This window comes from Camelus dromedarius, chromosome 25, assembly GCF_036321535.1.
Source record: "Camelus dromedarius isolate mCamDro1 chromosome 25, mCamDro1.pat, whole genome shotgun sequence".
Classification (NCBI taxonomy): Eukaryota; Metazoa; Chordata; class Mammalia; order Artiodactyla; family Camelidae; genus Camelus; species Camelus dromedarius.
This window is the reverse complement of record NC_087460.1, coordinates 12164091-12308269: the sequence shown is the minus strand read 5'-3', so window position 1 is coordinate 12308269 and position 144179 is coordinate 12164091. Positions and strand designations below refer to the sequence as shown.

At 38.3% G+C, this 144179-nt stretch overlaps 1 protein-coding gene and 1 non-coding gene across 5 annotated transcripts; one reads left to right on the top strand and one right to left on the bottom strand.

The window, feature by feature from the left end:
- Positions 1-81928: 81928 nt before the first annotated feature.
- On the bottom strand, positions 81929-135067 carry AEBP2 (AE binding protein 2). 4 transcript variants are annotated; one of them, XM_064479080.1, is made up of 9 exons: positions 134218-135064; positions 115262-115469; positions 107722-107829; positions 97175-97361; positions 94599-94723; positions 89834-89901; positions 87733-87846; positions 85278-85304; positions 81929-83379 (listed from the first exon to the last, which is right to left on the bottom strand). In XM_064479080.1, exons 1-9 carry the CDS (start codon positions 134886-134888, stop codon positions 83316-83318), a joined length of 1572 nt encoding a protein of 523 aa, XP_064335150.1. In that variant the 5' UTR covers positions 134889-135064; the 3' UTR covers positions 81929-83315. The 4 variants fall into 4 exon arrangements, with proteins under 4 accessions (XP_064335150.1, XP_010987141.3, XP_064335153.1 ...); XM_010988839.3 differs by having other exon boundaries at positions 81929-84721; positions 134218-135062; XM_064479083.1 differs by lacking the exon at positions 107722-107829 and having other exon boundaries at positions 134218-135067.
- TRNAS-AGA (transfer RNA serine (anticodon AGA)) lies at positions 121829-121904 on the top strand. The gene has a single exon. It is a non-coding gene; the product is annotated as a tRNA-Ser (tRNA).
- Positions 135068-144179: the final 9112 nt, after the last annotated feature.

Sequence of the window (144179 nt, the reverse complement as noted above, 5' to 3'; positions counted from 1 at the left end):
AATTTATCTTTTAATCATCCCTCATTAACTTACCAAACATCAAAGAAATTGAGAACTTTTCTTACATTTTTCAAGTCTCCAAAAGCCTATTCATACTATCTTTAGTCTCAATAAATGACCTCACTTCACTGAAATCAAGGCTAAATATTAATTCTCTTAATCTCCTTCCTCCCACTCCTAAATTTCTTTGTGTGTTCAACACATTTTTATCTTTTCTTTTCTCAGATAATCAAGTGCCTCTTTCTATACCAAAATTAATCCTAACTACTTAGTTTTATTATCCTATGGCTTTCTGAATTCTCCAAAACAATATTTTATCAAAGTCTTTGATCTCTCCGTAAGTTTCTTTCCTTTTAGTCTATAAATACCATTGCTTATTTTAAGAACAAAAAGAAAACCTAGAGGTCTGTCTTCTCTTATTCTTTACCAGCAAAGAAGGTGGAGAAATGTATCATGTATCTACTCCATTTTGAGTTCATAGTTCAATAAACTACAGTCTGTATTCTATCCACAACTCGCTACCGAAACACCAGGTTTTCAAACTTTTTAATCACAGTTTCTCAGTTTCTCTGCACCCATTATAGGCACCTCCAAAGTTCTGTTCTTGGTTCTTTTCTCTTTCAGTTCTAATATTTTTCTCTTTTAGTCATCTCTTTTTTCCCATCTTGAACTACAAAAAAAAAATGATTCTCAAAAATGAAATCACCAATTTGACATTTTCTTTTGGGCTCTAAACTCAAGTTTGTTTTGTTTTGTTTTTGTTTTTGCCATGAAACAGTGTATTAATTATTGAATTCAAAATAACTATACTTCACTATGTTGTAAGTGTTTCAATTCAATTCAGTGTTTACTAATAAGACCTTATACTAAATGTGTGTTGAATATAATAAATATCTTTTCAGGATTAACTGGTATGATAATATAGAGTTTATCCTCTGACATACTATACATATTAGTTTCCTTGATGGTCAATTCTCTTTGTGTTCTGAAATAAATCCTGCTTTAAAATGTTGTTTTTAAGATTCTAAACTCATAATGCACAAATGAGACTGAATTTTATTTAAACTATCCTCACTCGGTTTTGTATTAAGACTATTCTTTTCCTATGATCATTTTTTTCCTATGATATAAAACATTTTATAGAATATAAGTAGTATCAGTTTCATAATAGTTCCAAGTACTCACCCATTAAATCTTCTGAGTCCAAAAAACTCACTTTTTAAAGGCAGTTCTTTAAAACATGACATTTACCCCACGGTTTCTCATCTATGCAGGTTTTTTTTATTTCTTACATGTCAATTTAGCTAGATATAATGCAAAACTATCTTTTAAAATACTTGACTGAGCTAACAGGGCCCAAAAACAGAAATCCTAAGAGGCCAAAATTCACAGAAAAGTTGGAATCCAGCTGGATGGTTCCTTGGTGGCCTGGAGACTGGGTTTTAATGGGACACATGCGTAAGGGAAAGGACACAAAGCCTGGATCCTTTACAAGTAGAAAAGCAAATGAAAGAATCCCACATAAAGGCATAAGTTAGTGAAGCAGAGGAAAAGCATTATAGGAAGATACCATAGGTATAGTGCTACAACATTTACAAAAGAATAAAGTCAGTTTATTAGGGACAACCATCACTGGAAGGATGTGTAAAGTACTTCATGAGGAATGAAAGTAACTTCTTAGAAAAGGACTAAGATGCAAGATATGCCAACTGTCAACAAAAATGGCAAACATGAGGTGAATCTGAAAAGGCATTGTATAAATCAACAGCAATAACATCTAAAAAAAAAAAAAAAAGAAAAACAGCAATAACATCTAACGTGACAGTTCAAATATTAAGATAGAATTAAAATACTGATAAAAATTTGAGCCATCCAAGTCTAGCAGGAAGGTAACTACAAAAAAATGGGAATAAAGTGTGTGGGGTTTTTTTAGTAGAAGGGGGAAATGAACAACTTAATCCAAAAGTAAACAGAACAGGAAAAAAAGAAATCAGGCTAAACAAAAGGTCCAAAGAGGGTGGAAATGAATTCAAACATATTAATTACAATAAATGTAAATGGAATAAACTACATTCTGTTAAAAGATAAAATTGAAACATATCCACTTAGGAATTTTAACTTTAATTCATCCCCCAAAACCAGAAAAGCTCATTGTGAATAGATTAAAAAGTCTAAATAATAAAGATATTTTGGGGCAGGGGAAGGGAATTTGTCATGGTAGTATAATTTGTAAGACAATAAAAATAACATTTACTGTATGTTTTCTGTACTATAGAGCTAGGCAATGTACCCATTACTTTAAATATATTATTTCATTTTAATTCTCAGAGTAACTCTACAACATAGTCATTATTATCTGCAGTTGTGGTTAACAGCATGGATCCTTGTGGTAGTACAAAAAAAGGTTTACTGGTGAGCCTTCAACTAAACTCAGCTTCTATTTTATAATTCAAAGTGTCCCTGGAGATCACCACCCTCATATTTTAGAGATGAGGAAATTCCAGTACTCAGGGAGAAGAGACATTTGTTGGTGATCACATGTGCATAATGGGAAGGACAGTATCAAAATCAGAATAATCGTTTAATCATTCTTTCCACTAGACCACACTTCAGTCACTGAGCTCAAATCAAAATGACTGAATATCTGTCTTCAAAAATTGCCCTGACAATACACTCCTTCTCGTAGTGTTTCTTTTCCAGAAAGATTATATATATATCACATGCCCATTCACATAATTCTGAATATTGGAGCCCTTTAGAAAAATATCTGAGGCCACACACAGATAGCCCATCTGCTTTTGGGGAACATCTACAGAACAATCACTTGCATCGGCAGCACAGTTTTCAATATATAAATTCTCTACTACAATGTTTATGAAGCAGTTCTCCCTTTTGTTGCTAGTAAATGAAAACACTGTACCTCCTATTAAAAATTCATTAAGGAATGCCACCCATAAAAAAGAGTCAATTAAGTATAGAAAACGTATGCCACTGTGACCCATACTGAGTTGTTCTGTAAAACAATCTAATCTTATTTTTGTTCTGAGCTCATCTCTAGAGCAAAAAGATCGAATTTCATTAAGAACGGCTTCGCTCTCCCAAAGAGAGTCCCAGAGGAATCTGACTGTGTGAACTCTCCAGGGCTTCTGGGGGAAGCCCTCCCCACCCCAAGGTAGGGAGGAAGATCACTCACGCTGTACACACCCACACACACACTATCCCTCCCATAAGCTTGACCAGAGTTAACTTAAAAAAAAAAACAGAAAGGGAACTACCAGCATTCATTCGTTTTTGACTCAGACCCAGCCAAAGGTCATGCTCTAATCCAAAGCTGATCCACCGAAAATCAAAGCTAAATGCTCGGAGGCCTTACTTACACGACCCCAGCTGAAATCATCCTTTCTCTGACGATACAAAGTCCTCATCTGCCTCTTGCATCATAGCCTCTTCCAGACTTTCCAGCTAAATTTACACTTCTGTGCAGAAATCCCTGCTGCAGGAGCAAAAGGCCGTCCTCTGCTTCAGTAGTCTCAAATGATGGAAAGCTCACTATTACTTTCTGCAGCAGTCTGTGTTTTACAGTGGCAGCTCTCCTAGGAATTCTTCCCTGTGTTGGTCACAGAAAGTCTGGTAATGTTTGCTTAAACATCCCATGGGTTATCAGACACGTCCACCTCCAGAGAATAGTAGTCAGTAACCCCCTATGTAAATGGCAGGTTTCTTCTCTCCTTCTTTCCATTCTTCTCGCCTTCATATTCTGTAGAACCTCCGTCTTCAGCCATTAATACCATACAGCAAAAATTAGAGCATAGCCATTTGAGATTGCAATTTTTTGCCATCTATTAAGTATTTTTTTTCTTTGTCAGTCATAGCTCGGTTTCATCATAATTACTAGGGTATTATTTGGTTTGGCTCTGGGTCCCACCCCTAAAGATGATGATTCAGAAAATCTGGAAAATCAAATTTAAAAAAAAAAAACACCCCTCTTCAAGAGATTCTGATACACATCTCAAGTTTAGAAACCAGTGGTCTAGGTAACTTACAGCTTCTTGAGTCTCTTTAGTATTCTAACTTGGATTTGCTACTATGCTTATCAATATTTACACCTACAACGTACACCAATGTACAACCGTGAGAACAAGCCTTCTCAGTTCCCCTCTGACACAGGCTGGGCTCCACAGGAAACGGGTTTTAAGTCAGAAACTAGCATTCAGTAAGTCTCCTGGGGAGTGTAACCGTGGGGTAAGGAAATGAAGCAGGACTGGGCAGAGTCAGAAACGGGGCCGAGATACCAACTCAAAGACTTCAGCTGATTCTCCGTGAGCTCTGAGCTGGAATAACTCTTCAGAGGTGTTCTGAGTTGGGACAAGGGGGTTGGGTCTTTATACCTGGTACTAACCTGCCATTGGATGCTTCCCTACTCCCAGGAAGGGACCATGAACTTGGCAAGGTGGCTTTTGTAAGCCCAGGATAGGAGTAAGTTCCCTAGTCCTGAAGTGGGGACCTGGACGCACATCACAACATCCAGTTCGCCCACCTTCACAAGAAACAAGATGGGAAGAGTCGAGCCAGAGCCTTTCTCAGCAAAGAACCAGCAGTAAATAAGCTGCCAAAGAGAGCACAGCATTATTATCTTTCACTTCCTCCCATTTCAGGCACTGGATATTTATGGAATGAGTCACCACTAAAATGAAGCAGGAATTTCTATGTGAAATTATTTCTGATCCCTCAAATGGCGCGTTCCAGGACTTCTTCATGTTTGTAGTTTGGTTCGTCAGAATGAACTGCTTCCAAATTGGTCCTTTTGTTTGCTTCTTTACAAAATTTACAATTAATACGTGTATTTCTCCCTTAATACTGTTTCTTCAAAAGGAAAAAGGAGAATTCCTGATTCTTATGACAATCACATACTATAACCCTTTCACAGAGCATTGCAAGAACAATGATTACAATTTCTCAGGAGTGAGGAAATGGCCCCTTTCCCTAACTTGCCTGATTCATTAGATATATTAGACACATAATAGATGAGATCATATCTTGGCACCTCCAAATCAGATGGGGGCCATTCAGATGTTTAAGGAGATCATAACCCGCTCTGAGAAGTGGATAGGACTATAGATTGGTAAACGTTGTATTTCGCATCCTTTCAAACATCCTTGGTCTGAGTTCTGCCTCTGCTGCTTTTAGCTTCTGATATCGAACATCTCCCTAAGTCTCGGAGTCCATGTTTCCTTGACTAGTAAAATAGGGGTGACACTGCCTCCATCAAAGGCGTAATAATGATGTTACAGGAAGATTTAACAAAGGATTTTGTACACACTTTTAAAAGGCATCACCCCTGTCCTGGAGTCCTCCATCACTGTATTTCTCTGCACTATCTTCATAACCAGCATAGAAGCAACTAGAGACAGGCATTTTCTTACATCTCGGATTCAGACATCACAAATCTTACCTACTACTTACTCTGTGGCATGTACCACGGCAAGTGCTTTCCATGCATTATCTGATTTAATTCTTCCAACAAATCTATCAAGTGGATCCTTGTATTACATACTCCCATTTACAAGGAGGAAACTGAAGCTAAGAGGGGCCTGAGACATTCTACCATCCTACGGTGAGTAAAAGCAACCCCAGTACAGCCTCTCGCTGCCTCCCTTCCTCTTTGTGAAGCAGTCACAAGGGTACAGACAGGAGAGAGAACATTTCTGAAATTCTGACAGCGTTTGATCCTGAAAGCCATTAACAAAAATATAATTTTTATTAGATGCCAATTGTTATTTTTAATATTTTTAAGTTTTAGTCTGTAAATAGATTTTGGTTTGTTTTAAAAACATAGGTTTGTTTGTTTGTTTGAGAGTAAGGAAAGAAGAAAACGGCTACTCCATTGTCATAGACTGAGCAAGCAAAGCCAGGCTCAAAGACACAAGAGGCACCAGAACCAGCGCTACTGATTTCCACCCTTAGCCCAACGAAAGGGGCACAACCTACTGATAAAGAGGTCTGTAACACCACATTCACAGATGAAAAGTAAACCATTATCACCCCCACAGGGCTGGACTTTCAACTAAGGTACATTTTCTCTAACGCTTTTCATTATTTTCTCTCAAAAAATTACATTTTGAAATGGAAGTTAGAAAAATACATAACACACTTGGACTATGCTAGAAACTTACACAAGTGACTTAATGCTTAAATTTAGTGTGCACGTGAATTAACTGGCATGATGTCTTTAAAATATAATCCCTGAACCCCCTCTCCAGAATTGCTGACTCATAGATCCAGAGTAGAGCTATGAAATCTACATTTTTAAAACCTCAAGGATAGTTGATTTACACTGCTATATTAGTTTCAGGTATATAGTAAAGTGATTCAGTTATACATATTATATATATATATATACACACATACACACACACACACATATATACACTTTCAGATTCTTCTCCATTCTAGGTTATTACAAGATATTGAATATAGTTCCCCAGGCTGTACACAGTAGGTCTTTGTTGTTTATGTATTTTATATACAGTAGTGTGTATCTGTTAATCCCAAACTCTTCTAACCCTCAACAAGCACGAGGACTGTTTCTGATGCAGATAGTTCCCAACCATTTTTTGAGAAAAAAAAAATGGATTAAAAATTTTTAAATCTTAAACCAGCTAGTGGTTTACATACATATATACTAAAATGAAATAAATATTGTATAAGGAAGTTTACACTTCCAAAACCTCAGTGAGGAAGAAAGAGGATGTGAGTGGAAAAGAAATCTCCTAATTAGAACACAAGAGGGTCATGGATATGGTAATGGAGTAGAAATGGAACTCCTAACTTTCCTGCTGAGAGACAAAACTTTAGACTTCATAGTACAGAAAAATTTCTGTCTCAGGCAAAAAGGAAAAGACACAAAAAGGGTCTAATTGCCAAGAGCTGGTCCCTGGTCATCCATGTGTCGTCAAAAGTCTATCAATATGTAACAAGTTATAGCTATTTTTTAAGAGATCTGGGAAATCACACACAAGCCGAGGGATTTTCCACGGTTAAAGATCTTTCAAAAGATAAATTGTTAACTTGTTTCTACCCAAAGCAGAATAAGAACCATCATCAGACCAGGCAAAGGCTGGAAACAGTTGACGATTATAGGGGTTGCTCTAACTGTACAACGGTATAATTGTAATTAGACATTTTAACATGTCATTAATAATTAGTCAATATTTGATGTTATAAGTAAATAATGTTTGGTCTTTATTAAGTTCTATCATTCTAGAAATTGTATGACCAGATAGTTTACAATCTCCCTTCTTTCTCAAACATGCACATTAGTGTAAAAGCCTAGCCAAATGATACAGCCAGGTACCACGTGATGGCAGCTTCCAGAAATCTGGAACTCATGAAGAACAGAAACAGCTCTGAAGACAACTTTTCATGTATTGTCTAGGATCTTAATTTTTGTTCTTTATATGGGGATAGAAATGGCAAGTGCTCACTGCTTATCAAAAAAGATATAAAAATTTCAGATCACTTAAAAATACAAAATTTACATAATAAAGTTAAGATTTTTACATAAAGCCTTCCTTCACTTAAAAGAAAACATTCAATAATAAAATATTGAAACTTTCTCCTTGAGATAGAGGAGACAAGAAAGCTGTTATTACCACTTCTAGTCAATATGGTAGTGGGGGTCCTGAACTTGGTTAGTGCAAAAAAGGCAAAAAACAAAACAACAACAAAAAAAGTAACAGGTATAAAATAAAAGGTCTGATTATTTGAAAGGAAAAAATAAAACAGTAAGTCTTCTATTTCTGGCAGATAACATGACTGTGTATATTAAAAAATCCAAAAGATTACAGATAAACTATGGGAATGCAATCAAATTTCTAGACACAAAGCCAACATACAAAAATCAATCGTAATCATATATACTGGTATTAAACAAAGTGAAATTTTTTCAATAGTAGCTAAGAAGCATCAATGACTTAGGACTAAATTCACTGAGGATATGTAATGCCATGCTACTGAAGAAGTACAAAATACTATTGGGAGAGACATATCGTATTCATGGATTAGAAGATTCAATGTTGTAAAAATATCAAATTCTCCAAAATTGATCTGTAGATTCAATAAATCCCAATCAAAATCCCAGCTGGATTTTTTTTTAAGGAAATTGCCATGCAAATTCAAACATTCAAAGAATCCACTTGATTTATGACAAAGGTAATACACAATGAATTAGGAAGAAGGTGGCTTTTAGTCGGTGTTGCTGGGTCAACTGTAGGTCCGTATACAAAAAATTTGATTTTTAAACCTACACCTTATACACATATGCAAGTATCAGCTCCAGATGTATTGCAGATCTAAATGTGAAAGCTAAACATTAGAGCTCCTGGAAAATATCATGAGAATATTTTTATGACCTTTGGCTAGAAAAAGAATTCTTAAGCAGAATATAAAAAGCACTAATCATTAATGTAACAAAATTGGTAAATTTTACTATATGAAAGTTAAGAATGTCTATTCATCAAAGACATCATTAAGAAAAGTAATGCCTCACTGTGAAAGAACATATTTGCAACACATCTACTGACAAAAGGCTCATATCCAGAACCAAGAGAACCTCCAAAATCAATAATAAAAAGATAATCCAAGAGGAAAACTGTTCAAGAAACTTCAACAGGCACTTTCCAAAAGGATATCTGAAGAGGCAACAAGTACATCTAAAGATGCTTCTTTCATTGAAACAAACTAAAAGCACTACGAGATACCACTACCATCTACCATTATGGCAGAAATAAAAATGTCTGAATGCCATGAGTTGGCAAGGACAGAACTCTCATAAAAGCACTTTAAACTATGCAGTTTGCACTAAAGATGATTACCACATGCCCCAGCGATTCCACTCTTAGGTATGTGCCAAAAGATATGCGCACCTCCATTCTCTATAACAAAGACTTAGAAGAAGAGTCATAGCAGCATTGTTAGTATTAGCCAAGAACTGTCGACTTTTCATACAACAGAATACCGCAGAGCTCTACGAATGAACAAAATATTGTTCCATGCAACAACAGGAAAAAAGTCTCACAAACGTAATACTCAGCTAGCAAAGGCAGAGAAAGCACATGCTGTGTGATTAAATTAACACGCAATCCAGAGGGGGAGGGTATAGCTCAGTGGTAGAGTGCGTGCTTAGCATGTACAAGGTCCTGGGTTCAATCCTCAGTACCTCCATTTAAAAATAAATAAATAAAAGATTTAAATTAAACAAAAAATTTTTTTAAAAACATAGAATTCAGAAGCAGGCAGAACTACTGTATGGCTTAGAGTCAGGGAGATGGTTACATTTGGGACTGCAGTGACAAGGAGGTTACACCGGCAGGGAAGAGGGTGGCTAGGATTTCTGATAATCTATTTCCTGTTCTGGGTACAACTGCCTTCACTTTGTGGAATTTGATTGAGCTACACCTTATGGTCTGTGCTCTTTTCAGTGTATGTTATACTTCAATGAAACATTTTTAATTCTCAAAGCATTCCAAAGAACAGAAACACTCATTTTTCTTTGCCCACAACTAATGAGGAATCTCAAGAACTCCTGGCTCAGGTACGAAGCCAACTACACCACTTGCCCATTCACAAATGACAGATGTCTCAGGCTGCAATTTTCCTAAGGCTGATTTATTCACAAGATTCAGCTGCCCCACTTACGAGTATTCTTCCCATTCTTGCTCGTCTTTCTTTTCTGCCATCCTCTTAAGTCTGTGTTCTGTTTTTACTTTCCTCATGCTGATGCTCATGAGAACAGACCTTGGTGGAGCTAGAAATTTATTTTCCATTTCTTAATTGCAATGGTAGTCATAACACAAATGCAGAAAGGCAACTTGCCATCCACATCCACCAAGAAAACACAAAAACTAATTATTCAGATGCCAACCCATCTGTATTCTTTTAAAAATTTAGCATAGTTTTACTTTGATTCCTGCATCCTCATTTTAAATTCCTGTTGATTTTCACTGTGTAATTTTAGTATTTGGGGGGGAAAAAAGATTTTTATGAATTCCCAATGCAAATTAGAATCATTGTCAGGTATTTATCTCTGTATTCTTCATATTCCATATCCAAGGTCAAAAACAGTATTAATTCAACTTCACATTTTTTTAAATGTTATGTCAATGTTCCAAATCTCCCGTGGCCCCAATTCTAATTCTTGTCCAAATTTTTATCAGTCTGTTTCATCAGAACCATAGCAACTAAAATTGCCTCAGAAGAAAGGAGAAGGAACTAGAATTTAGTTATGGACCTTTCCAAAGGGCATCGTAATGAATATATAAAACAATTAGATGATAAATAATCACTAGTACAAAATGAGCAATGCTAATGACTTCCTATTGCATTTTTTTAACTTTCTCTATGATTAAGCTACAATAAAGAGCAGTGCCAGCAATTATAATTTCTAAAGAATCTGGCTTAAGCAATTTTTTTCAGTTACCTTCATTGAGCCAGCCAGAGTGAATTCTCTATTTTTGACAGTTAATACAATTAACCCATATATGCACACTTAACTTTTCTTTTAAAAACTGAGGCAACTTTGTTTTACCAAGATAAAAGCTTGCATATGGATAACAGAAACTAATAAGCCACAACTTAAAATTTTATTTAGAAAAAAATGGAATATAATTAAAAATAATGGTGAATAATTGGTGTCTCATTACCAAAACTACCTTTACCAATGGAAATGCACATACTTGTAATCTATAATAAAAGCATTTCAAAATTATAGGTAAATAAAACATAGAATGACATGCCAACAACTGTTTTTATGCCCAATAATTGTGTGGGAAAAACCCTTGCAAGTCTGACCATTCCTTCGGAAATGACAATGATCCTAAAGTAACATTTTTCTTCTTCTATGTGTTAGTGATTTCCATGGCAATTCTCCATCTGCTTCTCACTATGTTCATAGGCTTTTTAAATTAGACTTACATATGTCAATGTTCCAAGGTTATCACTGTGTTTGCATAAACCATATGGCTTTTTGACAAAGCTGGTTATGCCAATAACATTAGAGAACTATTTAAATGTCACGTCTGTTTTTTAAGAAGAAAAAATGCGGGTAAGATGGGAATGAAGTTAAGAGTAGGAAGCACTATTTCTACAAATTTACTTGTAGTCAATCATTAAACCAGTAACTACATGCTTCCTTTTAGTTTCTAAATCAGAAAGTGATCTAAACTCAAAGAAACAAGTATTCTATACAGAATATACTTGAGTTTATCCTAATACTTAAAATCCATAGGAAATACACAAGCTTTTCAGTGTAACTTTAACCATCTGTTACATGAATATATCACAAATTTTACTAAAGCTCATGTGAAAGGGTAAGATAGCCCTTAAAAAAAGAAAACTCACTAAAAGGCAGGTGGGAGCCAGAAGTGAAGCAAGTTTGGACTTCTTTTCTCACTATCAACTTCTTACGTTACTGGAGAACTGCTTTGGAGAAATTAGGCCCAAAAGAAGCGTCCTAAGTGTTAAAGTATAACTCCCATCTGAGATTTATTCTCCAGTCGTATATGACAGAAACCTCCAGCCACGAGCTCTTACACACAGGAAAAACTAACAAAACCCTTAGCTCCTGAGATGGTGATCCTAAGAAAGGCAACTATAATAATGGATACACTTCCCACCCTCAGCCCCCAAAAAATTACTTTTAAGTGATCTTCTTGAACATCCAGCAAAATGTATTTTAAATGACATTTTTAAATGGATGTTTCCTTTTTTTTTTTTTTTTTTTTTGGAGTAGGCTGACTTGTGTTACATGTGGAGAATGTGTATGTATACCCTATGACCTAGAAAAGCTGACATGATCTCTTCCATTACTCTAATTTGCCCTTCTGCCACAAATCTAATATTTTGCTTTCTTCAGCTTTGCTCCTTGAAGTTCCATAGAAATACTGACACCTGAGACAGGCAAGTCATTACACTTGGGCTCAGTATATTTTCATTTCCCTAGCCAAGAGTCGTGCTCTGACAAAACAGGACAAGAATGCTTTCGAAGGATAGAACGGCGACCTCCCTGTCGGGGCTGCATCCAGGAAGCACGGACTGAAGTGAGCAAGTACAAAGGGGACACTAAAGGCGAGGCAGGGAGAGGGGCGTCGTGAGCACATCCGTTATCTGGAACAGGCCCCTACACAAGGGCATTTTACATCTGTGACCTTGAAGGAGCTTCTAAATCAGTTTATGACCCAAGCTCCTTGGGTTTACAATGAAAGTAATATTACCTGCCTCAAAAAATCGTGATAAAATTCAGGTCATTAATACGCAGAAAATGTTGAGACCAGTACTCAATACACACATATGTAATAGCTGTTAGCTTTTAAGTACAATAATTCTAGCTAAGTCATAAAAATAATTGATTTTAAAATTAGCATTCTAAACCAGTATAGTTTGTCAACTCTGGATTACTCTTAAGTTTTGATATTCAAGAGTTAAGAAGCCATGGATTTAATTATACGTGAAAAACACTGAAGATTTATGACATCTTAGTAATGTCTAATTTTGCAAAGGAAAGAACTGAGGGCAAGGTGAGTATGATTTTAGTGATTGGTACTGGACAGTGGTCCAAAATCTATAGTTTCACACAGCTCCCTAGTCTGATCTCTGGAGTCATCCTTGTTAAGTAATAAAACTTTCTTTGATACTCTGAAGATGCTCTCCCAATGTCCCCCCGCCACAAAAAAAAAATTGGCTGATGATGTAAGAAAAGGTAAATAAATCTAAGAAAGATGGTTGGCAGACAAAAAAATGTAAGTTTCAAATAAAGGATGAACTATTGAGCTCAGGAAAAGGCAAGATATACGATATAAAGTTCACCATATGCTCTATACAAAAACAAGTAATGCTTTGAACTGTCTCAACGAGCTTTCCAATCAAGTGTAAAAGTTGCTTATATTTGAGAAATCAAGCCACAGTAAAAATATCTAGAGGGTCAATTTGTCAAATGAAGAGATGCATAAAAAATAGATGACCCTTGGGATAAATGTGATTAGAGAGAAAAAACCATAAATCAGTAAAAAAAAAAAAAAATTAAAGAATTAAAAGAGAAAAGAAAAAAAAAAAAGAGTTCCATTGAAGCAATAGAGAGCAAAGGAACCAGACTGATCTTTGCTGTGAATAAAGGTAGATTCAAAGTGTTAACAAAGCATTTTTATCCCAGATACGAAGTAAACATGAGATACAGCAGTAACTGAACATGTTGCAAAGGAAGCACTTTCCCCAGCGCCAAAGACAAACTGGTTTATACACTGCAACAAATACTCACAGTAAATAAACAAATCACAATCATGAAGAGAGGATCAGGATAGTAGTGCCCAGTTCCACATGGAAGGAGCTTGGAAGTCATCGCTAACACTTCTGATGAGTAAAAAGCTGAACAGACTCAGAAATCAACTCTTCTTGGACCCATAAGAGAGGGGAGGTAACAGGGCAAACCTGTGTCCCAAGACGGGGCAGACAGGCACACACAGGGAGTCCCTACCTTGCCGGAGCAGGGACTCACTAGCAGAAACCACCATGGGAAGCAGCGCTGGGTGGGAAAACCTGAACTGTAACGGATGAGCTGCTGGAGGCTCGGTGTGGACAAGTCTGAGTTTAAAAACTTCAGGTGTGCTCAGTCATAGGGTGGTCCTCACAGCATTGTGAGATTTGCCTCCAGGAGCTCAACCAGATTCCGACAATAAATAAATACCAGTAAATGGAGGAAAAAGGGAATTGTTTTTAAATACACAAGAGCACCCTGTTCTTCTTAACAAGGCCTAACCTCAGGCGAAACTAGTTAACCAGAGCCTAACCTACTGCGGTATTATCAGAACTTAACTGACCTGGGGAAAGGAAGTGCTCAGCTCTAGCTGGGTCCAACTTTGACATGGAAGAAGAAAAACACCCAATTCCAGCCCATTCTTGCCCTCCTGTTCCACATAAGGGGGAGGAAAAACTGAGAAACCTTAGTGCACAGTCTAGAAGCACAGGTTCACTCAAGGTCTGAGGCCTCCCTCCCCACAATACCACAGGCCATTTACAGCAGTTCTGTTTACCCAGTGCATCATGTCTGGCTATCAAGAAAAGAATTACAAGACACCACAAAAGACAAAGAAAACACAATTTGAAAAGACAGAGCAAGCATGAGAACTGGGTATGGCAGAGATGCTGGAGTTATCTGGCTGGGAATTTCAAACAACTGATTTATATGCTAAGAGCTCTAGTGGACGGAGTAGCCAGCAGACAAGAACAGATGGGTAGAGGCTGTGGAGTAAAGGGAACCCTCCTGCATTGCTGGTGGGAAGGTAGTTTGGTGCAGCCATTATGGAAAACAGTATGGAAATTCCTCAAAAAACTAAAAATAGACTTACCCTATGATCCAGCAATCCCACGTCTGGGTATATATCCAGAGGGAGCTCTAATGCGAAAAGATACACGCATCCCAATGTTCATAGCAGCACTATTTACAATAGCCACCACATGGAAGCAACCTAAGTGACCATCAACAGATGACTTGATAAAGAAGTTGTGGTATATTTATACAATGGGATACTACTCAGCCATAGAAAAGAATAAAATAATGCCATTTGGAGCAAGATGGATGGTCCTGGAGATTATCATTCTAAGTGTAGTAAGCCAGAAAGAGAAAAAGACCATATTACATTCACTCACATGTGGAATCTAAAAAAAGAAGAAAAAGAAGACACTAATGAACTCATTCACAAAACAGAAACAGACTCGCAGACACAGTAAGCAATCTTATGGTTACTGAGAGAAAGGGAGTGGGAAAGGATAAATTCGGGAGTTTCAGATTTGCAAGTATTAGCCACTATATGTAAAAATTGACTAAAAAAAAAGCAAAACAAGTTTCTTCTGTATAGCACAGGGAATTCACTTATATGTGGAATCTGAAAAAAAAGACAAATGAACTTGCTTATAAAATAGAAACAGGTTCACAGACATAGAAAACAAACTTATGGTTACCAAAGGGGGACAAAGGGTGGGAGAGAATAAATTTAGAATTCGAGATTTGCAGATACTAACTACTGTATATAAAATAGATACACAAATTTCTTCTGTATAGCACAGGGAACTCTATTCAATAACTTGTAGTAATTTATAATGAAAATGAATATATGTATGACTGAACTATTATGCTGTACACCAGAAATTGACACAATATTGTAAACTGACTATACTTCAAGTTTTAAAAAACTCTTTTTCAGTATAAAAGAATTTTGACTTAAGGAAGACGGTTCTCCAGGACATTAGTTTGCCATCTTCTTCGTCTGCTGGCTTTCCAAATAAAATTAAAAAATTCCTTGCCCCAACACCTGGTCTCCCAATTTACTGGCCTGTCGTGCAGCGAGCAGAACGAGTTTCGACTCGGTACCAATAATTTCAAGAAAGAATATTCAAGAATCGCTTCCCTCTGGTCTACATCTTCTGCTTCATAATTGTCTCCACCCACCTCAACATTGCCATTGCTGTTAAAGCTGCTTCCACCAAAGTATTGCACTGAGAAACCTCCAGAAGTTCTATAAGGCTTTGTTTTTACTACTTTAACTTGTAGCTGACTTGATCTCACTGTACAACGTACCAAGGAAGTAAGCAAGCACCATTCCCTTGAGGACTAAAGACTCAGGTAACAACACAGTTAAGGAGTCACAGCAGTGAGGTCATGTAACATGCCCATGCCAAGGACTTCATTTACTGTGGCCAAGTGTATCGTGATGGCTTCATCAATTACCTTAGCCCGCTCTTTATACGAGCATTGGAGATCTAACAAGGTCACTTACATTCTGTTCTCATGTATTGAACCCTGTAAGGGAAATTCTATATAGTATTTACTTCTGAAGTTGAGGTTTACAGAAGGGTTTGGGATATATTCCTTCAAATGCTGGAAAATAATCTCCATATGCCATATGAGTTTTTTTAAGTGACGTTTTTTACCCCCTTCAGGGGACAAGCCAGCACAGGTATCAGGCCAGCCCTCCCAGTCACAGTAAACTGGAGCAATAAAACAATTACTTGAACTCCAAGTAAAAACGTCACTTTAATTTATAATTATCTTCATCCTTCTGTTGATTAAGGTTTTGTTTTTCAAAGTTCCAAGGAACTTTTTGATGAGCTATTTCTGGAAAGAAAGAAAGAAAGAAAAGAAAACCCACCATGATCTAGAAGCTAGTACTGCACGCGCTAAAGGAAATGCCCAGATAAAGCCTGACAGAAGTCTAAGCCAAACGGAAACCAGTATTGCCCCAATTCTGCCTCTTGCTGAAAAACAGCTATTAGCTTCACGCCATCCAAACTATGATTTAACATGTCAAAAGAAGTCTGTGTGTGGTTAGTTCCAGGATAGGAAAAGAGCTGGAACTACTGGATATATAGCAGGCAACAAGATCAAAGCATCTCCAAATTGTTTTCTGCCCCGTGTAATTATTTACTCATTCATTTAACAAATACTCACTGGTGATGTACCAGATGCAAGGAGGATGTGGAATTCATTTGTGTTGGTGGGAAACTTCGGGAGCTCCCCTGGCTAAAGCTGGCTGCCTGTGCACAGTGGACAAAGAAGCAGACCAGTCCAGGTTGGTAGGTGGCCGGTTTAACAGGCGAGGAAACTTACATACCAGGCTTGTCTGGGGTCATCGAAAGATAATCCAACTCCACTCCTGCCCTGCAGAATCTTAAGAGTTTATACAGGACCCTTAACAGGGTTCAGTCATATATACAGTCCAGAGCCTACAACACCTCACTGTCTCAAGGCCAGAACCTTGAAAAGGGCTCCTAGGGTGGGAAAGGTGGGCTGAACGTACATTCCAAACACAGGGGAGGGGCGAGGAGCGTCTGGTTAGCGGGGTCCAGCTCACAGGTCAACCAGCAGTCACGTCCTCTCCGTGACCTCCTTCAACAACTGGGCATGTAATAAGAGTGAAAAAGAGAGTCCACATTCCCAGGGTCACTGAAGGTTCGATGCAGCTCAAATATAAATGAACAAACCGTTTAAACGTCGTGTTATAAATGCTAAAAAGCACAGGGCTTTTCCGAAGTGATATTGGCGGTGGGAGAGAGGGGGTCACTGAGGTTTCCCAGGGGAGCAACTCTACACTGTTATCTGAGGAACAGACTTTTCAACCCACAGATCAATAGGAAAAAACTCAACTTTGACCGGAATAAAGGCAAAAATGTCTGGAGTAGGAACAGGGCTATGCTAATTTCAGCAAGAAAGAAAAACACAAATACTGCACTTCCAAATTTAGTCAGCTGGGGACACTGAGTCAGGCCACTTAAAACAGGCACAAAGTTCAATCATTCCAAGGAGTTGAGTATTATGTCTCTTATCTACTAATCTAAAATTACATTTCCCATTTAGCTTTGACATAAAGACTATTTATAAGCATTAAAAAAAGTAGAAAACTAAAAAGCTTAAATCCAGGGTATAGCTCCCTAAACCGAAAGTGATGAGAAGAAAGCGACATCTAATGGTTGGTTACTTCAAAACAGCACCATTTGCTCCCCCAAACTCAAGGTACTAGCAAAGAGATTCTGTGACGTAAACCATCAGACAAAGATAGGCTCCAAAGTCATCCTAAAGAAGTCAAAAAGGCCATCCAGCCATCTAGGAAGCCAGTTCAATGCATTCAAGCTAATGTCACACTGAGCTGCAGAAAGTTTGACCAAAAGACATTCTAAAGATTAACCACGAACAGCTTAAATGCTTTTAGACTTTTATAAAAGATTTTCCTCTTGTGAGAAAAATAACATAGTACAAACACGTACCAGAGCCTCTTCCAAGTGCCACATATATGTTAACTCACTTAAAGATACTTTTACACAATCTCCAACATTTATGCAAACGAGTGAAACATAAATTTTGTTAGAACTCTGAAGGTCAAAGTAAGAAATTAATGTTGTAAAAAGACAAGAATATTAAATGGATTAATTACTTCTTAGAACAGAACCACAAAGGAATGTGAAACATTTGTATTTTGGTCCTCAGGATTTGTGGAAAAATCTATCCCATGAGAGTAAATGTAGCATGTTTACTTGTTTTTACGTATTTCTTAACACTTTCTATCCTGCTTTTAGGTTTCTTATCTTGCTCATCTGAGAAAAGTATTTTCTTCCGAACTTCTTTATTCCATCACTGAATTTTACCAGTACTTTATAGGCTGATAAGGTATACTCCCAGTTTCTCTCCTGCCAAAATCATTTCTCCCATTCTGGAAACAGTTACCAGCTATCGAGTGGTGCCCAGCTTAAGTTTAGTAGGTCAAATGGCCAGTACTAAGAATAGGAATATGAGTCACAACATTTGTTTCTTTTATAGCAAAATGCCTTCATATGAAAATTAGCTATAAGCAGTGTTCTATATTGCCTACTGAAGGAAGATTTATTTAGACAATTACATAATATTTAACTAGCTAAATATCAACCAATAAAAATAAACTTCTAAATCTAGATGTAGTTTTGCAAAAGTGAGAGAAATCATATTTGTTCTCACCTGCAGTTCTACCAGTTAATGAATTACATGTGGTCTCTTGCCTAATATATAAATTCAGTTTGAGAGACAGCTTTCGAATGTAAGCTCAATATAGGATATTTTTCATAATAACCATTCCTTTGCAACTAACAGAAAAAGACAATCTATCTCTTACAGACTCAGTCTGTCCTATGTTGTCGTACAGGCCATCCTCCCACTCAAAGGCTGAACAGGTACGAAATGGCACTGACTGGTCTCCCGCTTTTGCGATGTATCTTAGCTACAGACACGGAAGCCTCTTCTCTCTTTTGTGGTGGTCAGAACAGAAAAGCATAGGTTACCTAACTTTACCAAAATGCACAGACGCTTTTTTTTTTTTTAATGTTTTTCCAATCAAGAAAAGATTATTTTAAGAACTAAAATTCTACATGACCCAATTGTCTTTTCTTAAGATTTGGATATTTACGCATAATATATTTTGCACAGAATACATTAAGATTATCCATTACCCAACCTGGTGATGGATAATCTTTCCAAATCTCTTCAAGGAGTTGGTCATTTTGCAGAACAAAAGGAACACAGATTTTAGATACATAACCTAGAAGCACTGTGGAGAATTCAATGCATCCACTGCTGAACAAAGTTCTGACCCATATTGTTTATTCACTGGTGACTACCAAGAGCACAAGCAGTAAGAGTTTTATTATTTCTCTTAAAGAGAAATAATTGGAAAATAAGAAGGGTACCTGTAGCTTTTCTTAGTGTACATGTTAAAAGGAAAAAATGTCTCAAATTTCTGTCTCTAGAAAAAGAGATATGCTCCTGGCAAAAAAATTCAAAGACGAAACTCCACCAAACCCCCCTTCCTTAGAATCCTCAAGCTCCTTCACAATTCCACACTGAAACACATCGATTACTTTCCCAAATCAGGTCCTCTTCAGCATTCCTCAGGAGACTCTCCAACCTTTACTCCAAGCCTTGCCCCAGGACCTAAAGGAGTCCTTTGTATACACCAGACCCCCAATAAATGTTTCTTTGAGTTAATTAATTAGACGCATAGTTGCAAGTTTCTTGCCAGCTTCCTTCATCTGTCAATTTCTCTAGCCACAGTCAGCCTATAAATACAGTCATTTCAACTTCACAGCATTGTATTTCTGGAGCTGTGTGGGAAGCCTTACTGTTTAATCAAACCAACAACCGAGCCGAGTCTTGTGTCAGGGAAAAGGAGATTGCCAGGGGCTACGCCAGTTTTGCCGAAGACGTGAAATAGTCAGGTCTGAAAAGAGTTAAATGAGGCAAGAGCTTGTCTGGTCTGCAAATGGTTTGGCTTTCACGTCTGTGAAGCGAAATCCTTGGTCTACACGACTTCCGAGACACTGACACGACTTTTGCCTCAGGGTTTCTGATAAACGCAGGCAAGGCGCTATAGAAGGGAGCTTCGTGGTGTAACCAAGAAGGAAAACTAAATCACCAAGAATTCAGAGCGGGGATGTTTCTCTCATGGGAAAAGCATTCCGAGGGACAAATTTTGCAGGAGTCTCTCTCGGTTCTGCACAGCATGGAGAAAGAAAAGGTAAACAGTGGAGAAGTGAAGCAGCAGGGGAAATTCTGTAGATGAAAAAGAGCCCAGAAAACTTTTTATTAGTTGCCACAGCAGTTAACTCTCAGAACAGAGAAATGCTTTTCAAACTATCTCTGGTAAACAACGAGGTTCTGCTTTGTTGTTTTCATTTCCAATCTGTAGCTAACTCATCTCTGATCTTTGTAAAGGTAGAGGGAGATGCTGGGACACTTCATCCCTGTATTATGAATGGAAAGTAAACAGTATCTTGAAAGCAGTATTTACCTAGTTGCTTAGCCCTGGTTTAGAGGATGTTCATGAAATTTTGCAGAAGTACCTTAACAATGAACATACAATTAATGGCCTACTTGCAAACCAACAAGTTAGCCTGCTGGAGTTTTACAGATGCTGAAAGGAGACATGAGGTTCCTGGATCAGAGACAAAGGACAGGGTATTGCTCACTGCAGTGGCAGTAACCAGAGTCGTCACCATTTGAGACAGTTCTTCCAAGCCCCAAAATCCACAGGGCAATGCAAAGAAAGTCAGATATCTGCTTCCACACTGAGCTGTGCTACAGCAGAGAAAATCTGAATTTAGGGAACCTGAATATTCTATTATGGAAAACAGTAGGCCTGCCTTTGCCCTGGAAAGAGACAGTACCTTTATCATATCGGTATTGTGGGCATGCCTACCCATGGCTCCAGAGGGCAATGTTATCCCTGTCTGCCAAGGAATATTATTAGTTCCCTATTGCTGCTGTAACAAACTTAGTGGCTTCGCCAATACAAATTTATTAGCTTGCAGTTCTGGAAATCAGAAGTTTACACTGGATCTCACTGGACTGAAGTCAAGGGTGTTGACAGGGCTGCTGCATCCCTCCTAAAGGAGAATCCATTTCCTTGACTCTTTCAGCGTCTAGGAGCCTCCAGCATTCCTTGGCTCATAGCCCCTTTCTTCCACTTTCAAAGCTCAAAAGTTGAGTCCTTCTCACATCAAATAACCTCCTTTTTTGCCTCTCCTACTTTAAAGGATTCTTGTGATTGTGATAGGGAAGAACAAACCTGACTCTGTATTACATCTGTTCCTTTAGCTCCAACCCTGTGCTCTGTTTCCTGGGCTTAGTCATACTGGTTCTGCACCTTTTGTAGAAGAAGGTTGCCTGCAGCCTGAAATATACATGACAGCCCATTCTCAAGGCCCTGACTTTTAAGGGTACTAACACTTTTCTCATTCACATAGAGATAAAAGTTGCAGAACAGGGAATAACATTTGTCCCGTTGGAGGTTTATAGGAACATCGTAACATGATCTAGGTGGACAGCTGGATAAATAAAGGATTCTGACACCAAGAAGTCTGTAACAACCAACAGCACTCCCTGCCCTTTTAGTGTAAAAAGGAGCCTGGATTCTGATTTGGGGAAGATGGTTCTCCAGGACGTTATTCCTTGCCCCAACACCTCGACTCCTGATTTATTGGCCTGTCGTGCGGGGAGCAGAATGAATTTGGACTCGTAACGTGAGTACACTGCACCCACCTGGATGATCCAGGATAACCTCCTTATTTGAAGATCCTTCAGCTGATTAGCATTCTTAATTCCATCTGATATGTTAATTCCCATTTTCCCTGTAAAGTAACCTATTCAAAGATTCCTGGAATGAAGACATGGACATCTTTGGAGGGGCCATTATTCTGCCTACCACACAAGACTATCCTTTTTTTCCAGGAGACACAATCTCTGTCTTCCAAGGCTGTTAGCTATAAGGACATCCTTGAAAGGATAGTCCAGCAGAAAGGGCTTTCCTTCACAAGACGTGTGGAAATGTGGGACACTCATGGCCAAGTGTCTCCCAATACTCATTTCCACTTGCTACCTTTATATATTTACCTAAGAAACTGAGTAGTGATTTTTTTATTTGCTTTAAATTACATGTTTTCTCTTATACTATTGTTTTTCTTTTGTTTAATGTGACACCTGACAGAATCTGGACCACAAGGCAATATTAGTTTATATGGGTTTAAATGGGTAGATAATTCATGTACCTGTGGAAAGAGAAATTATAGCTAGTTTTTAGCAGAAGTTTCCTAGTTTAACCAGGGACTAAGTGTATAATCAACTATCATCAACTTGCAGAGATCAGTGAACATTTACAGAAAACAGAGCAGTTTAAACAGCCCACACAAAGTTGGCTTGGTGGCCAGCGTGGGAGAGAGGGTCCTCTGATATTTCATTCTAGTTCTGAAGAATTTTCTATGTCAACCTTAAATCTTCCTATTTGCAGCTTCAATCTGTCTCCTCTTGAACTGTCCTCAGGGGTATCGCTTTCCCATGATCCTCTGTGCCTTCCAGAAGGGACAAAAATAAGACTCTCATGATATTCCTCTTTAATAATTTGTTCTAAAACAAGTGTGCCTGTCGTTCCTACACCAAACCCACAAAGGAGAGTCTTCAGAGTCTGGTTTTCCAATGAAGACGAGTTCTAGACATGTTAAGTTACTCTCACCGAAGTCAGCTGAAAAATACTTGCCACCTTTGGAGAAATATTTGCACTTTATATTTTATTTATAATAGAATATTAACTAAGATAGAAGTTCCAAATAAAGCACCAAGACAAAAATATGAAAAAAAAAAAGTGGTAGGAGACTCATATGCCAGATTTGTAAGAGTAAGCCAAAAACCTGTTTCATGACTCTTGAAATTCCTTATGAGCACTAAGATGATAAAAGACGAGGTTGTTAGATACAGATGAGAATTTGCCAAGAGGATTTCTTTGGAGGTAGCTGTTACTCTTGTCTGAACCCCACTGTGTTTTAGGAGAAGGCTTACCTGTACCGTGTAACAGAGAGCTTCAAGGAGATGACTGACAGTTTAATTTTCCTAACTGATTTGGCAACAAGATGAAATAGAGTTTGTGTGTTGGGATCAGCCTTCATTTCCAAGGTTTTTTAAGCCAAGACTGTTTCCTGAGACCATATGTGGACCTAGAGCCCCATGTATGGTGTGCAGGTTGTGTGCTATCAAGGGTACAACAGTTGATGGGGGGGGCATCATTCACATGGGAGATTATTTATTTTCTGGCACGCAGCTGTAGAGGGGCTTGTTCTGACAAAACCAGCCTACATTACCCCAATTCCCCAGCAGGTGGAAACAAAACGCCTTAAAGAATGTGCACTTCTTTCTGTAATAAAAACAAAAGCACCACGTGGGCAAAAGATGGCACTGGGTGGGCTTTGTGTGAGTGAGAGAGAGAGAGAACCAGCACAGGGATTATCTTGAATCCTACTCAATACAGCTACCTGCAGAGGGCCATGAGCTCTCAGCAAAAGATGACAGAAGCCACAGGTGAGAGGTGGACCGCCAGCCTGGGAGGGTCTGCGGATGGCAGAAGCAAGAGCATTCAGCTGGAATGTGGGAACTACAGATGAGAAAGCTCCAACCGTGAGAGGCAGTGGGGGTCCACAGAACAGAGGAAAGCGTCCCAGGGGAAAGAATGCATTTTAAGGACTGGCAAATCCCTTCGCAAGAGTACATGTCCAACAAGAACCTCCTTGCCCCCTTCCCCGCCTCTCTTCCCTCCTTCTTGTTTCACTGCCCGGGTCAGTGACACTGGTCGGCAAGATGGAAAGAGCCAAAGAGCAGAGACGTGAAGTGCTGGTCACAAAGTCCTACAGGAACATCCCTCACAGCTTCAGACCTCCCGTGCTTAAGTGACTTCTGCACAACCCCAAATCTTCCGAACACACACAGAGAAATTGTGCTAATGTTCCTTCAATGGCTAAAATGTCGTATATTTTGACTTTTTATGGTTTGATCTTCACTAGCATTCAGAAAATCGTCAAATAGGGCAAACTGAAAACTTGCAAGGAAATGTAAGAAGCAATTAACCTGAAAGGGGCAAAGAAGACCAAGAGATAAACAGGAGTAAAGCAGGAGAAATGGAAACAGATTGAGATCAAGCTGTCCAGTTCCAACGCAAGAAGTCAAGCAACTGCTGGACAGGGGACTTCAAAAGCATCAGAAGATAAACCCAAAAATGTCCAGTGAATCCGAAGATCACAGCAAGGCAACAGGTCTCAATTAACAGAAGCCAGAAAACAAGCAGAAACCAGAGGTTTGCCACATTCGGTAAGTCCAAAGCAGGTCGGCAGCCAAGGTATTTGAGAGAAACAAGGTAACTTTGAAACCGTATTTGAGACAAATAAACAGCAATCTTACAAGGAAGACACACTCACCCTGGAGCTGCACTAAGACTTCAGATTGAGTCCAAGGTCTCAGATACTTTTAAAGCAGCGAGTTTTCAGAGCCCGCCCTCCCCCAGGTAAGCTCTCCTCTAACCTGTCTGCCTGATGACGCACTCTAGTCTTCTACAGTCACTTTGCTCCCAGCTTACAAAAGAAAGGCCGACCGCTCACCCATCTCAAGCCTTAAAATGGCTCCAAGACCAGAGAGGCAACTTGGTCATTCCTTCAATTTCCATCAGTAGTTTCACATATATACTTCTCAGTGGCTCTAATTAAGAGATGCATTTCCTGTACGTTGTTACTTTGTAAACACATTATCAAATGCTTCAATGCACCTATACCATTTTGAGCAGCTGCAGACTATTAATAATTAGAGTGCTAATTCAGTGCCAAGGAAATATTTTAAAATAATCAGTGTCACAGGAAAAGATATGTACTTATTTACTTCAATTTACTTTTTTTTGTTGTGGTTATTGCAATTAAATTTACTAGACTGAATGTATCAGTCAGGGTTCAACAGAAATAGGACTAGTTGGAGACAGAGAAAAATTTATCTTGGCTCCTGGGATTGTGGCAGCTGACGAATTTAAAATCTGTAGGTCAGTCTGGGAGGCTGGAAACTCAGGCAGGAGTGCATGTGTCATTCTCGAGGCAGAATTTCTTCAGGAAAGCTCTATTATTGCTCTTAGCGCCTTCAACTGATTGGATACATCACACTCCCGTTACCAAGGGCCATCTCCTTATCTTAAAGTCAACTGATGGTAGATCTTAACCACATCCATAAAATACCTTCACAGCAACATCTAAATTACTCTTTGATTGAATAACTGAGTACTATCCCCCAGCCAAGTTGATACAGAAAATCAACCATCACAGTAAACAATACAAGTACAAAAATAGGTTACATTAGGATTAAATTCCGTAAGAGAAGTGGAATTAAAGTACAATTTCAAGGAGTAAAAGGAGAATAATGTAGTATTTTTTAGTATCATGACCAAATCTTTTAAAAAAAAAGTGTTTTAAAACATGTATCACATCTTTATAAAATTAACTTATGATTAAAAAAACAGTTGTCAACCTAACAGAACTCAGAAGTATGTAAGTACTGATTATCAATAGTCCTTTAGGGGGCATGCAAGCAAAAATGAAGACAAGCTGCAGGAGCAATAGGCTGTCATCGTTAACTTATGAATTCAGACTGTATTGTACACACATACCAGCTGTGTGAACTCAGGACAGTTACTTAAAAGGAGTTCCTTGCTTTGGGGGTTGTTGCTGTTTTAGTGTGTTATATTAGTATACACCTCCCTCCATTTGGTTTGGGAGAAAATTCACTGGGATAATATCTGCAAAGTGCAGCATGGTTCCTGAGACAGACTTGCTTCTCAACAAATGCTCTTATTATTCAGCAGGTATCATTTTCAAAACATCATCCAAGACCTGTGATACAGGAACATAATGCCTAGCTTGTCCTGCCAGACTCGCCTCTTTCTGGTTCGCCCTCCAGGTCAGTCCCCAGTGTTCTACGGGTGGACACTAAAGGACCGGTCTTTAAGCCCAACCTCCGGCTCAGAACGTATAGGTGCCCTAGCCCTGGAATCCTCACATTTTCCTAAGGATACACTGGACATTAGTTCCCTTCTACTAGATACGTATCCCAGCCAGGGTTCTTCCTCATGGTTGCTCCTGTTCCTTAAAAGATCTCCAGTGACCATGAGCTCAAAGTCATGGGCTTTGCAGAGCTACTCAATTAGGAGATAGGTTTTAAGTTTAAAAACAATTTCTTTACAAGTATTAGCCCCTATATATAAAAATAAATTTTAAAAAAAGTTTCTGCTGTATAGCACAGGGAACTATGTTCAGTATCTTATAATAACCTTTCATGAAAAAGAATATGAATACATGTATGTATATGCATGACTGGGACATTGTGCTGTACACCAGAAACTGACACATTGTAACTGACGGTACTTCAGTAAGAACAATTTCTTTCCAGCTCACTTGATTTTGTCTGTCTAGAGGAGCTGTTGACACTTCTAGGTGGTCACAGCCAAGGATCAACCCGTGTTGGCCATGATCCTTGAAGACTCAGCTGTGTACTCTGGGGATTCCTGTCTTGCTTTTTCCTGTCCTTTAACATGTGTGTTGTTCTTTTCCAAACTCTATTTGTCAAAGTGCAGTTCTGTGAACTTCCTGGGCTGCCTCTCCCACAAGTCAGATTATCGCTCTCAAGCCTTCTACCTATAAAAATCAGAAACGACTCATCTATCCAACTGGAATATTACCTCGTGAATCTAATGAATCATGCTAAGTCATACTAAATTATTTCTCCAAATTTAATTCTTTGCATGTTTGTCAAGTTGACTTGAAGAGAGTACACACAAAATGTCATTATTGCTCCTTCAACATAATACATTTTGATTTCATCAAAGACTTCTTTCAATTGGCTCTTTACAAGGCATGGATTTTCTGGATCAACCTTGCTCATCTCCCATTTAAATTCAAAAATTAAATTTTTTTAAAAAATCATTTAAGTAATGATGTGTGTTGAAGAAATGTCAGAGAAATGAAGAAAAAATACCACATTTCTATCACCCAAAGACAACCACTGTTAACATTTTTTGATCAAAAAAAAGTCTACCTCTCCTACTATACATACACATACTTTAAAAATAAAGGAGGGGAAGAAAAAGCAGATCCAAGTGAGACTCTCTGAATTTAAATCTTCTGCAGACATTTGCACTAATGACCCAACAACCTTCATTTCTCGTTCAGAGAGAACAAGGGGTTTTCCGGGCAGGCTGAGTCAATCTTACCTGTCCCCCTGTTAATGAAATTTCCAATTGCGTCTCCGGCTTTTGCGGACAAGACAGGCCCCCTACCACCTCTGGCCTTTAGATGGCAGCATGCTCCCTAGCACTTCACTGCCCTTTCTTCCCAAGTTACAGTTCTCACAATCAAAAGAGTTTTAAGGGTGAGCTATCTAAGGAGTGCTGAGGAGCTGGAGAAGTTGCGACGGGAGGGGAGAGTCGCCGAGGGTGAAGATGTGCAGGACAGAAGCAGAGGCCGTCTGTGTAATCATACATCTCGGCCACCACCTCCGTGCCAAGGACAACTCGCACACGTGGGTCATTGTCACAGAGACGGGGTGGAGGGAAGAGGAGGTCGTCCTCTCCAGATTGCTTCTGTTTTAAAGGCCATATATGAAAAGCTCCCCCCCGCACCCCCCCCCCAAAAAACAGATTCCTGGCCAAAAGTGAGGAAAGGCAGGGAGCGTTAAAGGCTTAATGACAGGAGAAAGGGTAAAATACCCCTCTTTGAAGAACACAGTAAAATTTCGGGAAGTTCCTTGGGGTCTGAAGTCACAAACTGAAAACTCACAGCTCAACAGCAAACAAAACAAACAACCCAAATGAAGAACTGGGCAGAGAAGCTGAACAGACATTTTTGTAGAAAAGACATCCTGGTACCCAACAGGCACGTGAAAACATTAACTAGCAGGGAAATGCAACTCAAAACCACAATGAGAGATCACCTTATGCTCACTAGAATGGCTATTATCCCAAAAGCAAAAAAAGCAAGTGCTGGAAAGGATCTGGAGAAAAGGGAACCCTCATACACTGCTGGTGGGAGTATAAATTGGTGTAGCCACTACAGAAAACAGTATGGAGACTCCTCAAAAAATTAAGAATACAAGTACCATATATGATCCGCTATCCCACTTCTGGGTATTTATCCCAAGAACATAAAAACACAAATTCAAAAAGATATATACACCCCTATGTTCATCAAAGCACTATGTACAAGAGCCAAGATATGAAAACAATGTTGAGGGCTCATCAACCGATGAATGGATAAAGATGTGAGATTATACACACACACAAAATGGACTACTACTCAGAGAACAAGATGAAATCCTGCCATTTGCAACATCGGGGACAGACTTTGAGGGTATTATGTGAACAAAGTAAGGCAGGTGGAGAAAGAAAAATATTGTACGATTTCACTTCTATGTGGAATCTAAAGAACAAAAAAAAAGAAATGAACAGGTCAAAACAAACAAAAATGATCACATAAGATGCAGAGAACAGAGTAGTAGTTCCCAGAGGGGAAGGGAGGTGGGGAGGGTGAAATTCTAAAGAGGATCAACTGCGTGGTGATGCATGGAAACTGAAGTTGTGGTGGTGAGCACTGCGTTGTACAGACGTCCAAACAGCACGCTGTGCATGTGGTCATATAATGTTGTAAACCAACGGAACCCCAATTTTTTTAAAAAGAGGAAAATAGGGGTGTGATATAAGTCCCCGCTCTAAAACTTTAATGTAACCCTAACATCAGTGATCCCAATGCCCTACCCCTGTGCCTTTGCTTATACAGCGGTCTCTGCTAAAACCCCTTTTTCTCTTCTTATCCATGATCGCTAGCTATTGAAGTCATCTCATCCTTAAAAGGTAGTATTTCCCAAACCTGGTATGTTGATTGCCTGGTCCATGATGAAACTGTACCCAAGTCAAGAAGGAAAAAAAAATGACAACGTAGTAAGAGTCCCTAAAACAAATATATTGACTGTCAAGCACTGTTCTTGGAGTGAGATAATGCCTTTCACCTTTAAATGGCCTCTTTTTATAAAATAATGATGCTATACTAATGGCAGAAGAGGTTCCCCTCCTCCAGCCCCCATTATTTGGCAAAATAAAATCTGCCATCTGTATTTTGTTTGTAATGTTGTTTTCCTAAATGTTACCACTTCATAATATTCCCAGTTCTGGCAACCACCACTTTAAAGCCCAACTCAACTGACAGCCGGAAGTCTTCCATTATCCTCCAGACCCAAAGTGACCTCTGATGTCGTTTATTCTGCTCTGAGCCTTTGGCCTTTGAGTCTACTTCTCTCTCCTCCTGGAGAGAAAATTCCTTCAGACAAGTGATCCTTTCTTATTATCCACACCAAGAAGCTCAGAAAAAGAGTTATTCTTATACAAATAAGAAAACTGAGACCTAGAGAAATTAAATTACTTGAAATTATAATTTCTCACATTTACTGCACACTCAGTATGTGCCAGACATTCTTCTAAGCATTTCACATACATACATTCATTTCATCCTCCCACCAAACCTATCTGGTAGGTTACCATCACATACCCATTTTGCAGACAGATTCTGCAACCAGCCCAAGGTCACACAGCTAGGAAGGGGTCACTTCAAGGTGGGAATCCAAGTAGCCTGGCTTCTGAGCCCATGCAGTTAACGCTACAGCAAAGACCACAGCTATGAAATCCCTTTTTCTCCTACCTGTTTTAAGTATCATTTTCATCTCATTTCAAGTAAGTTTATAAGAAGAGTGAACCCCTCTTGTGATGTCCAATCACTATTTCAGTACACTTATTTCACATTTCCCATTCCACATTCTAATTTCCTACATACATCTATTAGCTATAAGGTTTTCCTATTTCTGTGTGAATTACCTTCCCACCTGTCCCCCAGGAAAAAAAAAAAATTAAGTCATCTAACATTGTTCAGGCAACTGTGACAGAAACTCGATAAGGTGGGAAATAAGCCAATAACATCAAGCTTCCTTTCATTAAGATTTTCAATACCCATTTGGTCAGGCTTAAATAACCTGGATTTATCTAAGAGCCGTGGATACCCCACAGGTTGACTCCCTTTGATGATACATGTATGCCATTTCAGACTTTAAAAGTCTGAAAAGAATCTGAATTCAAACACTAGCAAAGCATCAGTGCTACAAAAAATTTTTTAATAGTAACAGGGTGGTTGTCCTGTCAAAGAGGTCCAAGTGATTTTTATTTTAAGGGCATTTCATGTTTTATCTTCCTAAGAAAGCCCTGTTAGAAAGCATAGGAAAACTGAACCATTGTATGGCCCTAGTATGAAATCATTTCCCCTAAATACTGATCACAGTGGCCAGTATGTATCAAAAATGTATTTTATTACAAGAAAAAAACTGGCAAATGTTTATAGAAGACCAAAACTACCTAAACTCATATACCTTCTCAACATCAATGCGGTAAACAGCTCCATCCCCCCATCAGTGACAGCCCCAAGATAAAGGCTCTTTTGACAGCAGAGAGTAGCCCTACTCTCTGCCGTCAGACCTGTGCCAGAAAGCCCGCCTGCCTCCTCCTCCACATTCTTCTAAGGACCCATTTTGCGGCAGCAGTGACACCCTAGGAATAGCAGCAGGTGCCTCTGAACACTCCTGTTCTCCACCCAGGAGAACCACCCTGACAGCCGAGCTTGTAACCTCAGCAACGAAGTAGGTCTCTCTTGGGGAGACCTTTCAGCCCTATTCACGCGTCAGCTGCCTCCAGACGTGAGAGACTCACGTGGAATTTGGGAATTGATGTGTCCTCCCACCGTGCACACCACCTCTCCTGCTCCCAGCTACAGAGGATCTAAAAGCGCTGGTCATCTGCAGAGAAGACGATGGACCTCACCGCACGCCAGGTAGCCTTCCTACCTCAGTGGGGTGGTGTGCACCCCTTGTCTAAGAAGTACGTTCTTATACTCACTAGGGAGCTGGGGCAGCCTGTCACTTTTTTTTTTTAAACAGAAAGAGAAATGTTATATTGCCATAATAAAGTAATATTTTACCAACATACATTTGTGTTGCTGATCTTTTTTTTTGCTTTTTAATTTTTTGGTGGGTAGGTAATTAGGTCTATTTATTTTTAGAGGAGGTACTGGGGATTGAACTCAAGACCTTGCGCATGCTAAGCACGCGCTCTACCACTGAGCTACACACTCACCCCCTTGTTGCTGATTTTTAAAGGGTCTTTTTATTTTTATCAGAGTCACAATCTGCATTGATGCTAACCTAGCATGTAAATAAGACAATAACGTCTGGAAATGCACAGGTAAACCCCTAGAGAGACACAAACACAGTATTATATTCACCAAAAACATAATATACCATTTTTCAAGTAACCAGGAAGTATTTACAAAATTCAACTGTATAGTAATGAAAAAGAAAACATCAAATGCCAAATTCAAAAAATGGCCCAAGCCAGAGTTGTCGACTATAATACAACAGAGGTAGAAATTTGTAACAAAAGAAAAAGACTTGTCAATTTGAAAGCACTTATTCAAATAACTTGAAAGTAGTGATGATGTTTTTAATTATAACTTAGGAAAGTTTTCTGAGGTTAAGCCCACATTCTTGATGCAAACTTTTCAACACCTATGTTACTATTTACAAAGAAATATCACCATGACTAGCCAAAGACCTTCCCATGGTTCCATTATTTCTGCTAAAGTTACTTTGGTTTCCATAGCAATCTCAAATGGCCAACCCTTTAGAACAGCCTGCAGGGGACATATTACTACAGACTTTAGGACATATCCAGGATGAGCCTAAAATATAAAATCAGACCCTGTGACTGATTCTATTACAAATTTATGACCTCTTTAAAGTTTGTGTTTAAAAGGTGATGAATCCCCAAGTTGAGTAACTTTATACTAACTCCAACTATTTCTCCCAACCGGAACGTAAGATCAAGAAAATTGCAGACTTGCCTCTAACTTACTCTGAGATAATTTCCCTAAAGCATGCTCTTCTAAGAGCAAAGAAACTCATTTAGCTTATTAATTAAATCTGTCCCCTAAAGATGAAGCAAAGAACATGAAGTTACAATTCTAAATATACCCTCCACATACCTCCCAACGCCCAAGTATTAACATTTGTAAAATACATGTCTACATAGAATCAACTAGAAATACAGAAGTATTCCTTATTCTTATCCTGAACAGGCCTCCAGAATTAAAAGTAACACCGTTAGAGAAACCAAGACATACCAAAAAAAATAAAAAAAATAAAAATAAAAAAATAAGGGAAGAAAATTATATGATTTAAGGGTCAAATAAAGTTATTCCATGGGCACTTGAAAACTCAGGCATTTTCAACAGGCTAAAAGATTATTTCCTATAAAGGGAAACATATGTTATCCATACCAATCTTTTCATTAAACCCCGAAGTCCCATATATTTTCTAGTTATAAAAATTGTACATATGGAAAGAAGGTTTAAAACCACTAAACTTGAAATTCAATGTATGTGCACACAGACATATGCACATAATTTCCTGGGTGTGTAACTTTAAGCAGCATGTAAAATGCCTCCACTGGTCTTATTCTTTTTTTTTTTTTTTTTTAACTGTTAAATGATACCAAGTTTCAGAGTAACAGTTTCATGCCTGGGTTTACACTTTAACAGGATTTCTTATTTTCTCCGGCCACACACAGGCAGAGTCAGAGGAAATTTCATTTGGCCCCCAGAGTCTATGCGTGAGGCATTCGCGCTTTTATTTACCTCTCAAACTGCACCGCTAAAAACAATCATCGGTACATGCTTCGCTGTCCAGGGACTGGGACCCTTAACAGGTTCTGGGGCGGAGGGCAAAGACCCAGGGGATTTAGTAATCAAGGGGCTTGGCAAGAGGCTCTGAAATGGAAACTCCTAATGATGGGAAATGGCACCTCGTCTCTATTAGATGAGAATATTCCTTCCCTGAGTACCATACAGATTGGCTGTAGGAGAAGCTACGCGAAAATGGACGTTCAGCATTGGAGGCGCACTTGACCTCTGCCAGGCACCTGGAAGCGATGAGGAGCAAGGCGTGGTCCTCGCCCTGCAGATTTGGAACGCGCTTCCCAAGTTGCAAAGCGCAATATACACGAAGGGCATCACCCAGGAACATTTGTTCCAGGACAGGAGTAACGCTCCTCCCCCAACACTAGTCACCTGTGTCTGATTCTCGTATTTTGGATCACTTGCCTTCCTATGTCTCAACGGCTTTTCTCCAGAATTCTCCAGTGCTCACTGCTCATCCCTCCCCAGCTCCCAAATCCGACTTCCCAACCCCAATACCCTCTGCTCCGCTCTTCAGGCCTCCACTCGGACCGCCCCTTCTCAGTGAAGCCACCTCCCAAACACAAATGATTGGTTATTATTTGGGGGAGGGGGGTTAGGTTTTTTTTTTTTAGTGGAGATACTGGGGATTGAACCCAGGATCTAATGCATGCTAAGAACACGCTCTACCACTGAGCTATATACCCTGCCCCCTTGGTTAATTTTTATTTTAATAATTTCATGTAAGTTATTTATATCCGTTTAATAACTTTACTTACTTTGTTAATTGTAACTGTAGATCTAGGGATTTTTGTTCTTGCAAAGGAATCCTTTTGTTTTAATTGGGGTACACATTTATGCTGTCATAATTTTTTTTAACTTTCTATTGTGGAGATTTTCAAACACAGAAAAGGAGAGCAGAGGGGGTTAAGGAACCCCCCCACCCTCATCACTCTATTTCAACACTTAACATAGACCTCCTTGCTTCAGCTGTAACTCCTTCCTGATGTCCCTGGCCCAATTCTGGATTGTTTTAAAGCAAATGTCAGACTTTTTTTTCACCATCACACCTCAGTATACTTCACCATAATATATCTGTATATACAGCTGTCCCTAGGTAGCTGCAAGGGGATTGGTTCCAGGATGCGGAACCCGCAGGTACAGAGGACTGACTCCAAATGATAAAGGCGCTTTTTTTTTTTTTATTAAAGTCCCATCACACTTAAACCTGACACAATTTAAAATTACTAACTCCCCAGCACGTCCTCTCTTTCTCTATTTTATTTTTCTTTATTGCCCTGTTGCTGTCTGACTTACTACATATTTTACTTATTTACTATCCGTCTTCACCCACCAGAAAATAAGCTCCCTGAAGGCAGGTATTTTCGTCTATTTTTGTTCCCTGCTGTATCCTCGATATCCAGAAATGTGGCAAATACATTGAAGGCACCCAATAATTGGTTTCTGAATAAATGCATCACTCCAAGCCAAAAGGAATAGACTGGATTCATATGATGAACTCGGGGCAAGATCCTATCTTAGCCATAAATGTCAACTAAGCTTTCAATCAGAGCAAGATGGCAAACTGTTCACATTCGCTCTTTTCAAGAAAACCTGAAGGCCCGTACACCTTTGTAATAGCTGAAGGGTGTATTCAAATGACAAGAAATGTCAGAACAAACAAAAAAGGAAACGAAAAAGGAACATAAGAATTACTACCACCTTGACAGAAAGCTGTTTCACTTCGTAGAGAAGATCTTAGTCCCTGGGAACACCTAAGGGCAGAACATTATTTCCACAACCTGAATTTGTACATCCTGTTTATTAAAAGTCTACAAGCAGGCACATTCTAACAGTCAAAGTTTCTCATTCTATTCTTAAATACTATATATGTACAATATATATAACGTAATAACAATGGCTAACATTTGTAGAGAACATAGCAGAGCGGTTAAGGGGTCCTCTAATGTCCCCCAGCTGAGAAGTGAGGGCTCGTGACCTAAATCCAGGAGGTCTGAGTCCAGAGTCAACACTCTGAACTCCTGTGCGATCCCCAAAATACTGCCCGTCTGTGAGCCGCCGGTCAGCGTCCCGCACGAGGAACCCAGCAGTGCAGCAGCCAAGAGCAAAACCCTGGCGATCAGTCCAACCCGAATGAGTACCGCAGCTCCACTGTTCATACGACCTCCAGCAAATTCATTAACCTCTCTGAGAGTCACTGTCTTCATCTCTAGAACAGGGATTATAATAAAACATTTCTCAAAGAATTATGAAAAGGGTTAAATGAGAGTAACTACATAAAGCATTTAGCCCAATTTCTGGCACTCTGCAGCCGTCAGTGGAGCACAAAGATGAACAGTCTGTGGAGTGAGACTGTCCAGAGGCTGGAATCCCAACAATGCCTCTGACTCTGCTCTTGGGCAAGTTATTTCAACACCCTGCACCTCCACGTCCTCATCTAAAAAATGGGGGAAATATTAGTACTACCTCATAGAGTTATGACAATTAAGAGCATTACTCCCTGTAATGTGCTTAGAACAGCCCCTAACACTTATAAATTCTCAATAAATGTTATTTTTTTATTGTTAACTACCCATGTCATTTCTCCCTCCTCCCAACATATTTCCAAGCCAGCTTTCCCTACTCCACACACTCATGTGTTACACACTCGCCAAAATATTAAAATTAACATTTCCACAGAGATGCCGAGAAATCACAATAATGAAACTTCAGAGAAAGGTGTCAGGTCATCGTATCCAAAACACACAGACACCAAGTCTGAAAACTGGTTTCCCACGAGGGAGAAAGCTTTAAACATCAGTCAGGCCTGGAGAGAGTGAAGCCAGCCAGTCACAGAAAGCTCTTACCCCAGAGATGGGCGAGGATGGAGGTAACAGACCTGACCTTGCTTCCTCTGTGGGACCGCTGGCTCCCTTCCACCAGCTCCCTCCCTACAAACCAGCGGTGGAGAAAGGAGCCCACTGGAGACCCTGGCTACAGAGTGGATGAGGAAGAGTATTCTCTTTGACTAAGATTGAAATGTTAATTAATACACTGAACTGGGTGCTTGTAATTACAGAACCAGGATGGTGTGCACGCAACCTGAGGTGGGAGAGGCAATTTACTAAGAGCAAACGGAAAAGTCATGGACCTGGTAGGGTTTTCATCTTGAGGCAAGGGGATTTTACCACACTGAGTAAATTACACAGGCTCAGTACGGGACAAGAATTAATGTGTTTAGTTGGCATCTTACCCATTTTGCTTGTTCAACACATAAGCTATCTTCAGGCAGCACTGGCCTCCCGTGCCTCAGCTCCCTTGCTTCAGTTACCATCCTCCCACCTCCCTGCTCTCAACTTCATGTCTCCAACTAACCCCAGCACATCTGAGACTCACCTCATGCCTGCCTCAAAGCTCTGGCCACCCACCTGTCCCCGCTGTCCCAGCACAGGTCGTACACACATGCCCCACTATCTCTGCACACGTCCATCCCTCTGCTCGCAATGTCCTTTCCCTTGGCATGACCAGGCCACTCGAGGTGGCTGTTCTCTTGCTCTCTGTATACCCCCTGCTCTCCCAGTCCCTGCTTCACCCACACTCTGCTCACATGACTGACCCTCCCTCTTATCAGAGGCCCATCAGTCAACGCCTACATATGTGCCCCCCGCCCCAGCTAGTATCCGCCAGGATAGCTCATCAAAGGGAGCGCCTCTGCTGGTTTCCCTGGTAACCAATGAGCCAACCTGACATCTACTCTGCTTGGAACCGTAACCTCCCACTCCTATTGGGAGTGAAGACCACCGCCAAGTCCTGCCCACCACATGCAGCACACCGTGGGGTGTCGCTACAGGACCTTACTTCAGACATGTAATATCTCCCCATCTATTAAACCGTCGGTGTCTGTCGCAGACTCTGCTCCTTCTTCAGTCTCGAGGACGGGCAAGTACAGGGCTTGCAGGCCTCCAGGGTGCAGCCCCTCACCCCTCTCCTGCACCTGCTGAACGCCTGCAGGACATCATCAGTGGCACTGCCCGAGTGGACACGTCCCCAGCCTTCTTCAGACACATGTGCCCCTGCCTCTCCAAGCATGCTGTACGTGCCCTGTTCCACCCTGTTCCCGGGGCGCTGGGCGGAAGGCTCCAAGGGGGTAGGGTCTTTGTCATGTGCAGGCTCACTGTCAGCACTGGAAACACAATCCGTGTTAACTGAATTTTGCTGTATGCGCAACGTTTAAGTGGTTCTTTTCGCAACCTTTCTAGCAATTTTCCACCTCAAATATTTCCTATTTGAAATGAATCAAGTACAATGACGTATCAGTTGATTTCTGGGTGAAACACAAAGTCTCCTCAAGATGAAGGTATTTTAGAAGAGACAGGCAGCCGTGAAGAGCTCCAGCTCACAAGACCATGTCGTCCATCTCTTCTCAAGGCTGACACGACGCTCCCCCGACAAAGGAGCTCCCGGCAGCCAGAGCTGGACGCAATGGTCCTTCCCTTTCCCGGCTCATGCTCCCCTCCCCCTCAGAGCTTTGTCCAGAGACAACAAAGCAGGCTGCCTTCACACACGGAAAGTGCTCTCTGGCTCGTGCTGGGGCTGCCTGCACAGACTTTCCTTTCATCTGCTTGCAGAGCATTTTCTTGTCTGGCCTTTAAAAACCTCTGGAGATACTTTGTAAGACTCAACAGATGGATGCAAGGTCCACACGTTCCAACCTGACTGAAGGAAGGAAACAGATGATGCGCACATTTTTCCAAGGCCACACGTGCCTCCCTCTGCTTTAAGGGGTTACCAACGAGGGAAAGGTGAGCCTTTACTAAAAGCAGAGGGTTTCCATAAAGTCCTGCTAATAGTCAGCTGCTTAACTCCTACTTTAGAAGGAACTCAAGACACTGCTACCTTCAGGATATTGACATTTTGTTACTAGAGGGGAAAAAAAATCATTAAGGACAGTTGTATTGGAGAAACATAATCATTTCAACGGAATAGTCAATAAAACTAAGTAGCTTCTACACTCCGAGCATGACTGATAACATTTTCCATTTTCCATCTGCTTCCATCAATCCCATTTGAGGAAAATTCTCTCTGGTGCTCACAGCTAAGTTCACTCCTTTCCCACATCGACCGTCTCATTATGCAAGTGCTGTCTGACCAGGCACTGAGTGCAGCGTAGACAGAAACTGTGGGGAGGGGGTGGAAAGCCAGAAGGTGGAGGAATAGGACTGGGCAGCGACAGACATCACTGGTTCTTTGCCACATGCTAAGGACTAAATGTCTTCTAAATCTATGTTCTGCCTGCAGATTCAACAGTATGGTAGTGAGTGATCTTTAATTATCACACGACACCAAAGCCCAGGACTTAATATTGTCAGATACATCAAAATACTGCAGAAGTGACTATCAACGTAAGATGGAAGATAACTCAATTACCAGGGCATACGTACTGCCCCAAGGCCCTGTGCCAAGGCTTTGGACGTTGACAGTCCCTGACTATGAGGTCAAGATTACTACAAGTTGCAGCAGAACTGAACACCATGGCCCCTTTTGCTAGCCTTTACTAAAGGCTACACCTTTTATCAAAAAAAAAAAAAAAAAAAAAAGCAACATTACAGCCTCCTGGTTTAAACCAGTATTCAGAGTTATTTATTTCTTGTACTTCCCAAAACTCAACAGGGTTCCAGGAAGAAGGGAGAATGTAGATTTCTGTTCTGACTCCATTACCTGGTTTTCTACTTCAACAAGTGGAGCAGAGAGTTTCCACTAAGTACCTTTTTGCAGGGAAAGAGGGGTAAGCATGAGGGTGTGATCTGGAGGTGCTATCCTCAAGCTGGCAGCAAGGCTTCAGCATTTAAGGTGCACTTAAGACTCCAAGTCCTCAGTTCTCTTTCTAGAGAAGCTCACCGAAAACATCCTAACTGCACCTCCCATCACAGCTCCAGCAGCCAGAAGAACAAACATAAAGTGAACTTCGGTCCTGAATTTCCTTTCTTTAATGGCACCAAGCAGACCACTGGCGTCATTAATTCACTACAATGGGGGTGGACATCAGCTTTGTTTCACCTCTGAAGTAAATCCTTGGCAAGGTGGTGTCTATTACAAATTCCATGGGGAAGCTAACGTTTTAAGGACTTCTTGACAAGACATTAAAAGATGTTTTTGATGCTACATCAGTGTGATGTCAGTGATTTATGTTAAAAGATCACATAGACATCGATCTACATGATGGAGAGCTGTATTTACCATAAGGTTTGGGGAGGACCCAGTACATTTCACGCAGGGATTGTGAACAGAAGTCCAAACCATGAACTATAAACTAATGCCAGTTGGGAAGCCAGGTGAGGGAACAAAGAGGCAGAGACTTTTGAAATAGCTTTTCAACAAGGAGCTCTATTTCCTTTTCCTTCCCCGCCTAGTAATTTGGAGAACAGAAGGAGAGAGAGAGGTAAGGAGGGAGGATGGAAGGGAGGAAGGAAAGAGAAAGAAAGGAAAGAAGGAAGGAGGGAGAGAGTATGGGAGAAAAGGAAGGGAAGAAAGAAAGAAAGGGGAGGGAGGACAGAAACACAAACAGAGAGAGTGGAAAAGGAAAGAATATACTGTTACAGGTGGACAAAGAATTCTGTGGCTGGAGAACACCTCTCAGATGCTGAAGGCTTGGTTAGCAGAAGAGCAGACAGTAAGAATGCGGTGGCAGAAATCATCTCTGGAGCTACCCCCATTTTAGCATGGCTTGCTCAGGAGTGCCAATCTGACCTGCGAAGTGAACGCTAGGGAGATACTTTACTCTGAACCACCTGCCAGTGCCTCTGCTCAGGGTGAGCCTGAGGACACCTAGTTCCCACTGCTGCCCTCTGGGAGTTCCTTTTTGGCAGGTGCTTATTTACTGCTACCATTGATAGTCCTCTCGGCACTATCTCAGCACCCTGATTACTCTTCCACCTCTAGACATTTCCAGCAAAGCCCTTCCCACGTTACCAGCCTGACCACTGTCTATTTAAACTTGTGTCGCACCGTTTTTAATATAATTCTGTAATAATCTCAAGGCTACAAAAAAATTACAAGAAATTCTATCTTTTTTTATCATATTCCACAATTATTATCATTTGCTTCTTTATCTCTCTAGATATATGTTGTGTTGCGTATTTCATGAATCATTTGAGAATAAATTAAGACATCATGCTGGTTTACTCCTAAGTACTTCATGGTATATTTCCTAACAACAAAGATTTTGTCTTCCATAACCTCAATATAGTTAACAAAATCAGGATGTTAACACTGACTCAATTCTAATATACAGTATGTATGCTACATATATTTGAGAAAGAGAGAAGGGGAGGCAGGGAGGCAGCACCTTGTCCTGAGGCCAGAATCACAAATCTCCATTAGCAGTCACACCTCTTCAGCATTCTTTAATATGGAACACATCTATAATCTGTCTTTCATGAGCTTCCTACTTTTAAAGAATATAGGCCAGTTATTATATAGGATATCCCTCAATTTGGTTTTGTCTGGTGTCATGTTAATCACACCATGTTTCTTCATGATTCGATTTGGGGTATGCATTTCTCAGGGGAATACCACAGAAGTAATGGTGATCCTCCTTGGGGCGTCATATCAGAAAGCACAGCACGTTATTTGTCCCAATACTGGTGACGTAACTTTGACCAAAGTGATGCTTAACAGGTTTATCCACTATAAGATTACCACTTTGCCCTTCATAATTAATTAGTAATTTTTAAGAACATACTTTGAGACTCTGTAAATATGCAATGCTTCACCAAACTTTCATCATTAGATTTAACATGCATTGATAATTTTTGCCCGAACCAATTATTACAATGATGGTTGTTATCCTTCTTCTTTATTAATTGACAAACTATTTTAAGGAAAAACTTTTCCTTCTTTCCCATTTATTAGTATAACTTAGAGTTTTGTCTTATTAATGGGTGCTATCTGATATTAGCCTTATTTTGATGCTTGAGATGTCCCAGTTTTGACTAATGGGAGTTACTTAAGATGGATTTTGCGACTTTCTGACATGTTTCCATCATTCTTTGAGCACTTTGTTACTTTCTGACATAAGATATTCCAAGCTCAGACAATTTATAAGAAATGGATACATACAGCCTACCAAGACTGGATTTTCTATTTCTTCAGGATTCAAACAGACCAATTACTAGCAAGGAGATTGAGTCAGTAATCAAAAACTTCAATAATCAAAAACTTCCCAATAAAGGCTCAGATTCAGATGGTTTCACTGATGAATTTTACCAAACATTTAAAGAAAATTTGAGAAGGATTAGTATTAATTTATCTTCAGAACACAGAAGGGTGGGGGACACTTTCAAAATTATTTCACAATGCCAGCATTACCCCCGATACCAAACCCAGATAAGGATATGACAAGAAAAGAAAATTACAGGCCAGGATCCCTTGTGACAGTAATCCACAACAAAAATCCTCAACAAAATTAGCAAACCAAATTCAACAAATTCAACAACGGATTAAAAGACTCATACACCATGATCAAGTGGGATTAATTCCAGGGATGCAAGGATGGTTGAACAACTGTAAGTCAATGTGATACACCACATTAACAAAATAAAGAATAAAAATAGTATGATCATCTCAATAGATGCAGGAAAAAAACTGAAAAAATTCAACATCCATTTATAATAAAAACTCTTGATAAAGTGAGTATAAAGGGGTATTCCTCAAAATAATAAAGACCATATATGACAAGCCTACAGCTAACATCATACTCAATGGTGAAAAGCTGAAATCTTTTCCTCTAAGATCAGGAATAAGACAAGGATACTCCTTCACAGCTTTTTATCACAGTATTGGAAGTCCTAGCCAGAGCAACTAGGCAAGAAAAAGAAGTAAAAGGCAACCAAATCAAAAAGGAAGAAGTAAAACTGTCACTACTTTCAGATGACATCATACATATGGAAAACCCTAAAGGCTCCACCAAAAATAACTTAGACTAGATGAATTCAGTAAAGTTGCAGGATACAAAAATCAATATGAAAAATCTGTTGCATTTCTACATAATAATAAATAGCAGAAAGAGAAATTGAGAAAATGATTTCATTTACATTTTCATCAAAAAGAAAGAACTAGGAATAAATTTAACCAAGGAGGTGAAACACCTGTATACTGAAGATGACACAAATAAATGGAATGCTATTCCATGCTCACAGATTAGAAGATTAAGATGTCCATACTACCCAAAGCAATCTACAGATTGACTATGATCTCTATCAACATTCCAATGGCATTTTCAAAGAAATAGAACAAAGAGTCTTAAAATTTACAGGACCATGAAAGACTCCAAATAGCTGAAACTATCTTGAGAAAGAATAAGGTTGGAAGCATCATGTTTCCAGATTTCAAGCTATATTACCAAGCCACTGTAATCAAAAAGTATGGTACTGGCATAAAAACAGACATACAGATCAATGAAACACAATAAAGAGCCCAGAAATAAACCTACATGTATATGGTCGATTTACAACAAAGGAGCCAAGAATATACAATGGGGAAAAGACAGCCTCTTAATAAACAGTGTTCGGGAAAATGGACAGCTACATGCAAAAGAACAAAACTGCACCACTCTCTTATACCACACACAAAAGTCAACACAAAATGGACTAGACTTTAATGTAAGACCTAAACTATAATACTTCTAGAAGAAAACATAGGCAGTAAGCTCCTGGACATCAGTCTTGGTGATGATTTTTTGGATTTGACACCAAAACAAAAGCAATGAAAACAAAAATAAACAAATTGGGTACATCAAACTAAAAAGCTTCTGCACAGCAAAGGAAACCAACAAAATGAAAGCAATCTACTGAATGGTTAAAAAAAAAAAGTATTTGCAAATCATATCTGATAAGGAGTTAATATCCAAAACACATGAAGAACTCATACAACTTAATAGCAAAATAACAAACAGATTGAAAGATGGGCAGAGAATCTGAATAGACATTTTTTTTTCCAAATAAGATAACCAGATGGCTAACAGGTACATGAAAAGGGAAATGCAAATCAAAACCACAGTGATAGACCTGTCAGAATGGCTATCATCAAAAAGATAAGAAATTACAAATGTTAGCTAGGATGTGGAGAAAAGGGAACACTTGTGCACTGCTGGGAGGAATGTAAAGTGGAGCAGCCACTATGGAAAACAGTACGGAGGTTACCCAAAAAATTAAAAACACAACTACTATATGATCTAGCAATTCCACTTCTGGGTATTTATCTCAATACTAACTTCCCTGGGTACTATCTTGAAAAGATAATATACCTACATGTTCACTGCAGCATTATTTTCAATAGCCAAGATATGGAAGCAACCAAAGTGTCCATCAATAGACAAATAGATAAACAGATGTGAGCATTGCACTTAATCCAGATTTGCAGCAAATCTTCACCAATATTGCCAACCAAATAGGAGAATTTAACTATCTTACAGCATTTAGTAGTTGTCTTCTTTTGGTGTCCATATGTCTAGAATCAAAACCCATGGCCTGCTCTATGGCCCTAGTGAAGTAAGAGGCTTAGAAATCAGATCTTTCTTTCTTTCTTTTAGTGGTAGTACTGGGGATTGAACCCAGGACCCCGTGCATGCTAAGCACACACTCTACCACTGGGCTATACCCTCCCCACCAGAAATCAGATTTTTCCGAGTTTTCCCTCGTCTCCCCTCTAAGTGTTCTTGAAACAGAAACCATCTTGATAGTACACCAAATAAGCAGAGGGAAATCCTATCCAAAAGTATCTACTGCATAGGTAACTTCATTTCAACACACGGTGTACTCACAAACGTTTTACTATTTAGTTTGTAGATAAATTGGGGATAAAGTTTGATGAACTGCCCCCCTATATAGCTTGTTGCTCAACAGAAGATCATCATAAAATAGTTGACAACTAGGCTTTACTGGCCACAAAGACCTTCATCGGTCTTCTCTCTGGAATGCACTAAATCAGAGCCTCAAAGAGAAATCAGTAGAGAAGCTCAATTTAACATTCTCATTACAGAAGACAAATAGTAAAACAGATGGTAGAATATAAAGCAATTCCTGCTTTTCATCACTTGGGTTCTTCTAGAAATAAACATTTAGAACACAGGGACTTGAAAACATATCCGTGAAAAAGTAGGAAAACAGAAGAGGCATGCAAATCTTCCTGGAATGCAAGGCAGTCCCGGAGATGGAGTTCATCTGGACCTCAATAAAGCCAGAGTGTGAAGATTCATCTTTTTTAATACAAAATTAACCCATGACCCAAAGCTTTCTAGTGCTTTCTGGTACCCAAATGGAACCTGTTTTAACAGGGAAGGTTTATTTGTTTTTTGGTTTGTTTGGTTTTTTTTAAGGCTCCCTGAACTCTCAGCTGGATGGGAATCTTTCATTCATGTCACATACTTGACTAATTTTTTAATGCTCATTTTGACAGTAAGAGCCAAGAGCAGCTGTAGCTTAAACAGACTACAAAACCCTCTGATTCGATTTCACTGTGAAATTTCACTGTGAAATGCAGTCAGATCCGTTTGCAGAAATTCATTAACCAGTATGACTTCAGTCTCAGCCTAAAGACTCAAGGATAGTGAAGAGGATGGTGAGGGAGGAGAGAATAAATGCGAGAAGGCAGAGGAGCAAAGAAAAACTTGGATCTCAGGTCCTCTAAGCCATTGCTGCCTACCCTCGTGAACCTGGTAACATATTCCTGGAAAGGATGAAAGTATCCTCTAAACACGAACTGTCCCAGCCTGGTATTCCTACACAATTACTCCTGCAACATCATTCATGGAGTATGAAGTCATTTCTTTCCCTAAGTAAGAGCAACATCAAGTGATTTAGAGTTGAGCTGATTTCAAATAAAATGGAAAACTCTACCACAGGTCCAGCTATAGGAAAATCAAAAAGAACAACAAAGGCAAACTGAAGCCCTACGTCTGAATACTAACAGGTGCAAGGCGGTTCCCCCTGCGGTGGCTTCAATCCGTAAAGAACAACATTCCCCAAAAAGACTAAGCTGGGCAGGAATGTTCAGCCTGCCTGACACTCTGCTGCCCAGTCCCGCTGGTTTGAGGAGAGAGATTCTGAGAAATAAACCTTTAGACAATTGGAATGCTCTCCCCACAGAGTTCCAGGAAAAAATCAGAGATTAGGATATCCGGAAGGAAATAAAGGTTTAGTTTTTATTACACAATTGCGGACAAGTTAAGATGAGTTATGGAACAGGAAAAGCTTATCTCCTGGGCCCTGAGACTTTTGTTTCCTTCCTCTTTTTACAAAACAGAGTGTCTCGGGTATGGAACAAAGTACGGGATTTAGAGACACACTAAACTCTGCCTCTTTCCAACCACGCGTCACTCACCAAGCAACTGCATCTTTTCGCTACATTATTGCTATAATTCAAGAAAGGACATAAAGCTCATTTATTCTGAACCTTTACCCCCTAACCAGTGCCATACTAGACACTGAAGTCCAAGAGCTCATCTCTATTCTTGCATTAGCTGTGAGGTTTGGGATGAGCTCATGTGTGCAGGTCTGAAACAAAAACATGCTTCTCAACAGAGCTGGGGATGTGGCAATATGCAAACAGATGTGAAAAGCAAACAATAGGTTTCACAGTAAAATTTAAAGAAATATAGAAAGTTCAAAGCTAAGAGTTCCAAGCTGGAAAGTGGGTCGCCTTCTATCCCAGAGAACCCTGCCTAACCCTGCTGCCTAGTCAATCTCAATCCTCAGAGTGCTGCTCTCAGCTAGCTGCCAATTCTCCTCCCCTTAGGTATCAGCAAAGTCTTTAAGGTGTTGCTCTCCTGGTGTTCATATATATGAGTCAAAGTCTTGAATTTTAATAGATCCTCCATGAAGCCCAGAAACCTATACATCTCAAAGCAATGAATCTCTAATGGTAAAAACTTAGAAATGATTACAAAGCCTTGAAAGTTTGGGGGATGTGTGGTTCAGAATACTTCTCATGCCATACCCTGTGAGTAATCACATTCTTTTACTAATCATTCTTTTACCAGTCATAAGACCAGCCCTCAAGGGGTGCTTTAGCCCAAAAATCTTCAAAGAAAGCCCCAAAATCTTCAAAGAATCTTCACTTAGGTAACTATTTTTCATTTGCTCATATCCAGTTTGCCCAAAACTATGTTAACTTTGCTTCCAAAAACCCTAATACAGTGCTGTGCACGTACATATATGATTGGCAAAAAATCCATTAACTTGAGTTTTTAGCCATAAGTTTTTAAATTTAAGCACAATCGGTTTACCTTACTGTGCTAGTTTCTGGTGCACAGCACAGTGATTCAGTTATAGATACATATATTTCTTTTTGTATTTTTTTCATTATACACTATTACAAGGGATTGAATATAGTTTCCTGTGCTATACAGTAAGACCTTGTTGTTCATCTATTTTATGTATAGCAGTTAGTATCTACAAATCCCAAACTCCCAATTTATCCCTCCCCGCCCAGTAACCATAAATCTGTTTTATGTGTCTGTTTCTAGGTCTGTGAGTCTGTTTCTCTTTTGTAAATAAGTTGACTAGTGTCTTTTTTTTTAGATTCCACGTGTAAGTGATATTGTATGATATTTTTCTTTCTCACTTCACTCAGTATGAAAAACTGCTGGCCCATCCCATGTTGCTGCAAATGGCATTATTTTATTCTTTTTATGGCTGAGTACTATTCCATTGTGTATATATATACCACTGTATATTTATCCAGCCATCTGTTGATGGACATTTAGGTTGCTTCCATGTCTTGGCTACTGTAAATAGTGATTAGCCATAAGGTTTTCAAACCAACTGAAGAAAACCATTTCTACTTCTAACTAATGAACTGAGAGGTGAGGCATTATGGACGCAATACTAAGCTTCTACAGTTTTCCCAAGTTTTATGAAGGGTCATTTTCCCAAAATGGTAGCACCAGTAGCCCCGCCCCTACCATTACTACTCTCGGAGCACAGCCCCACAGAACAGGAAGCAGCCTCAGTGCACAACGGCAGCAGTTACATCACAGTGGTTTAAAACAAGGCTTTGAACTTGGAGCAGCATTCCAATCTCAACTCTCTCACTTACTGGTCATATGACCTTGAGTCAAGTTATCTAACTTTGCTAAACGTCAGTTCTTCCACCTATAAAACAGATCTAATACTCATTTGTATGTTTACCCTAGGTTTTCCTTGTTTACTGCATACAAACGTTCAGGTATTAGACTCTCTGATGGTCATTATGGACTGTGTCATTGAAGCACATCCTAAGGACTTACAAAATGAAGCCATGATAGACACGTAGAAAATGCACCTAAGGAATCACTGACTCACTTTTTACACACAATGTTCTAGCAACAGTTCCGACAATGGGAGTAAGACAACTGGACGTGGTAGTCAGGATTCACGATTAAGTTTTTTACCAAGGCTCAAGTGACAATGGACAGCAAATAACTTCAAACTTTCCACTAACCAGAAAAGGTGGTGCCATTGCCAAGACTTCATGATGCATCTGGTCAGATAAAACATTTCCTCTCTAAACAGGAGATGGCCACCTGGCCCTCCCAGGTAAACCTAAATAGGTCAAGAAAGCATGTTCAGCCCTAGGTGTGGTGACATGAATCATGGCTTTGAAGCATTTGACAAAGTCTGATGATCTTGGTCTTGGTGCCCACTGCAGCTGCCAAGTATAGACTCTCCAGTCTTAAGTGCCACTGTCAAGTCAGATGATCCAACAAGAGAGAGGGTCAGACCCAAGTCCAACTCAATCTGGTGTTTGAGTTATAGTGTCACCTAGAGATCACAAGATCAGGAATGGCTGTTTTTGTGGCCAACCCTCTGCCCTGGCCAGAAGATAGCTAAAGGGAGTGTGTGGGGGCTGAACGCCAGAACCACTACCACCATCAGTCATGCAATTACAACTGCAGAATGTCTCCTGGATTTCAGTAATACTTCCTTCTTCTCTCTCAAACTTCACCTTCTTTGTATCTACCTTCACCTTACAATCCAATGACTTGCCCAAGCTTCTGACATCTCATCCTAAGAATTTCTGAGCCCAAACAATATTTAATAAAAACCATGCACTAATGAGAAGTCATTTCAGAATTATCTTTGTCTACACAGGATACAGTTTGAGCAGATTTGCTTGCAACCCACTATGAAATATCAGAGTTTCCTGAGCTTAGAGCTCCTCAGCTGGAACACAAACCCAGTGCACACAGTATAAACATATGGGTTGCTCCATATTACCCCCCGAGGGACTTGGGAGGGCAAGAAGAATCATATGCAAGTCAAGCTCACACTGCTTATTGCGCCATGTTTAATAAAGTCCTTTCTCTCTGATCCAGGAATGTCATGTCTTCTGCCAGCATCTATGAAACTGTAGCAGGCTAACTCGTTAGTTGGTAAATCTAGTTAGTAGGGGAAAATCTCAGACCCTCTGCATTTTTTGTGACCTATGTTGCTTTCTCACTTGTCATTGCTCCTGGAAAAATGAAGACGGTTGAACAAAAACTGGGATATTGCCAATTTCAGAAAATACAAACCCCAAGACTACTATTGTTTTGGACAGACTTGGAAAAAGCAAACACAGTTATGAAAAAAGAGTGATGTGTAGTGTATACTGGGGTGCACCAGCCAGATTCCCCACTTCAGCCCCCAGCAATGATTCTCCCAGTTACCAGGATTCCTGGCTGTATCACTTTCTAGGAACTGCCCTCAGCAGAAGGAATCTGCCTCACCCAAAGCTGCCCCTCCCCAGGGGTATCCTACCTTCAGTGATGAGGTACCAAGGCTTGGGCCTTTGCCTCAATCCAAGACATCACCAAATGGCCATCCAAGATCCACAGTTCCCCACCTATCGCTGAGGTCGCTGTTAAAATTCTATCATCGTCAAACTCTTCCCTCTGCCCATTTCTGCCTCCTTCACTTCTATACAGGTATTACTCATGAGGAAATCACCCAGCAAACCTCCTGTATAGAAATCTGTTTGTTCTCAGAAACCTGACCTGTGATGGGGAAAGACTTTGCTTCCATACAGACACAGGATTCTCCCCAATGCTGTGACAAAGACTAGGTAGGCCCAACACAGTCCTCTGTTTACAACTTTCCTCCTCACTTCACTCTTATGCTCCAATTTTAGACTAATCCATTAACAATCAAACAGTCACCATTAGGAAGTTTTAACTGAGGCCACCAAAGGGCATTTAAGTAGTTACTTGAGATCAGTCTCTTGAAAGCTTTCCTGGATGGAGATGGATCACAGGATATTAGACTCAAGGCCGATTAAGTAAAGATTTTGCAGGCATTTACATTTCCTGAACAGTGTACATTTTCTAAAATGATGCTCTGCTTCTAAGAGAACGGACTATAAGCTATTGGGAAACTGGTGTCAGCAAACAAGGGAGGGAGAGAATGAGCATATCTTGCCAACACAACCAGAATAAACAGCCAATATAGTTAGGCCTTCCTTTCATTTTTATTTCCTGTTATTTTAAAGGATTTTTTTTTTATTTAAGTATAGTTGATTTACAATGTTGTGTTAATTTCTGGTGTGCAGCATAGTGATTCCGTTATAAATATATTCTTTTTCATATTTTTCATTACAGGTTATTATAAGATGTTGAATATAGTTCCCTGTGCTATACAGTAGGACCTTGTTGTTTATCTATTCTGTATATAGTCATTTGTATCTGCTAATCCCAAACTCCCAATTTTCCCCTCCCCACTAAAGGATTTTTTTTTTTAAATAGAAGCAGAGTTCCTTTGCCTGAAATATTTGAATACTAGGACCCTGGTCACTTAACCTAAAATCATCAAGTACCTGGGTATTTTTTTTTTTAATTCTAAAACCCCATGAACAGGACCCAATGGGCTTTTTGAAAGGAGTAAGAAAACAGTTCTTTGTCAGCATTCATTTACTGAAGAATTTGGCTTAATAAAATAGGAATTGGGTCTCTACCTTTCTGCTAACAGCTAACAGAGTTGGAAAAAAATCAAAAGGCACTAAAGGTAATTATTTTCCTTAAAAAGCAAAAGTAAAAGCACCAACTCTTGAAACTCAGAGCAAAAAAAACCTGCTTACCATCAAAAACAAAAGTTCACACAAAGGTAAACCAGTCAGTTGCCAGTCTTTTCAGGCAGGAGGAGGAACAAACCCCTAAGTCGCCGGCTTTGTTACAGCCTGATGTTTACAAAACATGCAATGCAGTGTTTTCCTGCCAATTAAGTGAATGTAGGATTTACCTTTCAGTTTTAACATCTCTGCCTGACTCTTATGCTAGTAACATGAGCCAAAGGGATTAAGGAAACCCCTGAATACATGTTTCTACACAACTGTCTTCACTGGAAATTACCTTCAGGGTAAAAGGAAATGATACTCGGGCCCTGAAGTAGGAATAGGCTGGATTTCCTTTAGATGTAATTGGTACAATGTTAAATTTATTTGTATTTCTAATGTCGAGGCCTGATTCTCTGGCCATCCCAGAGATTCTGTGAGCTACCTAACACTCTTTATATAACCCTCTTTTGTATCCCACCTAATAAAGCCCTTTCTGTTAAAACCAGCGAGAGGATTCAAACTAACAGCAAAACCACAGAGTACTGGGGCCAGAGTTTATAGTCAACAGACCCTTAAAGAAATAGGAATCTTGGCTAATTTTCTTTCCGGACTGGGTTTGAAGGCAGTGAAGAGCCCATGACTTCATTTCACATGGGGCCAAGGTGTTACCGACACGGTTACTGTAGGAAGCGGCCAAGACAGCACCTACTGTCAGCAAGACTGCGTGACCCCTGCTTCCTCACATGGAAGCTTAAAAGAGAAAACGCCAAGCTCTACATTTAAAATTCTCAGCTCAAGGCACAATCGTTCAATAGAGGGTTTCTATGACCACCTACCCTAAGAAAGCGTCTCCTGTACCTTGGAGTTGCTCGGCTGAGATCACAGAAGGTCAGACACAGAACGTGACCTCAATTTGCACAATCGCAACACAGGCTGATTTCACAGCCCTTCTCTTAAGTATAAGTTAGGAAACCGAGAAAGAATGAGACTAACAGCTACAGTGGCATCCTTTGGTACCCTACATTTTAAAACCACTCATCTTCCCTTGCCAGATAAAGCGGTTCCCTCATCTATTTAGTCTGCTCCTCACTTACTCCAGGGGGCTTCGTTGTAAATACCTCACTGAAGGAACTTACTTCAAGGGGTGCCAATTCTCCCCCACCCCCATTCTTCATTGCTTCTATACCTAAAACTGGAGATATATTCCAGCATGCCACTGGAGGTAAATTACAAAGTCAAACCATGAGTGTATAACAAGAAAAAAATCACAGGAATCAGTTAATTTCTACTGCCAAAAATCTGGAGAACAAATGTGAAAGCAGATTCTGAGGATGTTAAATTAGAGAAGAACATCATTTTAGAGTCACTGAAGTAATGAATGTGGAAAATGCTATCAAATAAATTTTGGCAATGCATTAAAAAAAAACAATTCATCATAACTGATTTTTAAATTGTTAGCAGGTCATGTCAATGACAACACGTATGAGAACTCCATAATTTTCTCAATGTAACATAAGACCCTTCAGGACTGATCAGTTTCTCTCCCCCCCACACACAGAAGCACTGTGATCATACAAATAAAACATATTAAAGATGTATCTGCATGTAACCCAATGCTCATTGCAGCACTATTAAACAACAGCTAAGATATGGGAACAACCTAAATGTCCATCAGCAGATGACTGGATAAAGTGGTGGTATACTTATACAATGGAGTACTGCTCAGCCATAAAAAAGAATAAAATAATGCCATTTGCAGCAACATGGACGGACCAGGAGATTGTCATTCTAAGTAAAATAAGCCAGAGAAAAATATATGATATGACTTACATGCAGAATTAAAAAAAACACAAACTTATTTACAAAACAAATAGACTCACAGACAGAAAACAAACTTATGGTTACAGGGAGAAGGGGGTGGGAAGGGATAAACTGGGAGTTTAAGATTTGCAGATACTAACTACTATACAAAATATAGATAAGCAAGTTCATACTGTCTAGCACAGGGAACTATATTCAATTATCTTGTAGTAACTTATGGTGAAAAAAGAATATGAAAACACATTTATGTATGTTCCTGTATGACGAAGTATTGTGCTGTACACCAGAAGTTGACACAACATTGTAAACTGACTATACTTCAATAAAAATATTTTAAAAATAAAAACTGTTAAAAAGATGCAATGATATAAAGTACGTCAATATACCTTGTAAACTGTAAAGAATTTACAAAGTTGGGCATACTCACATCCAGAGGAGAGGCCTTGGGCAGGCATGGAGTGAGTATCTCCTATCTACACTGTAGGAGGCACGGACACTCAGTTCCTCCGTTTTAGAGACCAGGTTAACGTGGAGAGCAACAAAACCTGCAATTCACTAGCCACCAGCAGCCAACAGTGAATCTCTATTCAAATTCGGCTCAAGATCAATCCAAGGAAACAACTGAAGAAGGATGCTAGGGTGAAGGGGAGAGTCGTTACCCACCTATAGTTATGGGAAGCAAGTCATTTTATGCCCTGAAAACAGAAGAAAAGAGGAGATGAAAAGTGTTCAGTTTGGGCATTCTTGGAGAAGCAACTGCGGACACAATTCAAAAGGAAAACAAATGTTCCTGTTCCAAAATCATCATCTGGAAAGAAAAATCAGAGCCAGGTTGCTTCTTTCTAGCCAGGCTCAGAAACCATCATTAAGTCTTTTTTGTGGGAGGTTAATGTAACAGAACCACTGAAGGACTATTAAGAGCTAATACTTTCCTTAGAATCACTTAATTCTGTAATATGCCGATAGAATTTTTATTTTAATAGCCACACAGAGTATTTAATAATTTATAAAGTTTTTCCCTACCCAATTTTGCAGCTCCTGGTTTGTCAGAAGAGTGAAAAAAAATTACATGACTGGTAATGCTGACAGGCAAAAAAGGAGCACTTTCTTCATAACTCGTCTCTCACTACATTTTATTGTTCCTGTGGATTGCCTGAAGTGTTTAATGGCCAAGGAATTAATTAGAAATGTCTGTTCTGGTAGAAACATTGCTGCTACTGCTGTGGTTAGTGATTTCTTTAACATTTTTAAAAAGCTAAATTTTAACCACCAGGTAGTGAAATGTTCTCTCTTGGTAGATCTCTCTTCATTATTCTTAGAAGTTAACTGCAATTTCAGAGAGTTTCGTGCCATTTTTCCATCTGGTTGAGTAGGTAAGTGATCCAAAGAAGTTCATATTTCTAAAAAATCCCACCCAGCCATCCCTTCCAAACCTGAGACCACACACTAAGATGGATCTGGTGATTCCTTGGTTTGAAGACTAAAATAAATGATAAATAAGCCAAGCAAAATAAGATGAAGTGACAACTTTTAGGCTAGTTCTTTCCCTAAAATGCTTTCAGGATATAATCACCAGAGAGGTGTTTTTTTGGTTTTTTTTTTAAACACTCCCCAGACAGGGACCTGGCATTTCTTAGAAGAAAACCACTTCAGATTGACAAGTATAGGGAAAAGTATGTAGTCCAAGGGTCGATAAGCATAAAGAGAAAATCAATGACAATGAACACAGTGACACAAGAAACCAACCAACTTAGAACCTTGACAAAATCTTCCCCCAAAAGTCTTATCACTGGATTCTGCATCTTCAGAGTCAGTAATGAATGGCACAGATAAGACATTTGATAATAATCGAATAAACAGGATGGAAAGTTTAGCCAATCTGCAATATTATCCAAGGATTATTTTTCTTTAGAAACTTAATTTTCAATCCTTGGTCTTAAGGGTTAGAGGAAGTTGCTTCTATTTCTAATAGCAAAGTGCAGGCTTCTGACATGACCGCAATTGGCAAGGCCTCCTGAGCAGGACACCAACTTACATCATTTTGATGGCCTGCAGCATAGTAACATACGCATCTACAATTTAAATATATTTCAGTGACATTAAAATATATCATATAAAAGAGCAGGGGAGGGATAAATGAGGAGTTTCGGAATAACAGATACCTATTACTATATATAAAATAGATAAACAATGACCTACTGTATAGCAAAGGGAACTATATTCAATTCAAGCATAATGGAAAAGAACCTGAAAAAAGATATATGTATGTATAACCGAATTACTTTGTTGTATACCTGAAATATAAATCAATTACACTTCAATAAAAAATAAAATTTAAAAAAATCTGCTATAAGAAATGCTATAGAGAAGTACCTCAAAATACTATTTTCATCTCTAGGTACTGAAATAAGAAACCCAGAAAAAATATCAAGTAACAAAATGTAAGCTTTCTGGACCTCATCAGCCAATAAAGTCGAGAACTGGATGGAACCAGATGCCTGAATGCCCATTGTTTTTTGTTATGAATCAATTAAATCACACAGGAATTTGTGTTTCTTCAAAACAAGCGTGCACCCCCTTTTTAAAGTATGTTATTTGGTCCCTTGTGTGCTACTAATAACTTTTTATCATTCTTCCTAGATGACAAACCAGTATCTCCTCACTCTTTGATGTCTATCACTGCAAGAACGCAAAAGCAGATACATTACAAAACAGAAACAGACTCACAGATATAGAGAACAAACTTATGGTTACCAGAAGGTAAAGGGGGTGGGACGGGATAAATCGAGAGTTCGAAATTTGCACCTCTTAGAGAGTGATGGAAGTGTTAGGTATCTTGATTGTGGTGGTGGTTCCATGGGTGTATATATCTATCAAAATCCAGCAAATTGTGCCTCTGAAATATGTGTAGTTTATGGTACAGAGATTATACCACAATAAAATTGTTTCAAAAAAGAAAGATAAAACTCCAAACTAATGCCATCCTAAGAGGAAAGTAAATGGGAGTAATGAAGCAAGAAAAAAATCCTCACTTGAATAGCAGTGGGGAGAGTTCTTATTTATAATGGAGGGTATCCAGTGTAATCTGGAGGGTTTTAAGATCAACCACTGAAATCTGCATGCTAATGACACCTGAATTTTTCTCTCATCTACCCATCTACTTGGATATCCCCAATATCTTCTTGACCTGTCCCAGCCCCACCACACCCCACTCCATTCATGTCTTGAGTAACCAACTGGTCTGATTTCTGACAAGTGTCTGAGGTAGTAATTAATTTAGCCCTAGAAGCTTGAATAAACTTAAGGAGGCCAAAATTAGTAATGAGAGGAAACCCTTATATGGCATGTGTCTGAGATCTTTATATACATTCATTCAATCCTCTCAACTCCATAAAGTAGATAGTCATTCATGTTTTTACAGAATTTTATATATATTTTTTTATTACAGTTCGACTCTATATACACATAATATTGCATACAAATACATATATACAGTATACTGCATCTTTAGTATATATACGTACTAATTATTGTTTCTAAGAACAGATTAGATCTTTAGCTTTTTCATTATCAAAGGAATAAAGCCAACTACAAAATAAGAATCAACAAAATGCAGTAATCCCAGACCCCAGCTGCTCTCTGACCTTCACAAGCTGACACTTCTGGTCTCACATCAGCCAATACGTGGAACCTAGCTTCTTCCCTGATTTTTCTAAGAAAAACAATCATTCCAAATTTGGTGACTTTTTAAAATTCTTTATGGCGGTTTCTGGGACCATGGAAGAGAATCCTATCACATGAGGTCAATTGTTACATTTCTGTTCTGATTATAATTTAAGTAATTTATCAAAGTAATTTGATTTTGAAAACAAAAAAAGCAATAAAAAAACAGGAGGCTTATGGTAAAAAGCAACTGCCCTACTCACACCCACTCACCACCCCCCCACTCCATCCTCCACGGCCAACCTTTTCTCATTCCCTTCAATTAATTCTCTATTCAGTTCCTCTGATAGCTTTCACTTGAAAAATTCTCTATTTGAAATATCTTCCCTCCTTTCAAGCCTCCTCTATCTTCTCAACTTGACCCTCCAGCCCCCCCGCGTAAGACTCCAGGTCCTCTTCTCTAAGAGGGACTTGAGCAGAGAGAAGGGGGAACTGGGCTGGTGCTCTGAGCCCAGAGGCTCAGCCGCAGGTCCTGACCACGCCTGTCTGCCAAGGCTGGGATCTCCCCAGAAGGCAGTTTATTCCTGCTGCTCCTAAGAGAAGTTTCTGCTGTCTCTATGTGAACAAGTAAAATATGGAGTAATACCATGAGTAATGGAAGTATGTTCCAATGCTAAGGGAAAGAAAAAGCCACACACACACCAAGAAGGAATGGTTCACTCTGAGATCAGAAAAACACTTTCCAGAAGGAAAAAGTAATTTGGTAAGCGGGGAAGACTTTTCAGATAGATGGAAAGGCCTGGAAATAGTAAAATCTCAGTGTCTTAAGGGAAATCCGTATTTTTGGAGTAAAAAGCTCAAGAAGAGAAAAATAAATGTGAGAAATGAGGCTTAAAAATTTAATAAGAGCCAGGTGGTCTTTATATGTGAGGCTAAGGAACTGGACTTGAGCCCGCGGCCCAGGAGATGAAAATTTAAATGTCAAGAGGATCATGCAAATGAGCAAAAATGAGATCATGTAAACGAGAAAAGACAGGAAGTATGGGTTCTGTGGGAAACTATGCCCTTCCAAATGGAACCGTTCAATTATTTTTATACAAAACTCTGAGGCTAGTGTTGCCAGGCCTTCCAGTTTAGTAACAGGAGAGTATCCAGATTTTTCTGTCAAGTTCTCCAGTTTTTAAATGTTGGCAACTACTACCTGCTTTTCCAGGCTCACAGTATGTGGTCAAAAATATCTGTATTATATATGCTTGAAAGGTGGTTTCCGCCAACAGACCACACATTTTACCTCTTCTAGAAGCAATAAGGAACCACCATTATAAAATTTAAGACAGGGAGTAGCCACGGTCAGATCTGCAGTTTTACAGACCGCTCTGGTGGAAGGATACACCTTCCTTGGGGAAGGAGAGACTGAAATCAAATGTGGAGAGCGAAGTCTGGGGCTCCTGCAGTCCATCACTGGTAGCAGATGTGCTCAGAGTCACAAGTAACAACAACGCTTATCACTGATTATTACTTTTCAGCGCAAGTCGGTGCAATGGTCCTGAGCGTCTTCAGCAGAATTCAACCCCAAATGATCCAAGAATTTTACTTCTGTACCTCTTGGATGTTACACTTTCACAGACAGAATGGACTTATCTCTTCATTACTTTCCACAACTTCCTCTTTTTCCCCCTCATAAATGCACTTGCCAGTAGTAATAAAAGGAAAGATTGTACATCTGGCTTTAGAAAGGCAGTTGTTGAACCTCTACCCTCTGCTCCTGTACTATATCAGTCATAGAAGCAAACAAAGATATTTTCTGCAAATGATTCCCACATGCCCACATCTCTGAATGTAAAATAAACAGTTCAGGTCATGAAAACAGAGTTTTAAACAGAGCATTCCAGCTGGGAAAATTGTGTAAACATGAATCTCATTTTTACAGTCATTTAAAGAAGTCTTTTATCTATTAAATTAACTTTTGAGAAGGAGAAAATGGGGAGAGTGGGGGAGCAGCACCAGGGGGACAGAGAGAAAGAGATTACCCCTGTTTTCCCATAACTCCTAACACCTCCACTTCTACATGCTTAGATATCGATATAGTTTTCCAACACAAAATGATGCCATCTAGGCAACAGACAGAAAAAAATTTTAGCCACTAGTAAGATTTTTCTGAACCAAATCTATGCAAGATGGATCAAATCCTATCTTAGTCTCATGTTCTAACCAATTAAGTCAGGGAGAAACAATGTTCCCTAGCTCCACAGACGGAACCTGGCAGGTGCTGGCCACGCTTAGTCCCATCCGAGTCCACGAGTTCACAGCGTAGGCCCAGACATCAGGTTCATCCCAGTGGTCCCCGAAACAAAGAGAAAAGGGAACATGACTTCACTATGGAGTTTTTATACCAGGCAGTCTCTGAAGAGAGTCCAGGCTTCAGTAACCGTAACCACTTGCAAACTGGCCAGCACATGAAGTCAAGGGCTCACGTGCAGAAAGAGGGAGCCCTGGCCTGCTTTCTCACCAAGTCCTGGACTCTGGGCTCTGCTCCCCTTTTTTACTTTTCATAAAGGTATGTATGGCTTTGCCCCTGGCACCAGAGACCCCACTCTCATTGCTGTAAAATTCCTTTTCTCCATGGAGATAAAAATCCACATTCCCACCCAAAGTGTGCATTTGGGGTAGGCTCGTTCCTGCGTGTCTGCGGAGGCTCTGCTTACTGAGGGCATAGTTCCAACCTCTGAGCTCAAAGAAAAAGTCAAATTCCTGTGACTTCTTCTGTAGTTGTGCTAAAGGGAGATACGTTCCAGATTTCCCGAGTTGAAAACTGGAATACGTTCTCTCATTGAAACAATTATCAGCTTCCCAGGCAAATACACAAAATCATTTTTAATCCATAACATTCTCAGAATATGCAGAAATGTCTGTGCAACCCATCTGCTCTGGTCCCATTCTTCCCTGGCTTGTTTGTTATTAACTGAAACAGTGTGGATATAGCTCTCCTTTGCCAAATTCTCCACCTTCCTCCACTCAGATTTATAAAGTTCCATTTGTGCACAAAGTCCACCAGACATTAAAATCCTACCGAGCCTCCACTGATGAGTTTTACAGTTCTCTGGGGCTCCCTTCCCCGCCTCAGGCCGCTGACAGAGCGTGGGCATGCCCCACAGCTCTTTCCTCCCATCCTTCAGCTTTCAGGGAAAATGCAGGAAAGTTTGAGGCCTCTTGTTTTAAAATGGCGGCCTGCCAGGGACAGGCCCCTTTATATATGTAATTATTACATACGCTATCAATTCAGTAATGGAAAAAGAATAGTTTATGAGATGGAGTTGAGAAAATTGCTCACTGTACCAGGAAAAACAAATTGTTCTAGATCTTGAGAGTTTTCCCTGCCATGTAGCTGGAGGAAAAAATAGAGAAAAGAGAGGAAAAAACAGGGAGAGACGCTCACTGGACCCCTGAAATATACAGACTGGATAATTTCAATTGAGCTTATCCAAGTCAAGCCACACGCCTCACGGAACTCACCCTTGAAGGGTGATGATCTACAGCATCAGCTGAGCTCCCATTGGCTGCCTCAAGACAGCCGCCAGTGAAAACTCATTAGGCTCCTAATCCCGACCCAACTCCTCTTCACCTGGACCAAGCGAGGACCTCTCACCCCCGCCAACTCCCAGCTGCTATAAGCAGTGCCCTAGCTTCCCTAGACCAGGTGTCCTCTGGTCTCAAGGGTACATTCTTCGTCAAGTTTCTTGCTAACTGTACAGCTGTAGTATAAACGCTGAGTCTACACACTTTCAGGTCCTCTCTCAACACTCAAAACCTTGTTTGTTAGAATTTTTGTTAAACAAAAACTCCAACATGCAATTATTTCTTGCTCTCCTCAAAGCAACAAGGTTGCCTTGGAGTAACCTGAGGGAAGTTACACAAGGAAATGAGGAAGAAAGAGCATAAAGATTATTGCTTCTAGATATTATGTGTCTGCACATGGGTAATCCAGCGCTAGCTTTAAATGCCTACAGAGAAAAGCGAGCTCTCTCATTTTAAAAAAATGACTCTCTCATTTAAAAAAAAGCTGGGGAAATTCTCTGACTTGCCCAACTAATTTCTTCCAGCCCTAATCAAGCACCCTGGTTCTTGGGAAATGGGGCACTATTTTTTGAAAGGCCCAGCCTGTGGAAGAGAAAGTCAGTCTCATCAACACCATAAATTTGGGCCAAGGAAGCATCAACAATTCTCCAAAAGAAAATGGACGCGCTTTTCAAAGTAGGTATAAGATTAAGCGTTTACTACATAAGCAGCTGTTCTAGAAGTCACTGCAGGGTTTCTGAAAGTGTTTAACAAATTAGTAAATTAGACATATATTCTACAACTGGAGAGAACAGAAACCTATCCAGATAAATATTTGGGTACACGTATATACCTCCTGAGCTATAAGTGAAGTCAGTCTCGAGAAAGTTTCTCAAAAGTGATTCTAGCTCGCAGAGCGCCCGGTGGTCCAGCGAACCTGTTTGAGGGCCGGGGGAGGGGGAGACGGGTGGCTTCAACAGCGTTTGGATGGCACAGACCCGAGGACGCCCCTTCTTCCAGCCTCCAACCACCCTCTTTTCCAGCAGCAACCTCAGGGACCACCTTCCCTGCCCACCTCTGCCTCCCGAGCCAGCCAACATGGCTTTTTGTGCGTAGCTCCTTCCAGCCCACCGAGCACGAGCTCCCGGACTCGTCAGAACGGGTCGGCCGTCACCCTCCCGGTCACCCTGCATCTGCAGGCCGCCTGCCCCTACCTCTCTCTGGGCGTCTGCTTCCACCACGAAGACGCTGCTCTGGCGGGCCGGGGCCACTTCTGCCCGTTGGCCGAGGAGAAGCGCCAGGGAGCCCGGCCACCAGTGTGTCAGACACGCGCTCCTCCAGGACGTGCAGAGCCGCCCCAACACGAGGGGGCTAAAGCCCGGGACGCCAGGGACGCCGCCGAGGCCCGGGGAGGAGCCTGCACCCAGCGCGCCCTTCGGACGGCTGCCCGCGGCTCTGACTGCGCAGGCGCGGCCTCTCCGACATCCCGGAAGCGGCTTCCTTAAATAGAGCAGGTGAAACTCATCGCGAGGGAAACGCATCAAGGAGATGGCGACCACCTGACTGCAGGCCGGGGCGAGTATCTCTCACCGATAGACTGAACTCGGAGCCTCGGGAGCCCAGCAGCCTTTGAGGGGCGTCTCGGGAATCCCCCAGGTGTCGGGCCTTCTGCCTGAGCCTCTCCCTGCAACCACTAGGCGCCTTTTTAACCATCTTGGAGCCCTCGCCCAAGCCGTGGACCAGATGAAAACAATAAAGCTTTTAGCAAACAGAGAAAAAGGATTCTAGGCTTGCAGACTACTTGCAACAAGAAGTTTCTTTATACACACTATTTAATCTGAAATCCAGTAATTCCAGCAAGTTCGGTAACGCAATGGCCATACAGACCATTTGTTGCCCTCAGTCAGAGAACGCACCAGACTCAAAGGAGAGGATCAACCCCCACCCCCGCATGCCCACCAAGGGCTTAAAATTCCTCAAAATGTAGGTCAGCTTCACCCATAACCAGGAAGGCTTTGGTTACCCTGGAATTAGAAAGAAAGAAGATTTTTAGAACTGAACTTATTATGTAGCAGAAAGCTCATGCAGACCTCATTCCACACAATACAGGAGACGGTGTTCTAGAATTCTCGTGTTACGATACGGAACTGAGATGCCTGAAGCCAAAAAAAAAAAGAAAAAACCTGTTTTTCTTCTTAATTAAAAAAACCAAAACCTTTCTGTATTTTTTAATTTGGGGTTGTTTTTTTTTTTCTTTTGGAGGGGGGCGGTAATTAGGTTTGTTTGTTTGTTGTTTGTTTTAATGGAGGTGCTGGGGATTGAACCCAGGATCTTGTGCATGCTAAGCAAGCACTCTACCGCTAAGCCATACCCTCCCCTCAAGACCTTTCTGTATTGTTCTTAATACTGGACAATATATCAGTTCTAGGAGTTTCTGCATGTTCATGATTCTACTAATATCGTTACCGGTGAAACTAGCATCTAATTCCCATGATTACACAAGAAACGCTGAATGATACTTTCGAAGTTGATTCTAGGTCCTTCCTACTAGTCCCTGAACGAACAAGAACGTAAGATCAAGCAAGTATATGTAGCACCGGTGAAACATGTAAAACGAGAATTTGAGGACAGGCTTAAAATAAGATTCGTAACTACCGGCAGCTGTAGTGACACTTGACAGGACCTACCTGACTCTGACTGTTGGAAATAGGAAGTTCAGCTTAGACTTTAGTAGGTCTTATTCTATAGGCAACGTAAGAAGGATGGGAAAATTGCAAAAATGGCCTCAAATTATTTCCCCCCAACCAAAAGGAAAGAGTCTCTTTCCTCTTGAATCTGGGTAGATCATGTGACTTGCTTTAGCCAATGTGATACAAGCAGAAGCTTAGTACGTGCTTTCACACTGGAATTTGTCCTTCGCTGCTCTTAGAACTCTGCCATCGCATGAACAAACCTGGACTATTTTGCTGGAGGATAAGAAGACATATGGCCCAGCTGCCTCAGATAGACAGCCAGCTCACCAGCTGATTTTATGATACATTTCTAAAGCTGCAACTAAATACTTGTGTTTCAACTATCATTGTCTAGGCTGCCAGGAAAAAAAAAATCCTCATTGTCTTGCGAAAAGGAAAGCTCCGTGATATTGACTCTGTTGGTATACAAAGGATAGGATTTTTAATTTTTTATTATAATATCTTACTGTTGTGCTCAATTCCATTAAACAGTATATTAGTCTGCTAGGGTTTGCATAACAAAATACCACAGACTGGGTGGCTTAGACAACAGAAATTCTTATGGTTCTGGAGGCTTGAAATCCAAGCTCAAGGTGCTGTTAGGGTCGGTTTGGGGGAAGCCTCTCTTCCTGGTGGGTAGATGGCCACCTTCTCCCCATGCCCTCATGTGGCCGGTCCTCTGCACAGGTGCAGAGAGAGAAGTCTCTAGTATCTCTTCCTCTCCTTATAAGGACACTGGTCCTGTTAATTAGGACCCCAAACTTTCTGACCTCATTTAACCTTAATTACCTACTTAAAGGCTATTTCTCCAAACAATCGCACTGGGGGTTAAGGCTTCAACAAATGAGCTTGGGGGGATGAAATTCAGTCTGTAACAGTTATTTTTAAATGTCAATAATAATTATTTGTAACAATATTTACTGATAATTTATCATGTGCCCTAATCTATATGAAGTGGTTTATACATATCATATTATCTAATTTGATGCTCACAAAAGCCTTTCTGAGATAGGTATTCCCATTAAAGGTGGAGTAACTGAGGCTTAGAAAAGTTTAGACACTTGCCCCAGAAGACACAAATGGTAAGTGGTAGAGTTGGTCTTAATCCAGGTCTGCCTGACTCTTGAATCCAAGGTCTCAGCTACTGTGCCACTGTGCTTCCATTTTAAACTGTTTTTACATACATTATTCAGATTGAAATACAAAAAGAACAGTAATCTCCTGGAGAATTAAAGTACAAAGATGTACAATTACTATATATAAAATAGATAAACAAGGACCTACTGTATAGCACAGGGAACTGTATTCAATGTCTTGTAATAAGCTGTAATGGAAAAGAAGCTGAATATATATAAATGAATATATATATATATGAACCACTTTGCTGTACACCTGAAACGAACATTGTAAATCAACTACACTTCAATTAAAAAAAAATACAAAGATGTGTAAATGATTATGCAGACAAGTAGAATGAGCAAATCATACTGAAACAGCCAGCATTCTTGTTCGATTAAATCCAAACTCTTCAGTCTAGGAGTCCACATCTTCCAACTCTGCATTTCCAGGCATCTCTCATCACACTTCACAATCACCACCATCATCATACTTGACCCAAGAGGGGGGCCCCTACTTTCCAATAACAGACTCTTTCTCATCACGTCTGATGTGTTCCCTCTGCTTTCTCTGCCTGAAATACCTCTCTCCCCCCTTCACGTTTGTCCAAATCCACCTCTTCAGGGAAGGCTGTCTATCTGCTTGCTCAGACTCTCCAGCATTTTGAACTTGTATTAGAGTCAGAGTCTTCCTTATTTTTTTTTTTTTTTGATTTTCTTATATATTTCTTGTTCCTCAACTAGATTTTGAATTTCAGGAAAGGAGAAAACTAGCAGTGTGTGTATTTGGAATTCATTTAAACTTCTAAGTCTCAATTTCCTCATATGTAAAATGGAGGTATTCTGTATAGCACAGGGAACTATATTCAATATCTTGTAATAACCTTTAATGAAAAAGAATATGAAAATGAATATATGTGTATATATGTATATATATATATGCATGACTGGGATATTGTGCTGTACACCAGAAACTGACACATTGTAACTGACCATACTTCAATTTAAAAAACAATAAATAAAAATAAAATAAAATGGAGTTGATAATAATCCAGTTAAATGCAGCCTCAGGGTAGGGTTCAGATTAATAATGTGGTGTTAAGACCCTTTGTTAAAACTCAGAAATACTTAAGTTGGTGCCTCACAGATTCTCTCAGATGGACCACAGGACTCCCAAGAATCTTAAGAGCGTTGCTCCCACAGCACAAGGTAGGAGGGGATTTCTAAATGTGGTTTTCAGCTACAGGAGCACATCATGATGACACAAGGTATGTAGGAAGTGTACCAAGATTTTAAAAGCTTGGACTAAATGGGTGAAGACAGTTCAAAATTAAAAGAGGCCTCTAGACAGAAATCAAGCTGAGAATACTGCTCAGATGTAGGCACACAACATTTCTTATGGAAAAGGAAGTGTGACTCGGAGGGGTGACCAAGAACCCAGAAGGCAGAACCAAGAGCCACAGACAACCAGTCCCAAGGAGCAGAACTGGGCCCTGTTCTTTAGCAGAAATGGTGACATGTACGCAGCTTGATTTCAAATTTGCTATAGGTCAATAAGAGCTCCCTGCCTCCTTCTTCCCTGCTTTGGTTATCCTGTCCTCCATCATTACATGCTGGATATGTGAGTGTCAGAAAACTTCTTTTTTGTTTAAAGGGCCCTGCTCCTAAGGAATCAAAGAAGCCCAGCCACACCTTGTCTTACTTCAGGGCTGCTTTAACGAAACGCTATAAATTAGGTAGCTTATCAGCAACAGAAATCTGTTTCTTACAGTTCTAGAAGCTAAAAGTCCAAGATGATGGTGCTAGCATGGCCGAGTTCTGGTTAGCCGTCTTTCAGGTTGCAGACAGCTGACTTTTCATTGTATCCTCACATGGTAGAAAGAGAGCAAGCTAACTCTCTGGTCTCTTTTTAGAGAGTCATTTAATTACCTACCAAATGCCCCACTTCCAAATACCATCACCTTGGAGATTAGATTTCAACATAGGAATTGGGGGTGGGGCAGCACACGTTCAGTCCATAACACATCTGAACCTAATCAGATGAAGAAATAATAAAACTTGAGCCCATGCTATAATGAGATGAGACTTTAGGGGAGGGCTGACTATATTCTGTATGTGGGAGGGATGAGAATCTCTGTTTCGTATGGTTGACTGTGGTAGGTAAGTTTTCAAATACAACCACCATCAGTTCCCTCCCTCCCTGTGTGCACATGCCACATGTCGTCAAGAGATGCAGTTAACGTCCTTTCCCCTTGAATCTGAGCTAACCCTGGGCCTGTTTTCACCTGTAGAATATGATGAAGGTGGTGTTTGAGGACTTACAAGTCCAAACCTTAAAACAACTGGCTACTCACACTTTCTGCACTTGAAACGCAGGAACCATGCTGTAAGAAGTCCAAACCACCAGGAGAAGCCAAATTGAGGGGAACTGAGGTCAACGAACCCAGCTGAGCTCCAGGCCAACTGCTAGCACCGCTGGATATTCTAGCCCGAGTGAGCCTCTGGAGGCCCAGAGCCCCAACCAACATCACATGGAGCAGAAGAATCATCTCAGATGAATCTAGTCGGGCCAAAGAATCATGAGTGATAAAATGTCTGGTTTTTTAAGCCACTAAGTTTTAAAGTGGTTTGTTGTAACAGGAGTAATTAACTGAAGTAATTCACAGGTAACAAGAAATATGAGTCTAATACTTGATGATAATGTAGAAAATGAAGTCAAGTCATATGACTGGAAACATTGTCAAGATAATCTATTTTAGAAACCTATGTGTTCTTCACTCCAGGGGAGAAAATGTAGGCCATACAGTGCGTTCATCAGGAGACAATTCTAAAACCCATCTGTCTTTCCTTACCAACTTCTTGAGTCCTTAAAGCAAAAATCATTGAACAGACCTGTGTTCTCTAAGTACAGTTATGTTTCAAAATTACTCTTCAACAGGATCGAAAATCCTGTTTTGTTCTTTTGAAAAAAAGTGTGGGCAGCAGTTTCTTAGAGGTCAAAGCAGAGTTTCTGAGAAGACGCTTCTACAGACATTTCTGTATTTCTACATTTGATCAGTTTATTCAGACAAAAGATTTACAGAATGTCTCTCTTCATATAAAACTTCAGAAGAGAAAAAGTTGATAGAGAAGAAATTTTTCCATCTTAAAAAAAAAGTCTGTAAAGAACAGAAAAGAGCTGGCTGTCATTCAGAGTCATTTGTCTGGTGGTATGGAGATCTGGAGACCACATGTTGGTAGGTCAGGGGAACGCTCATGGAAAGCGAAGTCTTCAATCAGCTATCCTGCGGATGGCAGTCCAAACCACAGCGACCTAAGTCTCTAGGAAATCATTCTCTTACCCTTGGAAGGACCACGAAAACTCTTTTTCTCAAAATTTGGATGGTTAATTCTCAAGCGGGTTTACAAACATAACTTCATCTGCCCATCTTTGACTTCTCTGACAATGAGCCTATTCTTGGAAGCGTCAATCGCAGCATTTGTAGTCTGTTCAGTTGAGTTGTTGTCTTTTTAAACGAATACACATTAAAAGTTTTCGAGGAAAAACATTTGGCAACAAAAGTTTGATTTTATTTTACATGTTGAACCAATGAGATCTAAAAGAAGAAAATGTGACCTTTTCACTGTTGTACCACTGCAAGTTCTTAAACAAACTTGACAAAATACAATACTTTCAGTTTAAATGACACCATGTGACATATTATCTAAGTTTTCTACTGATTTGCTCTGTGTTGTCAGACAAAGTCTCAAAATTTAGGGGAAAAAGAGAAATGTTTCAAAGGATGATATATCTGTCATTTGGTAATTATATTAGCAATATTTGCTCCAGAGTAAAAGGATTACAGGCTTTGAACAAATTACGTATGTTTGCCTTGGCCCCTTGCCTTGGGAAAGAAGTAAATAATTGGCATTATTTGCTAATTAAGCCAAAATTTACCTTCAATTCACCAATTTAAATAGTCTTCAAAGATGTCCTTCACTCAGGTCTCCGTGTGTTTTAGAATTTTAATTTCTCTTGGATCCTGGATTTTAGAATCTCTTTTCATGTGAGATCTTATATAACCTTCTGTGTGCCTTTTCTTTTCATAAAGGTTCAATAAGCTTGTAACCAGGACATTGTGTCTTTACAACGTGTCACAACATTTTTATCACCGTGAAAGGAGGCACTGTTCCCCAGCTAGAACATGGGAAGTTTCATTATGATCTCTCTCAGCAAAAACACATGAACACTGAATATCTACTCAACAAGGTATTTGGGAACAGCACACTATCCAACTCAGCATTCTTATGAATTAAAAGATTAATCTGATGTTTGGATGAACTTTTCTCTGAGATGTGTATGGATTAAGCAAAAAAGGAAAAGAATTAAATAAAAGCATTTTAGGTTTTGTTAACTATTTCGACAGCTATTTAAGACACTGGCCTATCTACTAGCATTATGTCTGTTGGTTCTCCTCAAGAAGAAACTATCTCCATCCATTTATCTTTTTAAAAACATGCATTGACATATTCTTCCCCAGTGGGTCCCAGGAAATGACCTAGCGCTTTGACTAACTTCTTGGATTTTGATACATCATATACCTTTTTCAAACTTAATTTTTCTCAGCTATTAAATGAAGTTAGACTAGATGTTATCAAATATCCCCGTGTATCCCTAGATATTTTGATTTTTGACTGTTGCTTTGTGTCAATTTATGTTTTCATGTTTGTGTAGGAATATAAATTAAGATCAAGGAAGAAACACGCATTAATATCAAAGTAAGAGATCTTTTCAATGATAGCTTTATTGTTAAAATTTTTTAAAGAAATTATACTGATAACCAATGTATATAAGCCCTACTCTTTACATTTTTATGTTCTTTTCAAAATGTAGGTATTGTTTTAACATAAACTACCTTTATTGATAAATCATCTTTTAATTTTTATTTGAAATTCATTTATATATATTAATATATACTATTTATTGCCAAATTACTCTTCAAAAATATTGAACCAGTTTAAGGTGCCTCCAGGAAACAGTGATTTGCGAGTTTCTCCAGTCTTACTGATGTTGAATTTTAAATTTTTAAATTTTTGTTTGTATTATTTTTGGTTTGATGTGTGGTGTCAGAAGTGTTCTGTGGTAGGGAAAACAGTTTTTTTCCTTTTAACAGTGTTACTGCTTCCCTTACTATAAGGTTTCTATAATTTCTTTTCTCCTGGTGATATATTCAATATTCTATAATAACCTAGAATGGAAAAGAATCTGAAAAAGAATATATATATATATATATATATATATATATATATATATATAATATCCATATATCCATATATATATGTATAATGGAATCACTTTGCTGTACACCTAACACAACATTGTAAATCGACTGTACTTCAATTAATTTTTTTTAATTTTCTTTTTTATTGAAGTATAGTTGATTTACAATATTAGTTTCAGGTGTATGATAAAAAAAATAAAAAACACGTCTGGTGAATTCCTTTAAAGCTTAGGTTTTAATAGTTTGGCTAAATGAAAATATGAATTTACTGATCTCTCTGTTTTGCTTGTTTTTATACAAAGTCACCCAAATGAACACAAGGAAGATGTATTAGACAAAACACAACTGGAGATAAACAAATTAAGTTTTTAGATTAGATTATAATCTAATATCACTGAAAATGTAGCATGTCTATTCTGAGACTATGAAAATAGTTGCTCAGATAAAAGCAGTTGCTAAAATCTGCTGGTGGTCACTGGACTTGAGGTTAAACAGTTGTCTGGGCAGTATTTTGCCAGAAGTTGGATAAAGCCATAAAAACTCTCAAATTTATTAAGGCATAGTCTTTAAACTGCAGACTTTTCAGAGTTATTTTAATGATAAGGGTGGTAAGTTCTTCCAGAATGCATGTTTTTACACTGAGGTTTTTAGTAGTTTCAAGACAGTTCTGGTACCGATAATTCAAATAAAAATATAAATAACTTTGGTGTTAGGGGAAAAAAAACTCCATTAATTAAATATCTCTCAAATGTAACTTAGCTGTACCAGCTGCAGTATCTAGAGGTGATTTTTAACCAGCTGAATGGGCTCCTTTTGGCCATCTGTGGTCCCCACGTTACTGCTCAGAATCGCAGAGAAAACACCAGTAACAAAACTGACACCAAGTTGAGACTCAAAATACAAAATAACACTATTTTTCATCCTTTTCTGAAATTTTGAGGGAATGTCAGACAGGACATGCCACTAGCGAGATGCTTTCAAACGGTGCTATTAAACTCAGGGCGTTGTGACATCTGAAAACAGCACCAGCCAAACATAATGATGATTTATGCTCCCTTGGGAGTCCACTGATCAACTCCTTTTAAAAAATGAACCCTCTCCAGTGAGGAAGTTGAGTGCTGTTCAGGAAATTGTCAGTAATTTAATGTTGATATATAAAGGTTCCAACATGGCTCTTTCAGACCTCTGGATCAGTTCAATTGAAAGAACTGAGACTGAGATTGCAAAATGACACGTTAACATTAAAAAAAAAAAAAAAAAGACCATAATTTATTTTTACTTAGTGTGGACCAGGGTTTTTCTCCATATGGTGCTCTCAAACAAAATACAGAAATGAATTGGTTACTGGTGTTAATAGGACCCTGCAGCTGTCATCTGTAACTCTTAGGATTGTTGAATTGCAGCCCCCCAAACAATATGTTGAAATTCTAACCCCCTAGTTCCTGTGAATGTGACCTTATTTAAAAATGGGTCTTTGCAGATGTCATCAAGCTAAGATGAGGTCAGACTTGATTGGGGTGGACCCTTAACTCAATGACTGATGTTCTTATAAGAAGAGAAAACAGACATGGAAGAGATCACCATGTGAGTGCACAGAGACACAAAGACAGAGGGAAGAGAGCCATGGGAAGATGAGCAGAGATTGGAATTATGTGCTAGGAGCCAAGGAACGCCAGGGTGGCCAGAAGTTGGAAGAGGCAAGGAAGTACCCTCCCCTAGGGACTGCTGAGAGCCCTGGCACACCTTGATCTTAGACTTCAAGCCTCCAGAATTGTGCAAGAATATATTTCTGTTTAAAGCCACCAGTTTGTGACAGTTTGTTACCAGAGGCCTAGGAAATTAATACAACTCTCATTTCAATTGCTTACGAACCCCCAAAGGGCCTCTGTTCCCATTGCTTGACTTTTTAATAAAGATTAGTTTAGAACTCATAAATTACCTTTTACCTAAATTATGCACTGGTGTTTCTGTAAGATTACATTTGATAAGAGGACAATGTGGTGAAAAAAATAAAATAAATCAAAAATAAAATCAAATAGAATCAACATAAAATCAAACACTGCCTCAGTTCAACCACATCATGGTTAACTAAGGTGCAGTTCACTAAGGCGCAGAGCAAGAGACAGTGACTTGTCCAAGACGACAAAACAAATTCACAGGAGATACTGAGCTTGGACTTTGGCATCTCTTGATTTCACATCTAGAATTTCTCTCTTGCTCCTCTGGGATGAGAATTCACTCTCCAGGGCTGGAAGCCAAGAGTGATTTGGAAAAGCATAGAAATATTTAAATAGCATGGTTCCCACACAATGCTCTCAAGAGACTGCCTTTCCTATTTAAATAAATACACATTCTCTACCCTAGACTCGTCTAAGATTTGTCATAAATTTTAAAATAATTCCCATGTATTTGGGTAGAGGGCTGAATCCCAAATTCCATCTTTTATGACAACAAAAGCGAACTACAAAAAAAATTCATCTTTTGAGTCAGAGAAAAAAAAACAGGGGAGATTTATGATGGCTACCACTTCTAATATGAACAAGATAATTACTTTTTTTCACCCTAGGATATTACTTATTATAAAGAAAGGGAAAAAAAAGTAGTGACACTCCCATATTTTCTATTACGTTTGTGTCACTGAGGGAAGTAACTTTCAGGGGTTATTTGGGTCCTTATTCAGGGCGAGAGAAGCCCCAGTATTGTGTTTTGGACGCTGCTCAGAAGTTTGATCCAGTTTAATTTCTTGGCTGAGTTCTGGCCTTTGTTGAATTCTCTCCAAAGGCTGAGGTCGAAGGGGCCCCGCTAGCAACAGGCAGCCATCTCTCCAAACGGAGAAAAGACTCAAATTGGGAAAAGAATGCAGAGGCAGCGATGCCATTTGATTTCTACAAATCATCAGTGATATGGAGGGTCAAGCAAGCAGGGCTGAGATGCAGACAGTGTGTTTCCATTTTAAAGAGGAATGTTAACAGCCTGGGAAAGACTCACAAGTATGAAGATGGCTGGCGTTTTCCTGAGACTCAGGGACTGAAGGCTCAAAGTTCCTGAGCTCCCAGCAAAACGGATACCTTAAGGATACCCTAAGCAAAACGGTGCTGTGAACGGGGCCACTACTTAAGAAAAAGGGATGGAGCCAATTGTGATAAAGGGAAAAAAGCTCAGTCCTTCGTTACGGGGAAAATAAAAAGCAAAAACCTGCAAAGGAGAGTGTCTCCCTCCTTGCTGAACGAGGCTGCCTCCACTTGGCCCTGGTTGGTCGCCCCCCTCCCACTCCAGAAGTCCTTACACCTCGTTTTTTCAAACACGCTGTCTTCAGGCAGACTTAGGTCACCCTGTAAATCTAAAAATCATCACCAGAGAAAGACAAATATCATATGATATCACATACATGTGGAATCTAAATAAAAATTATGTAACTCTTATTTACCAACCAAAAAGAAGACTCAATGCTCATAGAAAACAAACTATGGTTACTAAAGGGGAAAGGGTAGGGGAGAGATAAATTAGGAGTTTGGGATTAACAGATAGACATTACTACATATAAAATAAATAGGTAAACAACAAGGACCTACTGTATAGCACAGGGAACTATATTCAGCTCCTTTTATTAACATATAATGGAAAAGAATCTGAAAAATATGTATGTATGTATATGTGTAACTGAATTGCTTTGCTATACACCTGAAACTAGCATTGTAAATCAACTACACCTCAATAAAAAGAACAAAATTAATTAAGAATAAAAATTAAAAAAAATAAAAATCATCACTGCCACCTGGACGTTATACCAATTAACCAGAAAAGCAGGCTTTGCCCATCCTTGGGCTGTAGACAAGAGTCTGAGTTTTTAGGCAGGCTTTGCAAACTCCATATGAAAGGCTGAGGGGGTGGCCATGAATACAGTTTTAGATAATTTCATCCTTCCTGTAAGTTTCAGAAAAAGCTTGCCACCAGATTTGTTTAAAGGGATTCCATCTCACGGAAGTGGTTTCTTGGCACAAAGAACCTTTCCTTTCATGTTATATTAAAAGCATGTGTGCCACGTTTCTTCAAAAGGCAAGTTCCTCTCACAAACAGAAAGCAAGCTTGTGGAACCTGTAACAGTCCTAAGCAAAGCTGCAGCACATGGGTATCCCAATTCCCTGCATCATTGTTTCGCCTGAATTGGTTCATATTTTGTAATGGTGCTTTTTTTTGGTGGGGGGGGTGGCTAATAATGAAACAATCTTTGCTTCTTGGTGCTAAATCATCAATGGTCTTTTTCGCATTATTGGAAACTACGACTACGACACTGAGAACTGTTTATAGCCCAGTAAACACGCAGCCCCGATACTCAGGAATAGAAAGCAAGCACACTTCATTGCGTCATTTACCTGCAGGCGGGATCTCTCCTCCAAGGCAATCAAGCAGGTGGAGACAGGACCTCAGGCAGCATTCTGTTGATGTGAAGCAAGCTGATTTTTGTGATTCGTAATAAAAATTTGTTAGCTTGCCCCCCTCCACAGAGAAGAGGGCAAAGCAGTGTTCCCTTTCTATTCACCTAGTTAGTGATGAGTGGCTGAGATCCACAGAAATCACGGGCCGCCTTGGAGCCAAGCAGGTGCAGCTTTTCACCTGAAGTCATCGTTGGGCTTTTGAAGTCAAATAAAAGATTTCATGCAAAACACTGAGCAATGCTGCTCTCCGGGAATTTTTCAGACTCAGGGTTTTGAAATTAATTTCACTCCTCCACAGAAAGACTGTGAGGCAAACAGGAATATTGTCGCACGTATTGTAGCTGGTGTGAACGGAGAAGCGGAACTTTTCTATTTAGCAATAATAGCAGTTTCTGCCTTCTCTCCGCATCCTGCATCCCTATGGAGCTCAGCATGGAATGTAAATGACTGGAGCACATTTTGCTTCTTTTTGTGGACACCAAAAATGAGCTGGAAGATGATCAAGGTTTTCAAAGTATAAGGGGGTCTTACACCCTGTTTTTAGGACAAAAGTGGTAGAAAGAGGACTCATCAGATGGGACCAGGCTCAAATCGTAGCTCCCTCTTCCATTTGCTGAGTGATTAGAAGCACGCGACCCAAGCTCCAGACTTCTTTGTAATATGGACCTAGTACCACCTTCCTTTCAAGGTGGTTGTGAGATTTAGAAATAAGGCATTATGGAGAATGACTGGCTATAATATTATTCTTGTTATTATTGCCAAAACTAATGCCTAATAAAAACTACATGCTTAAAAGATCATTGTTCTGTGGATGAATAAATGTATGAACGAATGAACATTAACTACTGGTTCTCCTTCCATCCCCTCAGTTGCCTATGATGTAATTACTATGCTAAAGTGAATCCTCTCCAACTTTGAGGGACCTACTGGTCACCCGAGAATCTTGTTAAAATGCACATTCTAGGTCAGTAAGCCCAAGGTGGAGTCCGAGATTTTGCATTTCTAACAAGCTCCCAGTCCATGCTGGCTAATTCCTGAATAACTCCACTATCGAGGACGATATCAATTCTTTAGATGATGCCAAAATATGTTCTCTCCAAATGGAAACAGAACACCAGTTACACACAACTGGTTCTTCCCACCACAGCGACTAATACTGGATTCCCAGCAATATTATCATCTCTGCTCAAGTGATCAGGGAGTTCAGCTCCACTTACCTCATCAATGAACGTCTCACATGTGATGAGCTAAGAATCAAACTGCAGCCCATGCTTCCTATCAAGAGTGGCACCACCTCTCCCTCTCTCCAGCTTTGTCTCCTAAGTCAGAAAATTTCTGCTATTGATCATGGTAACTAGAAACTGACTTCTGAATGTCTCCATAGCAAAAGCCAAGAATATACGTGAAAATAACATTTATTTGCAACTCCATTTTGCTTTGTGTCCATTAGGTGCCAGACAATGTAAGCACTGGAAGTGGGTGGGGCTGGGGAAGACAAGAGACCAGGCTCTAGGGAACTTACACTCCAGTGAAGACATGTTGACACTAAGATGGACACAAAAACAGACTTCGGTGCCACCTGACCCTAACCTAACACAGGAGCCTCACCGAGAGAGGGGGGCACCAAGGAAGGCTGCTTGATGCTCAAGCCAAGATCAGAAGGATGGATGATCAAGGCCAGGTATCCAGGAGGAAAGCTGTGGAGACTGTTCCAGGGCAGAAGGAACAGCATGTGTAAAGACAAGGAAGCAGGAGGGAGCAGGGAGTCCTGGAAGAACAGAAGTAAGTCCGGCATGGCTTCTCTCCACCAACCAGATAATCACGGAGTGAGGACAGAAGGGCAGAGAGGCAAGATTCCCCATGTAACCCAAATGCCAAGATCTGTCAAGACTTCCATTGAGCTTTTGTTTATGAATGCTTATTAGCTGTATATGGCACATAGTAAGTGCCAGGAAAGTAAGTGCTATAAAAGGACAAATAAGTAAATAAATAAATACCTAAATCCAAAAATGCACTGCAGGCAGTCTTTACTTGGCCAGGTCTCGTGAACTCACCTGGCAAATGAACATGACAGACAGCCTCTCTATCCAAAGACAGAAGAAACAAGGAAAGAGACCAGGATACTCTGGTTTCACTATAAGGCTGGAAATAAATGTTATATATTTGGGAGTGTGTGACTTTTTTTCTTAATTACAGAGGGAGTGAGAGTAATTAATCATTGAGAAAGAAGACTTCAAAAGCAAAGTGTTTTGCAAAGCGCTGTTTGCAAAGCCGTTTTTCATTTGCCTCTCTTAAGTTTTAATTATAAAGAGGTGAGGAGGTATGAATTTGCTCCACAGTAACCAGATCTAATATTTCTTTTTTAAAAAATTTTTATAAATCAAATTAATTTGGTCTTGGCCCCTACCTACCTCCACCTAGTAGGATTAATGGAAAATTCAATGTAACTTGGCTAAGAGGAATGGGAGTTCTCCCTCCTGTAATTTGGGGGAAGATCTTTCCATCTGTTCCCTTAGACAATACAAAAATTCTGGTTGTTCAATATTACAGATTATAAACTTTTTGTTAAAAGACTTATACCCTTTAAAATTACATGCAGAAACTTTGTAAATGCCTCATACTTTAAGCAAAATATGCAGAATTATAACCACTACTTTCAAATCTCAACATGATGTATTTCTTAAAAACAGCTAATTTTAGGAAGTCTTTTATCTTCATTATCAATTGATTTTAACAATATAAATCTTTTAACATATAAAGCATTACAGTAGAGATTGAAAAATATGAGACACAAAAGTCAGTTATGGGGGAGGGTGCAGCTCAGTGGTAGAGCACGTGCTTATTAGCATGCACAAGGTCCTGGGTTCAATCCTCGGTACCTCCACTAAAAAAATAATAATCATTAAAAAATAAATAAGTAAACCTAATTCCCCCCACACCCACCAAAAAAAGTCAGTTATAACCACTGAAAAGTATTTTGACTTTTGACTTTGGCGACAAACTTGTGATTGTATCATTGAAGAACATTCTGGATCAATGGATTCATTCAATGGATGCCTGAAGTGAATAATGCTCAAAGGTGTCACTGCACTAGAAGGAAACTTCCATTCTTTCCCTTCCCAGCCCTTTCTTGCTTCTTCCAATATCTACCATAGTCCAGGTTTTCACGTTTATAAAAATGCTGCTACAACAGTCGGGAACAAGTTTGCTGATCCTTGTCCTTCATGGTGTGCTTCTGGTCCCCCCTCGCTTGCTGCGTTTCACTATTACAAACATAAGGAAACAGACACCTGAGTGGTTAACTGACTGGCCTGAAGCCACAGAGCTGATTGGAATCAGCAGTTACAACCACCTTCCATCATTCACATTCGCTCGAGTCCAACTCGCTTCCAAGCTTGCTATCTAGTCTCCACTACCGCTTTTACAATCATTCTGACTCCAAGATGCACGTGAGGCAGTAATGGCACACTCTAGCCTCGCAGTCCCTCGGCTTCCCTCCATCCGACGAGCACAGCCTCATGCGCTTCAATCAGCCAGTCTCCTGGCTGGGTGTTGGATCTCTGTGGTAGCAATGAGTGGATCATGAGCAAAACCCGGACAAACCCCTGCCTTCCCTCTTCCCTTCCCCTAGTCACAGCAAGTCCGACAATTCTTCAACCCACCAGGATGTATGACCTATTCATGCTGTACTCCCCAGCCAGACTGGATTCCACAGACCACATGCTTCCCCAGGATTCTCTCCCTCCATTCTCCCTGCTTAATAAAACCCAAGTTCTAGTTCAATCTAACCCTCCACTCACTCCACATCCGTACCCACAGCTCACCATGGCTGGGGGAGGATGCACATAGTAACGACATTTACTCTCACTTAAAAATTTATGGTGACAAACCTCATGCTATTTCAGGCCTATTATATCCATTACATTTCCGTATCCCATTCGCTTTCCCAGATAATTTTCACACCTTCAGGGTGGTGATGCTTTCAGCCTACAGCTATAAAACATCTGTAACAACAGAGGTTCCTGTGCTCAACATACCAGGACACTGAAGAATTCCACCTGCTGTACATCTGAAGGTGGGTGGACTACAACACAGAGGCAGCAGAACTAGGGAAAAAGCACAGGCGGTGCCTGTGATCTTAGCACCCCTGGCTGCAGCAGCCGAGCCCAGAGCCCAGGAAGAACACAGCAGGGGAGGCAGCGTACACGACTCCAGCATCCCAGCAACACAAGCGACTGTGGCCAAGAGAACGGCAGGGCCTGCAACCCCATACCTTCAGCCACAGAGGCTCCCATTGCTCTGGCCCCCAATGCCCATGGCAGTGTCACCCCACACCCCCAGATGGGGCAGAGGCACCCATGACCCTGGCTTCCCCCGCCCGCCCTCCCCTGCAGTGGCAGTCCACGACCCAGAGGTGCCTCAGGCAGCACCACCAGTGAGAGACTCCAGAGACACAAGCAGCAACAAGGGCGCCAGGGGGCGCCCCCAGCAGAGGCCAGGGACAGCGCAAGGTGCTGAACCTCCAAGATAACCAGAGGCAGCGCAGGTAAGAGAAACCAAAAACTTGTGCTATAGCACCACCTATTGGAGAGCAAGAGACGAAAACCTCTAATTATCAACCTGTTGAGTTATAAAAATCAAGTAAAAAAGAAGTTTTATAGTAAAGTTATCCTTCAGATATGGAGGAGAAGTAAAGGCTTTCCCAGACAGACAAACGCTGAGGGACTTCATGACCACTAGGCCTTACAAGAAATGAAAAGAGCTCTTTCTTCTGAAATGAAAAGGCAAAAAGTACACAAAACTTCGAATAAGGTGAAAGACAAAATAAAAAAACTGTAATTCTGTATTAGAATAGGCTGTTCAGCAACCACAGCATAAAGGTTAAAGGGGGAATGAGGTAAAAATAACTAAAGCTACTTCAACTTGGTAACGAACTCACAACACAAAAAGGGATTAAGTTGGGACCACAAAAACACTGTTGAAGAGAAAAAGGATGGAAGTCATACAGGTAAATGAAGATAAGATGCTATCAGCAGGAAAAGAACCTCATCTATGAGACATTTTCTACAAACCACATGGTAACCACACAATGAAATTCTGAGTCAGAGACACGAAACACAACAAAAGAGGAAACTAAGGAAAACATCATAGAAAATTACCAAATTAAAACGGCAACAGAAACACACAGCCAAAAAAGAAACAATGGAGACACAGAGCAGCCAGAAAACAAGAGCAAATGGAAGAACTAAGTCCTCATTCATCAATAATCACCCTAAATGTAAATGGACTGAGTTTACCAATCAAAAAGACACAGGGTGTTTGGACAGATTAAAAAAACAAGACCCAAGCATACGCTGCATCCAAGAGACTCAGCTCTGAAGACAAACAGAGGCTTAGAGAGAAAGGACTGAAGATGATATTCCAAGCAAATGGTAGACAAGTGTAGCCAAACTCGTATCAGACAAAAAGACCGCATGCCAAAAAAAAAAAGGGGGGGACAAAGATGCACATTATACAATGATAAAGGGGACAGTTCAAGAAGGTATAACAGTTATTAATATGTATGCACCTAACATAGATGTACCAAAATACATAAAGCAATTATTGACAGACCTAAAATAAGGAACTGATGGCAACACAATGATAGTAGGGGACATTAATGCCCAACTTACATCAATGGATAGATTATCCAGATAGGAAGCCAACAAGGAAACAGCTGCATTAAGTGAAACATTACATCAGAAGGACTTAATAGATACATATTGAACATTCCATCCAAATGCAGCAGAATATACAGTCTTCATATGTTGGGACACAGAACAAGTCTCAATAAATTAAAGACTCAACTCAAATCAAGCACCTTTTCTAACCACAATGCTATATAACTAGAAATCAACTGTAAGAAAAAACTAGAAAACTCACAAACGTGTGCAGACTTAATATGCTACTGAACAACTGCTGGGTCAACAAATTAAAAAAATATATCTATCTTCCTACACTTGAAGACAAATGAAAACGAAAATACAACATGCCAAATCTATGGGATGCAGCAAAAGCAGTACCAAGAGGAAAGTTCATAGCAACACAGACCTACCTCAAGAAATAAGAAAAATTGCAAATAAATAACCTCATACATAAAACTAGAAAAAAGACATAAAGTCCAAAGTCAGTAGAGTGTAGAAAAGAATAAAGATCAAAGCAGAAATAAATGAAAGAGAGATTAAAAAACAATAGAAAAGATCAATATAACTAAGAGCTGTTCTTTCCCCAAAAGAAACAAAACTGACAAACCTTTAGCTAGACTAAGAAAAACAGAAGGCTCTGATAAATAAAATCAGAAACAAAAAGGAGAAACTGCAGTAGAAATCACAGAAATACAAAGGGTTATAAAAGAATACTAAGAAAACTATGTGTCAACAAGTTGGACAACCTAGAAGAAATGGATAAATTCTTAGAATCATACAACCTTCTGAAATACAAAATCTGAATAGACTGGTCACTAGCAGAGAGAATGAAAAATCTCCCCCAAAAACAAAAGTCTAGGACCAGATGGCTTCACAGGTGAATTCTACCAAACATTCACAGAAAAGCTAATACCTATCCTTCTCAAATCCTCCCAAAATATTGGAGGGGAGGGAATGCTTCCAAACTGATTTTTACAAGACCAACACTACCCTGAAACCAAAAACAGACAAGGACAACATACAAAAAGGAAAATTGTAGGCATTATTACTGATGAACATAGATGCAAAAAGTCCTCAACAAATATCAGCAAAGTGAATACAATAATTAAGAGCATACACCATAATCAAGTAGGATTTATTCTGAGATGTGGGATGGTTCCACAACTGCAAATCAATACGACACAACATAGTAACCAAATGAAAGATAAAAATCACGTGATCATCACAATATATGCAGAAGTATTTGGCAAGATTCAATACGCACTTATGTTAAAAAAAAAAAAAGTTCTCAATAAAATGGGTACAGAAGGAAGAAAACTCACCATAATACGGGTCATATATGACAAACCCATGGCTGACATCATAGTCAGCAGTGAAGCACTGAAAGCTACCCCTGTAAGACCAGGAATAAGACAAGGACACCTACTTTAGCCGCTCTTATTCATACAGTATTGGGAGTCTGAGCTAAGCAATCAGGCAAGAAAAAAAGAAAACGCATCCAAATTGGAAAAGAAGTAAAACTGCCACTACTTGCAGACGACATGATGTATACCTAGAAAATACTAAAGACTCCAACAAAAAACTATTAAAAATATTAAACAAATACAGTAAAACTGTAGGACATAAAATCAATATACAAAAACCTGTTATGGTTCTATACACTGACAACAAACTAACAGAAAGAGAAACTAAGAAAACAATCCCAATTACAAACACAACAAAAATCATAAAATACCTAGAAATGTATTTAACCAAGGAGGCGAAAGATCTGTACACTGAAAACTCTAAGACATTGTTGAATGAAACTTGAGATACAAAGAAATGGAAAGATATCCTGTGTTCATGAGTTAGAATCAACACTGTTAAAATGTCTCTATTACCTAAAGCAATCCACAGATTCAAAATTCCCATCAAAATCATGAGAACGTTTTTGACAGAAGTGGAACAAAAACCTCCTAAAACTTATATGGAACCACAAAGACTCCAAATCACCAAAGCAATCGTGAAATAAAATAAAGATAAAAAGCTGGAGGTATCACATTCCTTGATTTCAAATTACACTGCAAAGTTATGATAATCAAAACAGCATGGTATTCCCAGAAAAAAGATATAAAGACCAATAAAACAGAATTCAGAGCCCAGAAATAAACCCAAACATATATGAACAATTAATGTATGACAAAGGAGCAAAATACATACAATGGAGACAGTCCCTTCAATAAAAGGCACTGGGAAAAGCTGGATAGCCACATACAAAAGAATGAAACTAGACCATTATCTTACACTGTACACAAAAATCAACTCAAAACGGGTTAGACTTAAATATAAGACCACAGAACTCCTAGAAGAAAACAGACAATATGCTCTTTGACACAGGTCTCAGAAATATCTTTCTGGTATGTCTCCTAAAGCAAACGAAAAATAAGCAAAAATACACAAATGGGACTACATCAAACTAAAAAGATTTTGCACAGGGAAGGAAACCACCAACAAACAGACAACTTACTGAATGGGAGAAGATATTTGCAAATGTTATGTCTGATAATGGGTAACTATCCAAAATATATAAAAAGCTCATACAATATCAAAAAAACAAGATTAAAAAATGGGCAGAAAAATCTGAATAGACATTTCCAAAAAATACACAACAATAGCCAACGGGTACATGAAAAGATGTTCAACATCACTAATTATTAAGGAAAGGCAAATCAAAACCACAATGACATTTTCAACAAAAACTAAAAATGGTTAATTACAATTGTGTAAAAATATAACATCAATAATTCTCTCCACTGAGAATGTCTAGACAAACTGAAGTATAGTTCCCTTTATAGGTTCATATATAAAGTTAAATAACATCATAACAGCGTATGGTTTAAGCCAGGTTGCTTCAACCATACTCTCCAAAATACTTTACTGTTAATAAGTATTCACCTATGATACTCATTCTACAAATATTTTAGAGACTACACCATGTATCATGCTAGGGACTGGCCACGGCATAAACACTGAAAACAACTTTGTAGTGGTATTACAAGGTACATTTATTTCCTTTTTCACACTGTGAAAAGTAGTATGGTTTGGTAGAAAGAACACTGATCTAGAAAAATATGTGAATTGCAATTCCTGCTCTGCTTACAAAGTCCTTTTTAATTTTCAGAGTAACAGGATCATGTGTTATACACCACGCAAATCTGATACAGGGAATGAACTGGACTTTGTAAATATCTTACCCTTTTTTAAAATTTAAAATAAGAACAGCATTTTGTTCCATTTGTAAGACTATTAAGGGTCATAGAAATAACAAAATAACATTAAAAAAAAACCCTCAGACTTTATTTATATAAAAGATAGTGTTGGAATTGCAAAACACCCTCCACTAGGGTCAGGTTCTTTATTTAAAAAGACAAATATATGACATTTTCTTTAAAAATCTTACCTTTTAAGAAATATTTTCTAGTTTTTAGAATAGAAAAATATTTTTCATTGAACCCCCCTCAAAACATGCCACTTCTGTCTTAAAAAAAAAAAGACGACATTCAAATAACATAAAATCTAATTCCCCTTTTAATAAAGACTATGTATTAGGATCTCCTTGCAGGTCTATAACTCTAGGCTGTTATACAAATAAATGTAACAGTTTATCATAATAAGAATCTACCTAAACTAAAAATTTTTCTTTGTCTTTTAGAGACCTTATGCTGAGGCATTAAAAACTTAAATATAAAGGAGAAAAAAAAAGCTGTAACCATATAGAATGCACCCCCCATCAACTACGTTAAAGACTCCAACCGTATTTTCCCATTTTTACATTTTATTCAAATATCTAACACTTCTGTCAACTATATAGTACTGAAAAATAGAATCCAAATAGCAAACAGTAAAATATGTCTTAAATAACTGCAGCAAAGTCTAGCCTTTTAAGAATACTTGCATATTTAAAACATTTTATTAAGGTGTGAAAGAAAAAAGTTTCACAAAGGTTTACTGACATGATTATCAGTGCTTCCGATGAGAGTAAAACAAATCTTAAAATATGCACTGAGAGTTATTTACTGTCCATCTTAATTTCCTTTCATCTGAAATTCAGAGGTAATGTGTGTCCACTTCAGGGAAAATTTATATATGAAAAAGTAAGTTTATTAGAAAAATAAAAACTTCAAATTTTATAATACTTTCCACTTCAAAGATTCTTTTAGATAGAGCAGATGTGCCTTGTGTTTTAAACATGATCTAATTTACAAAATCTCTTTTAGCCCTATTGAGTAAAACAAAATACAAAACACAAATGGCAAAATGTTAATAATGATTAAGAAATCAAATGTAAAATCTTAAAAAAAAAAACAAACTTGTTGCATGCACCTAATATGGCAATATTTACTCTAATGTATATGAAACAGCTTCACTGAAATTTGACGTGCTGGCTTATTACCAAGATAATTACTGTCATATTAAAGTGATATTAAATACTATCATATTAAGTTGTGCAGTCTAGGTTTATTTTTCCAAAAATTTTATCAACTATAACAAAGTATTGGCAAATTTTTCCTTAAAAGGTCAGGTAGTAAATACTTCAGGTTTTCAAGCAATAAAGTGCCATGACTCAACTGTGCCACTACAGGGAGAAAGCAGTTCCAGGTAAATGAATGGGTATGCCCGTGGGCTGCACTTCTGCTTGCTGCTGAAAACACAATGATTACTTCAGGTGCCATATTACAAATATGTCATATATGGCGGGAGTGGGGGCAGGGGGTGGCGCGCAGGCACAGGGGCAGGAGGAGTAACACAGATGGATAGTTATCACTAAATGAACATTATAAACCAAAAAGTGACACTTACTTCCCAATCATAATTGCATGTATACATATGTGTGTGTGTGTGTATACAAGTCATAAAACTACATTTTAATTCCATATTCCTTTTGGTGTGTAAATAGTATCAGAACAAAGTCAGATAAGCAGCAGAGCATCATGAGTGATCGAGTACTCAGATGCAAAAACCATGAAATTTGGTTTTGATGTCTAAGTATTTCTACATGATGAGAAAACTAGTTTATTTGCTGTGCCCCTGAAGAAAATATTAGATGTATATTTCAGATGTCGTTTTAAAACTTAATTGAATTGTTACAATTCTGAAGCTAAATGTGATTTGCTTTGTTTTATTAGAAAAAATATTCAGGCAAGGTCTACAATCATCGGTCAGTTAAGAATGACTTACAAGAACATGAGGCAATAAAATAGAAAATACAAGTACAAACTATATATCTGAAACACTTCTATTTGGCAATTTTATAACAAATCAAAATTTAAAAAGAACAAAGAAGATTGCAGATTACTTCGTAGATACAGAATAAAGCAATTGATGAAGTGCTTAAGCAAAAGACAACAAAAAAATAGTAAGAAAACACACTGCTTTTCTTTTCTTTTTAAAAATAAAATCACATTTGCTACAGATCATATGAATAATACCCTTATTAAACAACCATTCCAGAATGTCTTATAGTAGCAGTGCTTTTATTTGCACTTCATTTAATTTTATGACTCATTTCATGTATATAGCTCTTTACCCCATTGTTAACGAATAAAGTCTCCCATAATTTTTTTTTATTATTTTTTAGGTTTTTTTAAGTAAATGAGAAATGATTTATGTATCATGGAACCTTTCCCATTTTGGAACCAAAGGCTTATTAATTCTATATTTTTGTCTATCATTTCTTTAAAAAATTTTAGTGTAAAAACTGCTGGTTTATATCACTGTAGTAAAGTGAAGACTCCTCAATCAGGAGTATTTTCTGCAGTTTGACTGCATATAACCACATACTTTACAATATGTCCTTCCAACAGTAAGGAAATAATTGATTTCACGGTCACTGTCAGAAATGAGTGCCATAATTCTATTATGGGTATAGGTCCTCCCTCAAAGACTTTCTGGAAGGATGTTCAATGTGTTTTGTTCTTATAGATATTAACAGTAGTACATAGTCCCTTAAGTCTGCAAAAGACATTTATTGTTAAAGAAGGTGCTTTATTAACAATTCCTCTGGCAGCACTAGTGAATTACAATATCCTTCAATATTATTTCTACCCATAATATATACATTTAACTTTCATGCCTCTAGAAAAACATCTACAGTACATTTCATAATATAAAAATATATTACAAATCTGCTGAATTATTTACAAGCAATGTTCTATTATCTCTATGCAACATTTGTTTGATACAATACTAACAAGTTACACTTATTTCCATTTCTGTAAGTTAAAAAAATCCATATGGCTTCCTGCTTACTAAGCAAGAAAGTGATTTTATTTTCCTTTTCAAAACCAACTTTGGTGTATAAAGGATTCAGTTTGAAGATACTTTTAAAAAAAATACAATTTTTATGTTAAGAAAAAAACTCATAAACCAAATGCTTTCCTCAGAAAAAAAAATTAGAGGCTTATATAGGTTAAAATGAAAATATGAGGATTATTCAAATAATTTGAAATAGAGGTTTTTCAAAAACCGCTTAACAGATTAGTTATATAGGTAAATATTAACATACTGTACTCCATGAGATAACCCTAGTCCTGAAAGGGGAGCCACCAGACATACTGCAACACTCTTTAACAGAAATTTTCAGCCCTAATTCGATAGACGAATTTTTAGTTGATTGCAAATGTCGTTCACTGTTTGCTTAAATACAAATTGAACACTTTTCTTATCAGAGTTCTGCAAAAGAACACAAATGGCAACCAATCACATCTATTTATCATAATTGAAAGGTAAATTATCTCTTGATAATTTTCATTGTCTAAGTATTTCCTAATATGACTTCAAATCAATAGACACTGTCAAGACAATTATCCTTACAGTGCTTTTGGTATTTGTAAGGGCACATGTTGTAATTGTTTTTCCAATATAAACTACTGTAATCACTAAAGGGTTTTAAAAAAAAAAAAAAAAAGCAGCTTAAAGCAGCAAGCATGCAAAGCCTTTAAGAAGCTGTTCCACTAAGTTGCCAGAAGAGTGTTTGCTCAGTCTCCCACAGTACCATTCCATGAAAATGTGGATATACAGTAATATATTAATATATTCCACAGAAGAGCCTACTTCATTCACAGAATGTTTACACTAAGCATAAATATTATTCTAAATACTGGATTTAAGAAACAAAAAAAGGAAAGGGGTTGACTCTAATGTGCAACTTTTACTAAACCCATTGTCAGTGACTAAGACTGCAGGTGTCCCCGCTTGTTTGCTTTTTATGTATTTATTTATTTTTTACCTCTTCAACCTCTTCTGCGGCATTGTTCTAGAAAAAGAGAAAAAGGAATATTCTTTTATTCAACTGCAGGAAAACAAGTGATTCAAAAATACAAATATGTATGAAAAATAGGCAATGTAGGCAATGGGACGATCTCTGATCATCATTACTATTTATTTCCAAAGCATTCACATAATGGGACATAAATTTAGTTACATAATATAGCTATTTAATAAATTCTTTTTATGTAGCCTGATAATGTGTTTCTAAAAAAAAATCATGTTTAACACATACATTTTAATGAACGAGAACTTTAAAACTAATATTTAAACCTCAAATATGTTCTTTTTATTCATATTTTGAAATATGATATTCATTCATATTTTGTTAATATCATTTTTTTTGGAAGGTTTGCCATGCTTTTACTTTGAGATATGCATAAGTTATGCAAGTTATTTCTCCTAAAACAAATCAGAATAATTGCTTTTCCCCCTCTTACTTAATTTCACAAGTTTTCTCAATCAAAATCAAGGCACTGTTAAAATGTTACACTATGGCAAATGTAGGGGGTCCTACGACTCTGTACCACTTTAGGGAAGACTTAACTCTAACTACTGGAATAGTAGAAGCAATGGAAGTTTAGACTCCACCATTATTAACATTAAATGTTAAGATGGGGTGGAGGGTGGTTTACAGTTAAAGAAGATTAATTCCACAGAAGCATTTAATATGTCTTAAGAACATCTTTATTACCCAAGAAATCAGTAAGAATTGCAGAATTACAGAATTACACTCAGAAAGAACATGTGATATGCAATTCCTATGTATTTCTGGATATCAGTTCTGAGCTTAAATGATTTTTTTTGGTCACTTTTCACTAAAAATACCAAATTGCTTCCTACATAGCATAAGAACAGCAAAAGTAAGCTGATTCTGTGAAAGAGGAAGACCTACAGAGAGTGGGGAGTAGAATGCAGGGCAGAAACACAGACGTTAGTCTTATCTTATAATTAAGATTCATGCCCCTTTGTCAACGCACTGCCAAGGGGATGTTTACCACCAGTCCTAATAGCAGGGTGGCTCTCCCAAAATACCACTCTCTTAGAATGCTAATTTTAATTACTCCTTTCAAAAAATAAGCAGAAATAAACCCTAAATTATCTACCAGTAAATAAAGAATATTCAATTATTTTTCTAGATAAAGAGAAAAGTAAATCCTAACTTTCTCATATTTTTGGTGGTGGATGTCCCTGAATCTTCTCCTTTAATGTCATTTCACTGTCTTCTCTAATTTTTGATAACCTAGCTCATCCCACAAAAAACAAGTTTCTTTATATTTAGCACCCTCACCAAAAAATACTTTAAAAGTCGGGAGTAGGGAAAACTGAAGAATCTCAATGTTCCTACATGGTAAGGGCCATTATGTTAGAATTTCATTCTTAGGAGATTTCTCAAAGTATAGGCATCCCACTATGTTGAGTAACATTTTAAATAGTTGAGTCACAGAACGAAGAAGATTTACTTGTTTCAAAATTTGGCATAGACTGTAGTCTCCTTATGATAGCTAAATTCATATTTGGGCTTATCAATCATCATCATACGTCATCTTATTCTCATGCAGCCTGTTCCTATGTAAAATATATATTAAATTACAATTCCTTTTTAAAATACAGAAAGTCCACCCATTAAGAGTGCCTTTTAAGCATTTTCACCACGTGTAATCATGCTAGTTTATGTCATCTGGACAGAGGCAGTATGGAGTTCAGTCACGTACTGGTTATGTAACCCTGGGCAGGCTATTTAACCTCTTGCCTCAGATTTCCAATCTGTAAAACAGAGACAGGAACACCTACTTCACAGGAATGCTGTGAGGATGAAGTATGTGTAAAGCACCTAGCAAAGTGAGTCAGCACATAGCCAGAAATGCTGGGGTCTTCTCCTTTTCCCCCCTATACCTTCATATGCCCAGCGCGCTAAAACAAAGGTCAGATCAGAAAATTGTTAGAAACGAGAACACGCTGAGCTACCTCTTAAAAACAAACACAATAATATTTAAACTGCTCTTCTAGTAAGTCGGGGGAGAGTATAAGTTTAAAAAATTCAACCATTAATGATATTTAGGACACATGTGGTATACTCCCAGGTCAACATTTCTGGTACCATAAAAAGAATTACGTATTTCAACAAAAGGCACTTATTTTCAAAATACTATGTATATCACAATCTAAGCTACTTAAGGTAAAGTTGGAATTAACCTGGCATATAAACTTCACCAAAACAGTATCTTTGTAGAGTCTACAAGTTATAAGCCTTTGTGATGTAATTTCCATATACAAAGCTCCAGAAAGCAACATGTGCTTGATTTTGTAATTAAGTACTTAAAAGTAAGTTCTAATCTTATATCCAAAACTTAAGGAGATTAAAGATTAAAATTCAAAAAGTGGAACATGAAACATCAAATCGAGAATTAAATTACCTGTATATGTTTGGGTCCAAAAGCAAGGCAGTATCTTTGGGTAGCTTTGATAAATGAACTACTTTAGTTTTTAATTGATGTCGTTCACTTTCATTCACCCACACATCAGGCAGACTATGAATTAAAAAACAAGTCATATATATAAAAAAACATCAATTTTAAACTTACCCTTCATATACCTTCACATTACCCAGCCTTTTCTGCTAGTCTTACTGGGCCACCTAAGTTAACAAGCTTCTAGACAAGGAAACTCAGTGATCTAAGTATTGGAACACAGAGTCCCGGTAAAAAACAGCAAGGTGAAATTTTAGGCATAAATCTGGAAATGAATTATGAATTTTTGACGGCAAAGCCACATCAAACTTAGAAACACATATTAGAACACACTCCCGTCGTTTTAGCTTGTTAAGTGAAATTACTGAGCTTAAGCTTGACTTGATGGAAATCTGACACCTAGTTTCAAAGAAATAAGTAAAAATCCCACCAGATTAAATTCTACTTTAAAGACAAAATGCACAGGTGACCAAAATTCTGAATTTAAAGAAATTTTATCCTATAGGGAAATTCAAATGAAAGCATTTTGGTATTTGGATTGATGGATTTCCAAAGTACTAAGAACATACAGACATTTCAATTTTTTTTAAAATAACCTTAATATTAAAAGAGCTCTTAAAAATCAGTACGAAAAAAGTGAGCACTCATTAGGGAAAAAGGAAATGGGAGACAAAGGATATAAACCATTAATTCACCAAAGATATAATCAGTTTTAAAAGCATCTTGCTCATAATCAAAGAAATGCAAAATTTAAGAGTGCCAACGGCCAGTGCTGATAATAAGCCAGAGAAATAAGCTCTCTGATGTAGTAGATGAGATGAGAAATTGGTACAAACTTTCAGGAAGGTAATGCCTATCAAAATCTTTAACATTTTGCATAGTTTGTAAAGAGATTTTAATGTCTCTTTTTTTAATAGTACAGAAAAATGAGTAACTAATGTACAGTAAAAAGGAGTTCATTAAATAAATTATGTATGGCCATTTCAGAATATCTTGGAGTAGCAGCTTCCTAAAACCCAGAAGGGAAGAGGGGGAAAGAAGTGGAAAGTATGTTTTATACTAATGGAAGTTTGACTATCACAGATTTTTTTACTTTAATATGCTAACATGCTCTGTAAACTCACAAATCTATTTTTAAACTCATTTTTTTGTTTGTCTGTTTTGGGGAGAGGTAATTAGGTTTATTTATTATTTTTTTTTTAATGGAGGGGATTGACCCCAGGACCTTGTGCATGCTAATTATGCACTCTACCACTTGAGCTACACCTCCCCCCCAATTTTTTAAACTCTTAATTCACATCACATTCACTAACATCTCCTTAGAACGAAGTTTGGGAAACAATATCGTAGAAAAATATTTAATAACAAGGACAAGTGTTAACCACATATTAATTTTTAGTGAGAATTCATTCACTTAAATTTATTCTTTTCTTGGTGCTGTTAACATTTCTGTGATACACCTTCACTACCTTTTGTAACAAAAAAAAATTTAAGAATAAAAGGAAAACTGAACATGAAACATCTAAATTAAGGAGAATCTGGGCCAGAATTGCCCTAAAAGAGAGTACTAAAACTCAAAAGAAAAACGTAACACTCCTGGAAAACTGGTCACTTGCTTTTTCTATAAAATGTCCTTAATTGTGTGCTGGAAAATAGAATTTTTTTTAAAATAAATTATTTAAACAAAGGCACAGGTTTCAAACAAAGACAAAGAATCAAAGACAAAAGTTGCTTGCATCCTAAGTGAGTCATTAAAAATGCTAAAAATAATCACATTCTAAAAATGAATTAAAGTTGCTATAACAACTTGTATTTATTACAAACAATTTTAAAAGGTAGTTTTAAAGCTTATACCTTGAGCTAGGTACTCTTAAGAGCTTTCACAGATTTATCTTTTTAATGCTGACAACTTCAAAATATTTTGTGGTTTCATTTCTGTAAGTCTTTTATATTTGAATCCAATAACTTAACGTCATTTTGAGTATAAGATATTAATAAAAATAAGACACCAGTCCTATTATTTATATATGGTATTCCAAATACTTACATGTCTTCAGGCATCCAATGAAGCAAAAGTTTTATCTTTCCAGAATCCTCTTTTCTCTTAGCTATTACCTAGTAATGATTTAAAAGAAATCATAAAAACCATTTATAAAATACCATTTTAATACATGATTTAAAAACACTTTCGGTCCTAATCAAGAATTTTTAAGTGTGCGCGTCCTAGACCACATGCTACCCCCACAACATCTCGTTCTCCTCTGGTTTGTAGCAATTTCACCTTTAATCACAGGTTGTCACAAAAGAAAAAGAAGAGAAAAAAAGGAATTAAAGAAGCTTTGTACAGCCAAATACTGAAACCATATTATCTTTGTTAAGACACGGAAGATGCTGTTTATTTTAATGTCTACTTACTAAGTCTGTAGCTGATCTGGATAGGCAACCAAGAATCCATATTGGCTGGAATATTTTTTAAAGAACAAATGGACAGTAAAGAAAAATAATGCTGGGGAGGGAGAAGTCTCCTTTTTATGATTAAGGTATTTGTTGTTTGCTTGGGGTTTTTTGTTTTTGGTTGATTTGTGTTATTTTAAATAAAGCATTAACCAATCAGTGTTTAGGCTCAATTTTAAGGGAGCTACCTAGGTTAAAGTGTGGCTCAAACAGAACAAAAATACCTATTTTAGGAAAAATAATATGCTTGTCATTCTTTGCCAGATTCTGAAAACTAAAGTAATGATTAAAAAAAAATCAAAATATTTTATAACTCTTACAACTGCTGTATTAACCAAATTAGCACTGTTAGTGTTTTAATAATCTAAATCTTAAGATTTTCACCAAGTTTCAGTCTCACAAAATAATGTTATGTCATCCTTAAAACATACAAGAAGTAAAAACAGTGCTTCATACATAACTGAGATACTTTCTAATCCCATTATTTAAAACTCTACAGTTAAGTACCTTAATTCTAGACTTGGTAATGGGATTAATTAAAAAGCCCAAAAGACAGATCTGAGGATGCTAAAACACAATCTCTCCACAAAGAAGTAAGATAGAAACATAATGAAAAGCAACCAAGGAGAGCAAGCCAACTGACTGGTAACTAGGATTCTGCTGACCTCTTCTGGAGAAGACTCAAAAGAAACGCTTCAATCAAAGACAAATTAGGCAAACTGCACAGCACAGCATCTCACATACACATTTTTCTAGAGAATTTTTCACTATCATGTGGCTATCTCCTATAAAAGCTAATTTAATAACCGGGAAAGTTATACCTGCAGTTAGTATTGAACATTTTGATTACTGACAGAAGTGATTCCGTTCAACACAAACCACCTCCATCAGAAACCTTCCCAGGCACAGTCATGGAACCCTGGAGAACTTCCTCACCTAGCTCCTCTTCTTCCTGCAGTCTCCAAGGAAGACCTTTTCCCACTATGGGTGCTTCTTCCCTCCACTTTCCCCAGGAAAAAGCGTCCTTCAGATTATACCACACCTTTGTGACTTTTCCTCAGTCAAGGCACCTCTGCCTCCCCAATGTCACTTAGGGATGCAAATCACTCTTATTCCTCAGTTTTTTAAATTTATGACAAACTGGTATCAATCATGTCCTTAAATCCTCTCAGATGTTTTCTGCAGCTTGAAAACTCATTTTCATCTTCATAGACTATTTCTAACTCTGAGTAAATTTTACATTTTCTTCCACACTCCTAAGATCATCATCACACTTTCAATTCCTCCATTTTCTTGATCATCTTCGCTCCTCGCATGGTGAGCCTAAGGATTTCTTCACAGAGAGCTGCTCTAATGAAAGCACTGAAAGCTGCTGCTTCATCTTTTAAAACACAACCTTATTTATCAGTCGCCTCTATTCCCTAACATGTAGAGGTAACTATTATTATATTAGGTAGACCATTACTTCATCAGATGTACTGCTCTTTAAATCATTAAAGATTGATGAGCCCCAAACCTCAGTCCTTAGTTTTCTTCTCTTTTCTACTTAATACTTACTTCCTAGGTGATCTTATCCAATTTGATACCTTAAACACTACTAGTATGTTAGAAAGTTCTATATCCTCATCTGTAACCACACATCTCCTCTGAGCTCAAACTCTTAAATCCATCTGCCTACACGACAGAAGCATTAGATGTTCTACAGATGTGTCGGAATTACAGCTCCTACTACTCCCCTGCCCCCAGTATGCTCACCTCACAGACTCCATTAAATGGCAAGTCCATCCCTTTGGCTAGCTGCCCAGGCCAAAGACACCGGAGTCATCCTTTCCTCCTGTTATCATTCCCAATGTCTGACCCATCCCTAATTCTTGTCAATACTACTTCCAAAAGATATTCAGAATCTAACCCTTCTTAGCATCTCCAGTACAACCATTCCAGTCTCTTCTCACCTGACATACTGAAAAGACTGATCCCCTCTCTCCCTCACCCTCACCTACTATCTGTTCTCAATACAGAAATCAAAGTGAGCACATTAAAACCTATGTGAGGGAAGAGACCAGTGAGTTCTCCAGGGCAGAGTGTAGAGGCAGAGACGAACTACAAAGCTACACCAAGAAAGTTCTGAGTGATGGGAATGTTCTGTATCTTAACTGTGGTGGTGGTACCTGTCTCACAGGTAAGCACAACTGTCTAAACTCACAGAGCTGGACACTTTAAATGGGTGCAGTTTATATTATACTTCAATAAATATTATTTAAAAATCACATTGGAGCATGGCTACTCAAACTCCTCCAACAGCTTTCCAACACACACAGAATAAAAGCCAAGGTCATAGTCCAACAAGGTTCTCCCCATTACCTCTGACAATTCCTACTCCCTCTGCCTCACTCAGTTCTTCCAGCCACAATGGTCTCCATGCTGATTTTCAAACATACTTGGCATATTCCCACTTCAGGATTTTATGCTTTATTTTCCCTCTGGCTATGACGTTCATCTTCCTAATAACTGAATGGCTCATACCCTCATTTCCTTTTAAATTTTATTAGTTTATCTTCTTTATCATGTCTCTTCCACTGGAGTGTAGGCATGTTTTCTTGTTTTGTTTTAGCCTGTTTTGTTCACTGCTGTATCAACCAGTACCTGGCACACGTAAGTGCTCAGTTTTTACATGAATGAACAAATTAGCCCTCAGGCCACTGACCACATCTTACTGACCTTTAAAAAAAGGACAATTATAATAGAAAACAAACTTTGTTTACCAAAAGGGAGAGGGAGAGAAAGAGGAACAAATCTTAAGTATGGGATTAGATTTAAAAAAAAGGACCTACTGTATAGCACAGGGAATTATATTCAGTATCTTACAATAACCTATAATGGAATATAAAGTGAATTCATATATATGCATAACTGAATCACTTTGCTGTACACCTGAAACTAACACAATATTGTAAATTAACTATACTTCAATTTAAAAAAAGCTCATGGATAAAAAATTTATTTTGCTTTGTTTGCTTTATTCAATAAGATAGTTAGAAGTCTATTTTATCAAATCATCATGAAATATTTCTTATGACTTCAGCCAATCCTCAGCTTATTCCAACTTATAAAATGGTTGATATTTTCTATCACCTATTAACAATATACAAATGTAAACCTGGATAATAAATATTAGATTTCAACCAAAAAAAAAATTACAGACCTACCAAATCATAAACCTATGTTATCAAATTCCAGAGGACTCTAACCATCACTTCTGAGCAAGCTCCTGATCCTGCTGAATCCCAACTAAATTCTGAGCATAGACATTCTAGCTTTGTCTTCAAAGCCTCTAATCTTCCTCCAACCCTTTCATTCTTACGTAGATAACCATATTTCAAAGGTTCTCTGAAAGAGCTTTAAGTATGGTACACCTCTTCTCAATCCCAAACTCATACCTCCTATGTGCACCCATCGCAGAAAAGATTCCCTTTCCTGTGTGTCTAATCTTCTACCTTTTTGCCTTTAATTCTGGGAATCAAAATCAAAATTGGAAATTTTGAATTAGAAGGTTAACACGGAAGAAAAAGTGAAAATCCAAGAAAATCTCAATAGAGATTGGGGGGAATTGATTAGATCTAGCAAAGATATCAATATTGATCTTTTATATTTAAACTCTCATGTATTTTGCTTGGAATATTTATTTTAAAACTCTAAATTTAGTGTATTTTCTATTCCAACAGCCAGAATTAAATAATCTCTCTTTTCAGAGATTTAAATCACCAAAAGTCTGGTCTAAAATTTAGCTCCACTAAGTTACCTATACCAATTTAAAGATGACTGGATAATAAAATGGCAAGGGGTATGAGAACAACTCTATTCATTCCTAAGTAACCAAAAATAAATGAGTTATTATTGCTTTTTCAAATTCAATACTTTTCTTTTTCCATGTTGAACAACAGTCATTCAAGAACTATACTAAGTGTCACTATGTGTCAGGCACAGTTCTAGATACTTGGGTACATCAGCAGAACAAAACAGATAAAAATTCCCTCTTTCATGAAGCTTTCGTTTAGTAGTCATTATCTTCTTTTCTATTTAACACAAATTTCAGATGTGCATTATAGGGGTGATGGAGGAGCATGCTGCACATAGGATGTGAATTAGAAGACGTTTAATGTTCCAGTTTTACACAGAAGGAAACCAAAGATCAGAAAACACACCTAGTTTACTTAAGTCAGAGATGATCTTCAAATGCCTAGCATCCCAAATGCCACTCTAATATTTCTAAATAGCTCAAATTAAAGGTTAAAAATTTCAGCTTAATCATTAAAGTGTCAAATTGTGGGAAACATTTGGGGAAAAAATCAAATACTTACAGTACTATGAAAAACAACACTGTGTCCCTTCCCTAAACTTTCTATATGAGCTGAGAGGTTAAAGCATATGGCTCGATGTCTTATCGCGTCCAGTGTTTGTGCATCGAAGAAATCATGTGGTCGTGCTAAAAGTCAAAACAAAAGAGGTAAAGAATATTTAGAAAAATGTTAAGTATGCCAAACAGACATTAACAATCAGTTTTCCACAAAAATATGCAATAAATAAAAAAGCCTGAAACAATTAACAAGTATACATCTAGTGTTTAAATGCAAGATTTTCTTTGCTTTCAAAACACAGAATACAGTTGACAAGGATGTACAAAAACAGAACTCCAACTAACGAGTGAATGTGGGTTAATTCTGCACCTTGGTGTGTGAGGTTCTAGCCTGAACCTCATAACCTACATACCAGCTATATCTTTTTCATATATTTTATGAAATATTTTATACATTTATCATATATTTTACTCCAGCATCTCTCCTGAGCACTGGTCCTGCATTTCCAATAATCTGATAAACGTCTCTATCTCTGAAGTACACTGATCTCCTCCATCTCAGCCAAACATAAGCAATATTTTTCATGTGCATTTTATATTAATATCTAATCAAAAAAATTCCAAGTTTGGGTTTTTGACAAGTATTTTCTTGATTATGACTAACCCTTTTAACAATCTAAGAAAATTATAAAGACATTTTTGAATGCCAATGAGTCCACCAAAATTCTAACTCCGAATTTTGCCAGGTATTAGCTGTGTGACTTTGGGTAAGCTGCTTAATTCTGTCTTAGCCTGGTTCCTTATTTGTGAAATGGAAATACAACAGATTATAAGTAAGTAAAATAAATGCTCATGAAAAAAATGCCTTAAGTCATAAAGCAGTTTATATTAATAAGCTTATACCGTTTTTAAATAATAAATTCAAAAACCTAGACTAAGTATAATCTTTTAGTATGATAACAAAGTTATACATTGAAGATTTGGTAAGAACATTGTTTAAACTTCTGCTTTCATCCTATTAATATTATACACCATGTTGTTTTTATTCTTAATAAAATCTGTTCAAAGTAAGGAAATGAATTTATTATTTCACAATTGTGGAGCTTTATAATACATGAAATATTTTAAGATGATCTATAGTTAAAAATTAAAAATATTTTAAGATGATCTGTAATTAAAAATTAAACTTCATTGACAATAAAAGAAATGGCTTGATTTCTTGGAACTGCATATTCTGAATTACATGTATGCTGATTTACCACACTATTCTGACTTGCTCCTACATGGAGTGGGTTTATCTCCACAATTCACTGAGTTCTTAGTACATCTACACAAATCCACCAGTTGGCATACTCAATAGAACAATGAAGACAGATCTTTTCTCTTTGGATTTTTTTTTTCCTCAAAAGGAAATAAGCAAAATGCCAGATAGTAATAAACTAACAGAACCCATAAGACAGTGATAATGGGAAGTCAGTACGGAAAAAAACGTGACATTTATGGGAGAGAGAAGTCTCACTAACAGTGAGAAACAAACCCCCTTCCTATTTAACCTGCTGCTACCGGGAAAAAACGTGTGCTTTCTCCATCCTCTCCAAGTATGCTTTCTCCCGGAAACAACAAGCACTTAGAGAAAATAGTAACTCATCCCTCTAACTCATTCAAATCTATCACCCCTCACTCAAGAGTCACACATAAAAAAAGTCACCACTTGAATTAAATGCAGAGTAATAAAAGGAGCCCTCAAACTCCAGACTGTATGCACTCAGACCTTAATCATGTTCTGTCCACTATTAAAGCACGAAGAATACTAAACTAGAACAATCGTCTCCAAAGCAGATGTGTGTCATGGCCCCTTAAAGTGGGGAAGAAAATAATTGTGCTTCTTTTTTTTCCCACCCAATCTCAACGTTTTCCACTATTCCTTCTTGGTGCATTAGCAATGTTACCTGTATACACTGTATAAATACACAAATTAGGACTGGGCGCCCAACCATTTTTTTTAACTGATGAGCTATGTAATCAAAAAACCTTTTGAAGACCAAAAAAATAGACTCTATTTTCCTCTGGTTCAAAAGTTTACAAACATCTAATTATGTTCTACCGTAAATATCGAGGCTCCATCTCATAATCTGGTCATTAAGTACATAAGCACTGTTCACATGTGTCCCAACTGACGGCTAAGTACTGAGACACAGACTAGTTTTGCTACTCACACACATCGCTTTGGAGGAGGAAGTCACTTAACTTTTACCTCAGTTTTATCTTTAACATGTTCAAAATACTTTTAGGAACACCAACACTGTCAAAATTTCGTCTTAACTTAGAATCAAAGTAGCCCTCAAAATCTAATTCTATACAGAGTGTATTCTAAGGCCAAATACGCTCACCCTCCCTTTGATACTACAGGTAGAAACATCACTGAATTCTCACACTGACAGACCAAGACCCTATCTGTTCATTACTGTTAACAAAAACAGATCAGCAGAGCTGAAGAATGGTAAAAACTGAATCTGCATGAAAGCCCAAGATATAAATAAATGCCACCTAATACGTACTGATACGCAGTGGAGCACTTACGTAATGAGCGCCGTCTTTTGTTCTTTAATTTCCTCCTTTTGTTCATTCCAGCTTTAGAAGGAGATTCTTCTTTGGCCTTTGGCTGGCTAGAAACTTTTGAGGAGTTCTGCTGACTGAAGTGTGTCGGTACATGGCGAGCTAGCCCTCCCTGAGAAGCAAAGCTGGCATTGCACCCACCAACAACACACTAAATAAAAATAAAAAAGGACGTCAGGGATGCTGTGTAAGACACAAGCGTAATATGAACGAGTGAGTATTTTGTATTTTCACAAATTAATCAGTAACACTACACAACTATTTCCAGAAAGAATCTATGAGGGATCAGTACAACCCTTTCGTTTTGTAGGCTGTACAAAATAATACACATTAAGCAATGGCAGAGCTGGAGAGTTTCTTTACTCCTCAGTTTACTGCTCTTAGCACTATACACAAGACCAAAACGGTGGGATCTTCCTTCCAGAAAACCCTAGAAATTAATCACTTTTCTAAGAGGAGCAATAAGTTGTTTTCACATCAAAGAACTGGATAATCTAACAATAACTTGAATTCCTGCATTTTTTAAAGTTAATTTTATCTTAAGGTTTATGCTACTTCAAAACCTTCAGCAGACTCCCTACTGTTCTACACTGCTGTAACAGGAAAGAAATACAGTTAACAGTGACGTTTAAACTACTGGATCTAGTCTCTCAGAAAAAGCTTATGCTCAGGGCTGGTCTCATGCAGCCCATTGTAAGTTCCATTAATTACTGCTGCCTCGCAAGACTGAGAAGACAACCGGGTAACTTAACTACCCAGGTCACCTGGCAGATCTGCTGTTCCAGCAACGGATGTACAGTATTTGGTTATCACTAACATTACAACGCTCAAATTAGCTACAGTACAAGTGTGAGATTTCTAGTTAGATCTTAGGAAATAATATTTGCAGGTCTTCTAACAAATGAATGTCACTAATTAAAACAAACACCATTTTCCAAAATGATCCCCAAACAGCAAAATGCACAGCTGGATTACTGGTGGCTTTTCTATTAGTAACTTATCCAAGTTGCTTAGTTTCTGACTTCACAACCAAACTCCAAGCATGCAAATATGTCATGTTTCCCATCAAATATATCCATCACATTCCCAGGTGGTTCAAATTAATTATGTTTTTCTAGATAATACCACCAAAAATTCCACATGCTTCCAAGGCTCTTTCTTTCAATCTAGGTACCGCTACCATTTTAAACTTCTAAAAACACAGTATAACCCTCTGTTAGTAGAGACCGTAACTTTATTCATGAAGTCTCTCTCAATCTGCCCACGCGAAAGGGAGCTCATCCTCCTTTGAGGACATCCTCACACTTTCAGAACATAACTAGATGACTTATCCCAACTCAACTTTTCCATTCCATTTTGAAGGCAGGAACATATTTTTACTGTGTGTGTATGTATATATATATATAATATATATATATATATATATATATATATATATATATATATATATATATATAAAACCAGAAGCATCTTGCAAATCATAGATATTTCTAAATAGGTTAGCTTATAGAGTCTGATAAAATTGATTCTGGCTGAAACATTTCATAGCAAGATCCTTCTATCATGCCATTAGTAATTACCCCATTTATTTCAATATACAAAGGCATGTTATGGGCTCTAATGGCGCTCGGCCTTGCTAACAAAAAATCCTTGCCTATGCTAAGGTAAGCACTAAATTAAGAGGCAGAGGAATGACTCAAGATTTTAGTTGAAATAATTATATACTATGTCCAGTACTATGCAAGATGCTAGAAGTGTAAGGATGAATAGTTCTCACCCTGACAGAGCTTACATGTGGTCAGCAAGACACGTATATAAAGCAACAACTTCAAAGGACTTAAGTCAGGGGTAAGGCACAGAGTGCCGCGGGAGCCTTGAAAAGCAGCAATTAGCCATATCCAGTGCTTAACAATTTACTTAACTCTTACAACAACCCTACCCATAGTGTGGTCCTCAGAGAGCCTACATCAAGAATGCTCAGCTATAGATTCTGACCATGAGAAGTTTGGCATCTAATGGTTACTGAACTCTCAGAATTTGAAAACTTACTACACCTAGTTTGAGGACCGAAAAAGAATAATGCTCTTTAAAGTTTCCATCTTCTGTAGATCACCACACATTGCCACAGCACATCACTGTCCACCACAGGAGCCACTAGCCAAATTCTACCTTAACACTTTAAGGCTGCCGTAACTCAGAAGCTGAATTTTTATTTTTAGTTAATTTTACTATTTTCTGAGGTGAAATTCACATAATATACCATTTTAAAGTGTACAATTCAGTGGTATTTAGTGTACTCAGTGTTGTATAAGCATATGCAAGGTTACACAAGGATCAGTCCACATACTTGCCCAGGCTTGTTCTTTTCATTTATTTTATTAAAACCATCCTAGTACAATGTGGTATCTAATTGTGGTTTTTATTTGTATTTCCTTAACAACCACTTCAATTTTTAATTTAAAACCTGATATTCAATTTAACTACTGAAAAACTTTTAAATGTTTGGAACTTAAATGTGTGAATCTACTTCACCACCGGCAAATTTTGTGAAATCTCAATATAGATGAAATGTTTTGCGACGGAATTAGGAGTGAAGCAGAATTCTCCTTTTGCGTTAGTTCTGCACTGTCTAACATATTTTAGCCTTTAGACACATACAGCTACTGAGCACTTAAAATGAGGCTAGTTCAAATTGAAAAGTGTTGTGAATACGAAATACATATCAGATTCTGAAGATTTAGTACCCAAAAAAAGCAAAACATCTCATTAATTCTGTATATTGGCAAGATGCTGAAATAATATAATGGGTTAAGTCAGATATTATTTAAATAATACTCATTTGTTTCAGTCATTTTAACGTAGCAATGAAAAATTTTAAATGACACATTTGGTTCACACATATTTCTATTATATGGTACTGCCAAAGAAATAAGCCATGCAATACTGATTTTTTTTTAACTTCTCAATTTTAGAAGACATCACTCTTGTATTTCCTAACACCTACTCTAAAAACATACTTTAAATAAGCATCTTTTGTAGCCCATGTGTCAGATACTTCAAGGAATATAATATAAATAAGATAGTCTTTGTCCTTGGATTCCTGGGTTAATACTGGTTATTTGATTTGCTGGGAAACTCCACATTTCAAATTTTAGAACTGCTACTTGACTACAATTAAGGCAGCAATGGCAACAGTTCAGGTCCAAGTCCCAGGTTTAAATTCAAAGAGATTTTGCAATATGACTCCCCCCCAGGATTATCCTTGGGGTCCCAGTAGGCTCAAAGATTCATTCAGTCCTGGGTTCCTTCAAAACTGTGAACGGTCAGCCCCAGTACTATCAAGAACTGAGAGAGTAAGTATCACAAGTATATTTTAACCAATAATGATTAATGCTTAGGAAATAAAAATACTAACGGGAATCCTAATAGCAAATTGTTTTCTCTTTGATCTTGAATATCATCAATCAAGAATCAAAAACAAGTCTAAAAAAAAAAAGGACAATGAGAATTCAGGATGAGAGAAGAGTACTTCTAATGAAAAGAAATAAAATAGAATCACATTTCACTAAAATACCAAAAAAAAAAAAAAAAAAGAACACTTTACCCTAAAAGAAAATCATTTTAAGCATCATCTAATCAATATTCCACTCATTTAGTGTCTATCGCAGAACAGGGTAAGAGACATCATGTTGCCTCAAATCGTCTTAGTACCTTCACTCCTCTTAACGTGAGCCTTTCATGATGCTGAATGATTCTAATGTTCAAATACCCAGTTTCACCCACACCTACAATGACCACTGAACTGAATTCACCACACACGTGTTCTGATAAAAAAGCAAACCTGTTTTCAGCAATTCGGGAAAAAACTGGTTGTTGGACATGGAACGTTGTAAATGTTCTATCTCCCAAATCCACTGAAACATTCATTATGTCAGCTACTGTTGTGGTGAAGTAGCTGTTCTAAAATTCGAAACGTGGAATTACAGTCTTTTCAAACAGATTTGTTCAAATGAAGCAATACTAAGACTGCTTGCTAGCACAAAGACTGTCTCACTCATATTTATATTCCCATAAGTGCTATGAAAATCTACAAGGGGGTACTGAAACACAGAAGAGAAAACACCAGTTTCATGGAAGATGAGACAGTTATTAGCAGGTGATGAGAAGGAAAACAAAATTCCAGGTAGAAATGTTGGTTTCTTAGTTTTGACGAATGTACCACAGGAATATGAGACGGTAACATCTGGGGAAACTAACTGGGTGAAGGTACACGCGGACTCCCTGTCCTAGCTCTGGGGAGACTACCTGGGTGAAGGTACACGCGGACTCCCTGTCTTAGCTCTGGGGAGACTACCTGGGCGAAGGTACACGCGGACTCCCTGTCATAGCTCTGGGGAGACTACCTGGGCGAAGGTACACGCGGACTCCCTGTCATAGCTCTGGGGAGACTACCTGGGTGAAGGTACACGCGGACTCCCTGTCCTAGCTCTGGGGAGACTACCTGGGTGAAGGTACACGCGGACTCCCTGTCCTAGCTCTGGGGAGACTACCTGGGTGAAGGTACACGCGGACTCCCTGTCCTTGCTTTGGGGAAACTAACTAGGTGAAGGTGCACGTGGACTCTCTGTCCTCGCTTTGCAACTTCTCTGTAAATCTAAAATGTTTCCAAAACAAAAAGCCTTTGATTTTCAGATAGAAAGCACAGCCTCCACAAAACCACAATGAGGGCAAAGTGTGAGCCTTTTGAGATCTACCAGTAGAAGCGTAAGCTGGAAGTTTCCTATGAAGGTACAGCAAGGGAATGAATGAGGAGGGAAGCAGGTAAACATCTGATGTGAAGTCTTATTATGCATCATGCTAAGAAATATGGGCTTTAATTGGGAAAAAGTGAGGAGTTACCAGAGATTTCCAACAGTAGTAACTAACTGAACCACAGAAGATGAACTGGGAATAAAACAGCAGGGTGAGAAGTATTAATAATATACAAAATACACTGAGAGGCAGGTAAATTGACAGGACTTGCTCATGTATTTAGGGGGAGTATAGAAGAAGTTAAGAGAGGAATCGGGAATAATGCAGGGCTCTTACAGCTAAGGTAACCGGATGGAAGATCTTCTTATTTCCTGAGTCCAAAATCAAACTACGTTTGGAACAGAAAACCAAGATTTTGTACATGTTAAGTTCAAATGGCTCTTTAGACATCCAAGCTGAATATTCTATTGTGGAATCCAAGAGGGAAAGTTAGGGCTAGAGATAAACATCTGGGAGTAATCAGAATATAAACAGTATTTAAAAGCAAAGGACTAGATAAGAACTGGGAGGGTGAGCCTTTTGAAGTCAGGCAGAACAGAGGCCAGCAAAGCAGGGTGGGAAGGAGCAACCACCACTGAGTCTCGGGGAATGAAGAACAAGCAAGTATGTATCAAGGGGGCCCAGAGAAGAAAGAGCAGGCTAATAAAAACAACACCCTACATCCAACACGCACATGGCGCAGATCTTCCTCCCCCATGCCTCCTCCCTTCAAAGAGCACTGAACTGGTAACTGCACTTACCATAGAAATGTTTAGTTACCAGCTTTTATAACAAAGCTCACCTGGTGTTATAATAAGTGGTTATTTCTCTTGTAGGGTCCCCCATAAGAGAAATATCTTGTCAACATAAGTTCTTAAGCCTAGGTGTACATCCAAATCATCTAAAAGATGTTTTAAAATATAGCTATGTTTATTAATTACACTGTGGAAAATTGGACCATAAAAATCCATCAAGAGAAAAACTGATCAAAAAAATATGGTGAACTATCACACATAAATATTACACAACCACTAAAAAGTTAATAAGCTTACTGACATGAAATGATGTCCAATATAGAACTGAAAAGGTAGGGTACACATAGGTGCAAAACCATTCCATTGATTTCTTTACTTTATATATATATGCAAAGAAGTCAAATACAGAAGTCAAGTTTTCTACAGATGTTAGATTATAGTTATACCATCTTCCTATTTAAGCTTTAAAACACCAAAATTTTAATATGAAGCAAGCATTACTTTTATAAAATACTTATTTTCATGTGACAGAGTGGAGGAAGAAGAGCAAGTCAAGACTAGGAAGTAAGAAAAAGCTTTGCTGGCTGTGCACTTCCAAGGTTGGTCACAGCCAGGCAACTCCAGGTACTATGCTAGCCCTTCCTTTCCCTAGTCTCCATCCCTTTTCTCTATTCAGGCTTCATTCTAAAGAATTAACAACTTTACAGATTTTCAGTAAAGACAGTGCACGTTTTTACAAACTCATCATCAAGACATCAATTATCCCACAAAAACCATCCAACAGCACAAGCAGCCACACCGATGTTGTTTAAGATATGACTAAAACTGAACTCTTAAAGCATACAGTGACTCTTAATAAAAAAGATAAAAAATACCATACACTCCCAAGAATCATCAAGTTCCAGACTAACAGCTAGTAAGAGATATAAAGAGTAATGCAGTGACAATGTACAGAACACACGTCACACAGGAGCCCTCCTGCACAAGGACTTACTGAGCAGCCCTGGAGCACAAGGGGTTAAGGACACAGCCCCCGGGTTCACACTATCTCTGAAGTCCTCAATCTGGTGCTAACTGCCCACGACCTTAGAAAATATTTAATCTCTTTTAACCAATCTCCTCATCTAAAAAATGAGGGCAACCAACACAATTAACTCAAAGAATTGTGCAGATTAAATCAGTTAAGATACATAATGCAATAAAATATGTAAGTGATGTGCAAGGCACAAAGCAGCACTGAATATTCAAGTCTTCGTCAATCATGATTATTTCTGACCCATACTCACCATATTCACTACACAACAAACACAAGAACATTCAACATGAGAAACTTATGCAATCAACTGCTATTACACTTAATTTCTGGATAGTCCAAGCTCCCTAGTCAGAAATATTTTTTAAGTATTTTTAAATTGCCACCATAAAGTATCACCCACATATGTGAAACTATATACTACTCCCTAAACAGTCCACTCTTTTATGCTTCCTTTTCTTTCTTTGAAAAGCACATTATTTCTATAATTAGTGGTGGCAGTTGCACAACCTCTTCCAGTGAATACTAGTATTTTAGTGAATACACTAAAAACTACTAAGTAATACACTTGGTAAGTTTCATGGTAGGTAAGCTGTATTGTTTCATACACATACACACACCTGAAATGATCCCTATCACAGTAAGAGAAAACTCTCAGCTTGTAAGATCCCCTCATATTCATATAGTAAGGACTGGCAAAAGATTTTTTAAACAGAATACAAAAAGCACTAAGCATTAAAAAAAAAAGTTGATAAAGTAGATTTCACCAAAACTAAAAAGTATTCTTCTTCTAAAGATCCCATCAGGAAAGGTAAAAAGGATAACCAAAGATAGACTGGAAGAAGGTATTTACAATACATGTATCTGACAAAGGACTTGTACCCAAAATACACACAAAATTTCATATAATAATAATAAAAGCCTAACTATTAGATAAAATAAATAATACAAAGGGGCTTGAATAGGCACTTCACCCAGAACAGGAAATTCAGATAGCTAAGAAGCCCATGAAAATGTGCTCAACATATCATTACTCACCAGGGAAATAAAAATTAAAGCCACAATGGGATACCACTACATACACACCAGAATGGTTAAAAATTAAAATGACTGCAAATACCAAGATGCAGTGCAACTAACTCTCATTCAATGCTGGTGGGAATGAAAAATGATATGACCAATTTGGAAAAGTTCATAGTTTCTAAAGCTAAATATGTCCTATTCTATGACTCAGTGATTCCACTCATAAGTATACACTCAAGAGAAATGAGTACTTGTGTGCAATCAGAAGATATCCAGAACAGTGTGTTCAGGACAGCTTGATTAATAACAGCCAAAGTCTGGAAACAACCAAATTGCCCACCAGCATGTGCATGGATAAACTATGGTTTTCTGTACACTGGAATACTACACAGCAATTTTTTAAAATGACTGGTACATATTAAAAAAAAGGACAAATCTCACCGCTATTCTGTTGAGTGAAAAAAGTCAGACACAGAAGTTCACACAACTACGTCAGGATGACAGAAACCATAATATGGCCTGGGGCAAGGAACAAAGGATGGGAGAGGGATAGACTGGGAGGAGCCATTAACAAGTCCGGTTTCACTGAAAATATTCTTCATTGGAGTGGTGCACACAGGTGCATACAAACATATGAAACAAATCCTTAAACTGTTGAATACTTAAGCCTACTTTAAATACTTTACATTGTGTCATGTTATAACTAAAAAGTTTTTTTCAGACTGGCCTCAAACATCATCACCTCCTCTCTCTATAGTCACACGTGTTTCATTACTTAAATCTACTTAGATTTGTATGAACCTAAAGAATGTAAGTTCCCAGAAGGGCAGAGGCCAACCTTCCTTATCCACCTTGCTTCCCAAATGCTTAGCACACTGCCAGGTACTGCAGACAACAATGAACAGTTTTCTGATTCAAACGATTCCTATGACTTACAGAACAATGCCTCACTACAGTTTCTAAAAAGAAATTTGGAGGGGAAATCCATTTTATATGCTTTGAAATTAACCTGAACATCATAATCAACCAGCCAGAGAATAGCTGCCTTGAAAAAAATATATGGAAATACACACAATGAGAAAGTAAATGATTTTTTACTTTAACAACAATCTCTTACATTTATTAGATATCTATACTGTTCAACTCTGAAGCAACTATTATTACCAGCTACATGTTAGACAGGAAGTTTAAAAAGCTGTCCCAGGTCACACACTTCAGGGCCAGGATCCATAGTATGACTAGGAAAGACTAGGGTGATTAAAGTTATAAAACCCACATGCCAACATAAAGCACAATGAGATTATTTATTTTTAAAAGAACAAAGAAAGAAAAAGAAAGCCAAATGGTTAAATACATGAAAAGAGGGCCAACCTCACTGATAATAAAGGGAAAGGAAATTAATACATTAGGATACAATTTCTCATCTATTAGCTGGGCAAAAATACAGAAATTTGACAACACCCTCTCAGCAAAGCTATGAAGAAGGCAGACCCTCTAACATTGCTTATGAGGGCACAACCCCTAGAGAGGGCAGTTTGGAAGTATTTATCAGAATTACCAATGTTTACTTAGCCTTTGATCCAACCATTCACATCATTTTGGGAATTTTTCCTACAGTATAATTATACATTCACAAAAATGACTTATGTTCAAAGATTCATCATCGCAGCACTATTTGCAATAAGCAAAAGACTAGAAACAACCCAAATGTCTATACAAGTCTGTTTAAATAAACCGCGACAGCCACACAACGGAACACCATGAAGCTATTAAAAAAGAGAGAATATTCTCTACAGATATGAAAAGATCTCTAGCACAAAGTATGTTACAAAAGAAAGGTGCACATACATGCAGTAAAGATGTTAATAACGCGGGAACTTGGTATGGGACACGTGGGAACTCTATAATCTTTGTAATATTTCTGTAAATCTAAAACTGCTCTGAAATAAAAAGCTTATAAAAAAAATAAGGTACAGACAGTATACAGTTTATCGGATTTTGTGTGAGAAGAGGAGAAAGATACTGCATATGCATCTGTAGTTTCATAAAGAATTCACTAAAAACTAGTAACAATGGTTACATATTTGGGGAAGAAAAAAATAAAGAACAAGAAAGGGAGCACGATTTCTCAATATAAATATTTTCTTCACAACTTAACTTGTTAATGATTGTCTTTTCAAAACAAAAAGGTAATTTTTGAAAACCAACTCCATGAGAATCATCTCCTTCTCTAATGAAACCCAAGGGAAGTTTCTGGCACAGTATTTGCATACCAGCAGATACTGTGTTAACAACTACTAAATTTCTTTAAATACAAACTTTTAATCTCTATGGTATATGCTTTCCATAGTTACAAACCAAAATATTTTAACTCTTAATGAATATAGAAGGAAAAATGGTTTTTACAGAAAATCGCTCTTTATACAGATTTCCCTGAATACATCTAATTGACATAGTAATTTACAATTAAACTCAGAAATATGACCTCAAGACAGAGTGAAGCAAATCCCATAATGTTCTACAATTTCATTTTTCATATAATAATCAATATTGTTTGCTAATAAAGAGTGAAACCTGTGACAGTCAAAAAATATAATTAAGAGCACAAGGTATTAACCACAACCAAGCAATTTTAAAGACATACATTCAAGTCATTGGTCTGCCTATAGCAGTATTCAAGACCCTACCTTCACAGTGACTTTCTTCTGGTCTTCAAATTTAAAAAAAACAAAAAACCAAAACTGGATTAAATTATCTTTACTTCATCTATTTTATAAATTCCATGTATCCACAGGAATGTTAAAACAACTGGTCCTATAAAAAGTTTTTCGAAGGGCTAAAGTACGCCCATTAAGAAACATGTCAACTTAACTTGAAGTTAAGGAAAAAATTCACATACACTTATTTACCTTAAAAGGTTTGTCTCCACTGTGTGTCAGCATATGCCTCTGTAACCAACTCTGACTGGTAGACGGAGTGTTATATACTTTACAACCTTTCCATAAGCAAACAAAAACCTGTTAAAAGAAGAGCCATAATTATTTTCATCACTTATTTCAACAAGGACTTTTATTCCTTGTAAATTCAAAAAAACATGTTTCAAGTCTTCAATTGACAAAAAGAGCCATTTCACGTACAAGTCAATCAAAATGCTTAATGTAGTTAAACTTTCTGAACTTCCAGCATGAGAGGCATAGTTTTAACCTACCTCCCTTAAGACTTATTCCCTCAATAAGGAACTTATATATCAATCCAAAGTGCCACTCAGAAGGAAATATACAAAATATGAATGATACATGCCTAGGAACCAGAACCATGGACCATTATTTACATTTTTCTATTTATTGCATGAAGGAACAAGCATGTATTAATTGTAAATATCAGAGAAATATTAAGGTATAAAGAAACAAAGAAAAATAAATCAAAATAGTCAACTGGTGGGTACTGACAGTTTCATCTTCAAAGAATGAGTAAACAAATTATCCAATTACAATTTTCATGCTCTTGATTTCCTATTCTCAAATGCATACTAATATTACTTAATTTTCCATTGTCCTACTTATTAAAAATGATTTCCAATTATCTTAAAGTAAAATCTAATGTAAGATGTTAAAACTAATATACCTGCAGAAGCAACAGGCATGAGCTACTCTATCATTGTAACGGATCCATATTCATGGGTTCAGGCAGCTGAGTATGACTGGGTTTGGAAAACAACAATCTAACAAGTAACAACATAATCTTTACCATCTTCCTACCAGTGAGGTATCAATTTAACCAATTATATTTTATCAAACTGAACATTGAAAACTGCTCCCCAACATAAGTAAAAGAAGTATGAATCTACTGTAATCATTACCTTCAAAGAACCATTTATAAGCTCTGTTCTCTTCTAAGGTTAGAACAATTATAACAGAACCACACTCTGAAGACTATAATGTACTGCACAGAGAACAGAACAAAGATACACACAGAACTGAGGAAACGGTCATTAAACAGTTACTTTAAAATAAAGTTTTTAAAAGTCTAGAAAAACAGGCTAAAATAAGTGATCAATTTTTACTCAAAACCATTTTACAATACTGCTACTGCAATCTGACATGACTGCTTAAAGAATGTTACTGAATATCCTGATTCCACAACAGATTAGCTAGTTTCTTTTAGTTAAGCAGGTATTATCAGTCAAAACATTTTTTCCTTGGCACTTAAAAATTCCTGACCCTTGTACATGTTTATAAAATGATTCCTGAAGTTCCCAGAATTAAAAGCTACTTTTTAAATCAATCTAGACAAAGAAAAAAATCTTCAAAGCTACACCTATATGCTGTGAAGATTAACTCAATTCTTGATTATCACATGCAAATAATCAGTGTTATCTATCAATTTCCTGACTCAATACTACAAAGACTCTCAGAGTCTTAAGTTTTCAATCCAAGAAATGAACAGGTTGGCTTAAAATGCTCTCACAAGTCATTAATATAAACAAATTGGCCTTAAAGTAACCATTTGGGAACAAAAGTAATGTCATTTATGCAAAGAAAAATTTTAACAATGATGAATTATGTTGTAACTCTTAAGTAACCCCTGTGCTGAGTTATTCTTAAAGAAACAATCAGACACTCAAATATTGTTCCTACTCAACCACTACACTGGAGAGAAACAACAATCCCTGATTTCCAATTCCTTTTCCTATGAATAAACATGCATATGGAGGCAATGGCAGACCTTGTAACTCCATCAGGTAACAGCCTCAACTGTAAGCACGTATGTTCTAGCCTAGACGGAATAACGTCTAGTAAAAACACTATGGCAGCAACACCTTCAGGTCCAAAGAAAAACCATAACCTTCAACCTAGTGGATTTTATAGGAAATGAAATAAGTGTAAAGAGATCAAAGCTAACTACGTTGAGCTATATTCTGGTTAAATACTTGAAAAATATTTCGATGTTGGGGGAAGCACTAAACTTATACAAAGATAGTCTTGATACATAAAATGGGCACTAAAAAATGGGCCACAAAAGTGTTTAAAAAGCTAAATTTCCTTTCCCAATCTATATTAGGAAGACCCTTTGATAAAAGAGGTAGACCAAAATCTGACAAAAGGGTCTTTCTTCAAACCTGAGACTTTTTCGATGCACAATATATTAAAGATATTGAGACCCTATTTTTAGAAACTTCCTCCTTGTCAAAATTAACCCTGAAAACCAAACACCATAGGAATTCAACCCAGTATGAAAGGAATTATTCATGAGTAAAATCTGTCATGGTTCCTCTATACTATCTTAAAATGAACTAATATCTAGCTATGTTAATTAGACTACTGAGGCAAAAAGGCTCAGAGTTCAGTCTTTCATGATAAACAGGCTTAATTATATGTTGTATTAGATGAAACAAACAGAACAAAAGAATTCTATTCAGCCCTTTCATACTTTGTAGCTCCACAATCTTGAAAGAATCACTATCTAAATCTCTATTTCCTTTTTTACCAAACAGAAGCTAGGAGCACACAATTGATATAACTCCAAAACATAATGAAAATATAAGATGATATTATCTCTCAGAAGGACTAGTTACCAGAAAAATTGGGTTTCTATTAGACACTGGAGGTCCCTTCTCAGAATAAATGCCACAAATTTTTCTGCCAGACTCAAGGAAAAAAAAAAAAGGTAAAAATACCACATAGTCATTAAAAGAGTATTCTTCTACTACCAAAGAATCTTCTGATTTACAATGTCTTAACTTACAAAACACAGAGGTCTAAAAGTTCAGTATCAGAGGAAGGGGTTCAGGCTTTCTGCTGAGAACCCCGCTAGAAAACCGTGCTCATTACTGTCAGAGCAGGTCAGCTTTACCTTTAGGGACCTCTTCCAGAAGGCTCAAAGTGAAGAAGGCTGGTACAAACCTGGGAACCCAGGGTTGTCTAAGTCTCCTTCACTTTGGTCAATCTTCCTAAACAGACGTACATAACCTGTGATGACTTGGGTGACAGTACAGATAAAGATAAATGCACTCACGCCTATCTGGTCACTAACATCTCACACTTGTAGTACACAAATGAATCCATCAAAAAAAAAAAATCTCTTTAAGAAATTTGTAAAACTCACTGCAAAATAATACAATGCAACCTGACAACGTCTAAGCAGGCATAAGAAAACTTCAATTATTAGTAAACTAAAATCATCCAAATATACTCTAAATACAGAGCCAGTAAGCCATTCCACACTTTGCAGTTCCAGTAAGCTCTGTATTTAGAGTATATATAATTTACATCTCAAAGGGGGTGGGAAAAAAGCCTACTTTTACTAAAGAATTTGATTCCTTCTATAGTAAATGATACAAAAGGTTTTATATTGAATAAGAAATAGACCACCTGAAGTCAGGAAGGGGATGAATGGATGATCTCATGGTTCCTTTAAGCTCTTAGGGAAAAACTTGCTCATTTCTTCATAAACATACAGAAGAGAAGCAAAATGTTTTTATATCTAACTGTTTTATCTCAAATCAGCCTACTCTTTCAAGATCTGTCGAAAATGAAGGAAGGCTATGATGTTGTATTCTATCATTTTTAGCCACATTAAATGTGTTAACATTTCAGTTTCCTCTGTTAAAAGATATTTAATAAACAGAGGATAATATTTAATAAAACTCTCAAAGTACAAGAATTCTCATTTATTGCAAAAGATATGACCAATTTCATGTTGTGTTCAGAAGATACCAGATTGGCAATCAAAAACTCAAAGTAACCTCCTAAGATTGATTCCACCTCCTAGCAGCATTCAGATTGAACCATGAGATTCTCCAAGTGTCATTTTATCTAACATAAAAGTAACTCATTCGAGTCTCCAAGTAATAACAACCTATGACTCTCCCCACCCCAGAATCTCCCTGTGGCCCTATCCCCTTAAACACACCAAAGAGCATATACAGAAATAAATTTATGGGGGGTGGGAAGGGACAGATTAGGATTTCAAAATGTAAAATAGATAAACAAGATTATAATGTATAGCACAGGGAAATATATACAAGATCTTACAGTAGCTCAGAGAAAAAATTGTGACAATGAATATATATATGTTCATGTATAACTGAAAAATTGTGCTGTACACTGGAATTTGACACAACATTGTAAAATGATTATAACTCAATAAAAAAATGTAAAAAAAAAAAAAGTAAACTTAGTAAAACAACATGTAAAATAACTTCTCCATCAGGAAACATGAACAGATTTCTTTCTGGGAACTGTTTTTAAAGTGAGAAAGTTAAGAAAGAAAAAAACAGAACACTAATGGGTCTTACTGAGCCACTGAAATCCTACAAGACAAAGTTCCTCGACTACCAAGGACTTGCGTGTATACTAAGAGAACACTGTGCTTGAAATCTGATTAGCAAAATAAGCTCAGTCTAGTTTTTGAAATCCAGTCATGCAGGGACATAGGTACCCAAGAACATAATTCTATTTTACTTAATGAAAGAGGTTAAATTTTTCTTATTTTTATTTTTTAAACAGACGTACTCTCATTATTCTTTTTTTTAAAGGTATATTCATTAAGTGGTCTTTAAAGGGTTAGTTTAACTTTTAACATAGAATTAAAAGTATTCATCTACTTGGATACATGAAAAAGTCAGGAAAACCTAAACTCCACCTGACTTCAGCCTCCAAATATAATTAAAGCCCACATGACCTGGCAACAAAAATAGCTTAAAGGAGGGTAAAGAAGTTTCTAAGCTGCTATATGATCGCTTTATTTTTCCCAGGGTGAAGATTAGAGTGGGATGAGAAAAAGAACAGGAAATAATATAGTATTTATATTTTGCTAACTTACTGCTCCAGAAAAACTATCACCTTTCAATAATTAGAAACATATAATCTGCTGGAATTACCAACATTTTCCTCATTTGTTTCTGTCCCACCATGAGTTTAACACTTGCAGTAGAGAGAAAATAAATAAAAACTCTTAAAAAAAATGTGATCAAAATCAGCTGTTTCCACTTATAGGAGGTACCAAAATAGTCAAATTTACAGAGACAGAAGGTAGAGCAGTGCTTCCCAGGGGCTAGAGGAGCGGAGGATTAGGGAGTTATTGTTTAATAGGGAGATTTCAGCTTGGGATCATGAAAAAGTTCCGGAGATGGACAGTAGTGATGGTTGCACAACAACATGAATGTACCTGATGCCACTGAACTGTACACTTAAAATAGTTCAAGTGATTTCTTTTTAATCTCCCTTCAAAGAGGTCATTAGAAAAAAAATGTTCCAACCAACAACTAACAACTATTTTACTTTAGATGAGATCAGACATGTGCAGGGTGTAGACACAATTACTCTATTTTAAAGCACAAACCAGATCAAGTTTTCAAATTCTCATTCATACTTTCATTCTGAAAGTTTAGTCTATATACCAAAGATTGATATGCAGAAATAAATGGAATGTATTTTCTTCATTTATCTGATCCTTTACATCTGTAGTTTAGCAACTAATGTCCTTCAAAGATCAGAACTCCGTTCTGAGGTCAAAACAGCATTACTCTTAAAATTAGCCAGAGAATCTTATTATTTGTAATAAAGAAATTTTATGAATAAGCATTCAAGAAATGACAGAGGGGGTTTTCATTTCAACAAGTTTACACTTACTGTAGAAATAGGACTTCCTGCCTAGCTCTGTAACATCAGTAAGGTACAGGTAGTTGCAGTGATTACATGATACACTCAGCCTGTAACTCCGTTTTTGCCTACAAATCTGTAAAAGGTTGAAAACGTTCTCATAAGGCTGTGTGCCAACTCAACTGGTAGGATCAAGACGTAGAAATGTGAAGCTCTTCTACACTTATTAAGAGACCGCCTGCCTAGCCTGGGATTCTACATGTAGTTGCTAAGTCAAGTGACTAAAAAGCATCATGCCATGGCTCAAACGACTACCTTAGTGATACACTGATAGACACTGTGTGACACCTAGCACTGGCTCACAAAAGGCAACCCTGTAACAACCAAGAAACCAACTTGGTTAAAACAGTTCCACTAGAAATCTGACATATAGGTGAGGGTGGAATAAAGACTGTTACTGAAGCTTAATCACTAAGCTGGGTTGTGCAGTAAAAATACCAAGGGCACAGTACATTAAAACACTCCTTGGTGTCTGCTTAGACCTTATATATATATACATATATTAACTCTAATAATGCAGGAGGGGATAAATTAGGAGTTTGGGATTAGATACACACTGCTATATATAAAATAGATAAACAAGGACCTATTGTATAGCACAGGGAACTATATTAAATTTCTTGTAATAAGCTATAATGGAAAAGAATCTGAAAATCTGTGTGTATATATGTATGTGTGTGTATGTATAACTGAATCACTTTGCTGTACACCTGAAACTAACATTGTAAATCAACTACACTTCAATAAAAAATAAAATTTAAAAAAACCTACTAAGACAGATGTTTACATACATGAAAGTACTTAAAGAATCAAAAGATTGCTAACAAATTATAACACATTGTGATAACGGCAAATATTTCTTAAAAGAAATTTCAAATGCAACACCACTGGTTAAAATGTTCGGAGTGCCTGTTATGGCTGAATGTATAAAAAAAAAAAAACTGTTAATATAAGTATCAATACAACCTTGGAAGCAGATACACACTCACTTAAATCAAGAAGACTTTAACCATTTTAGTATCAGTGTATCTCAATAGTGATGGCAGGCTGATAGGCAATGTGTGGTATAATAAATTATCTGTACTCACAATGTGACATTAATTTCTGGAAAGCGTACTAATGTAGTAACTATTCAAAACAAACCTAAATAAAGTTGAAAAAAATTACAATATCAATTTTATAAGTATTTTGGTCCATTATACTCTGACTCAGCTAATTTGCTTAGCTCTTTACTCGCTATCCAACAAAAATCATATGAGCTGACACAATTAGATGTATTCCTGAAAGAACATACGTCAATACTTACTAAGCCAGCACTGACAAGACCTGGGAAAGATGATCAACTATTACAAATAAGAAGTGCAGATTGTCACTTAACAAGACTGTATGTACTAACTCTGGTACCGACAGTTTCTCCAGTTAATTTCAGCATCAGGGATAATTCAGGACCACCCTAACAACAGAAATCCTACACAGTGCCAATTCCTAAATGTCCTCAACTCAAAGCATCAGAACCTTGGAATACATGAATTCATTTACAATATTCCCACTGTATTTTAGAAAGTCTAATTTCTTCAGAGTAATAGAACTAAGAGTAAATTAAAATCCAACACATAATTATGTTCTATTTAATTTGACTTCATGAAGTATGGGGGAAATAAAGGAAAAAAACATTTGAAAAAATAAAGAAATCCCAAATTACTTCGGGAAAAAAAAAGCCTAACTAGCAATTATAAAGCAATAAAACTAACGGAAACAGAGAGTGAAAAAAAATGACAAAACCAACCCCTCCTCGCTGACCATCTACATGTATGGAACGGATGTGATCTGCCAGATCTGGACTAGAGTTGAAGCAAGCCTGGCACTGGTCCCAACAACAATTATAGGCAATATTTTTGCTTGAAGAAGTAGTGCTTCCTTGTCCATTCATCATTGCTGGAGTTGAACGCCCACTGGAAATTGTGCTGTCTACATCCATTATAGTACTGCTTATGCTACAAAAGAAGAAAAAAGGCTGTGTTATTCCTAGAAATTCACTAACATGAATATGATCTTATAAATAATTAAGATTACCACTTGACATTCTGCCCCATAAAGCATACTAACCAGATTTTCCATTAGAAAACACTGCTTTGAAAGTATTTAGTTTCAAATAATTATTCTCTGAAACTAAATTACAAACAAGTATTATTTGCAACAAAGTGCAAATCAAGACAAAAAATGCTAGTACCTCAAAAACATATATGGGGTAATTTAAGCAATGTTTGGCAGACATGAAGTCTTCAGTACTACATCCTGCAGAAAACCACACACACACACACACACACACACACACACACAGAGCTTATCACATTTCATTTCTTCCACAGTTCTAAGAAGCATGATGAAGTAACAGTTTCCAGCTGCAAATAATTCAGAATCAAAAGATTATCTTTACAGTTCTGCAAATCACACTTGCTGATCTGAAATCTTATCTTCTAGTCACTAACCTGAGAATACAACTGCTATCACATCCTACCCTCTTTCCATCTCAAAGAAGTTGGGAAATTTTGCTGTATTTCCCCTTCTTAATAGAAAGGCAGAAGAGAGAAAAATCAGTGCAATAAAATTTCTTTGATTTTACCAAAGTCCAAATAAAAAGTACTTTCCTGGCCCTCAGTTTTTTTAAAAAAACTTTTCTGCACCAAAAAAGACTGAAAATGCCAATCAACCCCTTTTACTTTTTATTTACTAAACAAAGTATTAAATGATAGTAATCCTTTTATTTACTAACAAATTACATTAGTAAAAGTTATAAAATTGAGTAATTTTGAATGCTCAAAATTTCACATCATAATACAATGCAACATACTTTGCCTTCATTTTAAAAGCAATTCACGCTTATGTTTTTCAGTATCTTCTCAATAGAGAAATTACATGGAAATAGTTTCAATCACAGAAGGACCAACAGTAAGAATGGTTCAGATTAAATACATCAAAAGCTATGTATCTGCTTGCAATTTCAGTACCAGTAAGTTATTTAAAAATCATATTAATTTAGAAGGGGTACATGTCCCTACACAAGTTTTTACTACAGAAAAACTTAAAGGCACAGAAAACTATGTCTAAATCTAAACTCAGATACAGAGAACAAACTAGTGGTTACCAGTAGGGAGTTGGGACGGGGAAGGGGCAAGATAAGGATGGGGGACTAAGAGGTACAAACTACTACATATAAAATAAATAAGCTACAATAAACAAGGATATATTTTACAATACAGGAAATATTGCCAATGTTTTATATTAACTATAAACAGGATATAACCTTTAAAAACTTGTGAATCACTATGTTGTACAGCTGAAAAGTTACATAATATTGTACCATCACTATATCCCAATAAAAATAAATAAATCTGAACTCAGTAAACACTTGGTCCTCTTTGGTATATATAGCTTTTCTCTAGTCATCTGCAAGTTTGCAAACATGACACATCAACCACAATTATTTCAGCACACCTAAAGTAAGAACTCACCTATAACTACTACAACCTTATTTACTCACAGCAAGAATTAAACTAAACTTTAACTTTTTAAATAAGCTAAATGAGGATTTGTGTCTAACATCAAATGTACCCATTTCAAAAAGACAGCAAAGATATTTTTGTAAGATGCTTCAGATCTGAAAAACGTCTCAGATTTCCCTTCAAAGGATATTTATGTATTTAGGTCCATCTGGCTGTAACTATCTACCAGTCAATATGTAGATTATAAATTTCAACTCTACAACTTCATTCTAAAATTCTGTTATCACTATAAAACTCTCAAATGTGAATCAACTCTTAAATATCTGAAAATGTATTCATATATCATTTGTTTTTACAGGAATAAACTGTAAGCATGATAGCTTTTCTATACTGAAACACAAATTTTTATTTGAGTCCTAGAAATTTCAAGTCTCATGAGGCCCTTAACTGCAAAATGGTTACCTATTTTCCTTACTACTTGCTTCATATGTTTTAAAACATTTTCCCTGTAAGGTATATACTTTCATAAACCATACTAATTAATTCCAAAGGCAAAATACTGTTTTAAGTGAATAACAAATCAGATTCAATTTATAAACTATCTCACAAAACAGGTAAATCTCAATGACCTACTGTAGTACCATCTCCAAGGCAAAAAAAAAAAAAAAAAAGCCACAAAAGTGCAGGGGAGTAATGTTCCAATCTGCACACAGAGGTGGAGGAGGAGGACAGACAGAGATACAGCTACCCTCTAAAGACAAACCTCTTCTGAAGGATACACAAAACACTGTCCATGTTGGGGTGGGTGGGGGGAAGTAAGAGACTTAACCTGTAAATCCCCTTTTGTATCATTTTAGCCACATTTATGTGCAGCTTTTCTTTGAAAGTTCAAAATTAGTTGAAAATGAAACCAAATCAATTTCTTTTAAATTGAACAAAGTAAAGCAAAGTGAAGAGACTCATATCCTTGAGACAAATCCAACTGGCAATAGTCTATTTACACAGAGCTGATCCTATTTTGCTATTAACTTTACCACAGAAGTCGAGCCTTTCAAGTCCAAACAGCCATGGCCACTAAGCAACAGTGCATACTGGCTACGTGCAGCATCATTCACGTGAAAAGCAGTGCTTCATGCGGACACAGATCTTCATAAAAGGAGAGGAGAATCAAATCCACTTTGTCCACCACTGGCAACAAGCTGCTAATGCAGCAGCAGAGGAGTCGGGGGGGAGGGGGTTCTCTGCCCTGGAAGCTCAAGACACTCCACAGCGGGGCAGCATCCCCTCAGAGCCTCCGATTGCCCGGCAGGGCTAAGTGGAATCCTGCCTCATAGCCCCTCTGGCTCCTACAACTTCTAGGAAACACCCAATCCTAAACTTCCAGGCTCTCTCTCGGCACCAGAGCCATGCCGGAATCACCACCCTTTAGACCGATACAGCCAACAGTCCTGCTGAAGGAGAGCACAGGAGACAAGCTGCAAGCAATTTCTGATTCTGACAGGACCCTGAGCTAGGTACAGATCTCACAGAAACCAGTGTCCTTCCTCCTGTAATAGCAGGGTAACAAGGTGGTCAGAACTAGAAGGTGACATTCCACCTGATCTTTTCTAGGTTCAAGCATATATTAAAATCTTTCACTCAGTTACTTCTCCTTCCCAATGAACCCTTACTGATTCTGTAAAATGTGAACAAAAGCAGCCTGGTATTTGGAAGAAAATCTAAGCCAGAAAAAGCCCTCACTCTATTTCGACAGTTTCAATCATTTGAAGCAGTGCTTCTCAAACTAATGTGTATATGAACACCTGTGATCTTATGAACTGCAGGTTCTGATTCAGCGGGTCTGGGGTAAGACCTGAGATACTGTATATTTAACAAGAGTCAGCTTGATGCTGCTGCTGCTGCTGCTGCTGCTGCTACAACATTTTAAGTAGCAAGACTCTAAAAGATCTCTTTCATTATTATTATCCAACTGAGACTGACCAGACTGTTTAAGGAACTGTCTCATATTGTAGAATAAGTTAAAGCGCGCGCACACACACACACACACACACACACACACACACCCCTTGACACCAGAAAATCCATTAAGTTAAAAGAAAAAAAAAACATTTATTAGATATTCCAATGCAATATTTAGGGAAGGACATAAAGCATTTTTAAAATAACAACATTCACTTTTTCCCCTTTTCCTTTTAAGAAACTATCGGGCTGACCAGACCCCAACATCTAGAGTAACTACCTACATGGATTTTATGAAAATGGTTTCCTTTGGGAATTCAAGGCCCAACTCACTCATACATAGAAGAACAGCCCCTTCTTTGAGAACTCAAATTACTTCCAAGCAAAACATCTGTTTGGTGGGCATGACCACTGCCCACAGGGCTGCCAACACTGAGAAGTAAAGGTCAGCTTGCTAAATGACAAGATACAGGAGCAGAGGAAGTAAGACATGGATGCTATGTTATTATGATGGAGAAGGACAAGACCATGATCTTAATATCAGAGTGAGAAAAGTTCATTGACATGGTTTCAGATCCCACATTGCAAATGATCTTAAAAAAAAAAAAAAAAACTATCATTTGTCAAGTTTTGGCATATTATCAAATAGCCACATAATTACCTAAAAAAAGGCTATTAAAATACAGATTATCAGTTGGAAAAGGAAGGACTATCAGCCAGGTTTTCTTCATATGGTTCAACCAAATAAATTCACAGCATCAGAATGAATGCAGAAGCAATTATGAGAAACTAGTTAAGTCAGACATTAAATATAAAACAATGTCACTCTTCTATTTTTTAAACTGGAAAAGTTATCTTGCATTTAAAAAACATTGTTTACATTACATATAATTGGTTTACTTTTAAATTAACTAATACTTTTTTTAAAAATGTGCTGTTTTGATTTTTGACCCTAGAATAGCAATAAATATAACCAACAAAAACAAAAGCTCTTTGGTTTCTTTAGTAACTCTTTAAACAGCTTTACTGAGATAAAATTCATATTCCTCAGTATTTAAGAAAGCAAAGGAGATGCTTCAGGGGAAAGTGTTTAAGAACCTCTGATCTAGACTATATATAGAACAAATCTTAAAGGTCTCTCTGAAATAGATTGGAGACAGTATGTTTCTGATCGGGAATATTTTAATTTTATTCTAAGGTTAACCGCTGAATTTGAAATCTTGAGGTCAAATGGGTAGGGGCAGCCTTATCTGCAGTCTTCTTTTCAGTTATCTGTGAGGAAACTTATTTGTGCTATGAATTTTCCTTGGTAACTTTGCGTCCTTCTCTTTGTAGGCTATTGAAATGTGTAACTTTAAAGGAAGGCTGAGAACAGGGACCTGAAGGGGGAAAAAAGTGTATAATGTGAAATCAAGTATAATTTACTCTTATCACTCAAAAAAACTAAAATGTAAATATGAGGATTTCCTATAAATATGTCATTGATTAGCAAAGTTGCAGCTCTGCACTGCTATTTTCCCCCCTAACTTAGGCCTCCACTTGTCCATTCATGTAAAATTAGGTCTGCATATCAGATACCCTATGCCTCACCCAATTAAATGCCTTCCAAAAAGGCTCACCGTCACTGTCTGCAGGCTCTCCTCTGCCAGAGGACCAGTCAGGTGGCTGCTAACAAATTAAAGGGCTGACATGAGACAATATTAAGAGTTTTATTGCTTAAATTTCAGACTCTGGTCACTTTTGTATGTGTGATATGAAGTAAAGGCAATGAAGATCAGTAAGTGATGGTGTCTTCCAAACAAGACCTCCATGCTAGTAACCCAAGCTCAGAACTTCTGACCAGGAAGATTAAGGTGCATATGGAGATGGAAGGACAAGTCGCCAGGGTCTACAAGGCAAATTCTCAAGACTGAGGATCCAAAACAGAACAAGAAAAAATCCAGATGCTGAAACTGACACAAACTTGTATTGTCCACAAGCCCCACAGCAAATTTAAGTTCTTCTAAAAAAGCTTTATTGTTCTGATTGACTTTACAAATTGTTAAATTTTGAACTTTTAAGAAAAATACTAATAAAATACCATTTTAATGTCTTATGCCTTGGGGTTCCATATAAAATCTGGGGGAAAAGCTTCCCCCTCTTCTTTCACTACTCAAAGCTGGTAAAATGTTTTTTAGATTGTCTATTTTCTTAACAGACCTCAAAATTCTCAAACTGCTAGCTTTTACATCAAAAGGTTAGAAACCACTTGAGCTCTGTTATATACAAAGTGAAAGAGTAAAAGGTACCAAACTTTAAAAATGTAGCAGGAAAACAGCATGATCAAGGTGAGCCACTAGATGAGCCACTGTCTTCAGGATCTGCAAGGTACTGATCGAGGTTCCAGAAAAGAACCTCTCTCATCTCTAAAGGATCAAGGCCATTTTATTTTTGTTCTGTCAGTGAAAAACACACAATCTCCAGGAAGCTCTCAGTTCATAATTTGTATCAGAATTATTGTAAAATGAATATATTCTTTAATTCTGATTTTTAAAGAATGGAACAAGGTCCTCCATATGGACTGAAGAGAGTGAGGAGAGCGCTAGGGAGACAAAAATTCTCCTGGTCTAACGAAGGAACATTTCACAGGGTCAAGCATCACAATCTTGGCTTAACTGGTAATAACCTTTGGATAGAATTATGTGCATTATATAGTTTTCAAAGTACTTGTCAAATCATAGGTAAACATAACCATATCCAAGGGATTCCTTATCTAATCATAGGACAAAGCTATTATTTGGCTAAAAGGTAATGTTCCTTTCATCTATAATAAAATTGTCACTCACTACTAGAAAGATCACTCTGTGTGTCTCCCATACTTGTAATCAAAATTATTAAAAGTTAAAATTCAGGGGGGTGGGTATAGCTCAGTGGTAGAGCACATGCTTAGAATGCACGAGGTCCTGGGTTCAATCCCCAGCACCTCCATCCAAATAAATAAATAAATAAATGTTTCCTATGTATTTTTTTAAAAAAAAAAGAAAGAAAAAAAGTTAAAATTCAGAACAGTACATTTAAGACAGTCCTATATTTTTTTAAGTCTGAAGTTGCATGCCTGATACTATATGACTTTAAGAGTGAAACTCTTGCGGTGGGAGGGTATAGTTCAAGTGGTAGAATGCATGCTTATGAAGGTCCTGGGTTCAATCCCTGGTACCTCCTCCAAATATAAATAAATAAATCCAATTACCTCCCCCTCATAAAAGAGGGGGGAAAAAAGAGTCAAACTCTTTACTTCAGTTATCCATACCGTTCCTCACCTCCTTTGTTGAAAGAGACTGTAATTTTGTGCCCTGATCCTTATTCTAGACATTGACAAAGGATTAAAAGCTAAAACTGAACAAGTTCAAACAGGCACCTCAAGATAACTATCAACTGTCTGCCTGTTAACATTTTATGACTTAACCCTAAAGAAAAAGGAGATTATGTATTCTATCAAAATCTGTATCAGAAAAGTAAGGCACTGTTTTAAAATCTGATTTACCATTCTTTATCACAACAGTTAATGCTTTCTGAGTGACTGCTATATGCCCTGCTTTGTTCTATGTGCTTGTGCCAAAACGTTATTTTCCAAAGATGGCCACACGCATATACACAGCTTCCTACATCCTCTTCTCACAACGTGGCATCAAGAGGTGCGAGGTTTATACCACCTCCCCTGGAATCTAAGCAGGCCTGAGACCCTCGCAGAAGTGATACTGCCAGACTTCCAAGGCCAGGTCACCAAAAGGCAAAACATCTTCTGTCTGGCTTTCTCCTGGGACACACAGCTTGGGAGCCCTGAACTACCCACTACTCTGTAAAGAAATCTGGCTCCCTTGAAGTCATCATGCTGAAAAGATCCCGTCAAGAAAGTACACAGAGCTAGAGAGAGATGCTGGGAGCCCCAGGTGTTCTGGCCCCCGGCTGTCGGAGTCCTCTCAGCCCAGGTACCACACACCTGACAGATTCCTGAGTGAGCAAGCTTTCTGGTGACTGCAGTCGGCAGACTTCATGCTGCTCCAAGCTGACACCAAGTGTAGCAGGAGTCTAGCCATCAGTGCCAAGCCCTGCTCAGATTGCACATTCATAAGCAAAGTCATGTGTTAAAAACTACTAGATGTTGGAGTTGGTTGTCAGCCATAGTTACTGGAACAATGCTTGACATGCATTAACTCATGTAATGCTTACAACAACCAAATGAACTAACTACTCGTTAATTACTAACACCCAAGTATTAGTATCATCATCTCACAGATAAGAGACTGAGCAGATAAATGAGACTGAGACACAAAAATTACGTGACTTGCCCAAAGTCACACAGGTATAACACTAGTGCCAAATCATGTGTCACATTTATACAAAGGAAAAATTTGAGTAAATTTCTGATTCAAGAGATACTGAAATGTCACCTATGTTGTACACCAAGATAACCTGACGCTCAGTGTTGGCTGTTTCTTTGCTTATGTACATCTATAGTACACACGTGCATGCGTGCGCACACACACACACATTTAGCATCTACATGGAATCTGACTCATTTGGACAGATGGTTTTAGTTATAAGATGAACTCTTAAATTTGATTCCTACTAGTCAATTAGCTTCATTAAAAAAATTAATTCAAGGTCAGTCATGGAAAGCAACACTATGCTCAGGTAGAACTTGTCCCAAATTTAGAACTCAGGCCACTGACACAGATATAAGCCTACTAATGTGTACATAAAATCCAACTCTAAAATATTCAGTCATTTTAGTTTTTATTTATCAAAAGCAAAGAGTAAGTTATGAAACTGGTCTTAAGCAGGATTAAGGAATGTAGACCATATCTGATTTCCGTAAGGTCGCCTGGTTTTGCCTGTCAAACTGCTGTGCTGATGCAGGCTCGCAGATCTTTCAACTCAGAAACAATTAGGAGAAAAAAAGTACAAACATATGCCTAGTATATTACATGTGTCATGTAAGCTCAAGTCAAGCTTCCCTACGGCCTTTCCTACTCACCTAAGGTGGAAGAAATTCTGCTTCCTTACGATCTGGTTGATCTGTACTATGAATCACCTATAAACCTCTCATTCAGAGTAAAACCCTAAACCTAGCTAGTGCCTTGCACACAGTAAATGCTCACATAGCTTTTTGTGACAAATTTAAGTAGGGTTCTTAAGGCAAATAAAATATATAGCTATGTCACCCTGAGATAATCATAAAAATTAATTGGAGGCACACTAAAAATCATTAGCCAAAACCAAGATATTATTACTATTATTACTGTAATTACAAGCTATTATCACTGTAATTTAAAAAGCTAAAATGGATTTTTCTAATCAAGAAAAAGACTACTCTCTATTCCCACAATTATTTCTCTGAATAAAGACAAAAGATTTTACCCCAAGACCCAGCAGTATTCACTAAATTGGCCAAAAGGGACTTTATGCAACACTGATGAAATAGTCTACAGAAAACAAGGTTACCTTCTTCTACCACCACTATGCACATTATTTTAAAGTTGTTTCTCATCTCTAGTCTATTGCCCTTTAAGATTACTCCACCCACATTTTTTATCCAGCTTAAGAGATCAGCAATTATCTTCAAAAAGACTGTAATGCTAGAAACATCCTACTTCAGGAAAATTACACTGTAAGGAATTATCTTTTACTGTCTCAAAAAGATTTCAGAAAAATGTCTATACGCAAAGATGGTATGCAAAAAAACCTGCTATGAAAAACAATACCCATTCTATACAGAAGCAATCACATATTTATTTGCCTTTTTTTTAAAGTTAGTGTTAAATCATAAAAATGATTCTACCAGATGACAAGCATACACATATCCGACAAGAATGACTCCAATAGCGTGCGACACCTCGGAAGACACATGCAGGTGCCCGTCAACAGGAATTAAACCACTAAAAAGTCCACAGCTGATTCATCCACCCTTGGCATTTTAACAAGGATTTATAAAAAGTAATGACAAAAATTTCATAATTTAGGAATGAATTATTAAGCGCATTTACTAGGAAATACTAATACCCTTCTAAAACCTGTCTTCTCTAATCAACAACACTTCGTCTTCATAGAAACTCAAAATATAAATGAAAACCAGAAAGCAAGTCAAGGACTTTGAAAAGTGTTAAATTTAAAGAAATAAAATGTCAGAAAGACTGGTCATAGTCTTAAGAGGACTTTAGGTTACAAAGTCTAACTATATATAATTACAAATGAGAATAAGGCCCAGAAATGTAAATGAACTCAAGCACATGTTACTCTTCACAAAAGAGACAGGAAGAAAATTAAAAGGGCCACCAACTTATACTATCTTAATTAAACTTCCCTAGTCGAGGTTGTTACAACTGTCAGCTCGAGCCAGGACTGCCTGCATTCTCAAGGAGCCTTGTGGCTCTGGGCAAGATATAATCTGTGTGCTTCCTCCTTGGTTATGAGGATGCAATGAACTTCATAAAATCCTTTTAGTAAGTTCAAGAGTTTCAGATTCTTAAGCAAACTAGACAATAGTGCTTGTCTTCTAAAATAGGACATAAATTTATTTTTTTCTTGGGAAACATAAGTTGGGGGGATTCTGCTTTTTTAAATTATTCAAATAGTCAATTTTCTTCAAATACTGTTTCCACATACGCAGCCAAAAAGAACGGGGGAGAAGGTACAAAGCATAGAACGGCTCTCCTCTGAGTTTCATGCGGTCACTCTAGTGACAGTGAGAAAGGACTACGACCAGGGGCATCCACATTTGGTTAAATTCAACCAGTTACCAAGTTACTCAATACAGCGAGCGTAACAAGCAAGTGTAGGATAGGTAACTGCTGAAAAGTATAGAAATAGGACCTGATTTTAATCTTAAAAATGTTACAGCCTAGAGAATACAAACACAAATGGGTATTTCAATATAACAGCATATGAATTAGAAATATGGTGATTTCTGAACCCAGAAGAATCTATCTAAAGTATCTTTGAGATCTTGGATATAGCAAAGCCACACCTGCAACATCCTGGCTTTGTCTAAAGGACAGAACATATATATTCTATACATGTACAGAACATACAGAGAGTAAGTTCTTATTCGCAGGGAGCGCACATTCTAGCAAGAGATGAACAGTAAATAATCACTGTGACTGTGGTAAGGGCAATGAAGAACCTAAGTGCTAGCTAGTGTCTAACCAAGAATCAGAGACAGTCTGCCTGAGAAAATGTTCAAGGTGAGACCTGAACGTGACCAGGCGTCATAAAGACAGAAGTTGGGGAGAGGCAGAAGAATGTGATTTATAATCTTGTGTGTGTGTGTGTGTGTGTGTGTGTGTGCGCGCGCGCGCGTGTCTGTGTCCTGACTCGCATTTAGAGTACTTGCCAAACCCACAGCAGAATTGTCACATTTGAGCTTCAAATTACTTTATATTGTTTGGTCCAAAGCCCTCACTTTAAAGAAAAAGAATCAATCTGAAGTTCAGAGAAATGAAATGATTTGCCAAATTTCCTGCAGGCAGTCTCTAGTAAAGCCAGTACTACAATACTGATTACTCAGTCTCACCAGAGTATCCTTTCTACATTTCTACACATGAGAAATGGGAGGATAAATGACATTATGAATTAGTTACAGCCCCAGGCCCTTTACATATTCCACCCCACTTAATCATAACACTAAGATATTTCTCCTATTTTAAAGGTAAGGAGACAACTTCCGAGAAGTTAAATTATAACACCAAGTCTTTCTGACTTAAACGTTCATGCTTTCACTACCCAATGTTCTTTTAGTTATTTTAGTGATAGATGTGTCTCGAAAAAATACGGTAAGCTATTGTTCCAATTAAATCCTTAAGAAAAAAAACTTTTCACTCAGAAATAGTAACAATATTTTTCTTACAGATCACCCAGGAAATTAGCTCTTCTTTCCTTTGATTCAGGTTCCCAAGCATGACTCTCCCCCAACTTCTGCACTAGCTCAAGTCTCCTCACTTCACACCTGTACTATTCCTACTAGCTCCTAACTGGTCTCCCAGCTCCCAGCTTTCCTTCTCTACCTTTGTCACATGTGATTAATTTTCCTGTAAAACAGTTTCATCATTCAAAGTATATTCAAAAATACCTAAAATAAGTGTCGAGCACTGTGCCAGGTGCTGCAGAGAGCAACGATCAAGACAGATGTGGTTCCTATCTGCAGGGAGCGCACATCCTAGGGAAAGAGGTGAACAGTACATATCACTCAGATTGTGCTAAGGGCAATGGAGAACCCAAGTGCTAGCAATGTGTCTAACAAAGAATTAGGGACAGTCTAGAGGAAAAGTCCAAGGAAAGACCCGAACAGGATAAAGACAGAAGTTAGGGAGAGGCAAAGAATGTGATTCACAAATCTACAGAAAGATGGGCACATCTGTGTGGGCGTGAAAGATCACACTTGAGCCATCACATTCATTTTTATTTCCCAGTTCCAGTGTGGTTCCTCAAATCTAGGCAGGAACTTTCCCAAATATGTTAGGCTCTTTTCTTCTTGTTTCATTTAGGCTTTCTAGAAATTACTCTTCATCACTCAACGAACCCTAAAATCCAGTCCCCCCCTCCCATCAAAACTTCAGTCATCAACTACAACACTCTATAGTTATAACTTTAAAGTACTGTGTCGCAAACAATTTACAGAAAACTAGAAAATAATGGAATAATCTTTTTAGTCGTTTCTTTAAAAATTAAATATCTGGGGAGACACCATCACATTTCTTTCTTATCACTAAACAGGGTACAATGCTAACCATCAGTAAGTGATCAAAAAATGATTTTTTAAACATCCAAACATCCACCTGCTCTCAAATCCATGCCCAAAATTGTCTATTTAGTTCCAAGGTCAATACAAGTATAATTTTTACAAATGCAAACTATTGGTCATAAAAATGAACTCAACATGTGGTTACGTAACTGCAAATCCATTAGCATTACTAGAAAACATACTCCAAAACCTTCTGTCAGTAGCGTTACTTACATATTAAAAACTGTTAAAAATAAAAGATATGATGAGGCCTTTTAGGTCAACCCTATATGTTACAGAAAATGATTAAAATGTAGATTTTGTAATGAAATAGTCTAGTACAGCATATCCTTGTGCAAATTTCTGCAGCACTCATTTACAGATATTTGCCACACACTCAACAGCTGGTACAGTACTTTTTGGCATTTCAGATCTTAAAGTGCTTCAACAGTAGATCATGACTAGCTTAGCTATTACCAGATCCTGTGCACAGCCTGTCTCTCCCCATCCATGAGGTCGGGGGCTTTGTTTTTCAGTCACTGTTGTGTAACCAGCACCTAGAATAGTACTTGGCATATAATGGGGGTCCTGTGCACAACTGTGGAACAGATATCTATCACATAATAAATGCCAGGTAAATTGTGCGCCAAATTCTGTACATGTAATCCCAGTAACTATCTTACAGGATAGGAACTATCACTGTCCCCCTCTTGCAGATGAGAAACCTGAAGCAGCAGTAAGAAGTGAAACAGCCTTTGTAACTGGCCCATGGTCACCCAGCTTAAGTGACAGCCAGAATTCAAATCCAAACATTCTGACTTATACTGCACTGTACTCTTAACCACTTCTCTCCCTACACTTTCTCTCCTTAATGTCAAATTTTCCATTCACCTTTGATAAAACGTTAGGCATTTTCCTACAGTAAATACTTCTAAACACTGTTTGTTTTTTTTAAAAAAAGCCTCTGATGTCTATCCATTTCAGATTTTCCATACTGATGTTCACTTTTAAAATATGCTTTTTACAGAAATTTACAATGTCAGAGTTGTTCAATCATTTAAAAAGCATTTATCATGCACCTCTGGATCTCCTCTAAATTTGTAGCTCTTAACTTAGACAAACCCTTTTGAGGCTCTGAAGACAAAGTTGCTGACACCTTCTCAGAGAAACGCCCACGTGGAATTCTGCCTGCGGTCCTACAGGCCCTTCTGGAGCACACCCCCAGAGAAAAGCTAGCCTTAAACTCACTGTACCGAATACAGTGATCCAACCAGAGGCACCAAATTCCAGGTCCTCACTTTATATAGGCGCCTTTATTTATATAAACTGTATTGTTTGTATATCATTTAATTCTAATAATTAATTGAGTACTCACCATAACCAAGGTACTATGTTAGATGCTACAAAAATGAGCTAAACTGTCTGTCCTCTCAAAAATACCGTTCTACAACAAAAAGGATGAAGCACTCAAATAACATGGATTCTTCAGAACACAGCTCACAGGGCTCCTTAACAGAAATTCATGTGGCCCTTAGAACACCTTCATGGTAAAACCTAATCCTGTTTAGCAGCTGAGGAACTAAAGGTCAAAGATACTACTTAAATCATGATACAGGTGGCGTTAAGAATGGAATTGTGTCTTTTGACTCTTTATTACAGGCTCTTCAGACTGCAATATTCTACATCTCTCCACCCACAGAACAGAAACAGAAATGGGAAGAAAAAATAAAGATGAAATACAAATACGGGAATTAAAAGGAAAAAGAAATTAAAGCCAAGTTTTAAACGACCAGGAAAGAATTTAACGTGGCATTTTGATGGGTTTTGAAATGTCATCTCAGGCAACAAAAATCTGAAGCAACTGTTGTATGTCATAGTATGAATGAAAAGAAAAACAGGAAAACCCCACCTGCTAAATGAAGATGTATGGAGAAAATGTGAGCAGGTATCTTTAGGTCATAAATCCTTGGCTCTTTCTCTCTGATGACTTGCTCTGGGGGAAACTAGCTGCTGTGTCCTAACAACACAAAAAACAGCCTTCTGGAGATACTGACTTGGTGAGTAACCAAGGCCTCCTGCCAAAAGTCACATTAAGTGAGCCACCTTGGAAATGGATTTCCAGCCCCAGTCAAGCCTTCAGATGACTGCGGTGCCAGCCAGCACTTTCACTGCAATGTGAGACTGAACCAGAACCATCCAGCTAAGTCCCTCTATTCCTGACTTTCAGAAACCACGTGCTTGTTCTTTTAGGTTGCTAAAATTGGGGGAAATTTGTTAGACAGCAGTAAAAGATAATACCATAGGCAAGGTGTGAAATCTCCACCTTTGTTTAGAGTCAATGAAGTTTTGTGCTAGGTGTTATGGCAAAACTACACCGTGGAGTTAAAATTTCAAAGCAATATGCAAGACGGGTGAAGCAGGAAGCATTCTGTCTTCCTATCTCCCACAATATCCAGTAAAGAGTTCTTCCTGCACATAGCAAATACCTGTGCTTGGTAACAAACTAGCTTACACACAAGATTTCCTAACTCATGCAATGAAGTGGTCTCAATGTTTCTTAAAAGACCATGTAGAATCTCTCCAGTTCAATCTGGAAAGCTGTAGTTTCACTGTTGTTTGTTTAGTTTTTAGCACAGAGCCATACCTTCCTTAACTGAAGGTTACAATATCTAATCAATGAAAACAGACCTGTGAGAGGCTCTTCCCTAAATTTAGTTAAAATTAAAAGGTAGCCAGCGTGGGGAGGGTATAGCCCAGTGGTAGAGTGCATGCTTAGCACACACCAGGTCCTGGGTTCAATTCCCAGTACCTCCATGAAAAAATAAGTAAATAAATAAACGTACTTACCCTCTTCTCCCACCAAAAAAAAAAATTTTTTAAAGGTAGCCAAAAGAGGGAGTCTGAAGAGACTATGAACAGCTGCTTCAGAGATGAAAGAGACAGTGAAAAGCAGTTCCATCATGACATATGAGCAGAACAGTACCTCAATCATACACAGCCTGGAGGGATCTTGATAACCTTAACATGTGGCCTTCTAGTATTAGCCTGATTAAAAAGTTTAGCCTCTACACTAGAAAACAGATCTTCCTGATCACACTCCCGGGAAAGTGGGCATATAACCCTGTCTTCCCAGTGTCAAAGTCTGCAACCCATAAGGCTGGGAATCCAAATTTTAATCCACAAAACAGTAAGGACCTGTGGCCTCTGCTGATCATTAAGTTTCATACCAAATGCCCTTCCCTATCACCTATTCTAACACACGCACTCTTCACTTGACACCTCGATTTACCCAGAAAGGCTGATGAAAGTGGCTTTTTTCAAAAATAAGTCAAGGCTTATCACATTCTGGGTGAGAGGAAAAAAACCATAATATAAAAAGGAGACAAATAATCACAAAACAGAGGCTGTTACTATCAGTTCACTTATACAGATAAGCAGCTAAGAGTATTTTCATGTATAATCTGATTCAACAGCTAGAACTAATTTTTACACTAATATTTCAGAGAGATTTTAAATTCTAAAATTCTACTTAGAATTTAGCCTCTGAAATTAACTTAAAAGTTGGTAACTTTTTAAAAAAGTACTTTAAACTTAGGTTCAAAGCAAAACAAAAGCTAGTTTTCAGTGGCCTCACACAGCTAAATATATTTCCCCGCAAAGAAAATTCCATTACCTTCATAACCAAAGTAAAAGTAAATTCCTATCAACTTTAAAGGTTTCTAACTTTTCCAAAATAAACACACCAATACATTTATGCTGGTTTTGAGTAACTTTCTCCTGGAAAAAAATAATCAGTGTTTTTGGTATTAAGTGTGATTTAATCATTTTATGAACTGATCACTTTCACAACACTTCAAATACATGTTGTAAACTGACGCCGTGGATCACAAGCTTTACTATCCAAGTCTTTACAGTTAATTCTTAAAAAGAAGTACTTACAGTTAAAAATATTTAAGATATTTCAACAAGGTCTTAAGTATGTTAAATTCAAAAGTACAATCTAATTTCAAAGTGAAAGAAAACCTGAATGGGCATTCTAATAGGAACAGTGTAAATTCTGATAATAAAATCCTTGCAATAAGGAGTCAATCCTTGCCTCATGTTTTTTAAAAAGCACTTTAAAACCACGATACCCTTCCATTAGTTACAAAAATAAAGATTCCCTACCTAAATTGTTCTAAAATCAATCTAAAAAATTCACAGGTTGGTGTAATCTGCAGGACAGTTTATAAGAACTATGAATCCTTTACAAACTTAAACTAAAAAAAAAACCCTCAAAGGCAGAAAGGGGGCATTTCAAAATTAAGATTATCAAGACCACAACCAGTTTCACTAGTTTTTAATACCCGTGATAAATCCATTACTCCATAATAGTAAAATGATAAAATGATTACAGTATTTTGCAGTCTCTAATGTTTAAGCATCAAGAAAATCAAGTATGTTTAGTTATCAAGTTTTAACCTTATTTGAACCTGCAGCACCAACATCTTACTCTTTACTCTGAAATACATAAAAATTACATATTCAAGTGAACATCTAATAAAAATGAAATGAAGCCAAAACTCCACTTCCTGAAATATTACTTGACCAATAATTCACTTTCTCCTAAAAGGATGTAGTAGACAGGTTATCAACTCCAAAAAAAAAAAACCAAAAAACAAAAACCGAAAAACCTAACACATAAAGCTTGTAGCCTGTTCTCTAAAGTGAGTTCTTCTGGCTCTTGAGAAGTGGAAACAGCAGGGGACTGGAGGACCTTTGTTCAGGTCCAGCTCCACCACTTTCATCCCATACTTACTGTTTTGAGTGAGACACTCAACTTGCTTCTTCATCTGTTAAATGTAGGTCAAAATAATACCTATCTGGCACCAGAGTTGTGAATATGAAATGATAGAGACATTTAAATCGTGCAGTGCCAGGTGGGTGGGTGGGTGTGTGTGTACCCTAGGTAAATGGCGCAACTGGGGCAGATGCTGACTGCATAAACTAACATCAGCTTTTCAAAGGTACAATATATACTGATCCACTGGGTCCTGGTACCAATGGAGAAATACACAGTAAAATGATAAATAACACATGCCTCATTGTGTAGTTCACACCAATTTTTCATCTTCTTGAAGACATTCTCCTTCCTGCCATGCGTACATAGTCCAGTACAATTTTTCCAAGGTTTGCACAGTCTATTTTACCACATCCAAGATATTTCCTTAACTAGACAGTAAGGTAGAATGTCATTTATTAACTGATAAAAATGAACATATCGGCTTATATATTAAAGTTATAAGGAATACAAAGCCTCAAATATTTTGAAAATAAAGCATCAAATTCTATCAGTTAGCAATCGGAATTTCTACAACTTTAGAATACTTGAACTTTTAAATCCAAGTCAACATCGATTGTTAAAAATTCTACTGCTCATCAAAACATTAGCAGATGGTCAAAATAACCGCTAATATACTTTTGATGCCGTATAATACGCATGACATGGTCCTCTCCTTTTAAAAAAGTACATTAAAAACCAATTAGTTAAAACATGAAGTTTTTCCAGAGATCAAAAGTAAAGATAATAAAAACTGAAACAAACTATAGCAATAAATTTTTTAATGTCCCAAAAAAGTAAATCGCATTTTTGTCAGTCTCCACATTACTTCTAAGAAGCTTTAGAAAAATACTAATCCCTTCAGAGATCTCGCCAATACGTGACTTTAAATATTATCATCTAAAATCATGACTCACGTTGAAGTATTACTACAAAAAGACTTTAAAACGTATACCAACATGTTGCACCCTAAGATTGAATTTTGTTACGAACTCCAACTCTCTGATTCCGCAAAGTTATTCTAAAGGACATCAATTCATTATTCTTTTATACGACGATTAGTACGTTTTTTAAACCCCCCAATTTGATCACCAACCAAATAGGAGAAGTTACCAAAATCACTTTGGAGACCATGTTAATGACCACACAAGAGGCATCCTGGAAGCGCTGATTAAATATAAAAGAATAGCCTTCTCTTTTTTTAAGTAGAGAAAAGTGATGGTTGGGGTCTCCTCCCTGAACAAGGAAGTTCTGTTAAATCCAGGCGAGACCAGCCATGTTGGAAAACACTTGTCAATTATAGTTCTGACAAGTATTCGCGAACACGGCTGGATGAAGCTAACCTTGTGTACCGAGATGTGTATACATCAAGGCCCTCTTCGGCTCCGCCGGAGGATCCGGGCCTACTGTGGGGATTGTTTCCGAGTGAGAGCCGTCCTTCGGTCCGTACGGAGTGCAGAGCCGAGGGGAAAGAGGGCGGGGAAAGGAGAGTTGGGGGGGAAAGGGTTTGAGACTTGGAAGCCGCTATCCGCAGCGAGAGGGGCGCGGCGGCCGGGAGAGATTTCCGAGTTGAGAGCCGGGGGGAGGGGCCGAGGACTCGGGGAGCTGGGGGATCTCAGCAAAAAGTCCCCCCCCGGCCCCCCTTGAAGGGGCCCAGGAGCGCAAGAGGAGGAAGGGAAGGGGGGACGCTTCAGTGCACTGACCTGTCCTCCGAGTCCATGCGGCTCAGGGGTTCCCCATCCGACGACATCTCCAAGCTGCCTCGCCGGCCCCCGGAGGTCGCGCTGCTTCCGCCACCCCCGGTCCCGTAGCCCTCGTCGCCGCCGCTGGAGACGACGCTGCTGCTGCTGCTGCCGCCCCCGCCGCCGCCCTGGCTGCCCCGCGGTCCCTTGGGCTCCTCCAGGCCCTCCTTGCCGTCCCCATCCCCGCTGCTGCTGCTGGCGGCTCCGGGGCTCAGCGAGCGCGTCTCGTCGCTGCTGCTCCCGCCGCTGCTGCCCACCAAGCTCTCGGCGCTACTCTCCTCCTCGCCCCCGCCGCTGCTGCTGCTCTCGTCCTCCTCCTCTTCGTCCTCCTCCTCGTCCTCGTCCTCCCCGGCCTGGCTGGCGCTCTCGGGGCTCGGCTCCGACATCGTCTCCGCCTCACCGCCCCCCACTCCGCCGCCGCCTCCGCCGCCCCCACCGCCGCCGCCGCCGCCGTTCAGCAGCAGCGCCGCCACCGCCTCGGCCTCCGCCTCCTCCTCCTCCTCCTCTTCCTCCTCCTCCTCCTCGGGGGGCTCAGCCCGGCCCCGCGCCGCCGGCCCGGGGCTGCCGGGGGGCAGAGGGCTCAGGCGGGAGAGCTCCTCCAGGTCGGCCATGTCGGTGATAGCGGCGGCCATGGCGGCGCCTGCTCCTCCTCCTCCTCCCCGCCGCCGCCGCCGCCTCCCTCTCTCGACTCTCGCTCCCTGGCCCCCTCCCAAACGCCCAAAACTCCGGCAACGCCGCTGCAGAGCAGGAGGAGGGCCCGCGAGCTGCGTCAGTCTGCACACGCGCTACGGAGCCCGCGCGGGGACAGGCGCGCGACTGCGCGCACTCACGCGGAGGCGGCTGCGCGCCTGCGCGGCGGCACGCGGTGGCACCTCCCCCGGCCGCGGGTTCCGCGCCCGCGCGCCCCCGCCGGGTCCCCGCCCGGACCCCGCCCGGACCCCGCCCGGAGCGCCGGGGGCTCAGAGTTTCCGCGGAGCCTTCCCACGCCTTCCGCGGCCTCGCGGCGGGCCGGGCGCGCGGAACGACATGCTAACGGCCCTCCCAGGTCTCACTATAAAGTCATTCATTCCGGGGGTGTTCGGGGAAGTGTGCCCGGGGTACAGGCGTTGAGCCGAGAATCGAACAAGTCCCTGGTCTTCTGAGCGCTTACAGTCTACGAGGAGAGGCGAAATAGACGGTACATATGCGAGGTACTAAAGCCACACGCGCGACAGGTTTTCATCTAACCTGCGTTTGAATATCCCGAGGAACGATTAAACCACCGTCTCGGAGCAGACATCTCGTATGTTCAAGATATCAAACTTTTTAGCTCCTGAGCCCTCTAAAACAATTTGCACATCCTTATATGGTTTAAAGTAACATCCACATTTTCCCCCTATCTTCTTAGGTTTTACAACTGTCACAAGTAGCCTATGAACCCTAAACACCATAGGAATTTAATACCCACCAATATCCACTTTTTAAAATACAATCTTTTTCTACTAGGGCAGTTTCCATCCTTTATCTTCTGGAACTCATGTTTGCATTCCACGTCCCCTCCAGAATTTTATCCTAACAATATATTTTATATTTGAACTGTTTTGTTGGTCGTCTTATATTTTCTTGTAATAAAAATGTGTGTAGAAATAGAAATTTAAGGGTCGTTTAGCAAATTTCCTGTGATCCTAACACTCTAAGCCTTACTATTCTAACTGATCAAAACGTATTTCAAATACTTAAAAATGAATATTAAACACAAAATTAAAATTTTGTTGGCAATGCATCTTAAGAGATGCAATTGAGTACTTCTTTTTAACTAGATTATTTATCAGCAGCTGAGTATTACTAGAGTGAGAACGAGTTGCTTCAATTCCGTTCCAAGCTTTCAATTCCATGGATGTAAGCACTGAGAAAACTTGTTCACATGAATAAGTACATGAGAATGAATAGAGTTTTGTTATAGCAATGCAACTCAATTCTTTGAACTCTTTCCAAATTATATGCCAAAAAAATCACATAAAGTTCTAACAAAGAAAAAATACTTTTAATGATCTAACAGCTGACAACTCTGACTAGGTCTTCTTTCAACTTTGTTGAAAGCAAGTAACTGAAAACCACCTGACTTGTAAAAGGATGTGTTACTCATTCTCATTCACCAGTCAATTGTTCCTTTTTTGGGTCCTAGAGGTTTCTGCATCCCAGGGGTACAGCACCTTAGTAAGATGTGGGGTGGGGAAGAATTATGCCTTTCTTTTGTAAAGTAGGGGAGGGGCATTTGTGATAAAGGAAGCTTGGAAAGGAGCCCACATTACACTCTGACCCCAGGGCACATTTTCAGGCAGATTAGTTTTGGGTATAAGGGAAGTGAGAATCAGAGAACTGATTGCTTGAAAACAGGGACTCCACACTCCTACACATCTTGGAAAGTTTCCGTATACCATGAGTACCCAGTATTATTATGTCTACTGCCTTAGGCCTCTGTACGGCTGTTATATGTTCCACACGTTTCCCTCAAGGGAAAGCAAAAATAAAAATAATAAATAACAGTATGGGACATTATGGTTTACAGATACCTTCTCTCTCTCTCTCTCTCTCTCTCTCTCTCTCTCTCTCTCTCTCTCTCTCACACACACACACACACACACACGATGCAAAATGCTGACTGCACTAGGAGTTCAAGATTTACAGATACTACTATATATAGAATAAACAAGTTCATACTGTATAGCACAGGGAGCTATATTCAATATCTTGTAGTAACTTATGGTGAAAAAGAGTATGAAAACGAATACATGTTTGTTCATGTATGACTGAAGCATTGTGCTGTACACTAGAAATTGACACAGCATTGTAAACTGGCTATACTTCAATAATAATATATATATATATAAAATGCTGACCACAAACATTTTAAACTCAAAGCCACCCTTTGAGGTAGGCAAGGACTGTATTAACATCCTTCTGTATTGTCAATTAAGCACTGTCAGAGAGTCTAACTGAAAAGTGTATTTTAAGTGTAGTTGACAAGCACTGTACTAAGCCATGGAGATTTTGGCTGAGTTTGGCTGAGTTAATCAAGGAAAACTTCGTGAAGCATGTAGGATTTGAACAGATGTGTAAGTAAGATAGATAACTACATTTCAGTTTAAGTCATTTGGGCTGGATCTTGAAGAGTGAATAGAAAAGAATTCTGTGTGAGGGGGAATTCTAGAACTGAAAAGCAATACCATGGAAAAGCAGAATAATTTATTTGGGACAGTGTTAACTAACCATGAGAAAGCAAAGCTGAAACGCTGAAAAAGATTAGATTACAGGAAATCTTGAATTAAAAGGTTGACTTGGAAAGATGACATATATATATATACATATATATATGTATATATATATATACACAGAATATATATTTAGAAAAATATTTTTAAAGGTGTGATATGATTACAGTTATGTCATAAGGGTATCTAAGGTATAGGCGATAGGGAGAAAAGTGTGAAAGGAGTGAAAGGTGGAGATTAGACATGTGGAAAGGGAAGTGATGAATGAATGCTGCAGCTGCAGTATTTATATTTGAACATGAAAATGAGTTATCTCAGAACCGGCTTTTTGGGGAAAAGTGTGTTTCCCATTACTGGAGAGTTTTTTTTTTTTTTTCAACTGCAAATTTTCAGAAAATTTGCAAGAATTGAATAATAAACAACTGGACACCTGCCTAGATAGATCAGTTACTAATATTTTGCCCCCACTGATGTAGTCTGTGTCACGGTGTCTCTGTTTCATTCTGTCCCCTTCCTGTCCCTCTCCCCTACCTATTCCTTCTCTCCCTTTCTCTCTTTCCCTCTTGGTTTAGCGGCAGACATCATTAGTCTGCATGCATCTCCTTAGAACAAGGCCACTCTTGTGCATAAACACAGTGTCACAGTGTCTCACTAGAGGCGGGAACTCCAGGTGATAGAATTGTTCCAGGTGGCATCAGGTGAGAGTTTGGATGAAAGTGTGAGCAACGTGGTCTGCAGACCAGTGCCCATCCACCAACTGATCATTACCAGTTTGCAGCTAAGTGAGCACTGAAATTAGCTTCAGGAAACTTCTACAACAACTTGGCAGAGTGATTTTCTATCTGCCAAATCTAATCATTAAAAATGAGGGTTTATGGGGTTTGAGGGTATAGCTTAAATGGTGGAGTACATGCTTAGCATGCATGAGGTCCTGGGTTCTGTCCGAAGTACCTCCTCTAAAAAATAAATAAGTAAACCTAATTACCCCCCAAAATAAATAATAAAATAAAATAATTTCTTTTAAATGGGGTTTTTTTTTATGTCATCAGTTTTTTATCTTATTATTCTGGTAATTCACTTTTATTGTGTTTTTCAAAAGTATTAGTCCACTGGAAAGTAAAAACTGGTCCTTCGAAGATTGAGAATCACTGTTCTATATTTTCCACCTTCTTGCTTGGAAGAGTGTGATTCTATGCATGATTATTAGTTACCCAGTAACACACCATGGCATAAGAGCTATTTGATGAGGAATAGTATTCAAACTCATCAAGCACGGTACTAATGGGGTCAAATTAGCAAGAATAACTTGAATGTCACTGGCACTTCTACCTACCAAGCCTACTAACAGTCAGGTCCCCTCTAGTTTTCTGGGAGCCCCATGAAGTAGGGGGATCTCTCCTCTGCTCATACACAGCTTGCCCAGTGCCCCACTCCCCTGCTCTGCACTTCCAGGCTCCTACCAGGATCTGTGATACAGACAAAACAGGTTGTAGCCTGAAGGAATGGAGATCATTGTGTTGACCTCTTTTAGGGGAACCCCAAAGCAGACAGCTTGGGCCCAACATCATATATCGTTTTCAGTGAAACAGCTCTTTATGTTTTTTACTCAGCTCTGTCTCTCTTAGGGACCTAGATATGCTCTCCTGGGCCTAGATTGGCGACAGATTTGAGTAACAGCTACCCCAAGCTGTATTTATAACTCCCCATCCAATGACTAAGTCTTTCTTATAGGGCTTCTCTGTCTAATTCTCTCTTCCACGAAAATGAGTCTTGCTCTAGGAAGCAGTCTCAGCCCCCGTGTCAACAGGTTTCTTTGAACCCTGCCTCACCAGTTTGCCAGACATGCCCAGACAGGCTTGAACCCCAGCAACAGACCCAGCTTAGATTCAGGCTGAAATTCCTGCTACACCACAAGCAAGATACTTCCGAAAAATTCTCTGAAGTAAGCAGCCATAGCAGGTTTTGCACCTTTATGTTAGGTTCCTCATTCTACGAGTTAATGCTGCCATGGTGAGCAAAATCAATAGCAGGGTAATGACCTCATTCTCTGATTGACTTGAAGTCTAAAGAAAGTATGTATGGTTGCCAGGGGGGAGAGGGGGTGGGAAGGGATAAATTGGGAGTTTGAGATCTGCAGATACTAACTACTATATATAAAATAGATAAACAAGTTTCTTCTGTGTAGCACGCGGAACCATATTCACTACCTTGTAATAACCTATAATGAAAAAGTATGAAAACGAATATATGTATGTATATGTATGACTGAGACATTATGCTGTGCACCAGAAATTGACACAGCATTGTAAACTGACTATTCTACAATAAAAAAGTATCCATAAAAATTTTTTAAATTAAGTATGCATGAGAGGAGAGAACATCTTACTGAAAGATGGAATGATACAATCTTAAAGCTGGAAAGAACTAGAAATCGGGTGAAAGCTTCTCCAATCTGGAGATGATCATCCAACATAATGATTATAGGGTTTTTTTAAATAGAAGTATCCATTTTTTAGCCCTTGATAGCAATTTATTTTATAAAATATTGAAGTATCCATCATCTCATCAAACTGGAGAGGCGGTGTAGTGTGATATTAAAAGCTTGAGCTGTGGGGCCAGAGTGCCTCCAATTCAAGTCCTACTTCTTTCCTTTACTACTTGTGACCTTGGGTAACTGACTCCTGTTTTCTGATCTCTAAAAGGAGGTAGATTAGAGAATCACCCTCAGGGTTTGTGTGAAGATCAAAGGCTGAGTCTCTGTGAAGGGCTCACAGGAGTGCTGGTATACCTGTTAGTTACTATCACTGTCATCATCTTCTCCAGGATCATAGTTTCTGAGTTAAAGTTTCTATCAGTGTGACCTTTTGAAGACGTGACTACATTGGCTGGTAACTCTCCACCAAAAGTAGATCATGTGCCTGCCTGGTATTTTGAATAGCTTCTAATTTTGAATTTAGTAAAATGCTTTTCCTATAAACTAGCGATGAAAGGGTAGACAAAATGTGAATAGCGAATAACATAAACACCACTTTTTTTTTTTTTTAACTTTTCATGTAATTTAGATCTGAACTGCTAACCAAATAACTTTTTCAATGTCCAAATGTTACCGAGCCGAAGTTCGGGCACAGTTGAGGCCAGACAAACTGAAACCTCGGAGTTTGGGCAGAGAAACGTTTACTGAAAGGCCAAGCAAGGAGAGTGTGTGGCTCAGGCTCAACCTCTCCCCGCCCCCCAACTCCTCGATGGACTTCAGGGAAAAGCTTTTATAGGCAAAATTTGGGATGAGGGCTGCTGTGTGACTTTCTTCTGATTGGTTGGTGGTGTGGTAACAAGGCGGTGCTCCAGGAATCTCCTGCTCAGCCTGAAGTTACAATCCTCCCCCTGGGTGGGGGCCTTAGTTCCTGCAGAGGAACTCAGGTATTGTTATGTACATCCCTTGAGAAGGAACCAGCTGTGCTGTTGTTTCTTGACTGTTCCTCCCTTGTTTCTGCATTTCCCTCCCTTTCCTGATTAGCAACTATTTGAATCTGCCCTTTGGAACTCAGGGAAGGTCAAGAAGGCTGAACGGAACCTATTTCTTACAAACAAGAAATGGGGGACACAGAAAGGATTAGTTATTGTAACATGTAGTTACAATCCCAATTAGTACTTTATCCATCAAACCTCTAAGAAGGCAGAGAAGAATCTAAACATAATATTTAGGAGGGGGGCTATAACTCAGTGGTAGGGTGCATGCCTAGCATGCATGATGTTGTGGGTTCAGTCCCCAGTACCTCCATTAAATAAATAAATAAAGCTAATTTTTTAAAATAAACCAATTTTTTTTTAAAAAACTAATAAACATAACATGTAATTAGTGATATACTAAAATAAGAGTGTATCAGCAGTTTGGATAACTTGCCTTGGCTTGAAGCCAAAATCAAAACAAAACAGAAACAACAAAAAAGTAACTTACCCCTTTACTTTGTTGAAGTACTGTTTTGACCCTAACCTTACTCTTTCCCTTTTTTTCCCTCCTCTTCCCTTTTTCCCTTATTTCACTGCTTGCTTTTATCTACTTTGTAGTTCTTTATGTATCTCGATAAATTACCTCAAATTATTTCTTAAAGTGAGTTTTGTTGGGTTTTGTTTTTGCAGAACCTACTAATCCTCCCCCAACACACTCCCTCCACGTGGGTCTGCTGGGCACATGACCTCCCAGCATCACAACAGCTCAGTTTGGGGATGTGACTAAGTTCTGACCAATGAGCTGTGAGCAGAAAGGAAGCTGCTGGCCCTCCCTTCTCTCACTCCTCTTGTGCCCTGTCCTCGGGCTGGAATGCAGAAGTGATGATGGGGTGAGCCAGCCTCAACCATGCATGCCAGGACCACACCCTAGGACGACAGAGCCACAAGAGAGGAGCTCTGATCTCCAGATGACCTCACGTTGCAATGCCACTCACCCCTGTGGACTAACAGCTCAGACTTCCTGTAAATGAGAAAGAAATCTTGTATCTAGTTTGTCTCTTCTAAACTGACCAAATCAATATTTTAATTAATGAAGGTAAAATAAACAGACAAAGATGGCTTCCTATTTCCCAGAAATCTGAGGCCCTGGAAAGGAAAATCTGTCAATTTCCTGCCTCCCCATCTATAAATTCACGTATATCGTCACTCATTTTTCCTTGCCTATATCCAACCCAAGCTTTTTACTATGGCAGAGTCTTAAGTGTCCTATAAAAAAGGAATAAAGGCCATCTATGTATGTATGATTTTTTCCTTCCCTTCTTAGGCCCAGGTGGAGGACACATTTTTCCAGCATCCTTTATACTCCCTTATAACCAGTTCATTAACCTAAGTATGTTTGATCAATCCAAGTTGCAGATTCTTTTGGACAGAGAGTTGCAGTTACCAAAGAAATGTGACTATAATCAGTTCTGTGAGCTCGGCTGAATTTCTAGCTTTCTTTGTCCTTTTAGGTGTTCTGGTGACAGGCTGAATGAAAAATGACCCAAGACAGATACAAAATCATTTCAGGGGGAGGATTCTGTGCCCTCTAGTCATCATGATAGAATCAGAAATCCCGGTGGCTCAACATGGAACAGCTTAAGAATCAAGCATCAGGAGGCATCGCTAAGGGTATCAGATAACAAACTTGCTGTTCACTCCAGAATAAAGTCTCCCAGCTATTACAGATAATCTTCATACTTAAGTAACTTTAATTTTACTGTTTCTAACACTCAGCATGCTAGTTAACAAATCACTAGCTTTATCAATACAAACCCCATTTTTACAGTCAGTATGCCAATTAGCAAGGTTTTATGGAGGTATGTTCTTAGTAGAGGAATGTGTTACCAGCACATGTTGGAGGATGTCCCTTTCTGATCTAATGCTAGCTGAGTATTACCGAACTGAGCTTTTTTTTTTTTAAAGCACATTAGTTGACCCTTTATAGAATTAAAGCTTACATTGTCGGCACATATATAACATCACACTAACTATACAGAAATACAGTTTTTTTAAATGAATGACAGAAATTTTAAATAGTGAGTGGTAGTCCCAGGACTAAATCTCACCAGAAGAAAAAAGCAGAGGAAATGTGGACAAAGTCCACCTAAACTGCCCTTGACTTCCTTTCCCATGTGCTTGAACAGGGCTGTCTCACTGACCCAAATTCAGCTTGTAGTGATGGTGACGAGCAATATGGAAGAGAGACTTTTGATGCAAAACTTCATGCCTGTCTAGACAGGCCACACTGTTACATAGCAGAGAAATAAACTTCTATTTCATTTAAGCTACCATATTTATATATTTTTAGAACTTTTATTTTATTTTATTTTTGTACAATTTATTTTATTTTATTTATTTATGGTGGGGGAGGTAATTAGATTTATTTATTTCTAGAGGAGGTCCTGGGGATTCAACCCAGGACCTCATGCATTCTGAGCATGCACTCTACCATTGAGCTATACCCTACACTCTAAGCGACTATACTTTAGGATGACTTTTTTTTGTAATGACAATTTAGTTTTCACTCAAATTAACAAAACCTTTACTTTACATCTTGACCCATCAGCTTCCGTTTCCTCTTCTGTGTCTTCTATCCCACCTTCTACACTGGCTCCTTCTTATGCTGGTTCATAAACAAGTCTTTCAATCCTTATAAAAGAAGTATCGATTCCATTTTCATCCGAACTTCTAAAAATATGAGCTATATACGTGCTTATTCTACTCTTTCATCTCCTACAGATTGTCTCTCTACTGCAAAATGATATCTAGCCCCAGTACAGTTTTTAAAACTACTCTCAAGTAAAATCATTAATTGCCAAACCTAGAAGATACTCCTCAGTTCTGATCTTACAAACTTGCTGTCAAACTAAGATGAAAATACGTCTCAGACCAAATTCTACACCGTGCACTTTGTGGCATCTTCTCCTCTCCTCCCCTCCTCTCTCTTGATTTCTACGATGCCACACGCATCTAGCTTGCCAGTATCTTTCATGGTTTCTTCTTGGTCTCCTTGTTCTTTAAATGTTGGTTCCCAAGTCTACATCCTTGGCCAACTCTTCTTATTCTACAAAGTCTTCCTGGTAAATCACATCCAGTCTCTCGATTCTCATTTCTTGCTGGTGCATATTGAGAGCCTCCCAGATTCATCATCCACACTGCTGGAGAGAACCGACGCCTCCCTGA

Excerpts from the sequence above, each read along its gene's own strand:
- AEBP2 (XM_064479080.1), bottom strand. The coding sequence starts at position 134,888 with ATGGCCGCCGCTATCACCGACATGGCCGACCTGGAGGAGCTCTCCCGC. Across the intron at positions 89,902-94,598 it reads GTGTTGTTTTTCATAGTACT|GTAATAGCTAAGAGAAAAGA; the intron begins GTAAGTATTTGA and ends AATCATTACTAG. Across the intron at positions 85,305-87,732 it reads TTGGACCCAAACATATACAG|AACAATGCCGCAGAAGAGGT; the intron begins GTAATTTAATTC and ends CTCTTTTTCTAG.